The sequence below is a fragment of the Lepidochelys kempii genome, chromosome 2 (genome assembly GCF_965140265.1).
Source record: "Lepidochelys kempii isolate rLepKem1 chromosome 2, rLepKem1.hap2, whole genome shotgun sequence".
NCBI classification, from domain to species: Eukaryota; Metazoa; Chordata; order Testudines; family Cheloniidae; genus Lepidochelys; species Lepidochelys kempii.
Window position 1 is genome coordinate 179,943,784 of NC_133257.1, and position 116,952 is coordinate 180,060,735.

The 116,952-nt window shown below is 42.3% G+C and overlaps 2 protein-coding genes across 3 annotated transcripts; one reads left to right on the forward strand and one right to left on the reverse strand.

Annotated features, from left to right (window-relative positions):
* Positions 1-25,598: 25,598 nt before the first annotated feature.
* Positions 25,599-87,613, reverse strand: EPDR1 (ependymin related 1). Of its 2 annotated transcripts, none has more exons than XM_073332870.1 (3): positions 86,992-87,613; positions 53,252-53,460; positions 25,599-26,370 (listed from the first exon to the last, which is right to left on the reverse strand). In XM_073332870.1, exons 1-3 carry the CDS (start codon positions 87,252-87,254, stop codon positions 26,264-26,266), a joined length of 579 nt encoding a protein of 192 aa, XP_073188971.1. In that variant the 5' UTR covers positions 87,255-87,613; the 3' UTR covers positions 25,599-26,263. The 2 variants fall into 2 exon arrangements, with proteins under 2 accessions (XP_073188971.1, XP_073188970.1); XM_073332869.1 differs by lacking the exon at positions 25,599-26,370 and adding an exon at positions 42,914-44,917 and having other exon boundaries at positions 86,992-87,581.
* Positions 87,614-89,591: 1,978 nt separating this feature from the next.
* Positions 89,592-104,692, forward strand: SFRP4 (secreted frizzled related protein 4). Its single transcript, XM_073332868.1, has 6 exons — positions 89,592-90,604; positions 91,493-91,573; positions 91,677-91,742; positions 94,753-94,951; positions 97,980-98,043; positions 104,111-104,692. The coding sequence occupies exons 1-6, from the start codon at positions 90,055-90,057 to the stop codon at positions 104,297-104,299; spliced, it is 1,149 nt and encodes a 382-aa protein (XP_073188969.1). The 5' UTR covers positions 89,592-90,054; the 3' UTR covers positions 104,300-104,692.
* Positions 104,693-116,952: the final 12,260 nt, after the last annotated feature.

The following is a 116,952-nucleotide window of genomic DNA, read 5'->3' on the forward strand; positions in this document are numbered from 1 at the left end:
GAACAGTTTATATCCATCCATGACAGTACTCCAGTCATGTGAGTTATCCCACCAAGTCTCTGTTATTCCAATCACATCATAATTCCTTGACTGTGCCAGGACTTCCAGTTCTCCCTGCTTGTTTCCCAGGCTTCTTGCATTTGTGTATAGGCACTTGAGATAACTTGCTTTATGTCCTGCTTTCTTAGTATGAGGCAGGAGCCCTCCCCTTTCGCGTTCTCCTGATCATGCTTCCTCCGGGTATCCCATGTCCCCACTTACCTCAGGGCTTTGGTCTTCTTCCCCCGGTGAACCTAGTTTAAAGCCCTCCTCACTAGGTTAGCCAGCCTGCTTCCAAAGATGCTCTTCCCTCTCTTCATTAGGTGGAGCCCATCTCTGCCTAGCACTCCTCCTTCTTGGAGCACCATCCCACGGTCAAAAAATCCAAAGCCTTCTCTCTGACACCACCTGCGTAGCCATTCGTTGACTTCCACGATTCGATGGTCTCTACCCAGGCCTTTTCCTTCTACAGGGAGGATGGACGAAAACACCACTTGCACCTCAAATTCCTTTATCCTTCTTTCCAGAGCCATGTAGTCCGCAGTGATCCGCTCAAGGTCATTATTGGCAGTACCATTGGTGCCCACGTGGAGACGCAGGAAGGGGTAGCAATCCAAGGGCTTGATGAGTCTTGGCAGTCTCTCCGTCACATCGTGAATCCTAGCTCCTGGCAAGCAGCAGACTTCTTGGTTTTCCCGGTCGGGGTGGGAGATAGATGACTCAGTCCCCCTGAGGAGAATTCTGTTGCCCAGCCATGTGTGATGTTCAATATAAAAGGCAAAATGCGACCTTGTACCTAAAGCACATGTGCTGTCTGCTGTGAATTGCTTGATTCACTGTGAAAGTCTCCCTTTTGTTCTCAGAAATGTATCATTGAAATTTTACTCTCCCTTTCTATCCCCCTGCAGGTGCAAATGTTTCTATGCTCCCCCTATCATCTCCGTCCCTGAGGTTATCGCAGATTACAAGGCAGAAAAAAAATGCACTTGCAATGACATATTTTCCGAGCTTGTGCAGTTCTCCTGCACTGATAGGGCACAGCTGAATGCATGGAGGCATTCAGTGGCAGAGTCCAGGAAAGCATTAAGTGAGCACGATGAGGTGAGGCAGGATGCAGTGCTGAGGCTAATGGGAGAGCAAACTGATATGATGATGAAGCATCTGTTGGAGCTGCAGGAAAGCCAACAAGAGCACAGACTGCGTGCCCTCCTCCCCAAGTTCCATATCCTCCTCACCCAGACACCCAAGAATGCGGCGGGGGGGGGAGGGGGGAGCCTCCAGGCACCCAGCCAGTCCACTCCAGAGGATGGCCCAAGCAACAGAACGCCCACTCCAAATTGATTCCTGACTGACCGGTAGCAGTCAGGCGTTGCAAGCTTCCACAGGACACTTCAGGGTGGGGGAAAGCAACTCACAGAGTTCCAGGAAAATAACTTTACGCATGCAAAAGTTTCGCAGCCACTGAAAATCATCCCATACCTGCAAGACTATGCAGTCCCACCAGTCTGTGCTTATTTGTTGGGCCCAGAATCGGTGTTCCACTGTTTTAAGCAGCCCCACTGCCACCATGATGTCCCAATTGCCACATCCCATGCTTTCAGGAACGTCTGTGTCCATGTCCTCCTCACAATCATCCTCGTGCTGCCGTCTCTTAGCCAGGTTCTGCACATACTGCAGTATAATGTGCAAGGTGTTTACAACGCTCGGAACAGCAGCAGTGAGCTGAGCGGGTTCCATGCTTGCTGTGCTATGGCGTCTGCACGGGTAATCCAGGAAAAAAGATGCAAAATGATTGTCCACAATTGCTTTCACCAAGGGAGGGAGGAAGGGGAGACTGACGACATGTACCCAAAACCACCCGCGACAATGTTTTTGCCCCATCAGACATTGGGAGCTTAACCCAGAATTCCAGTGGGCAGCGGAGACTGCGGGAACTGTGGGATAGCTTCCCACTGTGCACCGCTCCATGAGTTGATACTAGCCATGGTAGTGAGGACGCACTTCGCCGACTTAATGTGCTTCACGGGGACATACAATTGACTGTATAAAACTGATTTCTAAAAATCGACTTCTATAAAATTGACCTAATTTTGTAATGTAGACATACCCCTCGAGAAACATGCAGAGAGTCTCCTACCTCTAGGTACTGCACTGTGAACTGCAGACCACTAATATGGTTTTATGCCCAGTGAAAGACCATACCACACTTTTTTTCCAGTATCCACTGTTTGTGGTCCCAGTACAGCTCCTGCAGCTCTCCCTATTGCTCCAAGAGATTTAAACTTATTGTTGGGACCATGACAATTTAGGATAATCTGAATGATGCTGGACTCAAAACCAGAAGCTAGCATATCGGGGACATACTAGCATATGAAGTATGAATCCTGTATGGGAGATTTTTAAAAATTCACAAAACCAGGGGTAAACATGGTTTGGATTGTCCATCTGTGAGATGGAGTTCTACTTCCAAGGCAGTGGGAGGGAACCTGTCCTTCCCAGAAATCTTAAGAGCCAACCTGGATGAATTTCTGAGACACACTTAAGTGACTGGTTTCAGAGTAACAGCCGTGTTAGTCTGTTAGTGGGCCATTTCCAGCACAAATCCAGGTTTTCTCACCCTCCACCCCCCCACACACATTCACTCTCCTGCTGGTGATAGCCCATCCAAAGTGACAACTCTTTACACAATGTGCATGATAATAAAGTTGGATTTGTGCAGGAAATGGCCCAACTTTATTATCATGCACATTGTGTAAAGAGTTGTCACTTTGGATGGGCTATCACCAGCAGGAGAGTGAATTTGTGTGGGGGGGTGGAGAGTGAGAAAACCTGGATTTGTGCTGGAAATGGCCCAACCTGATGATCACTTTAGATAAGCTATTACCAGCAGGACAGTGGGGTCGGAGGAGGTATTTTTTCATATTCTCTGTGTGTATATAAAGTCTGCTGCAGTTTCCATGGTATGCATCCGATGAAGTGAGCTGTAGCTCACGAAAGCTCATGCTCAAATAAATTGGTTAGTCTCTAAGGTGCCACAAGTCCTCCTTTTCTTTTTACTTAAGTGACTGATTATGCTGGAAGATAAAGCATTCACCTGGAATGGATTGCTTCATTGATAAAAGGTGGGTGAGGGAATATCAAAAAATTCTATGTAAACCTGAAAACTTATCTGTTTCACCCACAGAAATTGGTCTAATAAAGGTATTACCTCACCTACTACAGCACTTGCTTCACTGACTCAGACATTGCTTAATTACTTAGTAATAATCCAAGATCCAGCACAGCCCTTGTGGCTTTCCCTACTCATTTCAATGAATCAGAGCCTGGCTTGAGTGGAATGGGATGCGGGGAGGTCAGCTAGGAGCAGCAACAAATTAATGTGGGGCCCAGGGCCCAAGCTGTAGCAGGTAGCATGGTCTGAGAGAGACTTTCTGAGTAAGTCCTCTGTGGCGAGAAAAGGTTAGTTTAAGACAGCTATACATTTTTAGCAGTGCAAAACCAGTTCATAAATAGGTCATGCACTGGGGACACAGTAAAAACAGTGCCCTCGTGTGCATGAGGAAGACTGGTGCTGGTCAGTAAGATAATACCCAAAGCCCTGAAGGCTCAGTCAAACATTCAGCAGTGTTTGTTGACTTTAAAAGCATATCCAGATGTCAGTCTTTTTATGGTTTTTCCCCTCACTTGTGGAAAGTGGAGCACTAAGAACTGCACCCTCCTTACCTAATTAGGCATTAATTGTGGCAAGACATTCAAGAGAACACCTGAAAAAAAAAGTTTTCTATAACCAATGCTGCCTATATTAGATACAATCAATTCTGACTGACAGATTTTATCCTTCGTCTTACCTCACTGGTTATTTCAAACTGCTCTTGATTTTTAAATTTATTATAAAGTCTTAAATTTCATTTGACCTATTGATCATACTACAGCTGCCACTGGCATGCAGCACACACCTGCTATTTAATTTTAGCTCATGCATTTTAATGTTACGTTCCATTTCACTACACTTGTCACCATTCCTATCACCTTTAGGCCTAGCTCCACACTGAAGCTGAACCAGTATAAAAGCTCTCCTCTTTTCAGCATGAACTGTGCATGGCTGTATAACTTGCTTTCTCCCTCAGTGCTCTCCCATAAATGACTCTCTGGCCTTCCACTGATAGAAATCAGTCTGCTTCATAATTAAAGCAACTCTGTATGAGTGGGACTTAACTCTGCTTATTGGCAGGGCAGAGGCATCTGACTTCCCATTTAAAATGCCAGTGAAAGCAGTCCTCCCACTGGTGTCCCACAGTGCACTGCTCACCGTAGCCATGACCCCATCCATTTACTTTTCTTCATTCTAATACTCTGGACTAGAAGTTAACTACCGGCTCCAGAAGCACTGAAACACAGAGGAGTCTAATTTGCAAGCCACTTTTATACAGTAAATGCACAACATTTCAGAGAATCCAAAGCTTCATTACTATGTCTTATGTCTGCCTGGAGTTAAACAACAGCTTCACTTGGGAGAGTTGGGGACAGGGGGAAGCAGGGAGTGTAATCCCAGATGGAAAGCAGTTGCAGAGTGCATCTGACCAGATGGCAGCGGTGGGCAGTTAGACTAGACCAGACAGTGGCATGCTATCTGTTTTCACTAAATGATAGAGCAGACTGGCTGCAAAGTAGCAAGGAAAAGGCACTTGCACAAAAGCAACAGGACACCTTGCCATCTAGTTAGTGTTCTGCAGGGGTAGATGATTGAGGTTTTTTACTGTCCCCACTACCTGGTGAGCCAGGATGGAACCATCCCGGGGTAGCTTTGAAGGTGTAATAATATCAAAGGAATTCAAGTACAGATATCATGGAGCAGCAGCTGGCATAAAAAAGTCTGGATATAATCGGAGTATAACAAATTTTAAATCTTTGGAATGTTCTTATTGCAGCCAGGTGGGACACAAGGCAAGGGAGTGACAACTGGGGGGAAAAAGTTAGAAAAGGAACCTGTGTTCTCCACAAGAGGAATCCAGTACCAGCCATCTAGATGTTAATTTCCTTCTATTTATGCATACTTAAGAGGCCTCCTAGGAGAGCCTGAGTAGTCCTTTATCCACAGCAAGTAAATGCTATTTAACATGCTAAAGCATGTTATGCTATAAAAACCCTCTTGCATCTCAAATTAAGATAGGAAGATAGTCTCCTGTTAATCTGGGTAAGAGTTCTTGTATCAACCAGGCAGTTTTTAGATTTTATTATTGTAATTTCACATTGTTTAATAATGCTTAACATGGTAAAATGTGTAAATTTATTTTCTACATGGGTGTTTGAAGACTTAACTTTAACACCCCCTCACAGCAGGCATCTCCCACTGCATCTTATTGACATGATTCCTTGTTCTTTCCACCTTCCTTGGGAGCACTGAGCAGAGAACAGTTTCCATAGTAGCGGTTGTGTGGTCTTAGGCTAGTTTGTTAATTGTTTTTAAAAAGCATTCTCTTTGGTTTAATATATTATACAAACCTCTGATCAGTTACTGCAGTAGAGAGATCAGAAACTTGGTCTGGTGGGTAAAGTTTTGGTTCTAAATTGGCTACTTAATTAAGGAGAAGTATCTTTTCATCTGTGACCCTGCATAGTGTTTTTCTTCTAAAGCTATGAAAGCAGATAATCTGGAGCCATTGTATAAAACCATTTCATTCCCCCACCTCCCTATCCTACCCATTTCTTTAGGTCACAGTGTCTTCTTCACATGAATCAGTGACAAATATGAACCATCTCGAAGACAAAACACACAGTCTTAGTTTACTGAGCTATAAAATAAATAAGTGAAACCCTTAATTCAAGTCCAAATGTTAGTTAGCACCAAAGTTTGCTCTTTTGAACTGGAGCAGTCTCAAGGTTACTTCATTGATGTGAGGTGGTCAGGTATTGGCACAAGGGGGATGAACAACCTCAAAGTCTATAGCACACTGCTATAGATTAGGATGCATTCTAAACTTTACTATCAGCACTTGTAACTTCCAAAGCCTTGGAAATATTAAGTGACTGCCACAGTATTTAGTCTCCAAAGAGATTATTACAGGGCAAATTGATTCCATCAAGTCTTAAATTCTGAAGTATGAAGAGTGTATGCCAGGCCTCCACAGAACACTACAAAGAATGGAAGTTCCAGAATGACAAGTGTTAGTCTGAGAAATACATTTGGCACAGGTCTATCTGAAGTCATTTTTTGCACTTACCATTGTGCAATTCTTTATCCAAATAGCATCTCATAACACTGCACAAAAGATAATTACTATTTTAGAGATAGGAAACCAAAGCAGAGATTATTTGCTTAAACTCTGTCAGTGGCAGAATTGGGAACACAACCCATGTCTCCTGACCTAGTCACTTGTGCCTTCCTTGATCTAAACTCCAGTTTTTAAGAGAGCTATAGCTAGTGTCTGCAAGTAATTCTAAAATTTAGTCTTATGCACATTTGTGTGAAAAACCCAACCGTTTAACAAGCAGTATATTATTAATTTGCTTTGCAGTAGCACTTAGGAGCTCTGGTCACAGATCAAGACCCAGAATAAAATTGGAAGAATGATTCATCAGATGTCTGCAATCGTTCCTTGTTCCTAGTTAAGTCTGACACCACTAACACCTATGAGTCAGCAGAGACTTGTTGGGAGTATGGTTTGCCTGCCCTGTTTTCAGTCTGCTACAGCAGGATCTTTACCCAGTGCTGGAAACCGGCTTTCAACACTCCTGTCACTTTTTCCTATCCATTATCAAATATCACCAGCTTTGACTATGAGGAAAGGTCTATTACTGTACTCCAAGATGTCTGCAATATGGCTATAATATTTAGCCACGTATCTTTCCATGCAACTCAGTAGGAGTTTATACCCTCCAAGGAGCGACTGCCTTTTAAAGTTATGACTAAAGATTTTAAGTAAACCTTTAATTATATTCAAGTCTACAGTCACCATCTGATTGGATCATGGTTTGTTGGCACGAGCCACGAAGGTATCTTATGTATTTCTTATCTCCAGATTAGACTACAATACTTTCTCTACATAAGGCTACATCCTAAATTTCAAGTTATAGACGGTGTAGAATTCGGTAACTTCTTTGTTTGTTACAGGGTATATCTTTTCCATGATACCTGACACCACTTGGTTTTGGATCTGCTATTTACTTGCTACTGGGCAGAATTTAAAAGGTGTTGGATTTGACCTACAAGCCCTAAATGACTTAGGACCTATTTCTGAAACCCCACCTCTTCCTGAGGGACACTGCCACAGTCATGGTCAGCAAAGCTGGACCATACCCATGTGAGGGGACAGTTGGAGGGTATTCTTTGTGACTACCCCTAAGCTTCGGAACTTCCAAACTCCATTGATATGAAATAGTCCTGCTTTAATGAACCCTCAGCCCATGCTACAAGACACATTTTCCTGAACTGAGAGGACTCTGGGGATATCATAAAAATAAGTGGTTTTAGCTGCTGGTTTGTTATTTACTGAAGATTGGGCAAAAGGGAAGTGCTTGGATTAATCTATTTAGATAAATTTTTTTTAAATAAATCAAAGAGCATCTAGAGCAAAGGACAGGTGCATTTTTAATGGAATGTGTCCATAACTTTATATGTATTTTACTCCATATAATCCACTTCAAAATTTACATCTTCTAATTCAGGGCTGTACTGCTTTGCCTGAGCCTGTATTTCCCAATAGGGAGGTGGTAGGTGAACAAAAGTTCACCTGAGGGTTGACGATCACTATCTGGTTTAGAGGCCATCATAATTTGTAGTCTAAGATATTTCTCATCTCATCCATAGATTGTGTAGGCCAGAGGGATTTAAAAAGGAAAAGTTCCCTATACAGATTCAGTGGAAAGATTACGAATTTCCCCATTCTCAGGACTGAGTAGAGTATGGAAATCTCCCCAAAGAACGAAGTTGCTATATGGGTACTTTTCTATAAAAGAATCAATGAGAGATTCAAGCTGTCCCCAGAAAGACTCATTGTAGAAGGAGGTTAAATATTCATGGCTAATAAAAACAAATGTATCTGAAAAGAAAACTGAAGGCCAAGAAATAAGGGTTATTTGTTTTAATGGAAACAAAAGGCTAGAGGGCATGTATACCCCCCTTAGCATGCTTAATACTCCCTTATAAAAGAGATTCAAAGCCTGGAAGACAAAAAGGCTCGCCCTTAGATAGCCAAATTTCTTGAAGGGAAAGTAATCAGATTGGGATAAAATGATTTCTGTGTTCCATATCCTGAGATTTGCTTTTGAGACCACCAGTATTCCAGGAGGCAATCATCATGCAATATTTTAATGTAGTCTTGCTCAGGCCCATCTCCTAGTCATTCTGCCTCCTTCTCCAAAGTCTTGGTTAGAAGACTGCGTTGGTAAACAGCTCCATTGGCTTTATAATTAGGGCTATATCTCTCAGAATTACAGTCTTTAACCCTATGATTAACTCATGGGATTGAGCAATAGTGCCTAAATTTGGACCATTTGATTTTACCTGAGTAGTAGGGTTTTGGCAGAGTTTACTTGAATAATTTGACCATTCATTTTGTTATCTGGAGCTGAAATTCTCTTCAACTAAACATTTTTAGACTGTTTCCCTTTTACCCTTTCTATCAGGTAGCCTCTGTAGCTAAGGAGTGCTCTCATACTCCAGATTTTCTTAACAGCTCAGCAGTCCTTAAAATTCCATCTCCATGCTTGTGGTTCTACATGAGAAAGAACCTTCTGACTTTGGTATCTGGGTAGAGATCACACTACTTGCTCCAAAATGTGCATACTCTGTGCTGCAGTTGGACCTCTGACTCATCCTTTCCCCCAGAAATATAAACACCAGGGACACGGCCTAATTATGCTTTTATTTCTTAATCTTGATTCTGAAATACTTTCAATTAAACAAAGATGAGAGGTTGGAATAATTCCTGGGAAAATATGAGGCTGCTCTCTAACCTCAGAAATATGAGAGGGAATAACAGGAGTGCTTTGGAGTATTGACATTGCCCTTCTGGAACATACCAAGTTATTATTAGGCTTTGAATCCCATTGTTAAGATTGAAAATGAGAGAAACTTGCATCTAATAACTTAATTTAAAAAAAAAACCTACCCAGTATGAAGAGTGTGTTACAGGTGCATATGGTATTTACTGATAGTTAAAATGACTGGAAAATTTGGCTATGAACAGGGGATATTTTCATCCCACGAAAGAAAATCTTGTATGATTTGGATTATTTTGGTTATATACATACAACAGCTTCAGACTATGGCTAGGGCTGTTAGAAATAGGGGCTGTAGCAATGTTAAAAAAGCATGCTAAGAAGTTTGATCAAAGGGCCCTGTGGAAGCAATTTGAATTTACTACCATCAAGACAAATTTAGTTATATAAGTGGCAATTGTAAGGTTAACGTAAATACTAAAGCTCTTATCCTTATACATTGTAAGAGATTTTTTCCCTCCTGTTCTTTAGTAATACCCTATCCGCTAAACCTCTTGCATTGTCTGTCCTGATGGACTTTACCTATTGTGCTCTTCTGGAACAGCCACATTTTCCATTAGGGAAGTTTAAATTTAAATCAGTCATCTTCACAATAAAGCTCTCAGTGAAGGTATTATTCCAGCAGAAATGTAAGGATAGTATCAATTGGAGGGCTCCTCTTTTAGCAAATTTACCAATAAAATAACAGGGACGTTCCCTGCCAGTGCATCTACTGGTATTATTTTTCCTCTATTACAAAGGAAATAAAAGTTACTCTGAGAATTATTGTCCAGTAAGCCTTACAGATCTCTTCCATATACCTCCTGGGGAGGTTAGAAGACTGGTCTGAGAGCTGAAACTTTATGCAGAGGAACAAGCTGACTTTAGGAAAGTCCCCTCAACTATAGATAATGTTTGCGCTCATATTGGACCTATACAATTCTCTCCCCTTTGGAGAAGCAATGTGACCTCAGATTTGAAATCTACCTATGATGTTGTTTATACAGGCAGTCTTTGGGGGGAAAACCGAATACTTAATCCACAAGGGCTGGGATATCTTTAGAGAAAACCTTTTCTGGCCAAATGGCATCTAGAGTTAGGATAGGGAAGAAGGGTGAGCTAACATCTTATTTCCATTAGGAGGGGTAGGAGTCAGGGTTGTTTACGGGTCCCCTTTTTTAATTTTTATATTCATGAGGTAGTGGCACAATTAGAGGGCGAGCATTATTCCGCCCCTAGAATTCTGAACGGACCAAGGTCAGTCCTCCTGCGTGCAGGTATGGTTTTGTTGCCCTAAACTCCTTTGGTCTGAAGCATCTGTTTAAAAGATTTCAATTTTTTTTTTTTGCATCAGCAGGAGTGTATGATTCACTTATCAGAAAACTAAAGTGGTTACCTTCAGCCGGAGACCAAAATTGCATAAGGGGATAATTGCCCACTGTACAGAACAGGTTGAGACCTTTTCTTGTCTGGGTATTTGCTTTTTTAATACAGGGGTGTCCAAGACAAATATATACAGGAGGCTTAAGGGCCATGCAAGCAGCTCTTAGTTTCTTATGTGCATGGGGTAATTTAATTGCACACACTGGCTCTCAGTGTTTAGTGCTAACATTTATGCTCAGATATTATATGGTGTGGAAATTTGGGACACGAAAGAACTTATGTCATTAGAGATGGTGCAAAATCAGTTTTAGCAGAATGCTTGGTCTCCCTACTTACACCCCTACTGCTTTACTTAGGGTAGAGGTGGGAGAGTGCTCCATTTCAACCAAAGCACAATGCCTCTCTAATTGCTTATGAATTCATCATAAGAATTTATATCTGATGACAATGTCTCAAACTTTAAATTTCCCTGGCTTTTGCAAGTACATCTATATCTGCATTATGTATGGTTTTCAGCAACAGGCTTGGTCAGCACTTTAAATGTAAAAATAATTAAGCTTAGAATTTAAGATATTTGTAAACAATTAGATATAGCAGATGTTAAACAAAACAAAGGTCTCCCTTGAAGGCTATCTATACATGTGAGAAATTTAGAGTAAAATAAGCTAAGGCAGGCCTTCAGAGCACTGCTTTCAAAACAATGCAGTCAGCTTATTTAAAAAGCACTAAAAGACACCCCTGCTGCCCATCTTTTTGAAGATTTGTTACAACTTTTTTTAAAATCAGCAGCCATTTTCCCCTCACACAACAGTTTTCAGTCTTGGCCCAGAAGCCTTTTGGCTCATTGGTTTAAATTAAAATATTTGTTATGGAGAGATAGTTCAGTCATATGGTCAGTTGTTCTATTTACCTAGGTAGCAGCAAAAGCAAGAATTACGTGAAGCTTCTCTTTATGGTCTAAAATAGATCACCTTTAACTTTTGAAATGTTGTTTTATGGGCTGTTTGAAAAGTGTAATTTGAATTTAGAAGGGCTAAATCTTTATTTGTATTGTGACAATTTTAAAATTTCTCCTTGTTCTGTCAAGCATTGTGACTACTAATAAAATATTTTACTCCTTATAAGAGATTCCTAACATGACTTAGTGACACAGCTGAGAACTTTGCCTGTTTTTGCTCTTCGTTCACTGATTAGCTAAAGTAGACTTGTTTCACTTCACTGGACAGACCTTTCATTGCCACCCAAATGGTATTTGACAATGAAGTCTGAAGGTTTGAAAGTGTTCATTAAATGACAGACTACAACTTGTCAAAACTTAAATAAATTAAAATTGATGTGATGAACAAGAAAGTCCTCAATTCTGCCCCTTTCCAGGTTTGAGAAGCTGTATTTTTATAGAAGCCATTTGCCATCTTCTCCATTTTTCTGACTAACTGCTTTTAATATTCAGCACAAAGAGACCTCTTCACTGAATCAGACTAGGACACAATGCAGGCCAAGCGAGAACTCTATCTCTGAGGGTACAGTTACTCTGAACCCCTGCATTGTGAATTAGGCTAGGGGGCAGGGTAAGCTGAGGAGCAACACGTTTCAAGAAGCTTAGTAACTTAAGTGCACACCGGTTAACACTAAGCCAGGTTAAAACAGGTGAGCTAGATCAGTGTGACTTGTGTAACCTTTGGGTGGGCAAGAGCAGGGGTTCTCAACCTTTTTCTTTCTGAGCCCCCCCCAACGCTATACAAACTCCACGGCCCACTTGTGCCACAGCAACTGGTTTTCTACATATAAAAAAGCCAGGGCCAGCTTTAGGGGTTAGCAAGCAGGGCAATTGCCTGGGGCTCCCCGCAAAGCTAAGTTGCTCGGGCTTTGGCTTCTGCCCCAGGTGGCAGGGCTCCAGGCGGTGGGGCTTCAGCATTGTACCCTGGGCCCCAGAAAGTCTAATGCTGGCCGTGCTTGGAGGACCCCCTGAAACCTGCTCACGGCCCCCCAGGGGGCCCTAGCCCCCTGTTTGAGAACCACTGGGCTAGAGCAGTGTTTCTCAACAACCAATCCATGGACCAGTTCTAGTCCCTAAGATTTCCCGGGCACAGTTTAGGAAGGCTGCAAGCTGGTCCCTGGTATCAAAAAGGCTAAAATACTGGGCTAGAGTTTACTTCACCGTGCTTCTCCACTTCCTAAAAAAACCCAGTTCCCAGAGAAAAGCACCTGGAGACCCAGAATTCAGTCATTGAGGCTTTTCAGCAAGAATCACACAGGGTCAACCTGCCCACTATCAAGTCCAAAAAGAACAAAAGGAATTAAATTTACTTCTTAAGTAACAATTTTATAGAGATAAAGAAACAACAGTAATGACTTAATTTCTACAACATAAACATAGCTACGTTATAATTCACATATATTATCTTCAGATCTATATAAACAAAGAAAACAAATTAACTCTAAACAGGTGAGTCCCCACAGAAACACGGTGAGAAGAAACTCAGAGTTCCCAAAAGCTTAGGCTGAGTTCATCTGAGTCTCAGTTACAGATTTTGATTGCCAAAAGCTATCCAGTCTGCAGCATCGAAAGCACTGCAACAACAGCTTACCTCTTGTTGAAATCTTCAGCTGGAATCCATGCAGACGACTCCTCCTCCGCTGAAATCACTGATTAGCCAACCACTAGATTAAGCATATAGTTTTTTTAAAAACCCTGTTATAAGAAAAATACAGAACTGAGAAGAGCAAAATAAATGACTTTCCTCATCATCACATTCAAAAAAGAGAAAAGTGAATCATACTAGTTGAGACAATTTAACTAAAACAGTGTGGCTAAAATCAAATGGCATTCCACGTATAAAATTAAAATAAACTAATCAGTTTTCTCCTTTCTATAATTAACTCTGCCGGGGCTTCCCTGTGACAGGGTTAACAATATCACTAACCTACTGCAAAATGCTTCAGAGTTAGGGAAAACAGGCTGCTTTCAGCTCTTGTGGCTCAACTTCTTCAAATCTACACATGGCCACTTACCCTCATGAAGTTCAAGTCTAGCTACAGGGATCCTATTGAGCATACCCAAAACTACCACACCCAATTCCAGAAACTTCTGAGTATGCAGAGTTAATTGGGTATCTGTCTAGCAACAATGAAGCAGACAACTCATTCATACCTGCCATCCCCCATACATCTCTTAAAGAGATATCTCCCTATTAGGCACATGGGTCACACTCACCTGCTGCTTCTGTCCACAAACTTTCTTCATGAGCAACTTGCTCCCAAGGAGAGGACTACAAATCCCAGCATCCTTTGACTATTTGTAGTTCTTAGTCCCCAAGGGGATACCAGAGTGCTTCAGATTTAGGCAGCCCGAGTCCTTACATCAACAGACCTTCATTGCTTTGTGAGGGCCACATCTTAACAGAGTACTTCACTGAGCACTTCTCTCCTTCCATTCATACTGGTCTAATATCACTAACCACAGCGATTTCTTTCTGGAGAAGGTGATAGCTGAAAATACACTAAATATTTTGCTGTCTTAACGGCTCAGAATGAGACCCACCCCCAAAGGCCTAGCTAGCTCTCAGCAGGCCAGTTTGACAGCCCCTATTCTGCAGTTTGTCCTCTCTTTCCTTTTGACAGGCTCTTCTTTCCTGACCTATTTCCTGTTGCCACATGAATTGCATTTTTGCTCACACCCACTAGGGGTCAGACTTCTACATCTTACACTGAGTTACCAAGGCCTTAAGATGACACCAATTTGAAGTCATGTTCTGTCACAAAAGCAGTTTCTCTAAATAATCCTCATCCTGGAAATATGGTAAGAATAAGTGTTCATTCTGTATTTGATTGAAAAACTGCATCACAGTCCTTTAGGATGTTAGGTTTCCCTGAAGCACTTCTGTCATGAGTGCATTTTCCCCACATGCAATAAGAAATCAGCACTTCCTGCTGCAAATGACTAAGGAGTATCAGGTTTGGCGCTATTCATCTTAAAAAGAAATGTATGCTGATGAGGGTCTCATAGGGCTTAAAGCATGACAGCATTGCTAATTCATTCCTGCTCTTTGTATGGCATCTTTGGAGTTTGTTTCTGTTTAATTGCCTTACTGGAAAGTAACCAGTGATTCTCTCTTGCTTCAGGCATTTATGATGTGGAGGTTTTCTTCTAGTTTTCATTTTAATATTTGCTAGACACTCAGTGTAGCTATAATAGAAGTTTTAATATGGGTGTAGTTTGCTAAAATCCTGAACAATGTGTTACTTCCCTCACTCACACACAAACATAGCCAAATTCTCTGTATTTTTGATTTTTTACCAAAATGTACTTCATAGTGCCCTTAAATTTCCATCCATGGAAAAATAGTGGAATGTGATAGAAAGAGAGAAAGCTATGCGTAGGTTAGCTGATGCTCTTTACAGAATTTAAAATACCTTGTAAAAAAAGGATTCTCAGTTTTTCCTTAAGTGAATTTTCCCAAATGCATTAATCATTCTGCAATCTTCATGTCAGTATACAAGAAGAACTGGAAAACAGTCTAGCTCATCTAAAGAACAGTATCTAATATTCTAGCACCCAGCCTGACTTGGAACTAGTACTTTCTAAACATGTTTCTGTTTTAAGTTCCTAAATGAAATATTACAATAGCTTGGTATGAACTCCTATCACCCTAAGCAACTAACCTTTGCTACCTCTAGTTATTCCTTCTTTTCTAAAACTAGATTTATGCCACTCTAAGTCTTTTATCAACATCAGCTGCGGAATTCCACCCACATTATTAGCCAATCAGATATGAATTATCATCTAAATTAAAAGGTCTGCCTACAGAAGGAAACCAAGCTGAAAACAATTACTGATTATATGCCAAAAAAGCCACCTTATAAAAGTAACAATCAGAGTAACAATATATATATTTTTCGTACATACAGTTTTTAAATTCCTTAGAACCAGCGGTTAAAACCTTTTAAACGTTAAATTAAAAATTAACTTCTCAAACAAATTCAAGGAGACAGACAGTAGAGTATGCAAATCACAGTTTCTATCTTCCCATTGAATGATCCAAGGCCAATTGAATGCAGTGGGAGTCTTTCCAGTAAAATAAAGGTTTTATCTTTTTAAAATCCTCTCCTCAGACAGTACAAGCAAAGAGTAGAAAGAATCTGATGAGGGAAGGTTGGTTGGCAAACTTCTGAAGTATCTCTTTGATATGCAATATGTGGAATGTGTTTAGAATCCCATTTAAATTGTTATAATTTAAATATTTCACACATACTGATACAAACACTTTGTCTATAATCTGTATGCTTTATATGGGAGGCAATGTGACGTAGTGTGTAGAACGTGGAACTGAGAACTGATCTGTGTTCTATACATTGGTTTGTACTAAGAAAAGGAGTACTTGTGGCACCTTAGAGACTAACCAATTTATTTGAGCATGAGCTTTCGTGAGCTACAGCTCACTTCATCGGATGCATGCCGTGGTCTGCTGCAGTTTCCACGGCATGCATCCGATGAAGTGAGCTGTAGCTCACAAAAGCTCATGCTCAAATAAATTGGTTAGTCTCTAAGGTGCCACAAGTAATCCTTTTCTTTTTGCGAATACAGACTAACACGGCTGTTACTCTGAAACCTGTCATTGGTTTGTACTATAATCTTGAGCAAGTCATTTGGGCCCAAATACTGTACTCATGAGTATTTAGGCACCTAACTAGCCTCTTTGTCCTTCAGTACCCCATCTGTAAAATGTGGATAATACCCACTTTTGCAGAGAGCTTTGATATCTTTGCAAGCAAAGTGCTGTAGCAAATTCAAAGTATTCTTTTTATTGTTATATACATTTTCTATATAGACACTGATTTTTATTATATGAGAATATAATATAGTTTTGTAATAATTTTAATAAGTGAATTATAAACCTGCATTAATACAATGTTAATTTTGCATAGGTAAAGTCCTAAAGAAGCTAAAGAAGTTAGCAATTGCAAACAATAAATTGCAATAATAGCAACAATAACTCAGCCAACCACACTGTATATGCTGTGTTTTAAGCCATAAATATAGGTCCTCATTTTGTAAGTATTTGTGCTGTACCCCACAGGTGGCATGAACTATTGTATTCTAGTGAAAGCACAAATAGAGGCTATATTTGTGGGTGGGGAGGCATAGTTCTCTATGCAGTAGTAGTAAGTCTCAAGCCTCCTGTACATCGAGATCCTGATCCAATACTCAAGTGAAGTCAGTGGAAGGTGTCCGGGTGGATATGTCAACACTGCAGCTGCGAGTGAACCTCCCAGTCTGCTTGAGCTACGGTTCCCCCACTCCCCTTTATCCTTATTCCTGCTACTGGGCAGAAGTATATTGGCAGCCACATAGCAGTTTTGGCAATGCAGCACCAGCTTCTCCTGCATTTCTTCTTCTGCTCATCTCTAATTTTTTTTTTTTTACTGTCCATACACATATGCAACATTCCGCATCTGCACTGAACAGGATCAAGCCCAAGGTGTCTACTTCAATGCATTGAGTATCATGTAAAACTAGTTACTTGGGAATTTACAAGCTGTGCTGTCAAAGCTCTTGCATCTAGTAATCTCTGCAAATCCAAATCTGCATCCCTAGGTTGATTTAGCTTTTCTTGGAAAATCTGTATCCTATAACCCTGTCCAAAATGTATTTTTAAAACTTTGCTCCTGTTTATGTATCTCTTACTAATAATGAGTATGATAATGTTTCTAAACAGATTACTGGAGATTTAGATCAAGTTCTGAATCTTGGATGTAGATGTCCTTGTGTGGCTGAATAACTGGTATAAATATCTGCTGTGAAGAGATTAACTATGCAACAACACACATTCACTAATCTTGTACATTTATTAGGCACAGTTTAAGTCTAAATCCTCATTGCTATATGATACTGAGCTAATTGTAGTTTGTCTTGCATGACAACCTTTTCCCCCATTCTTAATGCAAAACTGTTGACTTGGCTCATCTTCTCCTTTTGGCTCTCAAGCCTTAACCATGGACTGAGTGCAATCAAATCAAGGTCCCCAGTGTGCCTATACTGTAACACAAAGTTACAGACTAGGTTTGATACAGAAGATCTGATCTGCATGTAAGATCTCTAAATATAACTGTAAGTCCCAGACTAGCTCATTCTGAGGTTTTGCATTCTTTACCATAAGTAAAAAGAAAAGGAGTACTTGTGGCACTTACCACCATAAGCTAGCCAAGGGAAGCCTAGGTCTAGTTGCTCAGTTGCAAGGTGGTTGAAGTTTGTAGTAAACTTTCCTCTTTTCCCCCACCCTATCGAAAAAAGAAAAAAAATCCAGACCATTACAGATTTTTTGTCTGTGGGGAGATCAGCATGAAAAATGCGTCTGTATTTACATAATTTCACAGTGTGAAAATATCATTTTGATTAATACCAATATATTTAAAACAATATAGTTTGTTTAATGAATTATTGAAAGGGGGAATTTTATTTTTTTTTACAGGCTAGCTTTGCTGAGTGTCAGTGTTATGGGGAAGGACAGAGATGAGTTTTGTGTGCAAAATTTTGGAGTCAAAACTTCATTAGTTTTGACCAGCTGGAAATAACCAAGACATTAAACAGGTAGTGCTGGTGGACAAACACTCCTAAATCTGGCTGCCCCAGCAACGGATATTACTTCGCTGTCTCTAGATCTGGTGGAAATATTTTGCACTTTTTTTTTTTAAAGAAAATGGCCCCTTTTGCAACAATAAAACTTTTTGTAAAAAAAAAAAATTATCAACATTATAGAATGTTTCCAGTTTTCTGTGACTTTTTTTTTTTTGAAAATTTAAATCCTTTCTGATATTTTTTACTATAGGAAACTTGGTTTCAATAAGAAAACAGTGGTTTTAGCAAATAAAATATGTCTATCAGAATATTGGTAAACTTTCTGTAACAATTTTGGCAAAAACATCACTAAAAGTTTCAAAAAGATGAAAAAACATTTTGAAATTTGCCATGCATGTTTCTTCCTGTTTTTTGACCAGCTCTGTCTCTCTGTGGAGAGGGAAAGTAGAGAGCTCTGCTGCAGACTTCTATCTGCCTGAGGCCACCTTATTTGCCTCCTTCCACCCATTGCCAAGTACAAAGAGCTCATCCTCTGGCAGCTCCTACTCTGGGGGCTGGCCAAACATGCTCTATTTCTGGCCTATCCCTGCTACCCATCACAATATTTTCTCTGCCACTGACTTTCCAGGAAGACTTAAAGGACTTCAAGCATCTATGACAATGTATATTAACCATTGTTGGACATATTACTGCTATTTGGGGGAAACAAAACCCAGCAATCAGCCATTATGCCTTTGTGAAGCATTCCTCACCAGTCCCATGATAGCAGTCAAAGAAGTCTAGAGCCAAATTAGCTTATCCATGAAGTAGATGGAAAATTCCACACAGTGATAAATGCTTGAAGCTATGAACGAGTGAAAAGAATCTGGATTCACCCTCCAGAACACTTCAGACATTAGTCATGAAGGAAGGGGGGAAAAAATCTTAACCACAGTCATGGGAAAAGGATACACAAACTCTGTGGTGCAATCAGTTGGCTTTGGAAGGAGGTTTCTGCCACTAACTTGCTTGTCTCTGTCTGCCTCTTACTTGCCTTGGGTGATCTCAGTATAGTAAGAGTGATCTAGGAGAACAAAGTGAAGCACAACACATTTAAGGGTTATGGTATCAATGCCCAAGAAGAAAAGGTGATCACAGTATCCTAAAGGGACAGGAAAGAGTGGTCCAGTGGTTGAAGAGCATTTTCATTCAGAGTTCTTAAACTTCAAACCAAAGAGAACAGGGAAAGGAGCATAAACAACAGTCGATGACAAAGCTGCTGAAATAAAATGGGTAACCAAAGAGGCACACTGGCAGACACTGTCTGTGAAAGAGTCCCACAGCAAGGGACTCTGATTGAGAAAGTCTTAGCTCCACTCTGGTCTAGTCTAAATCTAAGGACTAAGAGCAGATCTAGCCCACTTGATCATAACTGTCTTGTCTCCCCAGATCCATCACAACAGGGACTAAAAAGTCCACATACCGATAACCAGTCCCACCCTCAGCCTGCGAAATCCCCACCTCCCAACGGTGTTAACCTTCTTTCAGGACTGCTATGTATGTGGTCGTAGGACAGACCTGGCTCCTAGGGCTGAGAGTGCAAACAGAGACCCTCAGAGTAGAAGGTAAAGGACATCTTACAATAAACTCCATCATCACCTCCCCCTGCCATCCCAGGCCAGGCGCCTTGGGGGAAGCAAACTTTCTTTAGGACACATTGCTTCCGTTGTAGAGAACAGGAGCAGTGGAGAGGTCTGGCCATGCTCTTAGCTCTTGGTAGGATGCTGGTGGTTGCCTTGGAGCTACCAAGTTCTCACATTGTATTTGATTATTTTTAAGCCAACTTAGAATCATAGAATCATAGAATATCAGGGTTGGAAGGGACCCCAGAAGGTCATCTAGTCCAACCCCCTGCTCGAAGCAGGACCAATTCCCAGTTAAATCATCCCAGCCAGGGCTTTGTCAAGCCTGACCTTAAAAACCTCTAAGGAAGGAGATTCTACCACCTCCCTAGGTAACGCATTCCAGTGTTTCACCACCCTCCTAGTGAAAAAGTTTTTCCTAATATCCAATCTAAACCTCCCCCACTGCAACTTGAGACCATTACTCCTCGTTCTGTCATCTGCTACCATTGAGAACAGTCTAGAGCCATCCTCTTTGGAACCCCCTTTCAGGTAGTTGAAAGCAGCTATCAAATCCCCCCTCATTCTTCTCTTCTGGAAACTAAACAATCCCAGTTCCCTCAGCCTCTCCTCATAAGTCATGTGTTCTAGACCCCTAATCATTTTTGTTGCCCTTCGCTGGACTCTCTCCAATTTATCCACATCCTTCTTGTAGTGTGGGGCCCAAAACTGGACACAGTACTCCAGATGAGGCCTCACCAATGTCGAATAGAGGGGAACGATCACGTCCCTCGATCTGTTCGCTATGCCCCTACTTATACATCCCAAAATGCCATTGGCCTTCTTGGCAACAAGGGCACACTGCTGGCTCATATCCAGCTTCTCGTCCACTGTCACCCCTAGGTCCTTTTCCGCAGAACTGCAGGTGGTGATCTTCATGATGTTTGGAGAGCCTGAGTCATGGTTTTGATTGCTTGGGGTTGGCAGTACAGAATTAATGATCATATTTGGCACTTAGGCAGTACTTTCCATGTAAGGTGGGCAAATGAGCCTGAGACTGCTGGAGCTGGTCAACTCCTCACCCCCTGGCACTGACACATTAGGTACAAGGGAGAAGGAGGGGGGAGCTTCGAGAAGGGGAGAGGGAGTAGTCGTAAGCCTTGACTGCCTGTTTACCTGTCCAACTGCAAAAGAAACCCTGATCACCACCTGCAGCCCTGCGTACAAGTGCATTTTAGCTCTGACGAGTGATAGAGAGATACTCTGGGCAGATGTGTGGCTGTCCTCCAGCTGGTGACAGTCAGTAAATATGCCACAGTCTGCTGGTCCCTGCTAGCTCCACCACTGGTAGTGAGGGTCCCAGTCACTGGCAATATTTATATGGAAGAGGACAGCAATTGTGACTGATGATTTTTGTCTTCCCCAGCTGCCTACGGTCCACACCACAAGAAAGGGGAGCACAGGCATCTGGCGGCAGCGGTGGACAGTGGTTGATACCAATGTCCTTGGCTCCCCCTGCTGTGTGTGGTGGAGGACGCTGCTTGTGGAGGAGTTGTCTTGCAGAGGCACATCTGACAGTGTCATGCCTTCCGGAAGTGGTTGGAAGTTTCTGTCAATGTTTTTTGGCTGCTCTCGCTGTCCATTGTTCAGGGCCCTGCAGAGAATTCTTTCCTCTGACAAAAAAAAAATTTTTTAATTGGACCTACATTTAAAAATCAGTTTGGAAAATATGTTGCTTTAAATGAACTCAGTTTTAACAATCAGTTCAAGATGTGTCATTCCCTGAGCCAGCAGGGGCTGGGAGCACTGTACATGCAGTCCACTCAGCCCCTCAGCTTCCCTGGGGCAGAGGGAGGGTTACTGCAATGCAGGCGAGAGGTACTGCAGCTGTAAAGGAAAGGAGGGCCTACAACATCTAACAGAAAAACAAGGTGTGGATAGTAAAATACGTATTGATGCTTTAAATCTGTGTAATATGTCCTTTAATCAGGGCTATATCCTGCACTTGCATGGAGAATTGGCTGCAGTGTTTTAATAGGTCTTTTCTAGTTCTAACCTCTAAAACCCTACCTGTTCTTGTCAAATTACCGGCTGTAGCATGTACCAATAAAAGATACAGATTGCGAAGACTTGAGCAAAGGTGGTAACAACAGAAGCAAGCAGAACCAGGCTAGTGTAGCCTGCCAACTTCCCACCCCGAAGTTACTGGGACTCAAAGCCAATCATTGCTGCAACTCCAGAGATTAAAATTCTTCAGAACACAGTCACACATTCTCTAAGGACAAAGTAGTGTTCCAAAAGCATTCTGGACACAGCTCTGCAGTTGAGGCTCTTGTCGATGTCTAAAGGCGTGGGTGATAACTGATAAGGAATAACTGGGAATTTGGCTGAGAAAATGAAGAACACAGTGCCATGAATAAATCAAACTGTAGGACTGTCAGAAATGGATGTCGGAGGAACATTAATACGATGTAATGTGAGGGGATAATGAATCAAGACAGACTTAGAAGGAATGAACTCTTCTAAGTAAGCAGTAATACATGACTGGGTATGTATTTGCCAGTCAATATTACTCTGGCAGGGCTTGCAATTTTCCTGGTATGGTGCACTCCTTTTATAAGAATAACCTCTGTCCTGGATGATTTGTTTCTTATAAACAGTTGATTCTTAAAAGTGGAGTTTTTTAGAACTTTAGGAATGATTTTGTCCCAGTAGTTTTGATCACTATATGTGGTTGATTCTTATATCAGTGATTCTTATAAATGGAGTGCACTGTCCCACAGAATATATGTTCTTTGAATGTAACCATGGACATGATTTTTTAATTCAGGGCTTGATCCCGTTGACTTCAGTGGCTTGGACTCTTTCCATTGCCTTCAGTTGGCTTTGGATCAGGGTCTTTTTTCAGTAGATTGAGTTGGCAATATTAGGTACGTGCAGAGACGCATATGCTAGATAACAGGTTTCAGTGCAGGGGAGACATAGTTTCCATTGAAGAGTTGCTGTATTGCTTAATAATGATCTGGCAACATTTTGAGATCTGCCCTATAAGAAGAATTTCTCGAAATAAAGAACATTCTGAGTACAGGAGAAATTTAAACTAGTGACCATAATCTGTAGTCAGTCCCAGCCATCTGTTCTTTCTCTTCCATTTTTCTCTTCTCTTTCCCACCCTTTAATTCCTTCTTGCACCCTAATCTGTATCGTACATAGTGTGCAAAACATGGATTCCAATATGCTCATTTGACTTTTGTGTTTTTAATTGTGTTGCTGCTTTTGGTGTTTGTGCATGTTTGTGATCTACAGCTATCTTTTTTCCAATGTAAATTATAGCTGTAATATAAAATATACAACAATGTGGTGTGAAATAAAGGTTTTGTTTGCATAAGCGGGTCCTCCTAAATGAGCACCAATATCACTTTTCTACGTCATCTCTCTTGCAGACAAAGCCATCTTTAAAATATTTTAGGGAGTTTTACAATTTTTATGACAGTTTTTTCCCCCAATTTTCCATCTGAAGATACGGACTCTCTTAGTTATTTACCCTGAGTTCAACTGCTCTACTCACTGCTCAGTGATGCCTCCTCCTGGCTGTTCTGGGGATTAGCTCTGCCCAGCCAACACCCCTTTCCAGGGGTTGCACTCCATCATTCTCCATTTCTCTCTCACTCCAGGAGCTGCTGATTTCTGTTCATGACTCAGTCCTCTGGCCAGATTACTAAGTGGTTTCCCCTTCTGAAGTATGATATTTTCCAAGTCTCTCAGGAAAAAACAGCGTTCAACAGTCCTCACGCCCACTGCCCTGACCCTGTCACTCCTGCTGTGACTCAGACAGTCTGCTAGTTCACTGCTCCTGGCAGTACCACTCAGCAATGGTAGATTTTTTTTTTTAAACAGTGTCTAAAGTTAGGTTTCTTTAGTGTCCATATTTAGGCATTTTAAATAGTGTCCATAAATAATGTCCATATTTAGGCATTTTAAATAATAATAATTAATAAGGTTTGCTTTTTTTCAGAAGAGCTAAGTACCCACAACTCCTACTGAAGTCACTGGCCTGTTTGAAAATCGGCCCACTTATTTCGGTGCCTAAATATGAGCTTAACTTTTGACACTCAGGGTGAAATCCTGGCCCCGCTAAAGTCAATGGCAAAACTACCGTTGTCTGCAGTGGGACCAGGATTTCACCCCCCATTATTTAAATGTTTGGCCTTCATACCTAATTCTTCAGTGTCACAAGATGTAGAGCTATAAATTGATCACTGAGCAGGGTTAATATATATATATTTCCCCCTTTGCATTTTGATGTAATATATATTTACTAATATTTATAGGGTAACACTTGTGTTCTTTCTCTTTATATTGATATTATAGGGCCCAGTCATGCTCCCACTGAAGTCAATGCTCAGTGGGAGCAGAAGTAATTACGTTTTCTTATTTTTAAATAAAGAACAAGTTGACTACACACTAAAAAGTAGAGATCTTTGTTCAGACGGTAAAAAGGTTATGGATGAGATTTTAACTTTTAAGTCTGTTTGCACATCATAAGACGGAAGGAAAGTAAGAGCAAGAGACTTGAATAGAAAATGAAATCTATATGAACCATAAAATATAACCACTGTGCAATAATGTGTATCATTATCCATAGGGGAAAAACCCTGGCAACTCTTGTTGAAATATACAGCATACGGCTACAGTAATCAGATGAAATATAAGAAAGGCTTGCAATAATATTGTACACATTTTCAAACATTGGTGCCTAAGGTTAAGTGCCTAGGGATTAGCATTAATGGGAATGAGGCATTCAGATCCCATATGCAGGTTTGAAAATCTCAGCCCTAAATCCTTACTTGGATCCCAAATAATTGGCCTTATTTTCAGATGTACTAAATTCGAACAACTCCCACGGACCTGCAACTTTTGGCTCAATGTTGTTATTGATTAATTGAAGCAGTCTGTACAAGTCATTGAGTTAAATGCTGATATGCTTGGATATGCACTTTTCCACAGAAATGTGTAACTATTGTGCTTTAACCACTCTTGTTGAGTGAATGCTACCACCCAAACTTTACATGTAGGCAGAACTTTAAAATCAGTTCACCTTCCTCCAAACTGAGGGCTGACCGTTTTCTATTCAGTACGTGCATCTAACATGCAGTGCATTTTGTTTTTGCCAACCCAGTAAAAATGTAAATACTGTATATTCTAGGTTTCTCCTTACCCCTTAATCCAAAATATAGAGAGAGGGAAAGGATGAGAGAAGGAAGGAAAAATGCTGAAGAGGCTAGACTTTGTAAATACATTTTCTCTTTTTTTATGTTTTCCCCTACTTTGGCGGAACGGCTTTGTTGAAATGAACAGTAATAACAAATTGAATAGGTTCACCAAACTGTATTGGGTGGCTAGCTGATTAGATAAGGATCACCCCAATATACATACATATGTGAATATACACTAACTCACAAAAACAAACAGGTTAGATTGTCAGCTGTTTGGAGGAAGGGACTGTCTTTTATTAATATATGTGTGCACAGAGCCTAGAACAATGGTGCGTGGCTGGGACTTCAAGACACTACCACAATACTAATGACTAGTAATGATAATTAACAGGAAACGCCAAGCACAACTGTCAAGGTTCCTTCCCCACTCTGAACTCTAGGATACAGATGTGGGGGACCTGCATGAAAACCCCCTAAGCTTACTTTTACCAGCTTAGGTTAAAACTTCCCCAAGGAACAAACTATTTTACCTTTTGCCCTTGGACCTTATTGCTGCCACCACCAAGAGTCTAACAGATATATAACCGGGAAAAAGCCTGCTTGGAAACGTCTTTCCCCCCAAAATCCTCCCCAAACTCTACACCCCCTTTCCTGGGGAAGGCTTGATAAAAATCCTCGCCAATTTGCATAGGTGAACACAGACCCAAACCCTTGGATCTTAAGAACAATGAAAATACAAACAGATTCTTAAAAGAAGAATTTTAATTGAAGAAAAAAAATAAAAGAATCACCTCTGTAAAATCAGGATGGTAAATACTTTACAGGGTAATCAGATTCAAAACATAGAGAATCCTTCTAGGCAAAACCTTAAGTTACAAAAAGATGAAAAAACGGGAATATACATTCTATTCAGCACAGTTTATTTTATCAGCCATTTAAACAAAACAGAATCTAATGCATATCTAACTAGATTGCTTATTAACCCTTTACAGGAGTTCTGACCTGCATTCCTGCTCTGGTCCCAGCAAAGGCAACACACAGAGAGAGCCTTTGTTTCTCCCCGCTCCAGCTTTGAAAGTATCTTGTCTCCTCATTGGTCATTTTGGTCAGGTGCCAGCAAGATTATCCTAGCTTCTTAACCCTTTACAGGTGAAAGGGTTTTTCCTCTGGCCAGGAGGGATTTTAAAGGTGTTTACCCTTCCCTTTATATTTATGACAACAATTAAAAGAAAGTTAAATGTTAAGCAAAATGGAAACATAGAAAATATTGTTACTTAGCCTTCTAGAATGCTGTGATTGCACTACGGAAATGTTGCTATTTGCTTGCATTTCGCATTTCACTAGAGCTGTCACTTGAAAAAGTGACACTATTCACTGGTAAAAGTAAAATGTGTCACCATTAGTTGGTACTGCCTGCAAGCTTTATATAATACTGAATTCACAACATCCCCATGCTAAGAGTTAATTAATTACAAGAATAGAAGTGCTGCCTCTGTAGTACGCCAGTATGTTTGCCTCCAACTCTTCAGTGGCGTATGCTTATACAGCCTTGGAGAATTCTGATACCTGCTGTGCCCTGCAAGGTGAAAAAGAAATGACAGTAAATTCAAGAACACTCTCATCCACAAGTTATCCTAAAATGTTCAGCTTCCATGACACCAGAGAGGTGTTATTAGAAATTATGAGGTATCTTCCTGCATCTTCCTCTGTAGAGTCACTGGCACTTTGGGGGGTAGTTACACTGACAGAACAGTGAGACCTATTAGACTATGGTATTGTCTCAAAAGGGGAGTGACTGAGGCATCATTTTGTGGGTCAGTTAAAATTAGACTGGCTGGAACACCTTAGCTTACACTGCATGGGAGGATCCTGGTTGACCTACCAGTTCTTTTAGATCTTTTGCTCCCATTAATACTAGGGATGGATTTTTACAAACGGCAAATTATAGATGAGGGATCAGATCCTTACCCTGTGTAAATCGGTGTCGTTCTCCTGGATTTAGGGGAGCTACACCAATTCACACCATCTGGCCCAAGTTCTGTTAGGTTTCCTGGCTGTTGTGATTCATCCAGACCCTTACTGAAAAAATAAACCCATTCTTGTTTACCTTAAAAATTGAAATTAGTTGAACTAATTAGTGCTTAATTTCCTACTAGCACCAAATGCAGCCAAGGCAGCTATTTATAATTTCAGAATGTCTCTGGAAGATTTATAGCTATCACAAAAATCTTCGTTTTCAACTTCCAAAGGTTTTAGCATTACACTTGCTTCTTAACATCAGTTCATCTTTAGATCCTGTGGAAACAACACCAAACCCAAACATGGAATGGGAATGAGCTCACACCATCTGCAGAGACTTCTCTTCGGGACATGAAGTGTTTAACTAAGGAAGACCCCTACGTGAGCAGCAGCAGTTCAAATATAAAGCCTTTTATAACAAGTGCATTTTAAATGGTGTTTATGGTGATACAAAATGTTACACCAGCTGATATTCGTTCCAGGATTCATTACAAGGAAACACTAAAATAGCAATTAGCTTCATGAGCAGATGTCAGACTTTCTAAAATGCTAGGTTAAAACAAAGCATCCTACTGAAATGGAAACTACAGAATGAGGCTAGGAGAGGTTTATTATAGCCAACAAAAGTATAGTGGTTGCAACATTTTCAAATGTGGCATTACGTTCATTATATATAAGATGATCATGCTTTTTGATAACAGTCATACATATAGAAGCATAATAATTACAATGATTAATACCTTCATACTTAGCACTTATTTGCATATTGAATCTTCAAAGCATTTAAATAACCTAAGCTAATGAGTTTTCACAGTATGCTTGTGAAGTAAGATGTAAGTCTTATTATCCCCATGCTAAATGGAAAAACAGAAGCAGTGAAATTAGGAGACTTGCCCAAGGCACCAAAAAGAATCAATATGAGGACTGGGATTGGAAGGAGACATGCCAAACCCATGAAAAAAACGCAGAAATTGGGCCTGTTTTTGGCTTAATTAGCTTGCGAGTTACTTGTTCATCAGTTTTTGGCTTGTAGCTTGTTGCTTGTTTGGCTTGTGGCTTGTTGCTTGTTGTAGATTGTTGCTTCTTTTTTTTTGCTCGGCTCCCAGCAAGCAGGGGCAAGTGGGGACAAGGGAGGGATAGAGTCAGGGGTGCACGGTGGGCCCACCACAATCCCAGACTGTATGCCAGGGGGATCTAGTCACATACAGTGTTGGGGTTCTTAGGGACTAACTTGTTTTGGCCTTGTTTTGAAATGGGATTAGCTTGATTTTTGGTTTATTGTGAAAGTCAGGGTGCTGATTTAATGTGTGAAAGTTGGCAACTGTGATTGGAAGTCAGAAGTAGGATGTATGCAGAATGAAGAACTTTGTACAAGAGGATGATAAACTGATATTGCTGGCAGATGGACTGTGATGGCACTGAGATAACCTGGATTGTTTGAGAGCTAACAAAAAGTCCAAATTTTAAAAATTGTGAAGCCAATGGGCCCCTTACCTTCTGAGAATTCCAGTGGTCCTTGTTGTTGGAGTCTTCAAGCCCTCCAGAGATATTTGTTGAATTTTCAGGGAATAGTCATAATCTGAACTGATCAATGAGCCAGTATCAATATACTAGTCTCAGTGATTTCAGATCTGGGTGGAGAATATATGCCTGCTCTTGTTGTAATGGATCTGGCAGAATTGAAAGTATTGCTGGAGGTTCCAATTCTGAGGAAAGGAGATCTGAGAATCAAAACTGAAGTGCCCAAAAATGGAGCTATTTTACGTCACCTGAACTTTGTCCTGTTGGTCCTCCTGATGACCCTAAAAGAAGCGTTGTAGGGAAGGCAAAATTCTTGACTCTGGTTCAGAAGGAAGCATTAGGGAGAACAGATCTCTGCCATATCAGGAGCAGAACTGAAGGTACCTTATATTCTCTTTCATGGTCCTATTTCATAGCCTCTTTCATGCCCATATTTGGAGCAGGAAGTCCTTGAAGGCCCCTCACGCTGGGTATTATATTTCCAGAATGAATTGTCTGCCAGCATGTCATCCTTGTTGTGAAAATGAAGAACCAGAGAAATGATTTGAAGCTGACTACATTATTCCTGGTACCTGATATCCCCCTACAGAATGGTTGAGACTGACTTTCTCCTGTTGGTTAACATAATACAAAAGATTTCACCATGGATTTGTCTGCAAAGACCTCTCTTGATATGAGGGAAGAGAGCGTTGAAAGTCAATGAAATTGTCCTCAGCTCCCAAGACATTTATGTGAAGCATTAGTTCTTTGGGTTTGTAGAGACCCTGGGTCATACAATTGCTGAGGTGCACTCCCCAGAAAGCTATGTTGGAAGTATCTATTCCTATCACAGCTGATGATGAAGAAGAGATGAATAGTACTCCCTTGCAGGTATTCTTGAGCTTTATGCACACAAGTAAGGTCCTGAATCTTCTGAGGTACGATCACAGAGACTCCATGCTGTCATGCAGAGGACTGTACACGATCCTTAATCAAGCTTGAAAAGATTTACTTTAAAGTATGGCAAACAATGCCATGTAGGTGAAGAAAGCCATGACTTCCATACCCCTGAGGAAGAACCTTATCCTCTTTTGACATTGAGATTACACAGAGAATAACGATCTATGAATCGCTTAAATTCTGTCATTTGACCAGTAAGTAACTGCAGAGTTGGTGTCCAAAACAGCTCTTGTGAAACCCAGCTGTGCTCTACAGTTACAGACAGATGAGCCTGTAAGGATTTCTCCAACAACAGGAGATATATCTTGGTGGGTGGCCTTCACCCAAGCACTGCAGAGACTGAGCCTACCAGTCTGTAAACAGTATCTTTCCAATATATAATGTACTGTATTTCAACTACAGTTCCTTACTGCATTCTGCCATATGTAACAGCCTAAATAGGACTGGCTGGAGCCAAAAGAATGGCTGCTAGCTGAACTGCGGTTGCTTTGAACCAGATAGGGGAACCCGTTCAACCCACAGACTAGGCAATGATACCAATACATAACCAATATTAAGACGACAAATCCTAACAACCACTAAAATAGGAACAAACTAGCTAATAGCTGACCAACGCATAAAAGAAGGTTCTTCCTTGAGTTAGTCAAAAGTTTCACAAATTTGTTGTTTATTTTCCTAAAAAGAGTTTTCATTCAAGTTTAAAAAATAATTCCAAGATTTGTTCCCCTACACTGTTTTAATCAGCTCTAGCTCTTTTAGCTTTTGCTGATAAGAAGGCACCAAGGGTTCGCTGAGTGTTAACGCTGCATTCTTGAACTCCGACTTGAAACCAACGGTGCACGCTCCTCAGAAGAGTAGGGATCAACATGGACAATGCTCAGAAGAAAACCTGGAGGTGGAGTATGCCATGTTATATTTTCAAAGCTATTATATGTGAATGTGACAATAATACTTTTTTGTTTGAAAAAGTGTAAAATCACAGCTCATCCAACTGCTAACCTAGTACAAGATCAGAACCTTACATATGTTTGCATTATGACATATAGAAATCCTGGATTTTACTGTGCTAAAATAGTGCAACGAGTGTCATGTAATTTCTATGTTTATTTGTGCACACACACTCCTCCCCTCAGCCCTTGGGGGATTTTCACACAGACAAACCCTGAAGAGAGGGAGCTATGCCAGAATTCTTGCTCCCCACTACTTCAAACCTAGGAGATTAAGTGACAGACTGAGGGTATGTCAACACTTACCATTTAAAGCATAAAAAGTCCCTTTTTTGTGCTAAAACCACAGGAGCGTCTACACTTGTTAAAAAGAAAACCACCTTCACGAGAGGCGTACAGCTCTTACTGCTGTTCTTTTCGCACTTTTCGCACTGAAAGTGAAGACACTTTGCACCAGCATAAACACTCTTTGGCCTCTGAAAGATATCCCACCGTTCCAAAAGCGACCACTCTGGCCCGCATCTCTGCTGCTCTGATGCTCGGACGTCCGCCCTTACCCCTGTAAGCCCCGGGAAGTTTGATGCTCCCTTTCCCTTTGTTTGGAGATGTGGCGGGGAAAGCAGCCAGACAGCAGGAGGTTTTAAAAAAAATGCCAAGGAAGAAACCAGGAAGTAATGGGGCTGCTGAAACATGAAGCAGGACAGCACGGGGCACTGAGCAGGGACCCAGAATGCCTTCCGCTCACCCCCCGCCCAAGATCTATCGAGAGAGCTGCACTGTGGGATAGCTGCCCTACAGCGCTGCTCTCATCAGCAATGGAAGTGCTAGTAGCCTAAACACTCTCTGACGCCTGAGGAATTGAGTGAGTACACAAACCAGCGCTTTACTTTTACCGGTTCCCTATCACCAGTGAAACTTACAGCACAAAAACTCTAAGTGTAGACATACCCTCAGAGACTTTAAGGCCAGAAGGGCCATCATGACCATCTAATCTTATCTCCTGCACATCCCCAGCCGCAGAACTTTGCCCAACCACTCCAGTAATGGACCCCTAACCTCTGGCTGAGTTACTGAAGTCTCCAAATCATGATTTAAAGATTTCAGGTTACTGTGAATCCACCATTTAATTTAAACCTGCAAGTGACCCATGCCCCATCCTGCAGAGGAAGGCAAAAACCCCCCAGGTCTCTGCCAAACCTGGGGGGAAATTCCTTCATGACCCCAAATGTGGTGATCCTTAGACCCTGAGCATGTGGGCAAGGCCTGCCAGGCAGGTACCTGGAAAATAATTATTTGTAGTAACTTAAACTAGTAACCCAACTGGTGTCCTGTCTCCAAAAGTTTGGGTTTTTGTCCCCAAATCAAGGGGGGAAATTCCTTCCTGACCCCAAAGATACAGTTGGACCCTAAGCACATCAGCATGACCCACCAGCCAGACACCTGGGAAAGACTTCTCTGTAGTAGCTCAGAGCCCTCCCCATCTAGTGTCCTATCACCGGCCATTGATGATATTTGCTACTAGCAGTTGCAGATTGGCTACATGCCATTGTAGGCAGTTTCATCATACCGTCCCCTCTATAAACTTATCAAGCTCAATCTTGAATCCAGTTAGGTTTTTTGCCCTCACCACTGCCCTTGGAAGGCTGTTCTAGAACTTCACTACGATGGTTAGAAACAGTATTCTAATTTCAAGTGTAATATTCTTGCTGGCTAGTTCATATCCACTGTCTCTATCTTCATCTTCCTCCCTCTCTCAGATCAGGCTGAGAGACGGAGGGTTCTGCCCTACCACGTTTGAAGTTTTATGCAGAGGGGGAGCTGTCCCGCTGATCTGGGCTTCCTTGGCACCTCTTTGGTCTGAGACTGCAGCAGAGACCTCAGATTAGTGTTCTTGCTCTGCGGATACACAGGCTCTGCTGAGCCGCACTTGCTGAGGACAGCACTGGGCCAGCAGGCAAGACTGTGTGGCCACACAGTCAAACACCTCAGGTAGAGCCCAGATCATGGGGGTAGAGTCAGCAAGGTCAGTAACACCTGGCTCCCGGAAGCCATCCACAGACACAGAGAAATGTATAGAGCTCAGTACAGTGGGGTGCTGTTCGCTCCAGAGGACTTTAGTCTATTTGAGCAGGAATGTCCAAGAGGTAGCATCTTTTGGACCTGAGATAGGAAGCTATATTCAAATGCAGTTAATGTAAGGTAATCATTAACATGGTTGCTGTACTTTGCTCATTCAGGTTGGGATGGCCAGTGCTAGCAGACTGTATGTAGAATTAGTATCTGGTTTTTTTTAAAATGTGAATGGAACTGAGAACCCTGTGGTTGAGACTCTGGCAATTTTGAAACCTTGAACAATTGAATTAATGCCCATGATTTTGGTGAGGTAAACGGCAACTGTTCCAAACTGTAAAAATAGCCCATTTCTTCTATAGGCATTAGATCACCTTTTCCAAACTGCACAAATCCTTTTTTAAACAGGCATGATGCGTGTTTGTATGAGATAGAAAATGTATCCCCAACCATGTGTAACTTTCATTTGTGACTTTCCCCTTGAAGAGTTATTTCTCTACCTCACTTTGTGGGAAGAAGTTCAGAACCTATATAAACCCACAGCACATCTTTCATTTCCGAATGATTTAGAACTTATAGCTGCAAATAACCTAAATAGGCAACTGGAAGTGGTAGGTGAGGTACCCGTCTTATCTCATCATTCTTGTATGCCAAAATTCATATGCATACTCACATTTTGTAAATAAATATGTTTATAACATATATGTATGTATGTGTGTGTATGTGTGTGTGTAGATTTTTTATGCTGTGACTGTGTAAGAAGCAAGGAAGAGGTTTCATTTTCCTCTACCACCGTTTCCACAAAAATTCAGAGAGTAGATTGGCTCCAGATCATACATAGTCTGGTTAATTCAGATTGCCTTTGCTCAGCAAGTATCGTGAGGCCCTCCTACTGTGCAGAAATGTTGTGTTCTTTTGTTAATAACATTGATTGGGTGAGGGGCAAACTATCTGCTTCTGTGTAAAAAGAGTAAGGTTATGGGATGTAAGTGAAAACTTTGTTAGAGAAGGGCTGGCCCTAGGTGGAAAATGTTTTTTGCCGAGCAAAAAACCAAACCAAAACAGCTGAGTGAGGTGATGTTTTCCCACATGCTGATTTGGCGGCCCTAGAAGTTAACATCCAGGTCAACTGCCATGATTGCCCAGCCCTGCAGCCGGCCCTGTGTTAGAGCTTCACTTGGTATCCCTCACTGAAATGCTGGAGGTGTTGAGAGAACTCCGGGTCACAACATGTGAAGGCCAGGAAGTCCATTTCTGGTGCTCACCTGGAACATCTCTCTTAGAGAGGACAGACGGCCCCTTCTTTAACTTGCGATCATATCTAAAAATGACAATTCACTGTAGTCTGGGTTAAAAAAAAAGAGATTAAAAATGCCATTCATAAACTTGAGCTGTATGTTATACTAGATGTGATCTTATGATTTACATATGAAGACTGGAATACAAGGGACTGGTAATGAGATATGGAGGCTTTCACCCATATATTACCAGTTCGCATCTAGCTCAAGTTAATAGCAACCAGCAGTTGTGAGTATCTGATGACTGTGTGATAGCCTATGTAAAATGAGTTAGTGTTGTCAGTCTAGCTACTTAAAGACATATGTCCACATCACAGAAAAATATAATCACAGCTGGTGGTAACTGGGCCTCCATTTTGGCACTTGAGTTAAAGGGCCAAAGGACTAAATGGGCATGGATAATGAAGTAGTTGTCAGGGTTGAGACACATTGGTGGGGTAGCGTGGAGGAGTTTGCACTAATGCTGCCTGTGCTGTACTGTCCTGTGAATAAGTAGTAATAGTACTAGTGAGCTCTTCTCCAGAGCTTTTCATCAGTAAATCCTGAAGCGCTTGACAGAGGATGTCAGTAGAGGATTTCGGTATCCAGGGCTCTGAACATATAGTACTTTTCATAAACACTTCAGTTGTTTAATGAAGGCAAGGTGGTTGATGATTATGATAACAATAAAAATACATTATCTAGCACCTTTCATCTACACGATCTTTCGGTTGGTCTGTCTACCCCGCAGTGAAAGGCAACCAATGTTTAAAAATATATAGCAACACTAAATAATAGTCTGGTTCAAGAATTGCAGCATAAATCATAATTACCCCGTTCTTTCTTTGTCCGATTGAAACCGCAGGGGGAATTTAGGTAGGTATGATGTAATTACCTGTGCTAGAATTTGGCCAGGATATCTGGATCAAGTGTCTTGATACTGTGACTCTTAATTTATTTCAGTTAATAAATTTGCGAATAAAACCATCTTTTAGTGGATGCCTAATAATTAAAACAATAGTTAAACAGTGATTTGGAAAATTGATGCAATGCTAGCAGAAGACCACCAAACTCTGTCCACATAAATAAAAGAAACGCAACCCGTCCTATATCCCATCAGTTAAGAAGCCTGAGTAAACATGGGCCAAGCAATGTGCCATGAAGTCAACAAATCTGCCTCTGATATGTCAGCCGGGTGAGTAAAGCCAGAGTCAAATTCCCTCCCTAAAAATGTCCTGCCACCAGGTTGCTGTTAGTTCAAGTACTCAAGCTAATTACAACTGTGATGGTATCACCAAGGAACAACACAGTCTTTTAGGTGGTGAGGAAATAAGCTATACAGTTTTATAGGCCAAAACTTACGTTTGAGTTATACTGGTAGCCATTGCAGATTATAGAAACCAAGTACAATTTACTCTTAGTGAAGAGCTCCACAAAGCAAATGGGCTGCTGAACTATTCTCAACTAGGTACAATTTCTACATTATCTTCAGCTATAGACTCGTACTGTCTGTAGCGTACATCATAGTAAGCTAGTCTGGAAGTGAAAAGTGCTACATAACTGCAATGAAGTCCACATCCAAATGGAAAGGTCTTATCTAATAGCCAATGTAGATGGAAAATGTTTGGGGAACACAGGTGCTACTCGATTTTCTTCTAAATAAAAATGTCAAAAGATCATTAATGGCCAGGTCTAACCATAAAGCTAAGGGTAGCCTAGAATTCCTCCTTACCTGTAAGGGGTTAAGAAGCTCAAACAACCTGGTAGGACCAATGAGGAAAGAAGATACTTTCAAATCTTGGGGCAGGGGGGACAGGACACGGAAGGCTTTATTGTGTGCGTTCTCTTGGGAATCAGAGAAGCATCAGGTCAGAAAACTCCTCCTATAAACCATCCTAAAAGTCTCTCATATTACAAAAATTGTAAGTAAAAGCCAGGCAAGGCGTGTTAGATTATCTTTTGTTCTGCTTGTGAATTTTTCCTTTGCTGGGGGGAGGGTTATTCCTGTTTTTTGTAACTTTGAAACCAAGCCTAGAGGAAGTTCTGCTGTGTTTTTGAATCTTTTGTTACCCTTTAAGTTATTTTCCATCCTGATTTTACAAAGGTGATTTTTACCTTTTTTTTAAAAAAATAAAATCCTCCTTTTAAGAACCTGACTGGTTTCTCTATTGTCCTAAGACCCTGGGGTTGGGTCTGTGATCACTTTGCAACCAATTGGTTAGGATATTATTCTCTAGCCTCCCCAGGAAAGGGAGTGTAAGGGCTTGGGGGGGATATTTTGGGGGAATAGGAACTCCAAGTGGTCCTTTCTCTGATTCTTTGTTAAATCACTTGGTGGTAGCAGCGTACCGTCCAAGGGCAAAGAATTTGTGCCTTGGGGAAGTTTTAACCTAAGTTGGTAGAAATAAGCTTAGGGGGTCTTTCATGCGGGTTCCCACATCTGTACCCTAGAGTTCAGAGTGGGGAGGGAACCCTGACAGCTACATAACTGCAATGAAGTCCACATCCAAATGGAAAGGTCTTAGCTAATAGCCAATGTAGATGGAAAACTTTTGGGGGACACAGGTGCTACTCGATTTTCTTCTAAATAAAAATGTCAAAAGTTTATTAATGGCCAGGTCTTGGGTTTACAACTTGTCCCCCAAATTTTTGTGTGAACTAATATTAGTCAATGGAACATTTTAGTGTGACATTTTTCAGTATAAAATAAGTGCTGTTTACCAATGAGCACAGGACTTCTACAAAGATATTGTGAAACAGGTGGACCTAAGTTCTTTACATGGTTTGAAACACCTGACCAAACACTTGGTACCTATTATATGCATCTCAAAGCCCTTTAAGAGCCAATGCTTCCAGCAGCTGCCATGGAAATAAAGAAGAATATTTGCAGGAAGCTTTACAAAATGTATTGTCTTTGGCCAACCTTGTGTGGTGTTTTTGGCTGGATGTGATGCAACTTGCTGTTAAGATATTATTCACATTTACTACTGCTCTTAAAGAGAACCTCCAGAGAGGGTAATTTCATTTCTGAGCAACACTTTTGATGTCATGCAAGTACTGTATAATATATACAATATTACCAGCAATCTCTGAAGTATCATACTTCTTTGCTTTCTGTGGCTTAATTTTCTCATTTGCCTGTTTTGCAATTCCAGCTCAAGTGGTTCACGTGGTAGGAAAGGCATCAGGTACATGCGAACGTATCATCATGCCTTGTTTCTTTTTAGACTACTCCCTGTGATTATTTCTCAGAACATTTCCTGTTAGGCCCATTTGTCCTTTTCATTCACATCTGTAAAAGTAAAATCACTGGAAAAAAAATAATCCTAAGGGCAATATAGTTTTGGCAGTGTGCTAGAAAAGAAAGAGCACAAGATGGAAATTACATGGAAAGAAGTAAAGAGCATTTAATTTCCAACTTCAACAGCTCAGTTAAGAAAGCTTTTCTTGGAAAGAAAAAGACGGGGTCATACATGATGACTGTTAATTTCCACTAACTGGGTAGGATTTTGCTTTCCAATAATATCTACCTATCTACTTACTTACCTACCTATTTCATTGGGAGTGCAAGTAGTTGGCACGTCTCAGAATCAAGCCCAAAAGGTCAAATTCACCCTATAGCAGAGCCCACACAAAGCCCCATGCACCACTTGAGCCATACTAAAGCCCTGGGTTAAAGGTTTAACACCAATCTCCACAGGCCCGGGGTCTATCAGGTTATGTCTACACTGCAATTAAAAGCCTGTGGCTGACCATGCCAGCTGACTCAGACTAAAGAGCTCGGACTAAGGGGCTGTTTAACTGAAGTGTAGACATCTGAGTTTGGGCTGGAGCCCAGGCTTTAGGACCCTGGGTCCCAGAGCCCAGGCTGCAACTGGAGCCCAAATATCTACTCCATAATTAAACAGCTCCTTAGCAGTGTTGACATACCCTTAGTGAGCGGCAGGAAGCGTTTTGTACGTAGAGATGAGCACACCTTGTGGTGTTTGATATTTTGTGAATCTGCAATATCCTTTGGGGGTTTGTGGTGTTCTCAAGACACTCTTACTTTAAATCCAGATGTGTGCTTTTCCAAGAAAGAGTCAATATTTTTTTTAAAGTTAAAGGGCAGCCTAGGCTCTGTTTAGCAATTGCACAGGCATGGGCGAGCTGCCTGTGTACAGTGTATTGTAGACTCTGGACTAGATCGTCATCTGCACCGGAGCTCCACTTGCCACAGCTGAGGAGAGCAGGGCAAAGTTGCCCCTCCATCTCACAAAGCAATCAAAGAAGGGGCCAAGGAGCCAGTCCTCTGGGGTGTATTAGGTATCTCTTCCTTCATTCGAATTTTCTCTCTCATATTGCTCCCTTTTTCAATCTCCTTACAGGGCACTCTCATTCTCTCCACTCTCTGCTCCACTTTTCACCCTGTTCTTTCTCGGTGCGCTGTTTCCTCTCTCTGCTCCTTTCAAAGGTCCTCTTCTAAACAGAGCATGGCCCACTTAATGTCCAAGGCTGAGATGAAAATTACAACTCAGAATGTCTGAGTAGGTTGGGAATTAGGCAAAATGAGTTTGCTCCTCCCGAATTGTGAGTGTCTCTGAAGTGAGCGTGGGATGTTACTTTATTACCTATACCCTTTAAATACAAAATTGACAAAAATTCTGGGAAGTGTTTCATTAGAAAACCAAAAAACCCCCCAAACTGAATTTTTTTTGGTCGGAAAGCAAAATCTTTTTTAGGTTTTTGGCAGGTTTTGGCTGATTTTATTTAATTTATTTATTTATTCTTTGGGTGCAGATTTTGGTTTTGTTTTATTTTTAATTGAAAAATCAAAATTTTCTGCTATTACAATGAAAACCAAAAATATTTTCATTCACATTTTCTGGGTGGAAACCCCCATTTTTCCAGCCAGCTGTACTTGTGGGATCACAGACTGAGATGCATGGCTGCAATGGTATGAACAGGCTTCTATACTGATAACATTAGCAAGCATTTTACTAGCGCACAGATGATATACAACAGAACCTTGCTTATCTCTCCTTCCACATGGTATTAGAAGAGTTTTTTGGGTTTTTTTTTAATCACTACCCTCATATTTATGGGTAGAAACCCCAAGTCGTGGCTGTTCATAAGTTGACTGTATAGTTTTAAAAGAAAAAAAACATTTAAAAATGTTTCTCGACATAAGTTTTTTGTCAGCATATATTTCCTATCAGTCGGGAGTATATTGTCCCTTGGTTGTGTCAGCATAAATCCAATTAGCTTTCATGGGAACAGAATGGTTTATTCATCTGCCCATGGGCAATGCATAACTCCTATTCAACCCTTCATAGCTATGCTTCTGGTCCAGCTTCTGAGTTGCCACTACTTCTGTTCCTGTTCTGCCATTCCACAGGAATCACAATGGAACTTCATGACGTGCCTGGAACAATGACGGTGTGTTTTGCCTGACAGCAGCAAAATGAGGTGCATAGACATGCGTGTGGATAGAGAGCAGACGTCACTGAAAGACAATGCCCTTCTGTTGAGAGAACCATCTTTATGTGCTAAGGAACACGTGTGAAACATAAATAATCCTTTGTGAAAAGGGTTGATTTAGTTTTAAGAAATGTATGTCCTTTTGTAAAACTGTAATTTTTCCCTTTAAAGTTACCTACCGTATCTTGGTATTTATGCTATACTTGTCATCACTAATATCTGAGCACCCAGAGCCACAGTTAAATGTACTTAGTTAATTGAATGCATGTAGAAGGTGCCCACTGTGTGAATATGCACACAGTGACAGTACAGTAAATTAACAATATTACAGTATTAAATAAATAAGAACCACAGGAAAAGACCACCAACCAGCCGAAAAGGAAATGGCAAAGAGCAAGCCCTGTGTCATTAAGGCAAACCACCCACCAAACAAAAGACAGCAACTCTTTATTAAAACGAAAACCAGGAAAGACAAGGAGTTAAGATACCAAAAAGGAAATCAAAACAAAGGAGAGGGTCCAAAAAGAGTCAGGGGTAACCCTGATTCAATAACCAGGCCCGAGAAGCAACCCATGAAGTATCATATGTGGGAGAGAGTTCTCCAACACAGGTCCCTGGCCCAAGAAAGACAACCGAAAGCTGACTCATGATGCTGGCCAGAAGTACACAGCAGGCCAAGAAATTATTATTGAGGCATTTAGGGCTTGGATGATTTATGTATTACACTATCTCTTACCGCTTTCAATTTCTATTTCGATTTATGACTAGACGATGGCTCCCTGGAATGCAGCTGTGCAGTCAGGAGCCTCTCTACACTTGCATAACCCACATAAAGGTCCCCCAGAATTGGTGTCCCTGTGCTCGGAGGAGTGCAGGAGCTGCGACTCAGTTGCTCACCCGAGCAGCAAGTCACTGGAAAGGGGGAGGGAACTAGCTGTAGCAAGTTGGTTGGCTCTGTGTGTTGGGGTGAGCTGGGGGAAAAAATTGTCCTGTACCCTTAAAGGGGTATCACAGATTGCCTCCCAGCAGTCCCTGGTTGCACAGAGGGTAACACAATCTGCCTCTAGCTACATGCCCCCATCCTGTCCAATACAAGAACAGAAACCAGCACTGAAATGAACTTGTCTGCCTACTGAGAGAACACTTCTTTCACTGAAAATAATACTGAGTTTGTAACTCTGAGTGAAGGATTGTTTTATTGGCGAGGACAAAATTCAAACCTCCCTTAGTGACGTGGATTGCAATGTAAAAAATGACAACTGAACTGGTGCCGTTTCGAGAACATCAGAACTGTTTGTTTGGTAGAGCAGTCAAGCTTGTGAAAAACCTATGGCATGTGAATCCAGTGAGCTTTTCTTTTCTTTTTCCAGCTTAGCCACGTTTGCCTGGCTTGATTTGAGCCTGAGGTGAGCTCAGTTAACACTAACTGGCCTTTGGAGAGGTCATGATTCACAATCAGTGTACTCAGCAAGCACATATGGGTGTAGTAGAAATACATGTATAAAGTCGGGGCTGGCCCACAGCATTTTGGCACCTGAGGCGGGGAGCTGAAATGACGCCCCCATTCCCCCTTGCTTGGGCCAAAACTTTGAAACTCTGGGTCCTAGTGTCCCCCCACCACGGTCTGGCACCTGAGGTGGCTGCCTCAGTTCACCTCTTGGTAAGGCCAGCCCTGTATAAAGCATACATTTTTTGTGTGTGTGCAGCAGGAGGAAGACCCTGACAGTCCCTACTCCATAGAGTTTATAAGCTACATAAATAAGACAGACAAAAAAAAAGTGGGGTGAAAAGAAATGTTATTATCCCCATGTTACAAGATGGTGTAGCAAAGCACAGACAGACCTGTACTTTGCTACTCCATCTTGTAACATGGGGATAATAGCATATCTTTTCACCCCACTTTTTTGTATGTTCACCCTTTTTACAAGACTATGATAAATTTTGAACAAAGCATGCTTTGTGAAGTATCATTTGAAAACTCATAATCTGCTGAACATTATTGTCCCGGTAAAATATGTGTAGCAACATTGTATGTAAAGTTATAAATTTTTCTACTATAGAACATTGCCATAACATGTTCCAGAGTTAGAAAGGCAGGCCTAAACCAGTTCTTGGAGACAAAGACATGCTCGCACCCCAAAATAGGTATTAACAAAGTCAAGTGGGCTATCACTTAGTTAAGCAGCCATTTTCTGGCAGGGGAAAGGCGTGAACAAGAAATTTACATTTCATCACAAGGACAGTTCAAACCTCATGTCCACAAGAGACTGTTTGGCCACCATGACTCAGCAAAGATATTTCTAGCTCAAGAAATTGAATTAGAAAGAGGAGAAAAACACTTGACCTCACTCGTCTCCTTCTTCATCTCTGCTCATGACATCAGTGACATGTAAAGAACTGAATGGGGGGAGCAGAGACTTTTCAATTAGTACAGACTGCTCTAAGTTTATGGTGAGGAAAAACCTTTTGCTTTTAAGTTCACTTAGTTTGTTAAGCAGTTAGTGTGTGTTTTATCTTATTTCTTTTGCAACCAATCCTAACTTTTATGCCTCATTAACTGTAGCCACTTAAAAACTTTCTTTTCTTTCTGTAGTTAATAAACCTATCTTATTGTTTTATCTTAACTAGTGTGGATTAAAGTGTATAGGAAACTCAATTGGGGATAACAAGGCTGCTGCATATCATTTTCCATTAATGAAATGACAGACTTTATATGAGCTTGCATTGTTCAGCAGTGTTGGACAGCACAAGATACACATTTCTGGGGGAAAGTCTGGCACTAGAGAGCTTGCCGGTATTGCTCTGCAGTTTAATTAATGAGTGGCTAGCTAGTCCCATTTACAATGGAGTTCCAATGGGACAAATCCAGGAGGAGAATCACAACCCAATGTCAAGGTTAATTTTAGTGAAACAATCTTTTTGTAGTACTGCATTCCAGTCCACTAGTACAAATTGTCTTTTCCCCCTTTAAAGTTCAACACATTCTGATGGCTACACCTACGCAAAACAAGGGTTCAAATATTTTTCCACCAAGCGGAGAAACAAAAATGCCACACAGTGAACGCAAGTTAATCACCAAGCGCTAGAATTTTGCGGCCAGTTTTAGATCAATCCCAAGTTCGGTAGCAGTGCAGTTTCCATCCAAATCTCGCAAAAGAAACTACGATTTCATATAAACAACAATTGTGTAAGCATTACGTCAAATGGAATTGAGGATGTTCAGGAACTCTGCAAATGAGACTAGTGAGGTGCCTAAATGTGGACTTTGGGTCAAGTTTCTCAGAAATTGGAGCCTAAATTTAGGCATCTGAGGTAAAAATTTTAATAACACCTAAGTGACTTACGAGCCTAAGTCCCACTGACAATTAGTTTGTTACTACTTAATTTCAGTGGGTAAAATTTTCAAAAGTGCCTAACTGAATGACAATTGGACTTAGGCTTTTTAGCCACTTAGGCTCTTAATTCACTTAGGCTCTTCTACAAATTTTACCTTCACATCTATATTAAGGCACCTAAATAAATGGCCTGATTTTCACAAAAGCTCCCTACCATGAAGCCCTCATTGATTTTAATGGGAAAAGAAAATGCTTGATTACTGTATTACACCCAGGATAGTTGTTGTGAAGAAATTACTGTCCCACAGTTTCATTTACACGAAAGCCCCTTTACATCAGTCAGGCAGTGGGAATGGACCTTAAAGTGGGCATAAATGTAATTTACTCCCACTATAAAGTACTTAACACTGCCAGAGTGGTGTAAGAGAGCCAATAAGCAATGTTAAGGGCCTCTGTTGAAGACTATGATAACAAACTAAGCAAACTTTTTGGTTAATGACACACTCGTTTAGAACAATGAGAAAACAAATCCAAGGTTCTTTGTTCTTTCTTTAACAAGTCCCTTTATTGAATATATAGGGCAGAACTCAAAAATTCAAAAACAGCATTGTTTTAAACCATATATATTTTGCCATTGAAAATTAACTTGGATATCACTGCAAAATTTTTAAAAGCACTTTGTGTTACAGACTTCTGCAAATGAATATTAAAAGACCATCTAATATTATTGTTAGAACCAATATAATTATAGACACGGTATTACACCCACACGCAGAGAGATTACATAGTTATCTGTCAAACCACAACAAAGCCTAATGATGTGGAATCACAGTTCCATGTTTGCTAGCCAAGTTTATTATATTTTCCAGCTTTCAGCAAGAAGCCCTAATGAAAACAATATGCAATTAGTATTTAAGTTGTCACAAAATTACAGAGGAATCACAGAGACTAAATGCATACTAAATTGATAGGAAATCCAATTCTATTTCCACTAGCACATCTCCATAAACTTTAATGTTTGGGAAAATATCATTAATTAGTTATATTTCAGCTAGTTTACATGTATACTTGCAGGAAGAGCTCCACTAAAGAAAATTCCTTCATGACTCCAGCTCTGAAAGGAAAATACATAATGTGCTACAGTGTCTAAGTGATAAAAGCTAGTACTGCTAAAAATGTACATTACCTGGGGCTTTTTGGTTTTTCTCTTTCTTTATAACTAAGCTCTCATTCCTTCCACCAGCAAATAGCTATATGTGGATGATAATGTTTTGGAATGCTGATTTAACAATGAACATATTCAGGGATCAAAGGAATGTGTGCAAACAAAAGCAGGATTGTCATTCGTGTTTCGCTCATAGTGCATTGTAATCATACCACGCAAAAGGCCTTTAAAATACCATTTTCCCTTTTGTCACACATTTAGGTTTTTCATTTGAATTGCAATGTGAGGAGCTGTATGTGCATTAATATAGCTTTGACTAGTTAGGTGACAGGAGCAGGTGCTTTTTACTTCTACCTGAAATTGTAAAGGCCTTTCATACTCTCTGAAAAAAAGAAAGACTTCTGAAAATAGGAGTTACAGACAATTATAGCAATTCAGCATGCAGTATCTGTTAATTTCCTTGCATAGGTTAAAAGCAAAAATGCCTTGACAAAGCATGAATTAGAAATGAATAAAACAGAAAAATGTCTAATCAGAAAGGCTTCACTGAAGGATTAGTAAATGTAAGAAAACTTTGGCTTAATTTTTTATTTTCCACCCATTAAAGTATTACATCAGTCACATCGTATTATATGAATAGTTACTCTGGTTTCTTTGCAAAAAAACCAACAACCTCAAACCCCTGTACACTTGACTGACAGCTTTTTGAAGAGCAAGGATAAAAAAACCAAGAGAATGCATTTAATCACTCTGATGTAGTCGTCTTAAGCTATGCCATTTTATGGTTACAGTTAAGCTCTTAAGCAGAATATATTTTACCAACTCCATAAAACCCTCCAAACAACTTTTCTTTTATGTTAATAGGAGCACAATATACTTTTGTGTTGGCATTTTAAAATATTAAATAATGAAACTTTCAAAAAATATTCACAGCTAACTACAGTGCCTATAAACATTACTTTTTCAGTAACAAACACACCAAGTGCATCGTTGAACAGAGTTTAATTTAGTGAAACACTGACATAAAGATATCCTTTCTGTTACACATCTTACCGTCCTGTTCAATTAAATATTGTGTTCTCTTTCAAATGAAAACTCACAATTCCAAAAAGAGCAAAAAACAGGTTACATGTCAGTTGCTGATTATTAATAATTATCCTCCATGTTATTGTTTGCATGTGGCAACCCGTTGTTCATAATCAGCATTCATCTTTCATCTTTATTGGCTGGGCGTCCTGGCAGGTGCTGGGTGGGGTAAACACAGAGGGGTCAGTAATACCCAGCTGTAGATCAAAAAAGCGGGTGGAGGTTGTCACGCTGTAGTTCTTGGTGTAGGTTTCCTGCACTGGGTAACAGTCCTTGACTGTGTAAACGCCAACCCAGGACTCAACTATAATGAAGCACAAAATGTGACTATTTTATGGGACAAGCATGAATTATTTTAAAGTTGTTATTAAAGAGACAAAAGAACATTTGCATATTTTCCTGACTTCAGTGACAACTTTCCGGGAATTTTGGACACCTAGAACGTTGAAAATCCCAGCCTTAATGGAGAAATGAAAAGAAAAATGTTTGGCATGCTGTTTCAAGATAAAATGTTTAGTCATGAGCTGAATATTAATTTATGGAGCAATTTTTGAAAACTCTGTATGCTGTATATATATCTTAAGCAAGTCATGAGCTGGACTGATATCTGCTACTCTAATGGACAGCATCAATCAATTTAGGATTGGGTTAATCCAATAGGAGTTAATCCCTAATTACCAGGAAATTGTTCTGATCAGAGAATCATGTCTGCAGACTTCCCTTTTTCGATCTAATATTGCCCTAATTCGTGCCAATACTGCCTCCCTAACCCCCCACTCTCTTCCATTTCTTTTCCTTCCTCAACTCACTCTCTCAGTTCTTTGGACCTTTCTGACATAATGCTTCCTTTGCCTTTATATTCACCTAAAACAAGTGTTGACCTATAAGTAGGGCGGTAAGTTTGTCAGGGTGGTAAAAATGTCATGGATGCTCTGACTTTTGTTTGTCTGAGATTTTTCTTTGTGCCCATCATTTTAATAAAGCAGTTATATTCCAGACCCTGGGTCATGACCCATCAGTGGGTTGTGGGAAGCACTTAGGTGGTCGCCAGCCTGGTAGAGAGGCGAGGCCCCAGTGGAAGGGGTTGGAGAGCAAGCCCACCCCATACTCATCCCATGGTGACAGCTCCTGTCCTGCAAGACTGGCCCTGGCTCCCTCACATCATGATGGATTGGTGGCCAGGCCAAACTTGAGTGAGTGCACTGTGACCTGCATGCCAGCTGGCAACACCCAGTGTGGGGAGCCAGGCCCAGTCCTATGGGACAGGAGCTGCTGCTGTGAAGTGAGTGTGGGATGGGCTTGCTCTCCAGCCCTCTCACTCCAGGGCCTTCCCTGTGTGGGATTAGGACTGCTGTGCCGAGGCAGAGGGAACTGATACAAGGTCAATGCCTCTTCCCGCCCCCCATTGCGGTGAGGGCAGTGAAGAAGGAGGCATTTATGTATATTGTATTTAAAGAGGTATAGTTGAAATTTCATATCCATGACTTTACAAACCGGTTTCCCCTAAACCTGTGACTTTTACTAAATTTACAAATGAGTTTTGATCAAAAAGTGCGTTGGCAAATCTGCAGCTCCACCTATAAGTATCAATTTCTCATCCACGTAAACAAGAAAGTAGGTTTCTCTCACCTCTCCATCTGACTCTCTCATAGCTCCCACATGCCCCTCACTTGGAGGGACATCACTTATTTTAATCCTAAATTTACGTACGTTCCACACAAATTTACATCATCTCCTTTTTATTCTCAAAAATTATTTACCTCACAAATAAAGAACCATGAAATTGAAGTTTTAGAAGGAGTTATTTACACAAAAGGGAGGAACTCCACAGCATTTTGTGTTTCCTGCATGAAAAATGTTTTGGGTCCCACATTTCGAGTAAACATCAAACACTGCATCCCACAGGTATTCCGAGGTAGTTGAAGAGGTCTGAGTATCCTTGATGGTCACCATAACTTGAAAACATCTCTCTTTCCGTAGTTAACACATTGCCAAATGTATTTCTTCCTTCTGCTACTGAAGGCTCTTTCTCCAGTCTCATACTACTGGGCCTCAGAGCCACTTTTGACACTATGCAATACTCAGTTTCCATAGCTATGTAGGATATCTGATTTCCTCTTACCTATGAAGTCGCTCATTCTCTGTTTTGGTGGGAATTCCTTCTCTACACCAAGACTCCTCCTCTGTGGAGACCCACAACCTTCTACCTTCATTCCTTTTAGTTATCTTAATTGCTAACTGTGAATTTTATACTGATGAACTTCAGCTGTACATATTTTGCCTTTTGTCACATCTTTAATGAAAATATATATGGCTTCTTTTCATCTTCTTCTAGTTAACTATCTCAAACACAGAAGTGTTCATCCTGGAAAAGAAGAAGCATTCCCAAACACAACTTGAACTCCTCTACCTCTTTCCCTGACTCATTCCTCCCATCTCCCTGTAAATCCTTGGCACCATCCTAATCCCTAAAATTTTACTTCTCCCACAACTCTTTTTCTGCAAATCTGCCCATCATCTTCTCCACAGCATTGCCCATATAAGCCTTCCCCTTGCCTGCCCCCATTGTGGAAATCTTTACCCATACCTTCATTAGTGCAACTTCCACCTCCCTAAGCATCTCCCCTAGCTCACCATTCATTTGAAATCCTGTTCAAATCCTGCACTCCTTGGACCCTATTCTCCACTGCAAGGTACAAGTCAAGAGCACAAAATTTGTATCCTGAGACTGAGAATACGTCATGGACTTAGTCCAGCCTAAGTCTCAGACCTCCTCTCTCTCTCTGGTCCTCCACCACTAGTTTTCCCTTTGTCAATTCATGTAATCTTGCCACTGCTGATGCAAGAATTTCTCTCTCTACAGCTTCCGCCATCCAGAAGGGCTTCATTGATTCACCAACCTTTTTTAAATCTCACCTCAGAGCATATATTTTCTCTCTTGTCTGCACCTCTTAACTTTTCTCTTCCCCTTTTTTAACTTGGTGACTGTATAGTTTTACGGATGTGCTCAAACACCTTGATGATCTAGAGCCTACTTTTGCACATTATTTGGGACACAGTTTGTATGAAAGAGGCGATTCAAAGCTGAATTTTATTGTATTTTATCATACAGATTTTAAAAGGTGCCATAATTAAACACTGGCAGAGCAGATATTTTTCCTTTGGTGTAATAATTAAGGGATTTCTTCTGTGGAAGGCTCTTTTGGGATTATAAAGATTGATAAAAAATTGGTTACTGTCTAACAAATAATTTAAAAAAAAATGAGTTTCTAACAGTAAGACTAAAGATCAAGAATTTAGGGCATTTTAAAGCTGTTGATTCTATCTTGGCTTTTTAAAAAAATGTTATACTTCTTGAATTTGGATGTGTATATTATTTCAGCATTGTATCCTTGCATAAGCTAGAATCTGCACTGAAATTTCAAAATTGACCAGTGCACCAATTCCCATGTGTCTCCTTGCTCAATCACAGGGAGGTTAACATACATTACAAATTAAATTATAAGACATGGAGAGGGAGAATACATCTGAACATAACCACTTGATACTTTTTAAGTTTTAAACCCTAGATGCTACCAAGTCCAGAGATCCTTACAGTAAATCCTAGTGCATTTGATTAGTATTTCTTATTACAGAAACCCTGATTCCAGCCCCTAATGGATGGAAAATATACACCATCATGCTAGATGCAGTGACATCCGCATTTCAGTAACCCCTATTAGTGACAATTTTTTTCTTTCTTCCAGCCCTTTAGTGGCCTCTACCTTCTCTTATCCAAATGGTCATGCACATTTATTCTATCATTTTAAAATTCAGTCCACATTAACAAAACAATTTGAGTGGTGATACACACACAGAACGTCTAAATAAAGGCTGATAAAATGAGCAATAAATTCAACACACTTCTCAGAAAATTGTAATACATTCGTGAACATATATAAATAAACGAACAGTCTACAGGATCCTTTTCAGACCTGCTCATTATGGTTTATGTGAATTTCATATAAAAATGAATGCAAAATAAAATGCTATTGAAGTACAATATATTTCCATGAAACCAGAATAACCTTACCATAATAACAACCTCCAGAATCCAAACCAAATTAGTTCTGAGGGAGGGAGGGATGTATGGATAGACAGACATGAACAGGACATTGTTTTCTTTCAATATTATGAAAGACACAAAAATAACTGTTGGTGTACAATATAGCAGGGCATATTCAAATGACTTCAAGAGTGCAAATTGATACTATCTGGATATCAAGTACCATAAATCTGCCAGTGATACTGGATCTGAATAACAAGTTTCCTGGTGTGGGTGGTGACATGTCTCTAGTGGAATGTGTGAGGATGCATCCAGTCTAGTTAGAGTTCTAACAATCTTTTCCTTTGTTTTATTTTTAATTTTTTTTATTAAAGAAATATTTTCCCTTGGCTGAGTATTAAGGTTCATAACTAGCCGTATATTTTGTTGGTCATAACCATAAGTATTGCATTAACTGGATAATGCTGTAAATTCAATTTAAATTCAGAGGGGTTTAAGAACTATTTTTTATAGTTAAGGTCTGGGTGTGATGCTTCCCAGAGGTACCCAGGGTTGTGAGGTATCTTGCTACTACCTACTCTTAGCGCGAAGAAGCTTTGTCTATGCCTGCCATGGGACAGCTACCCAGTTCTTTCAGTCAGAGGCAACACAAGCACCCCCTTCTAGATCTACATAGGCCCTCCTGTCTCTCTACAGGTTAGCAACAGGCACACTCTAACCTACGACCACTTCAAGCCTCTCCCTGGAGTGTCCAGTCCCTGATACAGTGGACTCTGGTAGTATTCACAGATTTGCCATTTCCAAAGAAACAGTACATCCCAGATTACCATTTACACCTAAGATCACGGCTCTGCTTAAAGCACAGCACTTATATATTGTGACAGGGTCTGGCCAGATGGCTACAAGAAAGTGATCCTATTGGGATCCGGTATGTGGGTGGGTGAAGCCCACCCACTGCTAAAGGATCCCCCCGCCCAGCCTAAGAGGGAGATCCACAGGACCTGGACACCAAATAAATGCAGGGGTCAACTAATGAAATAACAGGGACAGGAGTGTGGTCAAAGGGTCAAACGAAGGGAACCGGATGGGGACACCGAGCAGAGAACCCTGGACAGCACCCACTGCTCCTCAAAGGCATCAAGGGAGTCAGTGGACGCCACCCAGAGGAACTCTGCCCGGAGGCGTGAATGGACGGAGGATCAGAAGTAGGCCCCACAGTCACAGGAGACGCCATCGGCCAACCTCCTCACTCTGGTTTTATAGATGGCCATTTTAGCTAGGGCCAGGAGGAGGTTGACCAGGAGGTCCCGTGACTTAGTGGGGCCACAGACAGGGAGTGCATACATAAGGAGGTGAGGGGAAAAGTGCAACCAAAATCTTAACAAAACATTCATGAGGAGCCAGAATAGGGGCTGCAGCTTGGCACACTCCAGGTACACATGCGCCAGGGTTTCCCTCATGCCGCAAAAAGGGCAGGAGTCCGGGATTGGGGTGAACTGCGCCAAGTACACGGCCGTGCTCATGGCCCCGTGAAGGAGCTGCCAATTGATATCCCTGGCAGGCCTCGGGACCAAGGTGGAATAGAGGCTGGCCCACCGGGGCTCCTCACCCTCTAGAGGTGGCAGGAGGTCCCGCCACTTTGTGTTGGGGCGGGACGCAAGGGTGAGGACGTGGAGGGTGTGGAGCACGAGCGTGTAGAGATGTCGTTTTGGCGCGGTCTGGAACCGGACCGGCTGCAACTCGCACAGCCGGCTCACGGTGAAGGGGCGGTGGGGTTGGTCGGGTCCACGGGGCAGGGGCCCGATGAAAAGGTCCGGAGGGCCTGGGGTGCAGGGTGGGCGGGGCGCGCCCTCTCGCAGGACCCGGTCGAGGTAAACCCGAGCAGTGGGCGGCAAAGCGGCCCTCACCTCCTGAAGTACGCGCAGGGCAGTACGAGGACTGGAGAACCCCATGCGCTGAGCGAGCGTCAGGGGATCCAGCCAGTCTCCCCGGTCATAGTCCAGGAGGTCTCCGACTCTGGTGACTTCCACCAGGACCAACCTCTGGCGCACCGAGGGCGACTCTGCCACCTGCACACGGAGCTGGGGGTTGTGTAGCAGGGGCTCCGCGAGGAGATCTTCCCCCACAGAGGCCGCCACGGACTTGGTCGCTGTGAACAGTTTCCAGGTCCGGAGGAGGTCCTGGTAGAAGACCGGCAGCCCAGAGAGGTCTTGCGGAAGACCTCTCGGATGGAGATAAAGGAGCTGCCGGTCATATCGGAGCCCCCGGAAGCGGTGCAGGAAGGTGTGCGCCAGTACGCTCCACGCCGGACTACCTGTACCATAAAGGAGCCTCTGCAGGGCCTGGAGGCAGAAGACATGGACCTGAGTGCGGAGACACTTCAGGCCCTGCCCTCCCTCCTCCAGGGGTAGATGGAGAACCGCTGCAGAGACCCAGTGCAGTCCTGACCAGAAGAACTCCAGAATCAACGTCCAAAGGTTGGCCAGGAAATCCGGGGCCGGGACCAGGGTGTTGAGCCAGTGCCAGAGCATGGACAGGACCAGTTGATTAAGCACCAGTGCCCTCCCTCGAAGGGAGAGACACCGGAGTAGTTCTGTCCATTTCTGGAGCCACTCTATCACCCTGCCCTTTAAATCGTGCCAGTTCTCCGGCGGAGAGGGATGTGTGGCAGAAAGGTAAACGCCGAGATAGAGCAGCGGACCCACACTCCACCGGATGGCCTGAAGCCTGGGTGGGAGGGAGCTCGCCTGCCAGCCATCCCCGACCACCAGGCCAGACCCAGCTGACCCAGGTCTACAAGAGAGTGATAGAAGGCAGATATATTAGCCGCAGTAGGTCCCTTTTCCCTGGGTAAGGTAACAGGGAAGGTTCCAGAACAATCAGGAACTTTCTGGAAACAATTAAGGCAGACAGGCTGATTAGAACACCTGCAGCCAATCAAGAAGCTGCTAGAATCAATTAAGGCAGGCTAATCAGGGCACCTGGGTTTAAAAAGGAGCTCACTTCAGTTTGTGGTGCGTGTGTCAGGAGCTGGGAGCAAGAGTCATTAGGAGCTGAGAGTGAGAAGGTGTGCTACTGGAAGACTGAGTAGTACAAGCATTATCAGACACCAGGAGGAAGGTCCTACGGCGAGGATAAAGAAGGTGTTGGGAGGAGACCATGGGGAAGTAGCCCAGGGAGTTGTAGCTGTCGCACAGCTGTTCAGGAGGCACTCTAGATAGCTGCATTTCACAGGGCCCTGGGCTGGAATCCAGAGTAGAGGGCGGGCCCGGGTTCCCCCCAAACCTCCCAACTCCTGATCAGACACAGGAGGAGTTGACTTGGACTGTGGGTTCATGAAAACAGCCAAACTGGGAGCTGCCGTGAATCTCTGAGGCGAGCAAATCTGCCAATAAGCACAAGACCCAAGGTAGAGGAGGAACTTTGTCACAATATGTTTATAGTGAAACCAAGTACAAGTTTATTTGTTATAAGTATAACAAAGCACAGTGATTCAAGTAATAGCAAGTAGAAGTATTAGAAACAAATGGTCACATATCAAATAAAATCGTAACATGTTTTAGAACCCGGACTTAATTAACTAGATACTTTCATGTCTTGTAGAGCAATGCTCACCCAAGGTCCTTCCAGTGTTTTTCAGCCAGGTTGGCTGTGACCCAATTTTCATGAGGCAAAACATGGTGTCAATTTGCCTTCTCAGCAAAGGATCCAGGGTGTTTGCACCCATAAACATATCAGAACAATCCACTGTCCTTATTCACAAACAGGATGCCTATATACTCCTTTCTTGTAGACTTTGCAATCTCTTAATCAACAACTGGCTCAGTATGCAAATGGGTCTACAGTGTGAGGCACACAATACACAATGCCCAAACGGCCATACAGGGAGATAGGCATCTGCTACCCTGTGCCCGAGAGGAACCCGCCCAAGGTATGTCACCTCCTGGTAATCTGCCTTAACACCAGGGCCTTAAGAACACAATTTCCAGTTCAGATACGTAACTCCTCAAATATTATCCATGCACGCATTTTGAAATGATTAGGATTACCATTGGGCTACTGGCTCTCAGCAGAGACCTCACATGCTACCCTTCAGTGATTATTGTGCATATATCTGACCCAAGGGAGCCCTATAAAACCCTATGGAGCCCCAATGCCCTCTGTCAGTTGGCTCCAAGAAGTCCTTGGGTCACACTGGGTAATCTCCAAGCCACACAGGTCACGTGCAGTTACTCCTTAAACTGTGAAAGAGTCTCTCTATATTATAGATTTTCTTATGAATAATTCTGGGCTCAGATTACTGGACTCTAATGGGGAAATGGTGTGATTTCATCCCAAACTTTGTCTGAGACATGCAAACAACTCCATTATATGCTCCTGTAGATATTTAACCCTTCTTAGATAATGGGGACATTTTCTTTAATACAATACAATGAATATGATATACAGTATGTGCTGGATATTTATTACATGTTATTTCTTCCTGCAAATTTTGTGGTAATATGAAAGCCAATACTAACAGTCAGCTGGAAAATTATATCTTGGGTAAAGGAGATGCAGACATTTTTTAACAAAACCAAACCAAACACTTACATTTCCTGGCTGGTTTTCTGTCAGACCATTCCTGTACCATAATTTCATCTCCAGGCCCCCCGATGTAGTACTGATCTTCATAAGTGGAGTTGTTAGGAATATCATAAGGATCCCATGGCTCAGTCAAAGCAATCTTTGAGCACAGCTTTGTGACTTGTTCAATCTGAAACATCACTGCATCTTTATAGAGAAATATATATTCAAAGAATCTGAAACATTTAAAAAAAGAAAACAGTTAACGTTCATGATGTTTTTACAGCTAGTAGCACTCCCTGTAGTTAACATTGCCTGAGACTTCTCTTTATAACACCCTGTTTTTAGTCGCTTATAACTTTGTCAAATTTTAACCATTTTGGCTGAAATTTTCCATATTGGGTATCTGCCTCAGTATGAGGGTTTTATTTATTTTTTTAAAAAGTTTCAGCTGAAGTCCTTCAGCCATTTCTAAGAATGAGATGAGGGGAAAATATGTTTTGCCCTGGTTACATTTTTTAAACAACATTTTAGTTTAGAAGCCCTAGCACCTGCCAGTTTTGTGGAGCAAGGGCTTGACATTTGGCAGGAGGATGGCCTTTGTGTCAGGGTTATATCATTTGTGTCCCTGTGAAAGTCTGTCCAAATTTGGGCAAGATATAAGCCTTTGAAAAATTTCAGTTTTCATACACTCAACTTGTTTGAGTTTAGTGGTTAAATTCTCTGAAGATTCTGTCCTCAGTGAGCATGCTTAGTCTCCTCACAGGTCTTACCATGTGAACTGAGGCACAGGGAATTGAGGCTCAGGGCAATTAAAGCCAAAATTTTCAAAACGTCCTCTAATTTTGGATGCCCAATTTGAGACACATAGTGAACAGTTTTCCAGAGTATTTAGCATGTGTACAGCATATTATATGTTCAAAGCACAGCTCCAGTCAGATTTTTCAGTCCAGTTGCAGTTGTAAGCGCTCAGCACTTCTGCAAATCTGGTGTCAAGTGTAGAAACTGAGCACAAAGTTAATGGCCATCTGTGAACATTTTAATGTAAGTATTTGGCTTAAATGATTAAGCCAGATCACAACTCTGAAGTATAAGAAAAGACAGAATCCAATTCTTCAGGGTGGCATTCAACTTCCTTAACCAGAAAACCATTTCTTCTTTTCCTGGAATCACCTGCCTCATTCACAACCCTTGCAACAAGTGAGGCACGGCTCCTACAAACAAAAGCCTTACTCACTATACAACCTTGATTCATTCTCAGAGTACCATCTATCCCCTGCACTGATGTAGGGGTCCTGTGGAAAAAATAGGTGTGATTATGTAATTAAAGACTCTATCATAATGCATATGGGGAACCTTAATTGTGGCATTTCCTAATTTTTGAGTGCTTGACTTTTCAACCCTGAACATTCTTGTAATGTAATTTTTTTAATGTAATATTACATAAGACCAGGTGGAAGTAAATGCAATTCAAAATGTTATTAATTCACCATATAAAATATATATAGGTAGGAATCACTTCACCCACTGCTCAGGTGAAGTTATTTAAAGGTTAAAACATGAAAAACATTTAACAGTGGTTAAAAGCCATTTAGCAACACTCTCAGCAGCTCAAGAGAGAAAGTGAAGAATAGTGTATCCAAATACAGGGGGAAATGTAGGTAAGTGAAATGTAATTAGACAAACTGGAAGTTGATTAAGACATCCTGATTCTTTCAAAAATTGCCACAGAATCATTACTGGCCTAAAGTAAATTTACATTCTCTTTGTTGAAAGAAAAGTTCACACCATTGTGATAGGGGTCAGGAGAACTATCTGGTATCTGGTCAGTAAAATGCTGAATTTGTGAACACTTAAGCATGTGCATAACTTCTGTTCCACTGAATACAGTGGAACTACTCATGTAAGTACAATTATGCATATGCTTAAGTGTTTTCAGGATCAGGTTTTAAGGGTTTAAATCCAGCTCAGCTTCCTCTTCTGCTTGCATAAGTTCAGCAGTGGCGTCTTGAGATTCAGAGAGAAAGAGAATGCCTTTGGGAAAGCGAGCTGCATACATGCAGCTGAGTCTCATGGCATAGCAATAACTTTTGACCTTGAATTATCATCTGGAAAATTTGCAAATTAACCAAAGATAAAAATGCTGATTTATCTTTTAAAATGATGTGACATACACATTACATCCTGTCTGGTTTTAAAGGATTTCACTTCTCTTTCTTCCTTCAAATCCCTCCTCAAAACCTATTTTCTGTGGAAATTCTTCCTACTTTATTTCCCCTAACAATCATCTCTTCACACCTTCCTTTCCCTGAACTGTTATCCAGTGTTTTGCCTTCTCTGTCTTGTCTCTCATATATTATAAGGTATTTGGGGGAAGGGAATATGTTTTACCCTGTATTTTGTAAATCAAATTATATATTATTTATATTACATAAGAGATATATTCTGCCACCCTTAGTCAAGTGGAGAGTACCTTAGGCTTCAATCCTCCATATGCTTATGCATGTACTCAACCTTAAGCACATGAGTAGCCAGTCTAACTTCAGTGGGACGACCTGCATGTTTAAAGTTAGGCGTGTGTATAGCTATGTTCAGAATTGGAGCCAAACCCTGTAGATACATTTAGTTGACTTTGCTTTCTCAAACATAAATACCTAGCAATGTGTATATTAATAAAACAAAATAAAAAACCCTAACAACACAAGATACTTCACTGTACACACTTCTCACCCTGGGGAGAGGATGAGAAAAACTCATTACAGAGGTTAGTAATGTCGCTTAATGCACAACTGGAGGGCACTCTGATACTAAAATGATGAGCACAGAATAAGACTCTAAATAGAACAAAATAGACTACTATGCCCACAATGAAATCATTGGTGTGCAGAGGTGTGTGTGATAATCTTTGATAATAAAGCAAGTAAACAAGTTTATACTGTAAATAAATATACTCTCCCTAGGTCTTACAAAAAATTCAGACATACCTATTATCCTAATTTTTACAGTGAGGATTGCTTCTGTGTATGTCTATATGCCTCCACACAGTGAACATAAGGTACTCTGCAGTTTTGCCAGACTTTTATTTCATTACACATTATTGAAGGTGAACTGCTAAATTGTTATTTTACAAAAAGAACTGTTTACCAGTCAAAAACAACAACAAAATGTGCATAGACTTAAAAAGGACAACCTGGCATATTTTAAAACAAAAAAATTGAAAACCATTTCCTCTTTTACTTTCCTACCAAGTCCTAAATGTACTCCCTGTAGTTGTTTTAGGTGCTTGAGATGTCACCGGCTTCCTAAGGGGAAGCATGGATTCCTGAAAGTAGGTTTTTGCAGGAGAACGGATTTTTCAAATACTTTGTTTTTTAAAAAGTAAATGTAGTTGGAATCTTTATCTACAATTACTATTATTCTGTTAATAATTTCATTTCTTAAACAGTTTTTTAAAACAACCCCCAAAATCCTTTATACCTCGCCTTCAAATATAATTTATAAAGGAGCTACTTGGTCCAGTTTCTATCTTTCTGGTTTAGATTATTTCCATTCCTCTCCCCTACTTTATGCTGTGTACTTAAAGGGACTCTGTTAAAAGCTTTTACAGTCCTTTTTTATATGACTTAAAATTAATAAAATCCTGTACATTAAGGCATGTATATAGTGTTTACTTCTCCTTTTGTGAGCATAATACTCCCTCTCACTTCAGTCAGGCCTTATATTAGCTAATAATGTTTACAAAGCATTTGGAAGGTGAAAGGCAGAATGTTATATATTAGTATTATTATTATTGCTGATGTGTTGTTCAGATGTGAACGATGTCATTTTAAATTGTTGCAAATGAACTTCAAAGTTAATTTTTTTCACCTCCACTAAAATAACTGGAATTGTGGATAATCTACCTCTGTCTTGATGGTATTGTTTAGATTTGTCTAGCTGCATTTTCAAAAAGATCATTGGTGCAATTGGTTTAAAAACATTGTGAAAGCCTTCTTCACAACTAGAAGTGATAGAAATTTCATTTTTTAAAAAACAAGTGTTTCTATTCTGATAAATATAACAAAACCTACAGGTAGCTCTACATCCTTAATTCTTTGGCTTTCTTATGCCCTGTTTGATAATGTATACCACAACTTTCATAGAAATATTGCTTCTTTTTACAAATCACTTTTCTAAACAAAATATTGATCAGTGTATTTCACAAGCCTAGTTCATTAAATGATGATAGCAACAGCTAATCTCTTCATTTTAATTTTAAATAAGAACATTGTAGAGGAGACAAAAAGCTGCTGAGTAGACATTCAGACAGATGATAAATACTTTTTTTCAGGTCAAGAAGACTTCATCTGCTTTTGGAAATCTCTGGCCAACTCATTTCCTAACTGTGAAGCATTCATTTTTATTTTTTTGGGGGGTATACTTCTGGGAACTCCATTCCTCTTTCCCATGATGTTTCAGTAATTTCAGACTTACGTTTTTTTTCTGGTGTATCTGACTTCAACAACAGTAATTACCATATTTGATCTCACATGTTTGGCAAAGATGCAGAATTATAATATATTGTACAAATACGGTATTGTATATATACATGTGGCAGTACATGTAATCTAATGTTGTGTCAATGCAGTACTTTTTAGACTGACCAAAAATGTTCTCAGATTTTACAGGATTTTCTTTTCCAAGGAGCCTGAGCCTTCTGTATCAGGTATCTAATTAACAAGTTATAAACAGAACTTTGACAATACGAGTTTTGAACTGGAAGATATAGGCAGCTTAATCCAGTTAGTTATGAAGTTCAGGTAAAAAGAAAATTTTAAATATAAGAAAAGAATCAAAACCTGAAAAGTCAAAGCTAAATCAACTAAGAGGATTACATATTTCTGTGATTTTACTGAAAAAAAATCATTAAAAAGTTATACAACCTTTTATTCTTTTGATTTTTGTAACATAAATTCGATTAATTACTTTGCCAAAAATGACAGGAAACTACGTTTTTCAGTAAGAAAAGATTTACATCGTTTTCTTTGCTGTTTCTTGTGGGCCAACTGAAGTTCCATAATATAGAGCCTAATCTAGCAAACTTTAATAATCCATTCTAATTTAAGATGTGATTCAGGAAAACACTTGAAACATGTTTAAATTCATTCCTATTTAGGATAGCACTTAAAGCACATGCTTAACTTTAAACACAAGCTTAGAGCCCACTGTCTTGTGTTTCAATGGGATTTAAGCATGTGCTTATGTTCTGTCCTAAATGGGGATGCATTTGAGCAAATCTTTAAGTACTTCCCTGAATTGGGGCCTTTAGTAGTCCCCTTAAAGACAATGGGGTTACTCATAAGAAATGAGATGGAAAATAGTAACAAAAATATTACAATACCTTCATATAAATCAATAGTGTGGCCTCATCTGCAACACTGTGTGTAGTACTGGCCACCCTATCTTTGAGTTTGTACAGCACCTCGCACAACTGGGGCTCCTAGGGCATACAGTGTACAAAAAGAAATAATAAAAGGATATTGCAGAACTAGAGAGGGTTCAAAAAGTTGGGGAAAAGTCTTCTATTGAGAGGGCTGAAAAGACTGGGTGTGAAGGAGCAGAGAGACCTCAGCCGGGCACAGCAGGGATTAAAGAACACCTGTGGGTTCAGCTAGCCCCACCCCATTATACCTGCAGCCAATGCCAAGCCTGGAGGGGGGAGAAAAGAAGGGAGCCTGGCTCAGTCAGGGGCTGACTGGCAAAGAAGCAGGAGCTCTCTGTATGCCTGCCTGAAGGCACAGACCAGCAACCTGCCTGCCAACACAGCCACTGGAGGCAAATAAGTCTTCCCCGGCCAAGGGGAACCTGCAGACAAGCCCCAATTGCGGGAAAACTGGACTAGAGGGGCCACGCCCCAAACTAAAAGGACTTAAATAGGGAGCAGCCCAGGAAAACAGGCCATGTAGCCCTCCTCACAGCTGGGAGGAAGGTCCATCTCCCCTGCTTAGGGGTGAGTTACACGGGACCCTGGGTCAGGACCTGAGGGAGAAGAGTTCAGGTGCCCCTTCAGCCCTCCCTAACCAATGATCTAGCCAGTAGGCTTCATGGCCACTGAAGCCCCTATCACAAACGGTGGAGAGTGTGGGCCTCACCCTAGTCCCTGCTGAAGGAAATTTAAAAAAAAAAAAAAGAGAGACAGTCCCGGGGACAAACACTTGAATGGAGATGGAGCAGCTGCTGAAATGGATGGCAGAGGAAAACACCCAGCATCAACAGCAACAACAACTACTGCAGCAGATGGCCACATAGCAGCAGCAGCTAAATCGCAAATTGGCAGCCCAACAACAGCAACAGCTGGTCCAACAGGTGTCATCCATTTTGCAATCTGCTGCTCCAGCAAAGCTGCCTGCCCCTGCCCCTATCAGGCTTGCCAAAATGGGGCCTGATGATGATCCTGAGGCTTTCTTTGAGACTTTTGAGTGAGTGGCCACAGTAGCCTGGTGGCCCAGAGACCAATGGGCTGCCGTGCTGGCCCCGTATTTAACCAGGGTAACACAGACTGCATCATGTGCTTTAGATCCTACTGCTGTCCAGGACTATGCCCAAGTTAAAGCAGTGATCCTTGACGCCCTAGATATCGCAGAGGAAACCTTTTGGCAATGCTTCCAGGGGGATTGGTACCCACTGGGGGCCCGACCCCGCCTAGTCACCCAGAAGCTGCGCGACTCATGCTGGAGATGGCTCAAACCAGAAGCCAAGACAGGGACACAGGTTGCTGAGGTGGTCCTGCTTGAGCTGTTTGTCCAGATCCTGCCCCCTGGAGGAAGAGAGTGGGTGTTGCGGCATCACCCTGACACCACAACAGATGCCATCCAACTCATGGAGAACTACCTAGCCGGCCAGTCCCCCATAACAGCACCCCCTTTGCATTCAGCTGCAAATAAGAGCCCCATGTCCCTAAAAGATGGACCCACTCATGGACCCCAGATCGTGAGGAACGCCAGCACCCTTCCTCCCTCTCAGAGCTCTGGAGGGCTCAAGGATCTAGAGGTGCCAGAGCTCTCCAATCCAGAGGTCCAGAGTCATTTACCCGCACCCTAGCTTGGGAGACCACAGGTCCACCAGAGGCCTTGCCAGGGCCCTTGTTTGGCCCAGAACTCGGGGAGACCCGTCATGACCCGACCACCTAGGTACCCAAGTAGGAAACCCCATGTGCCACCCAAGTGTTTCACATGTGGCTGTTCTGGGCACTGGTCCAAAGAATGTCCGTACATGAAATGTAGCTTTGGGAAGATCTGGACTCCGTGAGCACGAGCACATGCTGGGGACCCAGCAAAACTGACCATCACACTGTGGGTAAATGGGAAAGAAATGATGGGACTAGTAGATTCAGGGTGTGCCCAGACCCTGGTACAAAGTACAGAGGTGCCTAATCCCAGCCCAACTCAGGGCACCATTATGTTACAGTGCGTGCATGGGGATGTGAGGGCCTACCACCGCACAGAAGTGACTTTAACAGTGGGGAGACGCGAAGAGCCCCTGATGGTCGGGCTGGCCCCAACACTGGCCTACCCAATTATTTTGGGCAGGGACTGGAACTATTTTGGGGAATTGTTAGTGGAACTGCTGGGACCCCCGTTCAACGGTCAAGGGCCCCTACCTCTGGCCACCGGCCGGCCTGAAGCTGCGACCCTTGTGAGGTAGGGGAGATTGCTGACCCTGCTGAAGGGATGTCCCAGTCCTCAGCGTCAACCCAGGCCAACCAGGCCCCCTCCTAGCCAGGAGGGGAGCTCCCCCTATTATCCAGATCAGAGATCCTGACTTGCCTGTCTGACTTTGTGGAGGAGCATCGGGCTGACGATACCCTGAGTCGGGCATACACCCAGGTGGCGGCAGTGAACAGGGAGACTGTCAAACCCCACCAACTGGGATGGTTCCCACACTTTGAGTTTCAAGGTGACAGTCTGTACCACATACATAAATATCAACCAACTGAAGAGATTCAACATAGCTCTTGGTGCCCCGACCTTACTGTAAGGAAATTATGCAACTCGCCCATGCCATACCCGTGGCTGGGCACCTTGGAAGGGAAAAAACGTTAGCCCAGATTTTAGCCCAGTTCCTTTGGCCAGGGGTCTACAGAGACGTGGCAGATTTCTGTGCCTCATGCCCACAGCACCAGCTCCCTGCACCTTGGCCAGCTGAGGGAGCCCCTTTCATCCTTCTTTCACTTGTAAGTGTACCCTTTGAGCAAATTGGAGTAGATATAGTCAGCCCGCTGGAGAAGAGTGCTGCCAGATACCAGTTCATTCTTGTTGTGGTGGACTATGTGAGCTGGTACATCGAAGCAGTGCTGCTACGCTCCATGAATATCAAGGGGATGGCTATGGAACTTATGAACACCTTCACCCGAGTCAGGGTGCCCCGGGAAACCCTGACAGATCAAAGGACAAACTTTGTCTCAGACGATCAAGTAGCTTTGCCAGTTACTTAAAACCAAGACCCTACAAAATGGATGGCCTGGTGGAGTGCTTTAACCAAACCCTAAAAACAATGCTCTGAAGGTTCATCCTGACGGATGTCCGACATTGGGACCAGCTGCTCCTGCCTCTCTTGTTCGCGGTCTGGGAAATACCTCAGTCTTCCACTGGCTTCTCACCGTTCGAGCTTTTGTATGGGATGCAACACCAGGGATTTTAGACCTTGTTTGAGAAATGTGGGAGGAGCAACAGTCATGGTGCAGTATGTTTTAAACCTGCGGGAGAGACTTCAGGCTCTAGGCTTGTCTGCCAGGCAGAACCTCCTACATGTCGAAGATACCCAAGAGGCAGCCTACAATAAACAGGCGCGTCTCCGAGAGTTTCAGCCCGGTGACTGGGTGCTGCTATTGTTGCCCAGTTCGGAGTTGAAGCTCCTGGCCCACTGGCAAGGACCGTATGAGGTGATCCGGTGTGTGGGGTAGGTGAACCAGACAAACGTAAGGTACGACAAATCTACCATGTGAACCTGTTAAAACCATGGAAAGCCCCAGAAGGCTTGCTAATAACACCGTACCCACCAGAACCTGAACTAGGCCCAACAGGCAATGAAGGCTTCAACTCCAGGGATCATTAACATTGGGGACAATCCTACCCCAGAGCAGAAGGGTCAGGCGCAGAAACTGATCACCGCTTTCTCTTCCATTTTCTCGACCCAACCGGGGCGTACTCACCTAATAACTCATCATATTCAGACAGAACCGGGTATTAAGGTAGGAGAAAACCCCCAGCCCCTGCCCCAGAAGCTTAGAGAGGCCATGAAAGACCAACTCAGGTCGATGTTAGCATTGGGGGTGATTGAGGAGTTGTTTAGCGACTAGAAAAGCCCCGTGGTACTGGTCCCTAAGCCCAGTGGAAGCACCCACTTTTGCATAGACTTCCGAAAGGTCAATGCAGTATCGAAGTTCAATGCCTACCCAATGCCACAGGTTGATAAACTGCTTGATCAGCTGGGAAAGGCGGAATAGATTTAACCACTTTAGACTTAACAAAGGCTATTGGCAGATCCCACTCACACCCGAATCCAGGGAAAAGACAGCTTTCTCCACCCCCTTCGGGCTTTTTCAGTTCCAGACCATGCCCTTCAGTTTACATGGGGCCCCAGCCACATTTCAGTGGCTAAGGGACAGAATTCTTCACCCCCATAGTGGGTATGCAGCTGCGTACCTCGATGACGTGGTGATTTATAGTTGCGACTGGCAACACCATTTGGAACATGTGACATCAGTCCTGCAGTCCCTCCAGGAGGCCGGCCTCACAGAGAACCCCACCAAATGTCACCTTGGGAAGAAAGAGACCACCTACCCTGGGTACACATTGGGAAGGGCTTAATCTGACCCTTAGTTGACAAAGTCCAGGCCCTCCAGCTGTGCCCCCCGCTGTCCTCAAAGAAGCATATATGCTGATTCCTGGGACTAGCCGGGTACTACTGCCACTTTATCCCAGGGTTTGCCTCCATTGTGGCCCCCCTTTCCGATCTCCTCAAGAACAAGAGTCCTAAAAGGATCCTGTGGACCAGAGCCTGTGAGGAGGTGTTTCAAACTCTGAAGGCCCGGCTCCCTCAGGAACCCGTCTTGTACAGCCCTGACTTCGCCAAGGAGTTCTTGTTACAAACAGACACCTCAGACGTGGGCCTAGGAGCAGTTCTATCGCAGGTAGTAGGGGGTGTCCAACACCCCATTCTATATATTAGCAGGAAGCTACTCCCGCAAGAGAAGACCTATTCGGTAATCCAGAAAGAAGCCCTCGCGGTAAGATAGACCCCATGGACTCGCTCCGTTATCTTCCGGGTGCGCACTTCACCCTCATTACCGAACTTGCCCCCCTCTGCTGGCTCCATGCCATGAAGGACACAAATCCCCGAATCATGAGGTGGTACCTTTCCCGCCAGCCCTTCTTCTTCCGCATCCAGCACCAGGCCGGGAGAGACAGAGCCCATTTGAATTCAGACTTCTTTCCACTGGATGGTGGAGAGCAGTTTGAGGGGGGGCAGACCCCAGAGGAGGTCATGGGTGTGGGGGGGATGTGTGAAGGTTCATAGAGAGTGCAGCTGGGCACAGCAGGGGTTAAAGAACACCTGTGGGTTAATCTAGCTCCACCTCATTATACCTGCAGCCAATGCCAAGCCTGGAGGGGTGAGAAAAGAAGGGAGCCTGGCTCAGCCAGGGGCTGACTGGCAAAGAGGCAGGAGCTCTCTGTATGCCTGCCTGAAGGCACAGACCAGCAACCTTCCTGCCAATGCAAGTAACTGGAGGTTGTTGGATCATATTAAAGAAGTTCTGTATTAAAATCACAAATGAGTTTGATTCCCCAGAGTTTAAATTCCAGGGTATTACTAATTAAGAGGTCTCTTGGTTTTTGGTACTGTTTCTCTCCCTCTATGTGTGAAACTTGCAAGCTGCTAATTGTGTTAGTACATTCTAAGACAGAGTCTGTTCTCAAAGCAATTCACAGAGAGAGAGACTCAAAGCAATACTCTAACAACAGAAACAGCACCCAGAGACTCCCCGCCCTTTTGTTGTATTAACAATTGTGATTAAAATAGAGATAGAGGATGTATGTGGATGGATGCTTGGTGTGGATAATAACTGAATGATCAGGGAGGTGCCAGCCTAAGAATCCAGTGTCCATCGGCTGAAGAAGGCATCAAGTGGAACTAACCAGAGGACCCCCCCCCTCCCCCGGAGGGCAGACTGGAATCCACCCAACAGCCTCAAGAATGGGAGAACCAAAGAACAAGATAACATCTTGGAGCCGTCAGGAATGTGCTATCTGTTGATTGATTCAGCAACAGCATGATGAAGCAATTCCCATAGACTGGCATAGGAAGAAATTCCTATAAAAATAGACTCTAAAAAGTGAGAACTTTGGGGGTCTGATTCTGCAAACCAACTTCCAGGAGCATCAGATGAGCATCTGACAAGGCCCTGCTCCCTCCTCATGTCCAGGCCACCTGACCAGTGGCTTGGCATGAGCAACTCTAAGGCTGGTAACTATGATAACAACTTTGCAGAACCTGTGTGTGTGGGTGTGTACGTGTTTGTATGAATGAATGTGTGAATAAATGAGATTGAATGGAATGTTATAGCTATAACTAACTGCTTACTATGATTCTTTCTGTATTCACAATAAATGTGGTATTTTGCCTTTTTCCCTTTAATAAAATCCTGCTGGTTTTTATTTTATTGGTACAACAAGGTAAGTAAGTCTTCCCCTGCTAAGGGGAATCTGCAGAGAAGCCCCAGTTGTGGGAAAACTGGACTAGCGGGGCCATGCCCCAAACTAAAAGGACTTAAATAGGGAGCAGCCCTCAGGCCCTGAAGCCTTCCTCACAGCTCAGAGGGAGTTCCATCTACCCTGCTTAGGGGTGAGTGACACAGGACCCTGGGCCAGGACCTGAGGAAGGAGAGGTCAGGTCCTCCTTCAGCCCTCCTTAACCAGCCACTAGGTTGCTCAGTCACTGAAGGCCCTATCACACTGGGATAGTTTATATTTATCTTAGAAAGGAGATGGATAAGAAGGGCATGATGATAAAAGTACAGAAAATAATGAAGGATATGGAGAAGAGAAATTGGGAACTTCTCTTCTCCTTGTCTTATTATACAAGAACAAGAGGACATTCAATGAAATGGAAAGGTGGATAATTCAAAACTGACAAAAGGAAATATGGTACTTTTTCACACAACAGGTGATTAAACTGAGGACTTAGTTGAACTTGATAAGATTCAAAAAGGGATTGGAAGACAGGCCATTTTGAGTCAGACATCACAGTAGGGAAGTTACATTCACTTTAGCTTTCTAACATCTTTATTCAAAGCTTTGAGTATAGTTTATTTTTAAATAAGCTCTGTGCATGATGAAGATTCACTTCACTGAAAATAAAAACAACCTGAAGTTCTGGCTCTTTCGTCAGGTTTCCTTCCCAACCTAAAAATAACTCTCCTTTGCCTCATCTAGAATTCTTTGTGCAGGTCTCTCTCTCTGTCTTTCCTTGCTACAGAAAAAAGATAATATTGTGTATATCAAAGGAAGCTCAGTTTATACACCAGTGGATGGGCTCAAACCCACATAGTTTGAGGAGTTAAAATCCTGGGTTGAATAAACATTGATTAGTATGACGGGTTGGGTCACAGAAACCCCCTTGGGACTGCCACTTAATGTGCTGAGACTATCTCTGAGCCCATTTTCCCTGGCAGCTTGGGACTTCAGTACCCTGTTTTGTTAAGCCAGACACGCTAGCCTGCTACAAACACAGACCCAGGTCTGAACCACGTCCCCCAAAAGCTGCAGGCTTAACGGAAAACAGCTTAAGAAGTGCTCCTGTTTCCAACACCAAGGTCCCAATGGGGTCCAAACCCAAATAAATCCGTTTAACTCTGTATAAAGCTTAAACAGGGTAAACTCAAATTGTTCGCCCTCTATAGCACCGATAGAGACATATGCACAGCTGTTTACTCCCCCAGGAATTAATTACTTGCTCTGGGTCAATTAATAAACAAAAAGTGATTTTATTAAAAACATAAAAAGTAGGATTTAAGTGGTTCCAAGTAATAACAGACAGATCGAAGTAAGTTATCAAGTAAAATAAAACAAAACATGCAAGTCTAAGCCTAATACAGTAGGAAACTAAATGCAGGTAAATCTCACCCTCAGAGATGTTCCAATAAGCTTCTTTGATAGACTAGATTCCTTCCTAGTTTGGGTCCAGCAATCACTCACACCCCTGTAGTTACTGTCTTTTGTTCCAGTTTCTTTCAGGCATCTCTTTGGGGTGGAGAGACTATCTTTTAAGCCAGCTGAAGATGAAATGGTGGGGTTTACAGGGCAATATATAGTCTTTGTGGGTGGAAACCCTTTTGTTCTCCTTTGTAAAATCCCCTTAACAAGATGAAGTTTGCAGTCACCTGGGCAAGTCACATGTCTATGAATGATTCAGCTTTTGACAGGCCGATGCTATTGTTTACATGTTAGTTTGAAGGTTCCCAGGAAAGCTCAGATGTGGATTGGTGTCTCCTGAAGTCCATTGTCAGTTAAGTGTTTCTTGATTGGGAACTTACTGAGAATAGTCCTTTCTCAAGAAGCTGACCAAATGCTTCACTGAGGATACATAGAATCAAACAAATACATAGCCAATATTCAGAACTTCAAATACAAAAATGATACACACATACAGACAGTATAATCATAACCAGCAAACTACAATCTTCCCATAGAAACCCCACTTGGCCTCCTCTGTATAAGAATTGGTGCAACCATAGGACCCTGGTTGCAACAATGATCTATATGGTCACAGTTTATGTCAATAACATCACAATTAGATGTGCAAAACAGAGTATCATGGGAGATAAGAGGCGGCATGTGAGAGACAGACAGCGACACAGGGAGAAAGAATTAAGCATTCATAGTTATGTTCATAAGGGAAATGGCACTTTGGACAATCACTGCAGTAAGCAAGTGTGGTACAATATATAACAAGTGTTTAAAAAAACCATAGGTTCGTAATTATGGATCAGTTTGTGACACTTAAATTGAGCAATTCCAAATCCATTGCAACCCTATACTACCTTAAAGGTAGTGAAGGGACAACAGGTTCAACAGATCACCCAAGTGGTGTCAGTCTCACTCAAGAAACCATTTTTAGACATGAATAACCCTGCCAGTTGTTGTCCTTCTCAATTCTCCTAATTTTAAGGAAGGCTATTGAGAAAGTAGTTATAGGCCAACTCCAGCTGCCCCTGGATTCCGTCAGTGTCTTAGATCCTTCTCAAGTCTTGGTTCAAATGGTACGAAAATGAGACTGCGTTGATATCAGTGGTTAATAATCTCCTTCTGGAAATGGACAAGGTTTAGATGTCAGTGTTATTGTTATCAGCTCTATCTGCAGCTTTTGATACCAAGGTACTGCCATCTGCAGAATCTTGCCAGAGTGGACCAAATGGCTTTTCTGAGAGCTTCCAGAGAGTAGCGCGGGGCAACTGCTCATTCTCTTTGAGGGTCCTCACATGGCAGTTCAGTAAGAGTCATTTTGTTACTCTTATTCCATGGACATATGAAGCCACTGAGGGATTCTGAAATATGGGGGATTGCAGTGTCTCCTGTACACTGAGGATACTCAGCTGTATGTGTCTTTTTCAATTAACCCAAATTACACCATCTCATTATTCCCCAGTGCCTGAACGAGTTAAAGGCCTGGACAAAAGCAGCCTGGCTAGAGCTCTGTACAGATAAAATGGAGGTGATGCTTCTTGGCACTGGGAGACATGTGGCTGCTTTTCACCAAAATGGTTCCAAGTCTTTGGTTTCTATTGAATCCATTGTACCTTTCATTAATTACAACTGGTCAGAAACCTGCAACTATTCATCTGATCAGTAGGTCTTTCCACTGTCACCCACACATTTGTCACCTCCATAACTGTTACTTTATGCACTGGCTCTATCCTTGCTGCTGTACTGGAGATAAATATAAGGACAGATCCTGATCCCTAATCTTACCATTTAAAAGATACACACAGATCAAACAAGATGCACTGGGAGAGCCAAATTAGAGTGCAGGATTAGAGAGTTTATTTTATTTTGTTTCATTGATCTCACTCATCTCCTATAATGTAATATTGTGTGGAAGAGGCATTCAACAGAGGCTAGTGTTATGGGGCGCTACAGAAGTGAGGCTTAGCGAGGCTTTGGAAGGGAGTCCTTTGAAGTATACTGCCTGGAACCTCCCTCAGCATGTGGAGAATACAGCTGGCGACCTCTGGAATGGGCCACTATGAATACATAACTCTGTACTCAAAGTCTTCCCATTGGCTTCGTGATCATTTCTGAGGTCAGTTTAAGGTGTGCATCCTAACCTTTAAAGCCCTGTAACCCAGCCATCTTAAAGGAGGCTTCCTCTCACTCTTTCCCTCTGTGACATTTAGATCAGCTGGAAGGCTCTTTCCTGTTTATTCTTGAGGTTAAACACTGCACAATCAGCTGCAGGGCCTTCTCCGCAAAGGGCTCTTGCCTAGAGAATTTGCTTTCTTTGCAGGTCTGCCAAAACATGAGTCTAGTGAGTGCACAATGTAAGGTGACAACATTTGGTTAGGTATCTTTCAGAGCATTTGTGCTTTTTTATTTCTGTTTGATTTTATTTCCATCAAAAGCAGTTTTTAAATTTCACCTTTATTACATTAAAATTTGTAATGACAATAGGTATCTAGCTGCTACTGTGATAATTGTTAATAAATTAATGAATAATAATCCTTGTTGTTGAAACTAATTTTGACTGTAAAGATGTAAATATTTAAGTAAATAAGAATTTTTAAATAGGTTTTTAAAACGTCTAGTGTTTGCTCTAAGGTAAATTGCTAAAAGTATATTTGCTACAGAATTATTTCATACATTACCCGTTAATATACTGCAGAAATTGACCATCATTGTTAAACAACTGTTCCTAAAGACATGACTTTCAGCTAAAACAGATTGGCTAAAGACATTTCTATTTTTAAGTTATAGCCATTTTAAATGTATTAAAAAACAGGTGTGACTAAACGCCTGACTGACATTTATTTTTTATTCAAGGACAGGTCTAAGAAATAGTAGCAAGGAAGACAAGACCTGTAAATAACAGTGGTATAAAAATACAGCACGGGCACTGCTGAAAGTTTTCCATTACTCAGGAAAAGGTCACTAGACCTACTTAATATGTTTAGACTACCCCATGCTGATTAAAACATGACAGAAATAGGTTTACCATTTGGCATTTGACATGAATACAAAACCAAAGTCTCTGGCAAACAGGTAAGACTGTCTAACTTTCCTGACATGAAAGTGTCTGTGGCAGGTATCAGCTGGAAAAAAGAGCTGCTGTTCACTTTGAACATTTTTCATCAGCAAGAACTGAGAACTTTTCTTATATGTGCAATAGTGATTTACTTTTTTCCTTCTAAGAAACATTTTGTCCACCATCACAACAAATATTCTTACCAAAGTAACTTATCTTTTGAGGTGGACAAATTATTATTATTATGATTATTGATAACCATCCAAAGTGTGCATATTGTAATTTTCTTGTATTTCCAATTTCAGGCACATTTAATAAGAAGTAATGGCCAAGATTTTCATAAGTGACTAGTGATTTTGACTACCTCATTTTTGGGGTGTCTGATTTTCAGAGAATGAGTATTCAGCATTTTCTGAAAATGAGCATGGATGCGCAGCATTTTCTGAGAATCAAGCCTGTTTAAGTTGTCTCAAGTTGAACACCCAAAAATTAAGATAAAAATCATCCAAAATCATTAAATTTGAAAATCTTGATCAATGGGCTGCTTGCTTGTCTCTATTGTTTGCTTAAATCAGGGGCCTCAAACACGCAGCCTGTGGGCCGCACGCGGCCTGTGGAGTTATTTCCTGAGGCCTGTCATAGCTCCCTTAACCCCCCGCCTCTGCCCCCCCCCCTCCCCGAGTGGGCCGCATCCCTGATCCTCCGCCTACCTCCCAGCGCTTCCTGCCACCAAACAGCTGTTTGGCAGCGCTTAGGACTTTCCAGGATGGAGGAACGGGGACACTGTACGCTCAGGGGAGAAGGTGGAGAAGAGGCAGGGCCGGGCCGGGGATTTGGGGAAGGGGTTGGAATAGGGGCAGGGAGGGGGCGGAGTTGGGGCAGGAACTTTGGGGAAGGGGTTGGAACAGGAGGAGCAGGGATGGGGCCTCATGGAAGGGGTGGAGTGGGGTTAGGGCTGGGGGTAGAGGCGGGTGGCTTTTGTATCTTTGTATGTAAAGGTGTAAATGATGCAGCCCTCAGGCCAATGTACTAGTCCTCATGTGGCCCTCATGGTGATTTGAGTTTGAGATCCCTGGCTTAAATTATTATCCTAATATACCAGAAGATCAGCCTTCCTACTGAGGGGGTCTCATGCCTCCAGCTTACATTTTCAGGACTTCCAAAGCTTAGGCATTTCTGGCACATCCGTACCTCTTTACGGACACATTCTTCAGGTTGTATATCCAACCCTTTGGGGTTCTTTTCTCAAAGGCTACCTTCTTGCATCTGTGACTGGGTAGATGACTCTTCAGAAAGAGCTACATCAACATTAACCACTTATTCACCAATACAGTTGAGACCTGTCCCTCCAACCTCCCACATGGCTATCAAGAGCCTTTTCACACTTCATCATCTACATTAGGTTCCCAAACACCTGCTACTATTTACAGATCCCTTTCCAGCACCCTCTCTATGAAAAATATGTACACCAATATACTTATCTCATTTTCCATCACAGTGTGAGCATGAGACCCAGCCATCCCAGTACAACCAGATAATCGCTATCACTCCAGCTACTGTACAAATACCAGCATAGACGACAATGAACTGTAACATATTTTCCAAAACAAATTTAGGGCCTGATCTAAAGCCCAGTGAAGTCAGTAGAATTAAATAGACTCTTAAATCAGGTCCTTATTACTTGTTACACATGGAGTACAAAGAGTAGTTGAAACAAAAATCTAAAAAAGGCATTTGAAATACTTAGCACAGATGCCAATATCCATCAAGTGGATAATGCAGATTATATGGGTGCATGCTGGAGTATGGAATGAGGGCAGAGAGAACGTTGTTTGTAAAATCTTAATTTCCAAAAGTTTATTTTTCACAAATTTACGGTAACTGAATTTTCTGGTTTTAATGTTCTAGAATTTATTTTAGGCAAAATAACTAATAGACTATATCTTTACATCCTTGATTATAACCACCTGAATTATCTGGTGCATATTCCCTGCCATAAAAGAACTGTGCTGGTTTTGGGGACCTCCCTTTTTATACTCAATCTTCAAAGTTAATTGGATAACTTCTTAGGGCAGAAATTTTCAACCTGTATCTAAGATTTCCAAAGGGGTCCACACCGCCATTCAAAACTTTTTAGGAGTCCTCAAATGAAAAAAGGTTGAAAACCACTGTCTTAGAGATGTGAAAGACTTTTTTGCTCCATGTAGCATTTTATTGTAATTCCATATCTCAGAGATGCCATGGTCTAGAGAAACTCCATATTTTTTGTACGAGGTTGACCCTGAAGAGGAGTGAGGTAGTAGAAGTTCTTCAGGGAGTGACAGGGGCTACTGAGAGTTTCTCAGAGATGGGCTTATAAGGCGTTGGTGAATCAAAGAGTAAGGATCTGAGGGGAATTCATTGCATATGAGGGGTGAAGATCCTGCTGCGGCTCATCTCTTCTGGCAGGAAGTGTTTGTGGGTAAATATGGCAGAGGCCAGGAGTAGGATCTTAAAACAGAAGGCCAGACTGTCCTCTACACTACATGACTGCACCATCTGGAGATTTTCCCTATGCTGGGAAAATTCCTGGGTAGCTAGTTAAGCCCTTCTTTGTGCTGCTGGAGTGGCACATATGGGAAACTGTTGCCCTAAGCTCCAAGAGCTTTTTATGGCTGTCATACTTCAGGTGAGAGTTACACCTGCAATTCATTATGCATGGGTGCACTGCTTCACCTGTGTAGGTCTGTATGCATGGAGAACCCCACTAAAGTCAATGGGACTTCATGTGGGAACAGCGCTGCACCTATGCAAAGTAAACTCCAGGATTCTATGTTGTAAGACACTACCGGCTGCTTCATCAGAGTTTTAGATTCAGCAAACTATAGTTATTAACCTGATAAACAGAAACAGATGGATATCTATGTGTAAACTTGACCAAATTTTGTTTTTAGTTACATTGACGTTTGGCCTATCCCGCACTCATTATACTGGAATGAATTATAATAATAACATAAAAATTACAATTATACTGATGTGCATATATTGATATTTTAAAGATAATTATGGCTAATGTAGCTAAATATGTATGTTTGTTGTTTGCTCTGCTATGTTTGCAGTTTCAGTAGATAGAGTCCTGGCTGTCATAGATTTATGCATATATTCTGTGTTTACGAATACTCGATTCTAATAGGCATCATATAAATATGGTAATGATGATCTGCTATTTTTTAAACAAAAATTCTAGTAACATTTCTGAACATAAAAACAGAGAGAGAACTCTGTTTATATTGAACTTCCCATGGAAAGCCAAAATTACACTTGAATAAGTTTTGGGGGGAATTAATATGAAGATCAGGTTGATGTTAACAGAAGGTAGTATTTAAAACCAATGGGTAATTAAGCATGGGCAAGCTGGCCTAATCTGACCCCTGAGCAAAAGACTATAAATTTAACTCAGGTCACCTGTTTTTAAAAAAAATCCCAAAAACATTTTTTACATTTATAGTCCCTGTTGCTATGGCATATAGGTATCTCAGTTACAACATATATTCTGCAATGTCATAATCCAAATTTTATGTAGTTTTGAAGGATTTTTTTTATTTAGTTCAAAACACAAATAGGCACTTAAAGTAAATTCAAACAAACAGTGCTTTAAATCCATAACAGTATTCATAGAAATAGAGAAGGAGGTCACCACTTCTAACAACAGTCAGATATATATAAGTACTGTATAATATAATTTTATCTCCTAATGTATGGTTTGTATCTAAGTGGTGCTTCCAAGTTTGCTGTTTTGTTTCATTTCAGAAACCTATATGCTGTCACACTTTATGCTTGCAGTCATAAGGTTTCACATCCATGAGTATTATATATTACAAATCATCACAGCTTAAATATAGTGTAACAAACAAAAACAAATCTATAGATAAACAAAGAAAGAGTAAAGAAACAAATATATGAGTAAACATTAATTTAATAAAATACATATTGAAAAATTAGTCTTTATAGAGAGAGTTAAGATTCAAACCGTGTTTGTGCATATTCACACGTGGTTGTAGTCACAAACAGCTCAAGCACAGAGTGAAGAAAAACAAAGCATCTCATCTGCACAGCCCTGATGATAAGATAGTAGTCTCATACAACATCAACAACTAGATGAATGAACCTAGTTACCTGATGCACTGGGGGACTCTATTAGCCAACATTAGGCCCATCTTCCCTTCATTTCTTTTATGTCTCTGTAGCAGGGTGGTAACCCTGCTCCTGCCAGAAGGGGATAAAGCAGCCCCAGAGAGGGCTGCAGTGAGGAAAGCTGGGCTAATTGGGAAAGCAGCCACAGCTGTAGCCAGTGCAATCAGGGCCAAGCTGACCCTTATAAGAGGGTGGTGGGTCAGAAGGACTCAGACTCTCTCTCTCCTTCTAGACAGGGAAGGATCTGGCTACCTGGGAACCTGAGAAGGGTACCTAGGATGGAGCAGTGCTGGGGAAGGGCAGAGGGGGCTGGGAGCTCCAGCCTAGCAAAACTGCAGGCTGAGTTAAGGGCCCACAAAGGGTACTGGGGCTGCAGAAGGGCAGCCCCGAAATAGGCAGAGGCAGCAGGTCCAAACCCCCCTTGCCAATGATGAGTGGCCTTTAAAGACTGCAGTCAGCCCCAGTGAGTGGGGGCTAGATGGTGACTGGCAGTAGCCACTGAGGCGAGGTGGGGATAGGGGGTTGGGAGTTCCCCAGATTGTGGGTTGCTGCGATGGGCAGAACCCCTGGTAAAAGGCACCAAGGTCTGGGAGGGACACAAGGTGCCAGGGGCAGGTGAGATATCAGCCAGCAGAGGGTGCTCTGGGGCTGGAAAGAGCTAATTCCCTGGACAACCAGTAGGCGGCACCACACCGGTGAGTCGCCACCCCGCCACAGTCTCCCATCCTAATTTTCCTCCTCATTGCTACAAAAAAGTGTAAGAGACACCAGAAACATCTTGACTCTTCTACCACCTAATCAGTTATATAGTCAAGGTTCCTTTTCCCTCTTTTGTAAGGCATGTAGAATAACATAACAGACTGATTGTGTGTGTGGGCGGGGGGAGGGTGGGTTATGCGTATGTGCCACAGTGTAAGAAACAATGAATGTGTATCTACAGCAGTAGGTATAGGATAATGAATCTGGATTAAGTTAAATTATAACAACAATGCCTGATCCTTTATGGAAACAGGTTTTCCAAATATACAATCCCTTTAGAAAGAGTCATACCCATGCAGAATGAGTAAACTTTCCAGTGCTGTCTGCCTAAAAGTGTGACAGAAACACAAGTTTCCTGGCAAGAAAAGCATTCAAATATCATAGAAACCACAGATGCTAATGGTATAAGGAAGTAATGAAACTGAGTACAACAAAATGTCTTTCCTTGCACTTCTAAACAAATGAAACTGTTCTCCACCTGAGCATTCAAAAGTTTTAGCACAGTCATGTAAATCATTACACTTTTACACTCTTCAGGTGAAATCTAGCTTCTCCTCCTCAAAAACATAAGTTTTATATGACACAAGTAGGTATATATTTCCTAGTGAGAGAGGGTGAAATCTTTGCAGAAGCCTGGCACAAAGTCTATGCACCACCTTGCCCCTTATTTTGAGGACTAATGTGGGACTGAAGAGGTGGACAGAATTCATGCTAGCCATCTACACAGGAGTGAATTCCATTCAAAATGTTTTAAAGAACTGAGAAAAGCAAAGGGTGCTACATTTTTGTGCATTCGTATATTCAGATCTCCCTGATTCTAGATGAAGTATCAACCTCATCTTGAACTGCAAGGAGATGACAGAAGGAAGCTGATAGATTTTGCTATGCTAAATATGAAAGTTCAAGAACTGACAGAGAAACAGATGGACAAGATTAATGCCTGAAACCTGAGTGGACAGTCTTGTAACCGGTGGTTTTCATAGCTATCTTACATTGTTTTCTTTCTGTAATTAGTCACAGGTTTAGAACAAGAACGCAGCAAAAAAAATAAGCATAATTATTTTGTTCTGTTCCTGTTGGGAACTGGTGCCATTTAATGATGTGGCATTTTATGATGAAAACCTCAAGGATAATTACATTAGTTCTCTGAACAACTTCCATAAGAAAACATCATTTAAATTATAGTTGCCACTTTTGGATATTAGCTGCAGACTTTTAAAAACATTTCATCTTGAATAAACCCCACAACAGCGTGCTTTTAACAGATATGCAAGGATCTGTGATAACACTAAATTAGTTACATAGGACCAGATTATGATACCCTTACTTATTCTGAATCATTAGTGCCTGAAGCTGTATGCATGGTACCCACAGTGTATAGCATAGGCCAGGGGACCAACTGGGGCGGGGGCAGGATTGCCCAGGGTGAGGATCAGTTTTCTCTAGGCCCCGCCCCCCCCCCATTTGAGAAGGCCACTAAAGCAAGTGAGGTTGTAATGTGGCGTATGAGTTCACTGCACCACTCAGGTTTGGCCCATTGGCTCCTTGACAGACGGGTGCTGGGCCAAAGCTGAGTGGTGCGGCGACCCTGTGGAATGGGTTGCAACACCACTCCATGAAATTTGGCCCAGCAGCTCCTCCCTCATGACATTTTAAGTTAAAGTGAGAGTGGTTCAGTTGTGCATAAGATGTGATAAATTTCTGGAGATGCCTCTGTTCTGAATACCCCCTTTAAATTGACTTCAGAGGGACTATTTATGGAGTAATTTATTATACCACTTGAGTAAGTACAAAAGAATTTGGCCCACTGTAAGGTAAATAAATCAATGGAGAGTGGAACCTTTTTACAGAGCAGTAATTTTTCTAACAGATCAACTTTACTATAAGAAAAAGTTCATTGTAACCATTATTAAAATGTTTATATTACACTTCACTGAAGTAATATTGGACTTTATATTATTTCACCATGAGTTTCACAGTATCAGAGTTTAGTAAAACTGGCTTTCACTGTATATAATACATAGAGAAAATATAATACTCAGTTTAAGATGCAAAGCTACATTTTCTCTCAAGGAGAAAATAACTTCATTTTAAAGAACAATACTGCACTTCCACTGCTACAGTATTTTATTTTTAAATAAAATTTTAAAGGTAGTTCTGACATATAGTATTTGGCCCTTTGAAGATAAATGTAATGTTGCCATCTTAATTACATCAAACCTCAAGTTGAACTAGAAACTAGTATAAGATCATGAATATAAAGATTTCTTTCACAGTGTTTGTATAACTGCTCAGTCATGTCATCACCACTGCATATATACTGTCTGCAAACACAGAACAAATTAAGAATATATATATACACTCACACACATACACATATGTCCTAACTCCTTTAGTCAGGATGCCAAAAAGTCCCCTAATGCAAATAATAACAATTTCTCTTGTGAAAACATTTGTCCTGTGCATCTGATTCAAAGACACCCAGACATAATGTACTCCTAGTTCAGATATGGTTTTGCTTTACTTTTATTAATAGTAGTATTACGGTAGTGTATAAAGGCACCAGTCAAAACTGGGACCCAGCGTGCTAGACACTGCACACACATATAGCAGAAACAGTCCCTTTCCCAAAGAGCTTACAATCTAAATAGAAGAGACAGACACAGTGGGAGGAATAAAGTATTATCCCCACTTTATGAGGTTCAGAAATATGAAGGGTTTAATCCAGTTCCCATTAAATGCAATAGCAACCTGGTCCATAAAGAACTATGAATTAACAGTGATTCTCACTAAGAAGACATCTTTTTTTTTAACAACCCCTCAGCAATATTTAGAATCTACCAAAGATCCCCTGAGAACCTCAGAGTTACGAACACCTCGGAAATGGCAGATGAAGCTATAGGCAAAATTATTGAAGTGCCTAAGTGACTGAGAAGACTAGGTCCTATTTTCAAAAGTGATTTGGGCACTTAAAAGCCTAATAGTTACTTAGGACCTAAGTTCCTGTTAGTTTTGAAAATGGGACTTAGGCTGCTGAGTCACTTAGGCAATTTTGAAAATTTTATCCATAGTCATATTTTATTTCCTAAATGTTGAGTAGCAAAAACCACTCTCAAAAGCAAGTCTGAGAAACAAATTTGCAGTCATTCAGTGATGTGAGCTCAATGACTTAGACAGTTAAGTCATCATAATGGCCACAGAAACAAAAAGAATTACATTATTTTAATAGGTCAGATTCCACTGTTTTTCTCTTTACAACTGCACAGCCTTAAACAATTAAGAATTGGCTCAAGATAAATCAGAGACACCTGCCCACACTCTTGTTTATTTTGAAAAGTGATCATCTCATCTCTGGACAGATGCTGTTATATTTGCACCTGACCATATGGTTCTTCTTATCAGTCTGGGAGAAGGATTGACACAAGTATGCAGACAGGCTACAGGAGTGCAAGATGCACTTGCCTAATCATAGCACTGTGCCTCCTGTACAGCATCAGCAGCTTTTGTTCTCAAGTCAAAGAGTTAAGCAGATTCATCATTTGTGTCTGTCCTTTGAAAATAGCACAGAGACTAGAGAAATAATCAATAATCATTTTTGTTATTAAATAAATATTATCATCTTTTTAATAGTTCAGATTTTTTACTCTCCATTATTATTGCCATTATAAGTGCCAAAAGGAATTGACCATATTAGGGTCCCATTATGCTAGGCACTATACGAACATACCTTAATTGTAGTTCCTGTCCCAAAGAGTTTATTGTTCATGATATACTTATAGAAGGTTGAATATGAAATATCTTCCTCTCTTCATGGTGCTGACCATTCGGTGAATTTAATATTTTTCTTGTATTTCTTATAGAGTAGAAGCTAACACCAATGTGGATTCCTTTTTGTGTATATCTCTGTATGTGCACGTAAAAGCTGTGACGGACCAGGAGTGAAATTTTATGAGTCCTGCAGCTATTGTTCTCCTTTCAATTGAATCCAAAAGGTATCTAAAAGACCTACGCGCTCAGGCTAAATTGAAACTTGCAAAATATAGCATGAAGGTAAAATAGCACCTGAGCTTCTCTTCCAATGTCTCACTGACTCGCCCTATTACCTTTGAAAGAGATCACATTCAAATGAAACAAATGCCTCAGATCCCAATGTGTAAAATAGGGATAATGATACTTACCACATTTATATAGTGCTTTTCATCCATGGATCTCAAAGCACTTTACAAGAACTAGGTATTACTGTTACTATATACTATTGGCACACTTAAGTTCCTTCCAGCATTAGACAATAAAGATTTAAGAGATATTCCCTATTTTTAAAAAGGGGAATACCACAATAAATGGTAATATCTCTAGAACCAGGATGAACTTTTTAAGCATGCTCAGTGAACATGATATGATAGCACTACTGGAGTGAACTATGGAATAATATAATAAAACATGAGATGGCACAATCTAGTGGATGAAAATTATTGTTTTCTTTATTATTTGTATTATGGTAGCACCCAGAGGTTCCAGCCAGAATCGGGGCTCCATTGTGCTGGGTGATGCACAAATGTAAAATAAGACAGTTCCTACCCCAAGAATTTTATAATTTACAATAATCTGAAGAACACAATGCAGTGGAGAATGGCAGAAGACATGAGTGAGTGAAACAGGAATATCGGGCTGCCTTTATTAGCTAAAACTGGGATTTTCAAAGAAGTTAGGCACTGAGCTCCCATTTAATTAAATATCCTTTGTCAATCTCAGCCTAAGTGCACAATTTGCAGAGTTCAGTGTTTGTTTGTTCTTAAATAAGGTAAGTGAAGAAAAGAGATTAATGAAACACTAAGAATGTCTACGCTGCAATTAGACACGTGTGACTGGCCCATGCCAGCTGACTTGGACTCACGGGGCTCAGGCTGCAGTGGCTGTTTAACGGCAGTGTGCACTTACGCGCTTGGGCGGAAGCCCAGGCAGTAGGACCAGAGGTGGTGCTAGCCCATTGGGGGCCCTAAGCAGGAATATTTTTGCTCCTCCCAACACACAACACATACTAATAATAGGGGGCCCCCATAAGTTGCTCGAGGCCCTAAGCAATTACTTAGTCTGCTTATGCCTAGTGCCAGCTCTGTCTAGGACCCTGCAAGGTGGGAAAATTCCAGAGCTCAGGCTGCAGCCCAAGCCCGGAAGTCTACACTGCAATTAAATAGCTCCCCAGCCCGAGCCCCGCAAGCCTGAGTCAGGTTCAGCTGACACGAGCCAGCTGTGGGTTTTTAATTGCAGTGTACACATACCCTAAGAGGCCACCTACCTCACTATTATCTTTAAGCAGTTCACTGTGGGCATTGTGGCTGAAGTGGGTATGAAAATACCACAATTTGTTCATTTCATTTTTAAACGTATTCCTTAGTGGTGGGCAACCTGCAGCCCATCAGGGTAATCTGCTGGAGGGCCGTGAGACAGTTTGTTTACACTGACCGTCCACAGGCACAGCCGCCCGCAGCTCCCAGTGGCCGTGGTTTGCCATTCCTGGCCAATAGGAGCTGCGGGAAGCAGCAACCAGCATAGCCCCTTCCCGCAGCTCCCATTGGCCAGGAACAGCGAACCGCGGCCACTGGGAGCTGCGGGCAGCCATGCCTACGGATGGTCAATGTAAACAAACTGTCTTGCGGCTTGCCCATGTATTATCCTGATGGGACGCAGGTTGCGCACCATTGATATACCTACATGGAAAGCCCTAATAAGTATAGTCCTTACTGTGATTACCATCCTGCAAGCAGGCAGATCCTTGCACTCCTTTGGGTCCCATTGAAATCATGCAACTTCAGTGGGGCTGGGCATTGGCACAAGAGTCCCACAGCATGGAACAGTTTGCAGGATTAAGGCCCATATTTGTAGGATTTAGAAAACATTTTGTTATTTACAATTTAATTAAATCTTTGGTCAGCACTGATTACTGTATCTTAGTTACATTTGATATGAGTAAAGTTTGTATATTGCTGCTCATGAGAAGTGTTACTAACAGTTCTCTAGAGGGTTGCATAGCAGTTTTGTTTGTTTTTGTAGTCAGTGCCTTGGCCTAATTATCTTTCTCTTGCCAATAACAGAGGTTAGGAGACAGAACTATTTTTTTCAAAAATCTGGAAAATTCCTTTTGATTTTGAACTTCTGATGCCTTCAGGATATGACTCACTATGTCCAAAGTAAAATGAAGTTATGATCACACCTTGAGGCCTGATCCAACACCTATTGAAATCCATGGAAATCTTTCCATTGACTTTAGTGGGAATTGGATCAGGCCCTTAGTGGACACTATTGGCATACGTGATAAAATCTCCCTACAATTTTGTATGACAGGAAATCTGCCCACCAGGAATAGTGAAGGTCAGAGGATTGTCTGCAATAAATGAATGGTACTCCTGGGGGAATTCTGCATTACTACGTGTGTGCAGAATTCATGTCCCCTGCAGATTTCTTTGCTTCCCCACAGAAAAATTACTTCTGATGGGGAACCAAAGGGAAGCCACAAGAGTGGTCACATGCCCCTCCCTGGCAGCATAGGCATGTCAGTTTGGGTGCCTGGAGCAGCTGGTAGAAATGTAAATCACCGCTAGGGGGAGATGGGCGGTTGTGCATGTGAGAGAGAGGGACACTGTCCCGCTTGCTCATTATTGCGGCTCATTTGGCATGGAGGGGCTGGGCTTCGGGGTGTTTCTGAGGAGCTAGAAGTGGGACAGGCTCTGTCCCCAAATGCAGATCGTAATGTATACTCCTGGGGGAACTCTGAATGCAGAATTTGCAGAAATTAATGTATGTGCAGAATTTATTTTCCCCCACAAAAACGGGCTGCAGGGCCCTGTGGCTGGGCTCTGGGAAAGAGGTGTGAGTATCTTGGCCGGGGGTCCCTGTGGCTGGGTTCTGAAAGGGAAGGGATTCAGGTGTATTGGCTGGGAGGGCATGGCTGGGCCCTAGAGAGGGCTTGTGGGTGTCTGGTTCCCCAGCTGGGCTCAGGAGGTGGGGAGGGGGCAGAGAAACAGGAACTGGATTGTCACCGGGGTTTCTTTAACTTTCTACTCCTGGGGGAATTTGTGTGCGTGTTTGTATTGTTAAAGACATACTTGCTGACAGGTATTTTTAAATAAATTACCAAAATAATTGAAACTGGCGTGATTATGTAGTGTTATTTTGACAAATAAAATTTGCAGAATTTGCAGAATTTAAAATTATTGTGAGCAGAATTTTTAATTTTTTGGTGCAGAATGCCCCCAGGAATAGAATGGGTAGGACTAATGAAGGAAGGCTTCGACTGCACCTGTCTGCCCTGTGCCCAGCTCTATCAGCCCAGACGTAGTTGAATCCAGTCCAAATATGTAAAATATTCAAAAAATATTTAAAAAAACCAGAATCTTCAAATAATACAGCAATATGTTTGTGCAAACATGGGAATATGTGTTGTACAGTTTGCATATCAGAATACAATACAACATCAGATTTTCTAATGCACTTTTCTACACTTGTTTCTGTTTTGAAAAACAACCTAGAACTGATATATGATGAAGAAACTTGTACCTCATAGATCTCCTGAGATCAATTTAAGACATGTATGACAAGGAACAGATCCCAGGAATGAATTACCACCTTTCATGTTTGACCTATCTTATATTTAATACGGTTAAAACTGTTCCTTTCCAAAATATCACTAAAAGAAAACCCCACAATTTAGAAAGGGGAAAGAAAATTTAGATTTAAAACAGGATACAGAATAAGAATGTTGTGACAACCATTCTGACACAGAAAAAGAATTCAGGAGCATGCAGTTTAGAAAGACTTTTTAAATGATTATATGATGCTGGAAAGAATGGAAATTATTAACAAAAAGAGCAAAAATATTATTTTTGTTACATTTTAGTGCACTAAGAACTGTATTAATTGTTAAAGTATCTGTCAATGCATGCAAACAAACAGTACAGTTTGTAAATGTCAAAATTTTTGAAATCATTGGTCTGAAGTTTGGGAGGCCACAGGATGGGGATCAGGTCTCCTAAGGGAAAATCCTAAACCCGGTGAAGTCAATGGGAGTTTTGCTATTGACTTCAATGAGGCAGGATTTCACCCATATTTCTAGCTCTGCCATTGGTTTTCTGTGTGATCTAGTGTAAGTCACTTAACCTCTGTGATTCATTTTACCCGTCTGTAAAATGAGGTACGGTGAGAATTAATAAGTATTTGAGATATTTGGATGAAGAATGTGACAGAGTACTGGGCAACAGCAGCTGAGCCAGCACACTTATCCAGGATATTAGCTGGTGGCCTGGACAGTAGAGGATGGTGATACAATGCTGCAATGACTGGTAAAACAATAGGCAGAGATGCCAAAGATGCTGCAAAGCTTCCAGCAGTTCCACCATCTGGAGAGGTAAGCTTTACGCGCTGAGCAACAGATGAGCCTGTAGGATCTTAATAAGAGAACAAGCCAACAAACAGCAGCAGCTTTTACTGCAGATGGTGAGTTTTGTAGCAGTGAGCAGCAACTGGGCACCAGCCCTGGGGCTCCGTAAGATGGGCCCTGCGGACAACCCTGATGCATTCCTGGGTACCTTCAAGAGAGTGGCTATGTGTGCAGGCTGGTACAGGGAAACCTGGGCCCTACAGCTAGCCCCTTATTTGACTGGGTAAACTCAAGTGGCCTCTATGGCCCTGAATGATGAGCAGGCCAGGGATTATGAGGGGGTCAGGTAGCCATCATAGATCAAGTCAGCTTCTTCACTGAGAAATAATGCCAAAAAATCAGAGGCGTGAGGTGAAGTGTGTGTGTGTGTGTGTGTGTGTGTGTGTGTGTGTGTGTGTGTGTGTGCGTGCGTAGCCCCAGGCATTCATTCAAAACTCGATGGATTTGGCTACCCGTTGGCTCAGGCCAGACACCCAAATGATGGGAGAGATAATGGATGCTCTGGTGCTGGCACAACTCCTTCAGGGCCTCTCCAAGAATATACTGGAATGGGTTAGATGGCTTCAACTGATCTCTTTTGATGCAGCTGTAAAACTGATGGAGAAGTTTGAGGAGGTGGACCTATGAAGGAAAGAGGGTCAACCCTATAAAGGACTGGAACTAGGGAGGAAATTCAGGGAAACCACAGCTACCAAGGGTGTGGAGATGAAGAAGGAAGAGCCCAGAACTAAGAGCTTCAGCCAGGGTTTGACATGACGTGTTTCCAGTGCAGGCACCAGGGACACATAAAAAGGTGCTGCCCTGTGGCAGAGGTAAACCTGGAAGACCAGGGAAGGTTTAATTGGAAGTGAGTTGGGGGAGTGGACAGACTGCCCCATCCTGTTGTGTTGGGCACCAACTGGAACCCGTTCCCATTAGGAAAAGAAGGTGGTGTTAGGGGGCCACAGGCCGAGAAACAGAAAACCCGAGAGGGAAGAAACAGAGCCCAAATGGAAGGGAAAAAACCCTAGATAACAGAGCCTAACTCAGGTGAAAGGGGAGAAAAGGAGAGTCCTCGCAAAAATTGATGGGGAGGGGATAGGAATTAAGGAAGCAGAAATAGTGGAGAAAGACAACCCAAGCTCCTGTAGCCCACCACACCACAGCACCAAGGAAAAGCTGCGCAGGTACAGTTCAGAGGCCTGGGAGAGTCCGAGGCCCTGAATAATCAGGGGGATGAGGGAAGTGCTCTCAATCCATCGCCAGACACAGAGGGAGAAAGCACTCCCCTAGGGTGCCCATGATGTGGCGAATTGTGGACTGAAATGGAAGTGTGGGGGGTGTCCTCCCCACACCAAGTGTGATTTCAATGGGTGGGAAATGAGTGGATACCACAAAGATGACCTAGATGATCAGCCTAAGGACCAAGAGAGACCCACACAGGGTGGCACCTCCAATAAGTGCAGAAGACAACAGGAAAAGAAAAATCTGACTGTCAGGTAAGGCAGAAAGGTGTGTGATGGAGTGCTGGGCAACAACAGCTGAGCCAGCGCTCTGATCACTGCAACTCCAGTGGGTTGCCCCTGAGCACACGTGACTATGGGAACAGTGCGCAATTGATAGACTGGAATGGACTGGGGAGAGTTAAAAGGCTAATTAACTCATTAGCCCAGAGGGTACAAGAGGCACAGGAAGGAAGTGTGAAGAGAGTGAGTGGGAGAGAGAGAGGTTGCCTTGTAGAGTCAGAACCATGAACAATCTCTCCCCTCCGGAGCTGAGGACTCCATGGTACTGTTGGTATGTAGCTGCATCATCCTTAAGTGGTGGAATAGAACACTGTAAATATATTGCATGATGTGTTTTACTCGAACAAATGTCTCTGGGCTGTTTGAGGGCTAGGAAGTAGGTAGGAGCGAGTCTGCTCTGCCACAAAGAGCAATACAGAACCCTCTCTCTTCCTTCCCAGTGTTTGATGCAGGATGAGAGCAAAACTGATTACACTTAGTTTGGAAGAGTAAATTGTAAGTTCATTGGGGCAAAGATTTCATCTTCCTTTATACATGTTCAGCACCTCGTAAATTCTAGGCACTACCACAATACAAATAAGAAAGAACAAAAACAAATGCCAGTTGGAAGTACCAAGGGGAATGAACAGATTTGGTACCTTCATTTTTCCTCATGTGTCTTGACGTAGTGACTGAAATCTTGTTTCGATACCTAGAATTATATTCCACTGAATCAGTGAAAAGGCATTCTCAATTGAAGGCCTCACCTCAGGAATGAGTTTTCCCTAGAGGTCTTCCTGAGTCTGAGTTGGCAAATGGGAAAATAATGAAAGGCCTATCGCCACTCATTGAAAAGCACCTAACTCCAGAGCAAGCTGGATTCCATCCAGGCAAGTCACACACCAGTCAAGTGCTGAACATCACCCAATACACTAAAGATGGTTTTGAAAATGAAGTGGTAGCAGGCACCATGTTTGTTGACCTATCAGCATCACTTAAAGCGTCTTACTAAAACATATGTGATGAAATATCACCACCTCCTACGACTGCTACAATTTCTATTAGAGAATTAATGTTTTTATGTCAAACTATGTGGAAGCAGAGCCAATGATGGCAACAGAAAAAAAGTCTATAACAGGGGAGTGTATTCTCATCATACTGTTTAACATCTATACCAATGATCAACTAATCCATCTTGACACAAGAAGTTTTATCTCTGCCAACAACCTATGTGTCGCTGCCCAAGCCAAAGGTCTTGGCCAGACAGAAACTGCATTAACACTGCACTGTCTGGTCTCTCAGTCTATTACAAGAACCAATTGCGTGCCCAACCCAGCCAAAATGCTAGTGCGGTGGTTCTCTAAGTGGGGTCTGCGAACCCCTAGGGGTCCATGAGAGTCTTCCAGGGGGTCCGTGAGTCATGTCCAGCTCCAGAGGGTCCACAAGTCCAGTAAGATTCACAAGCTGCCACTGATAAATATAGTAAAGTATATTTATTGAGCATGGACATCAGTCAAGTCCCTGATGGCTCTTTTCCTGTTGCTTGTTACATAAGTATCTGTCACCATGATATGACAGCTCAGTTCACTTAAAAGGCTCTTTCTGGTTTTGCCTTTAACCTCCATATCACCTCCCTCTCCTAAGAAAAAAAATGTAATGGGGGAAGTCCTCTGTCACCATCCACCAGAAATCACCTCATCTCACTGTGCTTACCACCCATCACTGATCAGATCAGTTAAAAACATGATGCCAAATCCTGCTCTCAACTAGGCCAGTGTAAAATCAGAGAAATTTCACTGACTTAAACTAAGTTACTTTTGATTTACACTGGGGTAAGTGATCTGAATCTGATGAAAATGAAAAGGGCAGAATCTGTTGGACCTGTGGGAGTCCAGTTTTGGGGAATGGGTCTAAAGTGAGCTACACAATCTGCCAAATTACAGTGGCTGAAATAAATGATTTATCTGTGACATTCTTTGGGCAGGCTCACAGCACAATGCTAAAGCTGTGGCCTGGGATGCATAAATGATATAATAAGCATGCGGAAGCAGACTGATAAACAAACCCTGGGGAAAATAGGAGGAGGAAGAAATGCATCCCCTGGTTGCAAACTGAGTAAGGTACTGATGGTGGGATGGATGGAATGGAAGCTCTCTCTCTCTCTCTCTGGGCGTTTATACCACCTTGTCGGTGTGTGGAGGGGGGAGCAAGGGGAAGGGGGCTACAGCCCTTGAACAGGGGACTCTCGGGGACTGTGCTCCCCAGTAGTATTTGTGTAGCCCTTTGGGGCGTGTTCCAGTGCCCACTGAAGTCAGTGGAAATACTCCCATTGACTTCAACGTGCCCTGACTCGGGCCCAGGGTGCACCTGAAAGCTTTACCGAACCACACCCTGCTCCAGCACCCTCAGGTCCTCTCTCTCCCGCCAACGCCAGCACTGCCCGGCCGGAGGGGGGCGGCGGCGGGGGGGGGGGGGTTGTTTAGAGCAGGTTTGCAGAGGCAGCAGGTCCCTGACGGCCGAGAGGCAGGGTGTGGGATTTCCCGCCCCAAGCCGCCCCTTCCCCAGAAGTGACTGGCTGACAGGCTGCTCTCCCCTCCCCCGTAGGGAGGGGCCACCCCCGTGGAGCTCGCAGCACCTACTTCTTGCAGGGGATGAGCCCCTTTCTCTCCTCCAGGAGCCGGAGGCGCTGGCCGGGGCCGTCGTAAGACACCGCCGCCCTGGTGTTCCTGCCGCTGCTGTGGTCGTACGCCACCGTGCGCCCTTCCCACTGCAGCGGCGCCTGGCACGGGGTGGGCGGCGGGGCGGCCGCCCCCGCAGGCCAGCCCGGCAGGCACAGGAGGCCGCCCAGCAGCAGCAGCAGCCGCCGCCGGGGTTGCCCCAGGCAACCGCCGCCGCGCGCCATCCTCCGTGCCTCCTCTGGTCCGCGCGAGCCCGGTGGGGTGAAGGGGGGAGGGGAGAAAGCCCGGGGCTGCTGAGGCGCTGGAGCGGCCGCCGCTCGCTCGCTCGCTGGCCCCTTCTGCGTGGCTATGTCCGGGGAAGGCGAAGGCGGGTCTGGCTGACTGCGGCAGCGGCAGGCGCGGAGCCAGGGCCCAGCAAATTCTGCAACTGGGAGAGAGACGGGAGCGGGTGCGATGCTGAGCTAGGGCGGCTGCTGTTTGATCTCTCTCTCTCTCTCTCTCCGGCCAGCAGGGGACTGCGGAGGCAGAGTGCCGCCTGCAGCCCGCCGGGCACCAATTATTTAAACAACGGCCACGGTGGGAAAAGCTACACGGGTTTCCTGCCACGGGCATTGCGCATGAGATCGAGAGCCCCAATTCTGTAGCTGGATTTTAATACCCGTGCTGTAGGAGGGGAGCCATCATCTGATGCCAGTGTCGGAGCTGGGGGGCAGCACATGATACCAATGCCACAGCCGGGAGCTCTGCTCCTGATGTAATACTCTGGCTAGGAATACTGGCTATTAAGCCTGTATTTGATATCTGTTCCATATACCTCTTTATGTTCAGCCCTGGACGTTTTCTCCTTGAAGGCTTAATTAAGATAAAAAGGAAGCAAACTATATATGTTAATGTCATTGCTCAGTTTACTTATAATGATCACATATTTCTTATTCAGCAAAAAAAGAGGGAAAAAAGGACAATATGTGCTTTAAAATACATTCATGCTCGTGCTCCATATATAAACCAGAATAGGAAAGTAGACACTTTTCAGCAAGGAGCAAAGTGGCCACTTGTTTGGGAAGCTGATGGTTTGCTTGCTTTCCATTTGGACCCTATATTTTGTGCTCTGTCTTTGACAGGAGCTTCTGTGATGTGGAATTTGATTGTGAGCAAATCTGATCACTTTTTCCTCTGTGTTCTATGCGTGTGTACGGTCAAGGGTTCCTATGCCGCGGTGAAAGCACATATTTGAGCATACAATTTTGCTGCTCCCCAAATTCCTACTAGTCTCAAAGCAGAGCTACTAAGCGAAGGACTGGAAGCTGCAACCAGTTTTATCATATCGACATATATTCGTGTCCATTTGTTGTGTGTTTGGGGCTCATGGAGGAAGGGAGTTGAAGAATGATCTGCTTAGAGAGACCTGTCTAAAATGTTGCTTTTGAGGGAAAACATTTCACTTTCCCTGGCATCTGCTCTCCAATGGCTAATAGGATCACCCCCTTTCCCCCAAAAATACCCGTTCTTCCCCCATTTGCCTTGGAGAGCCCTTGGCCTAAGTTTGCTGTCTCCTCCTGAGCAGTTTCCTAGAAAAGAGGGGGAGAGACTAACATAGGCAACATAAAGCACACAGAGGGAACTAGAAGGGAGGGCGCTGCTGCTGCTACAAACAGGAAAGCACATCAACCTGAGTTTACTGCAAGTGCATCCTACAAAAGAATCTTAATGAGGGGATGGGAAATTGCTACCCTAGGAGGGCCACAGTCTGCCTTCAGTTACATCCCCGCTATGCCAGTGACTGCAATATGCCATTGTTCTCACTGGAGTTGCACAGTTGAACTGAGGGCAGAATTTGGTCCCTGGTAATCAAGGATGAAATGCAACTCTTTTAATAAATTGTAAATCCGGAGCAATTCCAGTGAACACTCTGGGGTTACTCCTGAATTACACCGATGTAAAAGTAGAATGTAGTCAAATGAAAGCCTCGGCGTTCAGACTACTGAAAGGGACAAAACGACTCGAATGTGAACGGTCTGCACTGTTTTCTAAAACTCTGGCGGCTGCTGGTTTGTGACACGAAGTGCTTTTGAAAAACTTTAAATAATAGATCTTCCCCTCTCACCGATTCCTTTGCTGATCCGATTTATGGGGAGATTGTACGAAGGCGAAGTGGGTAGCTAATGGGATTTCTAACTGCAGGTGCAACACGACTATTGGAGCTGTGCACTGAGGTTCACTCGAGGCTCGGATTGGCTGCAGCTGCTGCCCCATCCAAGATCGTTTCCAGAAAAAGTAATTGACCAGTTTGTATATTTCTTTGTTTGTTTGTTTGTTTGTTGATGTTGTTGTAAAGTCTAAGTTTCACATGATGTATCTACCTCTGGAGCCATTGCAGTAACTGCGTAACCACCTACAGGCGACAGAAATAATAACAGCGTTTTTTAAAAAGCTGCAAAAGTTTCTGTGCTTTGTCACTGAAAATGTAGGAAAAGGGCATAAAGTTCAGAACTGCTTAAAAGAGTACCGTCCTTGCTCCTATTGAACTTCCCCTCCTTGTCTCTTAATTCTGCCAGTGAATTTGCAGACCGAGGTAGATGAGGGAGGCGGTTTTTTCTCTCTCTCTCGTCTTGAGAGAATTTATTGCACAGATCAACACTGAATGGCTTGCTGAAATTTATCTTGAGGCGCAATGAGAAATTTAGTGATGTCGCCCTGGGATTAAACCGAGTGGAGGTGATGTCACCCTGTCTGAAAAGAAAAACAAACATACACACACCCCAAACGAATGATGCTGCCAAGAAGAAAGACCAACCCCCACGTCACTTGTGGCACTGGTATAAATATGGCCCTGCAATTTCCATGGCTGTCTGTAAAGCTCAGATCGTTTGAACTTTGGAACAAGAGAGAAGCTCTGTGTCTTTTTAGCACTGAGGCACAAGGAGCTATAGAAGTTCATCTTTGCCTGTGGTTTTTATGTGCCAAAGTGATAGGGAAGAACTTGGATAGACCAGCATCTCTTTAGCCCTTTCCACTGAAAGCTGAATGAGCGACAGGATCAGCACTGTGAGACTGATTACCCAAGACTTCGGGAGAGGAAGCCGAGAGTCTCCGGAGCGCCAGACTTTAGTCCCGCAGCTAAAGGCTGGGAAAATGCTAGCAACCTTGGCAGCGCTCTTTCTGTGGCTCCGGGTCAGCACAGGGGTGCATGGTGCTCCCTGCGAGGCTGTGCGCATCCCCATGTGCAAGACCATGCCCTGGAACATCACCAGGATGCCCAATCACCTGCACCACAGTACCCAGGAGAATGCCATCCTGGCCATCGAGCAGTATCAGGAGCTGGTGGACATCAGCTGCAGCCAGGTGCTCAGCTTCTTCCTGTGTGCCATGTATGCCCCTATCTGCACCCTGGAGTTCCTCCACGACCCCATCAAGCCCTGCAAATCTGTGTGCCAAAGAGCCCGCGATGGATGCGAGCCCATCATGAAGAGGTACAACCACAGCTGGCCCGAAAGCCTGGCTTGCGATGACCTGCCTGTGTATGACCGAGGGGTCTGCATATCTCCTGAAGCCATAGTCACCGATGTCCCTGAAGGTGAGGAGGGACCCCCCCCCCCCCCGGGGGCGTGTGTGTGTGCGTGGTGGGAGGGGGACGGATACACAAAGGCAGGGCTCATGGAGTAAAGAACCTTGATTATAAGGTGGCAATTTTGAATTCAGATTTGTGCCCTTCTTCACCAAGTCTCTGGAAAGCAGAAAGCTTTAGTTAAGTGGGTCCCAAAAGCACAGAGCTCCAGAAGCTCCAGCACTGTGTAGGCAATCTGTCTCTCAAATATAACACAGAGACAGGTTTTGGCGAGGATTGCAACTACTCTCTCGGGTAGTTAAAATATTTGTCTTTTTTTAAAAAAAAGGCTTCTCGGCAACAAACAAACAAACCCAAACAAGAAGAGATTGAATTTCCTATGGGCAGGCAGCTTTTCTGAGAACACTGAAAAGCCAATCAGGGCAGAAGGACTCCAATATCCTCTCCAAATCTCACTGGTGTTACTAGTCAAAACGAGAGAGGATTTAGAGTTAGGCATACGTAAACATTTAATAGTGATGTTTAAGCATGCCTTTCAACTGTGAGTGTCAAATTGGCAGTGCACTACACAAAATTAGGCTTTTGGCCATGAAGCGAACTAGCAATCATACAATTATATATTGCAGATCTTATTCCCTTCTTTAAAACCATTTACAGTGCTGTTAAAAAAAAAAACAAGTGTCAGACCTGATGCAGACATATTTTCAAAAATATAGTGAATCTGTTGTTTTTAGGACAGATTAACTATTTTAAATGCTCCACAAGATGTGTGCGCTGGGGAAGTGATTCCGGAGATATCAGAGATGATTTTTTTCCCCGTATCTTCTTGTGTTCATTTCTTTTCGGTAGCAGAAACCACGTTCTTCGCAAATCTTATTTTGTATGTTTTTTAAATAGATGTGAAGTGGATGGATTTTACTCAAGATGTAATGGTCCAAGAAAAACCTCATGAGTCTAACTGCAAGAATCTAAACCATGGTGCGTCTTCGTAAGGGTCGCCCTTTATTTCTCTCGAAAATAATTCTGCAATTGACATTAATTTGTAATTTTTCCTTATGATCTTGGGTTTTTTTCTTTGAAGCTCGATGCAAGTGCCGGAAGATAAAGCCTACCCTGACAACGTACCTGACCAAAAACTACAGCTACAGTAAGTCAACCAGTGAAATAATCTCATTTTCAACTCTTGGCAAAATTTCTCTATAATCGCACTATCTTCCAGTTCCCTTCCCCTGCTTCTTTTGGTATTATCAAATTATTATAGCTCCTCTGCTTGTAATCCATGACAAGCCACAGCGTAGGTTTTAAGGTTAAATCAATACATAAATCATAAAGAAGCAGTTTTATCTGGCACTTTAAACGATGTTGCTCCCGAAACCTTGTTTTCCCGAAAAACAAGAAGAAACAAATATCTAAAGTTAACCTGGTCATTAAAATCACAAACTTGTTGTAGTGTTTTTAGAATACAGACCGGTCTAACACAACTTAGTGGGACAGATTGTTTAGCAAAAATGGAGAGGGTCATGTGAGCCGTTTCTAAATTTTCCTGACGTTGTTTAACGCGACTCAGTCTAGTGACAAGTCACAAAATAGCTGGAGATCCTATGACTTGCCATTTTTATTTTGCTATTTCAGCTGGAACAAATTGGAATCTTGATTGATCAAGTAAGCACTACTGTGCAGTTCTCACTCGATGAAATGAGTGCATGTGAAAACACTGAAATTGGAGAGACATGAAAAGCCTGAAAAGCAACTTTTTTGTTTTATTTAATCACAAATTAAGTCATAGAATACTTACTATATTTTGCATACTAGCCATTAGAGTGCAATGGCCAGATCCTTAACTTATGTGAATTTTCATAGCTCTATTGAGGTCTATGGAGCTGTGACAACATACCCCAGCTGAGATCTAGCCCCTGGATTTTATTGTACATTGTATGGCATTTTGACAAGTGCCCAGCCACAAAAAGGATTTGTGACCAGAGGAACTCAAAATATTTATTTATAATTTAGTTCTTCTTTCAATAACAAGTCTGTAAGATTAAGAGTGAATGCAAAGTGAGCTGTGAGTTTAATATGTAATATTATGGTTTATTGCAGTTTACAGTGACTGTTTCTGGGAGGATATTATTTTAATTTTCTTATTTTAAGCAATGGATAGGAAGTTTAAAAAAACTTATATTCAATATCAAATTAAAACAAAAATGTTTGGGTACGTGCTTAAGTCTTTGTTGTTAAATAATCCTTTATTTCAAATTCAGTTTGCTATTAGCAAGACAGTTGTAATATTAACCTTACAAAGCAAACTGCAAACACATTTCTTTTAAATTGTTGCATTCTGATGCACTTATATGAAACATTAATATTTTCTAATATCTAATTTCCCAATCTCTCTCTCTCTACAACACACACTATCATTTGGTGGAACACTGAGATTCTGCATTGTGTAATATATACATACATCTGTACTCTGTGTGTGCATATAAATATATATGGTAACTTAAAATGTCTGTATTCTGAAATAGAATTTTTTAAATCATGTTTGGCCCAATCCTGTTTCCATTGACTTCAACAGGAGTGTTGCTGAAGAAAGATGCCGCTACTGGTCCTACATTTAAAAGAGCTGAAAACACTGCATTCCATTGACGACATTTGTATTCAAGATTTTAGCTTTGAGATGCAGGGTCTTGTTCTGCCCTCAGTGAAATCAATAGGAGAGTTACCATTTGAAGTGGGATGGGGAGATAAAGTGGGAGAAAAGTTGAAGTACAAATCCAGTTTTTGCTAGAAATCCCCTTTAAATAGTATATACAGTTAACCAGTAATTTGTAATGAAAGAGGTGCTGGGGCTCAAGCAATTTTTTTTTAATATTCATAACTGATGCAGCAAGCCCAGAGGTGCTGGGGCTGTGAACTGCCAAGCCTAGAGGTGCCGGGACTGAGCACTGGCAAGTCCTGGCACAAATTAAGCACTGCAACTAACGCATTCTTCCAGTTGATTGGGGGGTACTGTTTAGTTGTAAATACAAAAGAATCACTGATGGTTATCTGGGTTTAGCTATGATATTATAGCTTATTTTGTAAACCGTTCCCAACAACAATCATATTTTATAGTACGTCTATATGAAGTCTTCAGCTTTTTAATTTCCAAGCAAATTTCCAACTAAAAATTCATGTAAAGATTATGGGTAGACATTTTCAAAAGCATTTAAGTTACATAGGACCCCAAATCCCATAATGTTTCAGTAACTTTTGAAAATGGGACATAGACTGTTAACTCACTTAAATGCTTTTGAAAATGTCACCAATATCCCTAAAACACTATGTGGATGCTACAGATTTTGATATAGTTACTGTTAACACAGATAGCACAGATTGTTATAGCTACTGTTCTCAATAGATATTATTCCTCCTTTATGTGAAACCTTGCTATATTTCTAGAATTTGCAAGTTACTAATGTTATTTATTGGAGATGGAATAAAAAATGTTAAAAAAGAAAGTGGAGACACTGCTCAGGTACAGGATGCGCCGCTGATCAGGTGTGTCCTTTGAGACTAATGAGTGGTCCTTTCTTAAATCCACGTAGGTGTATAGTTTTCTTCAGGATGTTTAGCATTCCAGAGTCCAAATACAATCTTAATTTCTCCTTTATATAGTCAGGTAACAAGAGTCAATGGATATTGTATTTGGGTCTCTATTCTGGGTAAAATCCACAGTTGAGATACCACTTTTAAAACAGTTTCTCAAAGACTTTTATTTGAAGGAAGACTATAAACTATATACATTGTGAAAACCTTAGCCTATTAATTTTTCAGCTTTTCATTTAAAATCAATGTTTTTTTTTACAGTATGTTTGACGTAATTAATTTACACCTGGAAAATGTATCCAGTTTTTAGATGTAATCTAGACATCAGTAGTTTAAATGGTTTATTATTTAAAATAGTGTGGATTTCGTGGTAATTCTTTATGACAAATATTTATTTGTCATTTGTCATTTATATTTATGACAAATACCATTGGTAAATCTTTATGACAAATATTTTTAGCTAATCATAAATAACAACATGTAAGGAGTGAAAAAACAACTTTTACTCATATTAATAGTTCTTATTAATTTACATTATAATTTTCTTTGCCTATATATTTTCCTACTTGCAGTTATTCATGCTAAAGTAAAGGGTGTAGAGAGAGGTAGCTGCAATGAAATAACTACAGTGGTTGAAGTGAAAGAGATACTTAAATCTTCAGTGCCCATTCCTCGGTCTCAAGTGCCTCTTCTTACTAATTCATCCTGCCAGTGTCCACATCTTCTCCCAAATCAAGATGTTCTCATTATGTGTTATGAATGGCATTCAAGGTAAGCAATTACAATGCAGTGCAGAAATGTACTGTAGTCAAGTTTAATAGAAAGCAGGCAAGCAAGCAAGCAAGCAAGCAAGAAAAGGCCATTTTCTCTGTTCAGAAGCACATGTGAACCTAGTGCTGAGTTTAATTCCCCTGATTAGTATCCCATATACAGTTCAGGGGAAAATATATAAATATTCTATTACTTTTACAAGACCATGGCTTCAGGTAACAACATTAACATTTCAAAATTCACTTACACATTTCATAAGCAACCTGAACTCTGACCTACAACACATACTTACAAACTTTGATGTGTACATGGAAACGAGACTCAGATGTGTAGCATGGTAAAATGTGGCCACCGCAACTTTATTTGAAATTATTACCCCTCTGGGCTAATCACCCCAAACTACCCAGCAGGAATCAGTTAGAGAAAACCAGTGAAAGATCACCATCTGCTTTTTTATTACTGTGGAAAACGAAACTAATCACCAAATATGTTGTGAATGATTTGGAAAGGTTATTGAGGTTTTTATTTTCATATGCTCTGCTAAAATGGATTTGAAAAAACTGTTATATGTTTCCTGTTGAACTCAGTTGTATATAAACAGAAGGTTTTGAGTTACAGTGGCTTTTTACAATGTCAGAAGTCACAACTGATAAAATCCTGTCTCCCTTGAAGTTGATGGCAAACACCTATTGATTTCAATGGGACCAGGATTTCACCCAGTAACTAGTTTTGAGCTGAAGTGACATCAGCACTGAAGGAAATATCACATTGTGGTTTCATTCATAATGATTTCCCCTTCAGATTAATGCTACTATTTTTTTCTATAATCAATACTAGAGGAGGGAAGGAGTGGTCTATAATATTGGCCAGATTCTCCACTGCGTTGTTATCTGTTTAGTCATTTACATCTGTGCAAAGGGGATGTAAAATGCTACCAACTCTGCATGGTACCATTTTATACTCACTTTGCACTATGTACATGACTACCTGGGGTGCAAGACAGTGGAGAATCAGGCCCTATATTAGGTAGTGCAGATGCCCGATTAGCAGTTAAATGTCATATGGAATCAGGCATATTTATATCAATGTTTTGCTTTCTTCAGCTGATTAATGCGTGCATCTTAATTGATATCTGCAAAGTCTGGAAAATTATTGCAGGATTGCATTGCCTCGACTACTCAATAGGTTTAAGGTCTGGTATCTCATGATCAATGAGGGTCTGAAATGTGTGCTTTATAGCATGGAGGTTTGGAAATCCCAGTCTCCCAGTGAGACAACAACTCATGATTCTAGATTGTGAGATATCAGACCTTAAAACTGTGATGATATGATTTTTAGATTAAATTATTTTAAGCTTTTGTTAGAGGCTTCCGACATTCTGTAGTTACAATTTTATTTTTCTCATTCTGTGGCCTGTACTATAGCTCTCTTGTACTAATGCCAGCTAACTTTACAGGGGAAAAAAATGCAAATACTAGTAGCTGAAAGCCTGTGCTGTCACATGGGTGTGGCATTTGGGTCAAGTAGTCCACCATCTGTGTGCAGTCTCCCTCATACACCCAATGAAATTGTTGCATGCAAATTAGCGGCTGGTGATTGGTTGAGTTACGTCTGCTATCACAATACTCTAGGACTCTTGGCATGGCATAAATACATGCCTTACTATGGCTGTACACTGCATGGCTGTAATTCATAAAGTCAGTGTGGCTGAGAGCTTAAACACTGATGGGTAACAGACAGCAAATCCCAGTGATGATTGAACCTGGAGATCAGGGCTTAAATTCAGCTGGAGCTGTCCAGAGTGGAACTCCGGTTAATGTTTTCAACCCCCCATGGAGTGTTTATTGCATGTTGGGCTGGGGTTTGTGCGGGCTCCTGGAAATACTTTGTAAGAATTTAAGCCCTGCTGGAGATATTCTGAAAAAGAGCTGTCAACCATGCTTATAGTTGTTTCCATTACTTCACATTGACTCAACAGACATTCTAGGCTTCAGAGTGACATGCAGTTATGCAAGACAAACAAAATGTAAGATTGGACAGTGTGGTATAAAGTTTTTATACCTGCATAACTCATTTGTGGTTAGGGACATGGGAGTATTAATATTGTTCTACTGGATCAAACCAGTGGCCCATCTAGTCTATTATTCTATATCTGATAGTGGCCTCTACCAGCTGCTTCAGAGGTTTATGTTTCTCATGAGTAATACAATTGTCATAAATAAGTGCCAATGAAATCTTTATACCACAGTGTATAATCATGTGTACTCTTTCTCCTGTGACATTTCCCAGCTGGAGTTACAGCAGAAGCCCCTCCATGTCACTGTGCGATAGGGACACTGGAGCCCCATAAGTTCAGATCCCCGGCCTGCTCACTGTACCCCGGCCTTTCCTCTACCCCAACCCACCATGGCCCTTGGCTGCAGCCTGTGTTGGACCAGCATAGAGACCCTCTCTGTCTGACAGTGGGGGGTATGGAGGCATACAGTTTCTGCCCAGCAATTGTTCCAGTGAGAGACTGAAACGATTGGGCCTTGTGCTGTCCTTCACGATATAGATATAGTTAGACAGAGAGAGAGATTAATTAAATGGAGTGTCATGGGACATGCTACCCAACCCATCATTCTTCTTTATACCTGGTGAAGCTGGGGTATCTTTCACCTACAGCACTATGGCAGGTAAGGACACAGATTCTGAAGTGTTTCATAGGCACCAGTACAATGCCTATGTTGTATGGGTTGCAAACATGTCAGGGAAATGTTGATATTTTTTAAAACAGTGTTTTCATTAGAATTTAAAAATTAATAATGGAAACATTTCTGTTGGTCTTAGGTTTGCAAAAGTTTATTTGTGGAAAACTTAAATTTGGGATCATTTTGACCTGACTGGTTCCCTTTGGAAAATATTTTTTGTCTAAGGTAAATCAACTGGAATGATGACTAAGCATATAAAATCAGGGATCATATCTTTTAGATACCTTGTATATAGGAAACTAGGTATAGCTCACATTTTTATCTTTTAAAAATTTTAGGTTGATGCTTCTTGATGGATGTTTAGTTGAAAAATGGAAAGATCAGCTAGATAAAAGATATAAGGTAAATATAACCAATGAAAGTAATTCTTACATTCTTAATAAAAAGTCAGCCATCAAAATCTATGTGAGCACCTAAATAAATGACCTGAATTTCAGAGATATTGAGCAGTGGCAGCTGTTACTGTCTTCAGTGATGGTGTTTAGCACCACTGTAAGTTGGACTTCTATTTAGAGGACTAAATGTACATTGAAGTGTGTAAGTTTGAATATTTTGGCCTTAAATTTTGGAGAGGGTTTCTCATAATGAGACATTTATATGTTTATAATTTTCTTAGAAGAAAACTATTTTTACAACAAACATCTATGAACATTTAATCCATAAACATTTAACAAAAATCTAAAATATTTTGAATATGTAAATGTTTTATGTTAGTGTTCTTTTCTTAAACACTGATTTGTTACAACAATGAACTTGTGAATTATTTTCCTAGAGTTGCTAATGCATTAACCTATGAATGATAACCTATCATTGTTAACGTTTCAGAGTAGCAACCGTGTTAGTCTGTATTCGCAAAAAGAAAAGGAGTACTTGTGACACCTTAGAGACAAACCAATTTATTTGAGCATAAGCTTTCGTGAGCTACAGCTCACTTCATCGGATGCATGTAGCTTACGAAAGCTTATGCTCAAATAAATTGGTTAGTTTCTAAGGTGCCACAAGTACTCCTTTTCTTTTTTCTATCATTGTTAAGTATACAGTGCTCATTACAAAGTGAATATGAGAGTACGGCCAAATCCTATTGCACGGAATAAAGCCAATGTAAACAGGCTTTGATCCATTTAGAAACATTGCAGGGACTGAGGCATGGAATCCTATGCACTAAGGTCCCACCCAAAGTCTACTGAACTTATTGGGAGTCACCCCATTGATTTCAATGGGCTGCAGACTGGACCTTAACTGGCCTGGATGCCTGTGCAGCTACATTGTACCTCCTTCTGCATGGGGAGGAGGAATAGACATAGCGCACTTCTCCCTGACTTTACAAGGTCACTGACCACCACCACCACCAACCCCCAGCCTGCTCACAAATCTTCCTGTAAGTCCCAGGGCAGAGATCCATCATGGACAGGGTGTTATGGAGTCCTGATTCAGCTGTGCTCAGCATGGAGCCTGAGCACATTAGCAATTGGAGGCAGGGTTTGTTTGCCTCTTAGTTCTGAAAAAAGTTTGCAAAGAATTAAATAATGGGCTGAGATCATACTATTTTTTTTTTTTTTTTTTTTTGCTTTTAATTATTGGCTGGCTGGAGAATGCCAGGGAGGAGAGAAAGAAGGCTCATTTTTCCCTAAAGAAGCTTTTAAGCTACAGATCAACTCTTTGCTGCAGCTGTGTGTCTGCTACATTTTATTATTCTTTTTATCCAGTCCTTTGACTATAAACTACCTATGAAATGGGGAAACACACTTTTAAAAAGAGTTAAAAAAAAGAAATGGGGGAAAAAGTAAAACTAGATTATAATAGCAATAAGGCAGCACAGGCTGTGATTTATGGAACCATTACCATGTGACTTGGGCATTTGAAAACACTCAGCCTTTAACCTCATGCCTCCTCTCTGGCTCATGGTGTGATTTAATGGCCTTCAGATAGCACCTTTGTCATGTCTGACTACATAATTAGACATCTCAAAACCTGCTTAAACAATAATTTATAGACCGCTACAGGTTTTATAGATATCTTACAAGTTGTGGTGCTTATTCACTGTATTTTGTTCAGTGATTAGTATGTTTTTGTCCACAGTACAGGAAATAATCACCTTTTAAACCTGTTGCTTTTAAATATAAGCCTAAGTACTAACTGGTATTTTTGATTTTGTTTAATGGGCTGTGTGCGGTTGTTGTTGAATCACAAAAGACTCTCTGCCACTCTGCAACACTTCACAGGGCTGATGCTTTATATTTTGTCACCCTAGGCAAAACCGCACAAACTTTGTCCTTCACAGGTGTCACCTTGTACCCCTAAAAATTCAGTGGCTTAGGTGGCCATCTAGCTGTCCTATTCCTAACATCAGCCCTGTTATTTCTAGTCTAGTGAAAAGATTAATCCATAAATTAAATATAGCTTTCCTATATGGGGATATGTTTACATATATATATATATATATATATACACATACACACACACACTTTTAAAGGATAGACTGCTCTCTACTTAGGCGAAACACTAGGCCAAGTAGGCGTGTTCTGTAAGTCATTTAGTAGTGGTCCTGCAAAGGTTATGCACATAGAATCATAGAATATCAGGGTTGGAAGGGACCCCTGAAGGTCATCTAGTCCAACCCCCTGCTCGAAGCAGGACCAATTCCCAGTTAAATCATCCCAGCCAGGGCTTTGTCAAGCCTGACCTTAAAAACCTCTAAGGACGGAGATTCTACCACCTCCCTAGGTAACGCATTCCAGTGTTTCACCACCCTCTTAGTGAAAAAGTTTTTCCTAATATCCAATCTAAACCTCCCCCACTGCAACTTGAGACCATTACTCCTCGTTCTGTCATCTGCTACCATTGAGAACAGTCTAGAGCCATCCTCTTTGGAACCCCCTTTCAGGTAGTTGAAAGCAGCTATCAAATCCCCCCTCATTCTTCTCTTCTGCAGGCTAAACAATCCCAGCTCCCTCAGCCTCTCCTCATAAGTCATGTGTTCTAGACCCCTAATCATTTTTGTTGCCCTTCGCTGGACTCTCTCTAATTTATCCACATCCTTCTTGTAGTGTGGGGCCCAAAACTGGACACAGTACTCCAGATGAGGCCTCACCAATGTCGAATAGAGGGGAACGATCACGTCCCTCGATCTGCTCGCTATGCCCCTACTTATACATCCCAAAATGCCATTGGCCTTCTTGGCAACAAGGGCACACTGCTGACTCATATCCAGCTTCTCGTCCACTGTCAACCCTAGGTCCTTTTCCGCAGAACTGCTGCCTAGCCATTCGGTCCCTAGTCTGTAGCGGTGCATTGGATTCTTCCATCCTAAGTGCAGGACCCTGCACTTATCCTTATTGAACCTCATCAGATTTCTTTTGGCCCAATCCTCCAATTTGTCTAGGTCCTTCTGTATCCTATCCCTCCCCTCCAGCGTATCTACCACTCCTCCCAGTTTACAGAGTAACAGCCGTGTTAGTCTGTATTCGCAAAAAGAAAAGGAGGACTTGTGGCACCTTAGAGACTCTCTAAGTCTAGTCTCTAAGGTGCCACAAGTCCTCCTTTTCTTCCTCCCAGTTTAGTATCATCCGCAAATTTGCTGAGAGTGCAATCCACACCATCCTCCAGATCATTTATGAAGATATTGAACAAAACCGGCCCCAGGACCGACCCTTCGGGCACTCCACTTGATACCAGCTGCCAACTAGACATGGAGCCATTGATCACTACCCGTTGAGCCCGACAATCTAGCCAGCTTTCTACCCACCTTATAGTGCATTCATCCAGCCCATACTTCCTTAACTTGCTGACAAGAATACTGTGGGAGACCGTGTCAAAAGCTTTGCTAAAGTCAAGAAACAATACATCCACTGCTTTCCCTTCATCCACAGAACCAGTAATCTCATCATAAAAGGCGATTAGATTAGTCAGGCATGACCTTCCCTTGGTGAATCCATGCTGGCTGTTCCTGATCACTTTCCTCTCATGCAAGTGCTTCAGGATTGATTCTTTGAGGACCTGCTCCATGATTTTTCCAGGGACTGAGGTGAGGCTGACTGGCCTGTAGTTCCCAGGATCCTCCTTCTTCCCTTTTTTAAAGATTGGCACTACATTAGCCTTTTTCCAGTCATCCGGGACTTCCCCAGTTCGCCACGAGTTTTCAAAGATAATGGCCAATGGCTCTGCAATCACAGCCGCCAATTCCTTCAGCACTCTCGGATGCAACTCGTCCGGCCCCATGGACTTGTGCACGTCCAGCTTTTCTAAATAGTCCCTAACCACCTCTATCTCCACAGAGGGCTGGCCATCTCTTCCCCATTTTGTGATGCCCAGCGCAGCAGCCTGGGAGCTGACCTTGTTAGTGAAAACAGAGGCAAAAAAAGCATTGAGTACATTAGCTTTTTCCACATCCTCTGTCACTAGGTTGCCTCCCTCATTCAGTAAGGGGCCCACACTTTCCTTGGCTTTCTTCTTGTTGCCAACATACCTGAAAAAACCCTTCTTGTTACTCTTGACATCTCTCGCTAGCTGCAGCTCCAGGTGTGATTTGGCCCTCCTGATATCATTCCTACATGCCCGAGCAATATTTTTATACTCATCCCTGGTCATATGTCCAACCTTCCACTTCTTGTAAGCTTCTTTTTTATGTTTAAGATCCGCTAGGATTTCACCATTAAGCCAAGCTGGTCGCCTGCCATATTTACTATTCTTTCGACTCATCGGGATGGTTTGTCCCTGTAACCTCAACAGGGATTCCTTGAAATACAGCCAGCTCTCCTGGACTCCTTTCCCCTTCAAGTTAGTCCCCCAGGGGATCCTGGCCATCCGTTCCCTGAGGGAGTCGAAGTCTGCTTTCCTGAAGTCCAGGGTCCGTATCCTGCTGCTTACCTTTCTTCCCTGCGTCAGGATCCTGAACTCAACCAACTCATGGTCACTGCCTCCCAGATTCCCATCCACTTTTGCTTCCCCTACTAATTCTTCCTGGTTTGTGAGCAGCAGGTCAAGAAAAGCTCCCCCCCTAGTTGGCTCCTCTAGCACTTGCGCCAGAAAATTGTCCCCTACGCTTTCCAAAAACTTCCTGGATTGTCTATGCACCGCTGTATTGCTCTCCCAGCAGGTATCAGGAAAATTAAAGTCACCCATGAGAATCGGGGCATGCGATCTAGTAGCTTCCGTGAGCTGCCGGAAGAAAGCCTCATCTACCTCATCCCCCTGGTCCGGTGGTCTATAGCAGACTCCCACCACTACATCACTCTTGTTGCACACACTTCTAAACTTAATCCAGAGACACTCAGGTTTTTCTACAGTTTCGTACCGGAGCTCGGAGCAGTCATACTGCTCCCTTACATACAGTGCTACTCCCCCACCTTTTCTGCCCTGCCTGTCCTTCCTGAACAGTTTATAACCATCCATGACAGTACTCCAGTCATGTGAGTTATCCCACCAAGTCTCTGTTATTCCAATCACGTCATAGTTCCTTGACATCACCAGGACCTCCAGTTCTCCCTGCTTGTTTCCAAGGCTTTGTGCATTTGTATATAAGCACTTGAGATAACCTGCTGATCGCCCCTCATTCCCAGTATGAGGCAGGAGCCCTCCCCTCACAGACATTCCTGCCTGTGCTTCCTCCCGGTATCCTGCTTTCCCACTTACCTCAGGGCTTTGGTCTCCTTCCCCCGGTGAACCTAGTTTAAAGCCCTCCTCACTAGGTTAGCCAGCCTGCTGGCAAAGATGCTCTTCCCTCTCTTCGTAAGATGGAGCCCGTCTCTGCCCAGCACTCCTCCTTCATGGAAAACCATCCCATGGTCAAAGAATCCAAAGCCTTCTCTCCGACACCACCTGCGTAGCCATTCGTTGACTTCCACGATTCGACGGTCCCTACCCAGGCCTTTTCCTTCCACAGGGAGGATGGACGAGAACACCACCTGTGCCTCCAACTCCTTTATCCTTCTTCCCAGAGCCACGTAGTCCGCAGTGATCCGCTCAAGGTCATTCTTGGCAGTATCATTGGTGCCCACGTGGAGAAGCAGGAAGGGGTAGCGATCCGAGGGCTTGATGAGTCTCGGCAGTCTCTCCGTCACATCGCGAGAGCATACAGACCCTTATGCCCACTGACTTCACTGAAGTCCCAAGAAGTTGTTAGGTTTTGCATGTGTAGATCCCTTTGCAGGATAAGGGCCATAGTATGCAGCTATCTATTGCACCAGTTTCATTGACAATATCACTGAATCAATGGGAATTTTGACTGCACCAGGAATACAGGTCCAGGCTGTTACTGTAGACATCGGTGACATACTGACAGTAAGTAGAGTAAAATATTAAGCTACTGAGAGCTACATTAGAGTTCACAGTTTACGTTAGCTTTTATGAATTAACTCAGAATGCGGTAACATTTCTTTCTAAGTGTTTTGTTTTGAAATTATTTCCCTAGAGGTGGGAACAGAGACTGCAAGAACAAAAGGTGCGAACAGCCCATGATAAAAATCAAAACGTTGGACGCACTGGTCGGAGTGGTGCACCAAAACTGAACACTAAGAACACCAGCCCAGTGCTGAGGACCCCCAAAAAGACCACTAAAATAAGAAATGACCAGAAAGAAGCAACCCCACAAAAAGTATGAGTTATGAATTTCCCTAAGGGAAGACTTTCTTGCATGATGAGGGTCACAAGCTGGCTTGAGTGGCATGTGTATTACTACAGAACTCATCAACTGCGGTATTCTGCATAGACATTGTTTGTAGCACTTTACTTTTAAATGTTTGCTTTTTATTTTAAGCCACTGCAAACCATAGATTGTAGGTTTGCACTGATGTGTGGAAATATTAAAGCTGATTGATGGCGCTTATCATATTCAGAGCAGTCGAACGCATAGTTTACTAATAAGCATTGGGATGTGCATTATCCAATTTTTTTATGTGTGTGCCATAAATACGCTTTCACTATTGGTGTTTGAACTGTGTGTGTTTGTATAGCAAAAACACATCAAACGGAAACATTTAATTTTTTTATTGTACTTCAGACTGGCTTCTGTTGTTATAACTTTAAATATATTTAAACATTTAGATAAAAAAAATCAATGTTTTTAAAAGGAACAAATTAAAGTGAAACAAAAGAATAGAGTGCTTAACAGTAACATTTACATGTTTGCCATTTGCTGAAATATGGCTTTGTTATGAAAAGTGATTTAAAACAACTGGAAGGAAAATATTATTCTGTTACTGTAAACATGCCCTTCAGTTACTCTATAGTGCAGATGTTAAAATATTCAAGAGAGGGACTAGAGTATCTCAGGAGTAAAGTGGGCAATTAGCCATTTTACCACTGGGGACCTGATTTTAAATTTTGCTTAGATCACACAAGCAAATGAGATTGCTATTCCCTGTTCATAAACTCCTCTACACTACCACACAGTTTGGCACAACTGGAAGGCACTCGTATTGAACAAGGTCCAGGACAACGTTGATGCAGCTACTCATGTGCTCGAGGATAAGCATGTGCTTAAATGCTTTGCTCGGTCAGGGCTTAAAATTGCAAAGGTGTGAGGTAACTTAAATATGAGGTACATTGGCACAACTCTGTGGTGCAGTTTACACTGCTCCTGACTGCATCTTACCTGGCTCAAGCCATTGCTACTGTTTTTTGCTGACACCTATTTAATGCCATTGCCTAATGAACATTTGGCTGTGAAAGTTTCAATACCCCTGAGCTTTAATTAAGCAGTTAGAGCTCACAACAAATGTCACAGAGAACCCCCAGAAATCTTGCAGCAAAACCAAAAAATACTAGACTTAAAACCCCTGATATTTTCTATTTTTTAAGGGGCAAAATACCATTCTTAAAAACAAGCAAGCACCCAACTTTCCTGCCTTCTTTATCCATCTTAAATAAGAAGAAAAAAAGACACAACCCCAAGTTTTAAAAAATCCTTTGCATGTCTGCCGATTTATTGTGTCAACACATTAGCATGCTGATCTAAGTTACTGTAGGAATCCTAGGTTTCAGAGTAGCAGCCGTGTTAGTCTGTATTCGCAAAAAGAAAAGGAGTACTTGTGGCACCTTAGAGACTAACCAATTTATTTGAGCATAAGCTTTCGTGAGCTACAGCTCAAATAAATTTGTTAGTCTCTAAGGTGCCACAAGTACTCCTTTTCTTTTTATAGGAATCCTAATGAAGGTTGCATGTATTTTATATGAGGGCATAATTTGTCACCCTGACTCGGTAACAAAATGATCTAGCACAAGCAACAAAAGATGCTCAAATAAATCCAAATAGCACCCAGCAAAAATATTACTTTCCTTAGCCATGCTCGTACCTGTGCAGCATAATCATCTTGCTTGCTGGCGTGCAAGCTAATGAAATTTTCACATGTGCAATTTCTAGCTGTGAGCCCCCTAAGTGGCAATGGATGTGTGCTTTGTGTACTTACACAACTAGAAGAACAAAGTGACTAAAAGCTCTAGCCAAAATGTCCAAATGTGGGCATCCTAAGATAGGCACCTCCAGCCATTGTCTTCGTGCAGATGCAGAAATTCAACCTTGCAGATATGGGTCTGAGATCTATGTTTAGGTACCTAAGTGGCCTAATTTTCAGAAGTGCTGAGCACCCATAGTTCCCATTGATTACAATGGGAATTGGGGATGATCACCTTTTCTGAAACTCAGGCCATATAATTAGGTGGCTAAATAAAAATTATGGATGAAACCCTGTTTTCATTGAAGTCAATAGTAAAACTCCCATTGGCTTCTTGGAGCCAGGATATCACTTGAGATACCTCAATTAGACACCCAAGTTTGAAAATATTGACCTAAACAACCATAAGCAAAAAAAATCAGTATTTTTAAAAAGCTTCTAAAATAGTATGCTTTTAGAGCAGGAATCGGCAACCTTTGGCATTCGGCCCATCAGGGTAAGCCCCCTGGTGGGCCAGGCCAGTTTATTTACTTTCTGCGACCGCAGGTTCAGCCGATTGCAGCTCCCACTGGCCACGGTTTGCCATTCCAGGCCAATGGGGGCTGCGGGAATGAGCAGCCAGCACATCCCTTGGCCCTTCCCACAGCCCCCATTGGCCTGGGACAGCAAACCGCAGCCATTGGGAACCGCGATCAGCTGAACCTGCAAACACAGCAAGTAAAGAAACTGGTCCGGCCCGCCAGGGGACTTACCCTGGCAGGCCGTGTGCCAAAGATTGCCAATTCCTGTTTTAGAGCATTGTGGAAGTTCTAATGCTTTGTTTTCATATCCATCTCAAGTTAACCCCTAAAAAAAAGCTGAGGAATACATGTAACTGTAATGATTAAAAAAGGATCAACATTCCTAACATTGCATTGTTAAACCAGCAAATACTGTAGCCGTGATACTTCACTTTAACAAGCTTTGTTGTGAGCATACAATATTGTGAGCACAAGTGTGTTTGTTGAATGAAACACCGCTATTTAGAAATTATAGCAGCATTACATATTATTTTACATCTGTTAAAATCAAACTTTTATCAAGAGCTTTTTTGATATTAAAGAAAAAGTGTAAAAATTATTTGCTACATAGAATTTGCGCCATTCCTTCATATAATGAGATCATTCAACATTCCACTGTATGGGAATAAATGTTGATGCACCAATACTAGTGGTTTTGTATGTTTGCTTTTACATGTTCCCTAGTGTATGTTATATGCATGTTTTATGCTGACTGCACTTTCACTTTCCTAGTCCTTACAATTGGAAATACCTACGGTTAAAAATGCTTGGGAATGAAGGCCAGTACTGCAGATAGCATGGGGCAATACTGTATAAGGAGCAATCCTATCCACACAAGGGAGATGGACTGGATGAGCTAACGTTCTATTTTCCATCTCTAATTTTTATGATACCATTATATAATACTATATACATATGTAGTACTAATATGTCTTTACCTTTACAAATTACCTTACAAATATTGGCTCACAAATCCACACAATGCCTGTGTGCGGCTTCTAAGTGAATATTTTAACATTTGAGTGCTATTTTGTTGCTAAAATATGGATTTAGGCACTTAACTTTAGCTACTCAAGTTTGAAAATTTGGTTAGAAGTCACATATTGGAGGCCACAGCAACTCATTGTCACAGCCAGGGTTAGAACTAAGGGGTTCCTGACTCCCAGTCACTAAGATATATGTACAGTTATTGGAACAGCAAGGCAGAGTGGCACAATGAGAATGTGCTGGACTCAATCTATATGTTGATGGACAGAAGTCATCCTCTCGTCTTTTTTTAGTGTTGGGCCCAATAGGAGTTGTGGAGGCAAACAATTTAATTAGGTTGAAGAGAGAACTGGACAAATTTATGAGTGTGATTATATTTCGGATTTGTTTGTGATGGGTAGGGGACAGGGGTACTCTGGGGCTCACTTCCAATGTATGTCTTACGTTCCTAAAAGCTTATGTTTAAGGTTTCAGCTGGCCAACTACAGGGGTCAGGAAAGGATTTTCCCCCCTCCTAATGTATTCTGGATGTGGTTTTTTTAGGGCTTGTCTTCACTACCCATTGACCTAAGTAACTCTACTCCAGCTACATGAATAATGTAGCTGGAGTCAACATAACTTAGGTCGACTTACCATGGTATCTTCATTGTGCTGTGTCGACAGGAGATGCTCTCCGGTCGTCTACCTTACTCTACTCAGAGTGCGGGAGTACCGGGCTTGACCGGAGAGTGCTCTACAATCAATTTAGCAGGTCTTCACTAGACCCACTAAATCACCCCGTCCTGCATTGATTGCAGCAGACTTGATCTCCCTGTACTGAAGACAAACCCTTAATCTCCTTCCTCTAAAGCACTGGGAATGGCCATGGCTGGAGATGGGACATTGGATGGGGTGGGCCAGAGTTCTAAGGGCTACCGAGCATTCTCCCTCTTAGGTGCTTGGCTGGCTGGTTTTTGCTCACATACTCAAGGTCTAACAGATCACCATATGTGCAGTCAGGAAAGACTTTTTTTTTTTTTTGCTGGTCAGATTGGCAGTGACCTTGTGGGGGTTTCATCTTCCTCTGCAATGCATTGGTGGGGTCACATGCCAGGATTATCTGGGTATATCTCACTTAATCATTTATCTGCCATTGTGGGGGCCTCGGCCACTGGTGTACCTTTGCTCCTCCTATTTGCTGTCTGTGGCACATAATAGCCTAGTCTCCTGTTGACTGTAATACTTGGGTGTAATTTTGGCTGTTGGATTTAGTATGCAGGTGCTGGGTGGTTTTGGTGGCCTGTGATCTACAGAAGGTCAGACTAGATGACCAGGTGGTCCTATCTGGCCCTAAACTTTGACTCTAAGAAGGTAGCAGGCCAAACTGAAGGGCCCCAGCTATCTTTTGTGGTTATATGGTCACCTGCCTACTATAGGGTCTGTTTTTGAGGGGGTGGAGGTAGTAAATTGGGAGTTGAGGACAGGGAAACTTACAATTCTCAGAGTCAAAGCTAGGGAGTTTTAAATGTAATTGAGATAGAAGCTTTTTAAAATTATTTCTAGTTTCACAAGGAAGCCCTGACCAGACTATTTGGTGTGCATTGCTAGTCCCATCTCTTTGTGTAGCTTTTCTTCCAGTAAAGTTATAGCACCACCTTGCCCATACCCCTAAAATGGGTATCAGTTGGGTATAATCCTTTAATACATAACTTTGACAAATTGAGAGGAGAGCGTTTGGCTGCATCACTAATGTAGTTAATGTGCCCAGATCCTAGATGCTTTAGCTCCGGCTCTTTTGTCACCACACAAGCATGTATCCAGTTTAGTAAGAGATAGAAACTTATGGATCACAACTTTCTTATTAAGCACATAAAATATTTCAATGAAGTCCCCTATAAAATAAACTAAATGCCCCAGTCACTGTATTAACTCAGATCTTTGTTACTTCATTTGCTTATTTTTGTTATTCTGATCAAATCATTGCATTTAACTAAAAAGCATTCACTGAACAAAAATAAAATTATAAATCTAAAATAACCCAAAATTGCTTTTAAATTATTTCACCCAACATTCTAACCCGAATTCAGAAAATGAGACCTGAAAAAATATTTACTCTAAGTACACATAAATGACACTAAATCTGCTATGGTTGTGCTTAGCAGTTGACTGTAATTGCAAATAAATCCTAAAATGTTTCCTCTACCAGATTTTCAGGAAAGTTGCCTCATCTTCAGTTAATTTTCATGGCTAAATATGAATAGGAACATAAAAATGGCCATACTGGGTCAGACCAAAGGTCCATCTAGCTCAGTATCTTGTCTTCCAACAGGGGCCAATGCCAGGTGCCCCAGAGGGAATGAGCAGAACAGGTAATCATCAAGTGATCCATCCCCTGTCACCCATTCCCAGCTTCTGGCAAAAAGAGGCTAGGGACAACATCTCTGTCCACCCTGGCTAATAGCCATTGGGAAAACCTATCCTCCATGAATGTATCTAGTTCTTTTTTGAACCCTGTTGTAGTCTTGGGCTTCACAACATCCTCTGCCAAGGAGTTCCACAGGTTGACTATGCATTGTGTGAAAAAATACTTCCTTTTGTTTGTTTTAAAACTGCTGCCTATTAATTTCATTTGGTGACCCCTAGTTCTTGTGTTATGAGGAGTAAATAACACTTCCTTATTTACTTTCTCCACACTAGTCATGATTTTATGGACCTCTATCATATTCCCCAGAGTCGTCTTTTTTCCAAGCTGAAAAGTCCCAGTTTTACTAATGCCTCATCATATGGCAGATGCTCCATACCCCTAATAATTTTTGTTGCCCTTTTCTGAACCTTTTCCAATTCCAATTTTAGAGATGGGGCAACCTCATCTGCACGCAATATTCAAGATGTGGGCCATATGATATTTTCTTTGAATTATTATCTATCCCTTTCTTAATGATTCCCACATTCTGTTTGCTTTTTTGACTGCCACTGCACATTGAGTGAATGTTTGCAGAGAACTATCCACAATGGCTCCAAGACCACCAGCTCCTCCCCAGCACTACACATAAGTCTATCTAGATGCTTGAGAGATCCGCAACTTTCGTACTAGGCTGGTAAGTCATCATGTGGTTCTCCTGGTCATTGCAAACCCAGCTGTATATGTTTCTTATAATCGAATTGCCCATTACTAATACCTGTCTCTTCCTAATAACCGGGATTCCCTCCCCCAGAGAGGTATCCTCAGTGCGAGAGGATTCCACATCATCATCTGGAAGGAGGCTCCCAATTATGGGTTCATTTTCCTCTGCTCCAGTTGGATGTTCTCCTTCCCTGAGACTTTCATCCTCCTCAACAGCACAGAGGCTGTCAGACTGGGCGTGGGACTGTTCTACTATGTCCCAGAAAGTCTCATCTATGTACCTCTCTGTCTCCCCTTAGCTCCTCCAGTTCAGCCACTCTGGTCTCCAAAGCCTGTACATGTCTGAGGGCCAGAAGCTCTTTGCACCGAATGCACACATACACCACCTGCCCATAGGGCAGCTAATCATACATGCTGCATTGGGTGCAATAAACTGGATAGTCCCCACTCTGTTGCTGAACTTCTGCCTGCATTCTCTTTTTACTCCTGAAGTTAGTTCCTTTGTTGAGGTTCTGTTTTTATCAGGGGGTGTTTTTGGCTTAAGTTTAAAGACATTTAAGGAATGTTATGTGTATTTAGCCCCCCACTTTCCCACTTCCCCTGTAAACACCCTCGCATTAGCCGCTCCTGTTTGCTAGCTCCTCTGGTCGCTTAGGAGTGAACTTTTTAAAGCCCTGGTCTTCCTGAATAGCCCCACCCCCTGGTTAAGGGTTGATGGGTGCTAAAGGGCTTAGGGATCAAAGCCTCGTTAAGAAGCTCTCAGCCTTGCCTAGCAGACTGCTAGGCTCAGCACCCACAAGGTCAGCACATGGTCCCCCAAACAAACAGACCACATGGTATATTTCAGTCCAGCAGCAAGCACATCACAACACACACAAACACACAGACAACAAACTTACCTCATGGGTCACGTAATCGCTCCTCCCTCACCTGGAGAAGTCTGCGCAAATCTCCCCTTAGCCACTCCTGTTTGCTAGCTCCCTCCTGTTTGCTAGCTAGAATCAAATCTAACTCAACACAGAACAGAAATTGCCTTTCCATTGACCTTAAAATCTGTATCGCACAAGGAGCCACAGCCTGGGATTTCCATAAAAAACACCCCAAAAACAAACAAACATAAAAAAAGCGCAGGATACAACGTAGAATCAGCAATTTGAGGTTGTTGCAAAAAAAGCAAATGCAATTTTAGGTCACATTAACAGAGGCATAGCATGCAAGTCATGGGAGGTGACAGTACTGCTCTCCTTGGTGCTGATTAGGCCTCAGCTGGAGCACTGTGTCCAATTTTGGTCACCAATGTATAGGAAGGATGTGGAGAAATTGGAAAAGATCCAGAGGCGAATGAAAAAGATAATGACAAAGAGAAATGGAATGCAAGCCATACGAGAAAAGGCTGAAGGAACTGGGTATGTTTAATTTGGAAAAGAAAAGATTGAGGGGGGACGGACACAATAGCTGTCTTTAAATACTTGAAAGGCTGTCATAAATAAGATGTACAAAGTTGTTCTCTCTTGACACAGAGGGCAGGACAAGAGGCAGTGGGTTCAAACTGCAGCATAGCAGATTTAGATTAAATCTCAGAAAAAACTTCCTAACTGTAAGAACAGTTGGACAATGGAACAAACTGTCTAGGGAGTTGTGGAAGCTCCTTCGTTGGAGGCTTTCAAAAGAAGGCTGGATAGCCATCTGTCTTGGATGGTTTAGACACAACAAATCCTAGACTAGATGACCCTTGCCTTCTAACCTATAACTCTATTATTCCAGATGTGCATCATAAATGTACATCACACCTGAATGTTTAACTGTGCTCTGAAAAGGACACAACAATATGGGTGCTAAAATGTTGACAGTGTTTGGGTTGTAACCCTTAGAATGTATTTTGATGTTCTCATGTAGGTTAGTACCTACAAAAGACACCCAACCTCTATGTATGAAAAACACTCTGCCAGCAGGATAAAGAGTATTTTTTATGGCTTTGAACACAACTTTTCACCAAATCTCCTTCAGACTTTTGAAGTCTTAACTGTGAAAAGAAGGTAAGTTCAAGAAGATAATTAAAAAGGGTAATTAAGCAGTAATAGATCACACATTCTCACATTTTACTTGCATGATATATGGGCAATATACACAAATAAGTGTCACAGATCTAACGATAACATTTCAGCATCAAAACCTAAAACTGATCATTTTAATGAAGCTCACATGATGCTGTTCAAAAGAGATAAGGGACATTAATAAAAAAGTGCAATCCATCTACGGCTAAAGTTCAAAATCTAACATACAAGAGTAACCATATTTTTGTTCAGAGGAGATTGGCTATATCTGAATTATGAGGCCTGGGGTGAAGTAATGATCTATAAAAAAACCAAGGTTAAGCAAATAATAGCACAGTAAATAAAATTATATCACACTTAACCAGGCAGATCTATAATACAGCTAGAGCTGAAACAGGTGCAATAAATATACTACAGCATTCAAAGCCTTTGTGTGGTACCTATCAAACATTCATTAGTTTGTTGGCAGTCTTCCAATAGCTGTTTTCTCACACATACTTGATAAGACATGTATCTAGTTCACAGCATCAAAAAATTTTGCATTGTCATAAAATAATGCTGTCTGAAGTCATAACCACTTCATACTTTATTACAGTGTAATCAAGGCAAACCCCATTTGTTGAAAAACATAATGAGCTCCATTCACCCACGGTGGTGGTGAAGTGTCTGTGTGTGTGTGCGGGCGCAAATTGCACTCCCTGCAATCCAAAAAGAGAGGGCAGACAATGTTTGTATCAACACATTCTCTCAGCGTTCTGTAGAGCAGTGCTACTCAAAGTGGTGGTCCGCGGACCGGTACTGGTCTGCGAGCCATCCACTGCCGGTCTGCGCGCACATTGGAAAAAAAAATTGCCGGTCCCCCACATCAGATACCTGAGAAGCACTGCTGTAGAACACCTGTGACGTGATCAGGGCTCTAGAAAAGGCCTTAAACAATTGCACTCCATCGATGCATCCCTCGCTGCCCTGATCATGGCGCTTTCTCAGAATTGTCTTCCTTCCACCTTAGTATGATGTAATATGCTCTGCATCCATCCAGCTCCACAGGTCCCAGATAATGTGTGGTTTTAAAGAACATAATTTGTATTGTATCCAAAAGCAAAAGAAAACCCAGAGAACATACAACAGCTCTGTATTGTGCTCTTGGGTACCCAATTTACTATACAGGATGACATTTAAATATGCACTGACTAAAGCTTCCAAGTGGTCTTCCAAGGTTCCCGGCCAATGGGAGCTGCGAAGCCAGTGCTCTGGGCGGAGGCAGTGTGTAGAACTGCCTGGCCACACCTCCGCCTAGCACCTGAGTGAGGGGCATGTTGCCACTTCTGGGGAGCTTTTCAGGTAAGTGCTGCCCAGAGTCCACCTCACCCTGTCCCGTGCCCCAACCCCCCGCCCCCTCCCAAACCCAACCTCTGTAGCTGGGAGGTGCATGAGGATGCAAGACTGCCCCAGCAGTGGCCGGTACGCCTGGCACAGGGGCTGCCTGAGCTGCCCCTGAGCCAGGCACACCGGCTGCTGCAGAAGTCACAGAGGCATGGAAAGTCACAGAATCCGTGACTTCTGTGACAAACTCACATCCTTAGCAATGAGATATGAAATTCAGCTTCTCATATATGTCTTACCTCCTCCAGGTCTGACAAAGCCTTAAAGCATTTTTTATAAATTTATTTACAAGATGTCCTATACTTCTAAACTTCTTAATAAAATCTTCTAATTGAGACATTTGTTTTATTTTTTTTCTTATACTGCTGTTGAATGCAAGATCTGACTAAAGATATTAGCCACTAGACCAGGAGTGGGTAAACTTTTTGGCCTGAGAGCCACATCGGGGTTGCAAAACTGTATGGAGGACCAGATAGGGAAGGCTGTGCCTCCCCAAACAGCCTGGTCCCTGCCCCCTATCCGCCCCTTCCCACTTCCCGCCCCTGACTGCCCCCTCAAAACCCCTGACCCATCCAACCCCCCTGCTCCTTGTCCCCTGATCACCCCCTCCCGGGACCCCCCGAAACCCCACCCACTATCCAACCCCCCCTGCTCCCTGTCCCCTGACTGCCCCGACCCCTATACACCTCCCACCCCCCGACAGGCCCCCTGGGACTCCCACACCTATCCAACCCCCCTATTCCCTGTCCCCTGACTGCCCTGGCCAGAATCCCTGACCCATCCAACCCCCTCTGCTCCTTGTCCCCTGACTGTCCACTCCTGGGACCCCCCGGCCCCTAACTGCCCTCTAGGAACCCACCCCTTATCCAACCTCCCCCACTCCCTGACTGCCTGGACCCCTATCCACACCCCCACCCCCTGACAGGCCCCCTGGGACTCCCACACCTATCCAACTGCCCCTGCTCCCTGACTACCCACCAGAACCCCCTGCTCCTTATCCAACCCCGCCACTCCCCGCCCCTTTACCATGTCGGTCAGAGGAGCAGGAGCTCCCAGCCGCGTGGCCCGGCCAGAGCCAGCCACGCCGCTGCGCTGCCCGGCAGGAGTGGCGGGCCAGAGCACTGGCAGCGCAGAGGGCTGAGGCTGCGGTGAAGGGGGCACAGTAGGGGAGGGGCCGGGGGCTCGCCTCCCTGGCCACGAGCTCAAGGGCCGGGCAGGACGGTCCCGTGGGCCAGATAAGTCAGATATGGCCCACAGTTTGCCCACCTCTGCACTAGACTAATGGCCTTTTCTCATAGAGATCAAATGAGGCTCACGAAAAGGAGACTTACACTAAACTACACTAGAAAAATTGTTTGTCATTCATCAAGCTCAAATGACAGATCACAATCGCAAGATAATTTCTCTATTAATGGACACAAAACATGCATTCAGTGAGTGAAATCACCTTTGGTAAAGATCAAACTGAAAATTTCTAGACTCAAATGTGTACATTTAAGAAAGTTACAAGCATGTTGACTGTGATCAGCTGTTGTCCATGTCCACTGAAGGCAGGTACGACGCATGTACTTGTCCTCAGCATCTCCCTACAGGAGGCCCCATAATCCTACTATATCCTGCCCCAGGAAACAGTGAAGTAATCAGAAAGGAGCCGTGAAAGTGTGTCCTTCTGACTTGCCTAGAGAGATCTCATGGAACCAACCCATCAGAGCCCAGCAGGCTCAGAAAAAAGAAGCTGCAGGGCCTTAGCAGGTCAATCCCTGGCTGGGACCAAGGGCAAGGAATGGTAGTCCTCTCTGGCGACAGGGGCTTGAGGGGTAGCCAGAGTTTATTTTTCTGTCTGCATTTGCTTAAGCTGGGTTTGCAGGGAGAGAGGATCTAAGAGCCTTAACCCTTAACTAGAGTGAAGTTAAAAGGAGTCAGGTAGGAAGAGGCCCAGGGAAGAAGGAGCAACAAACTGAAATTGAGCCATGCATACTATTTGCAGAACTGGGACAGGCGGGTCTAGGCTCACCCAAGACTAACGGCCTGCCCCCTCAACCACTAAGCCCAGGTTGCAGTTAAGTACTAGGGACAACAAGAGAAAAAACAGGAACAGGAATGAGGTCAAAGGTTGAAAACCAGGAAACCAGAAGGGGACATTGAGCAGAGAAACCTGGACTGCACCCTCCACTCCTCAATGGTGTCTTAAGGACTCAGTGGACACTGCCCAGAGGAACTCTGCCCAGAAATGTGATTGAACAAGGGAATGGAAATAGGCCTCACAGTTGCAGAGTACCTCCCCTACCCATCCAGCTTCCTCCTCCTGGAGTGATGGATGGCCAGGAGAAGGTGGACAAGGAGGTCCCAGGACTTTGTGGGGCCACACATAGGAAGAGCAAGAGTTAGGAGTTTTGGGGAACCTCAGTAAAAATTTCTGGAGGAGCCAGAAGAAAGGCTGCAGCTTGATGCACTTCCTGTAGATGTGCACCAGGGTTTCTCTCTTGCTGCAAAAGGTACAGTTTTCAGGGAGTTAATGAACCGCACCAGCTACATGCCCTTGCTCATGGCTCCAAGGAGGAGCTGTCAACTAATAACCCCAGCAGGCTGTGGAATGAGAATTGAGTACAGATTGGCCCAACCTCAGCCTCTGCAGGTTGGAACAAGCTCCACCACTAAGGTGTTGGGATGGGACAAAAGCATGAAAAAATGGATTGTATAAAGCATGAGCGTGTACAGATGTTTTCAGGGTGTGGTGTGGAGGCACCCCAACTGGATGTCGTTCAGCCAGCTCA

Excerpts from the sequence above, each read along its gene's own strand:
- EPDR1 (XM_073332869.1), bottom strand. The coding sequence starts at position 87,254 with ATGGCGCGCGGCGGCGGTTGCCTGGGGCAACCCCGGCGGCGGCTGCTG. Across the intron at positions 53,461-86,991 it reads GGGCTCATCCCCTGCAAGAA|ATTCTTTGAATATATATTTC; the intron begins GTAGGTGCTGCG and ends TAAATGTTTCAG. Across the intron at positions 44,918-53,251 it reads CAGAAAACCAGCCAGGAAAT|TTGAGTCCTGGGTTGGCGTT; the intron begins GTAAGTGTTTGG and ends GCTTCATTATAG.
- SFRP4 (XM_073332868.1), top strand. The coding sequence starts at position 90,055 with ATGAGCGACAGGATCAGCACTGTGAGACTGATTACCCAAGACTTCGGG. Across the intron at positions 90,605-91,492 it reads AGTCACCGATGTCCCTGAAG|ATGTGAAGTGGATGGATTTT; the intron begins GTGAGGAGGGAC and ends TTTTTTAAATAG. Across the intron at positions 91,574-91,676 it reads CTGCAAGAATCTAAACCATG|CTCGATGCAAGTGCCGGAAG; the intron begins GTGCGTCTTCGT and ends TTTTCTTTGAAG.